At 37.3% G+C, this 144,179-nt stretch overlaps 1 protein-coding gene across 1 annotated transcript; it reads right to left on the bottom strand.

Annotated features, from left to right (window-relative positions):
• Positions 1-5,387: 5,387 nt before the first annotated feature.
• Positions 5,388-121,320, bottom strand: LOC129240765 (uncharacterized). The gene is made up of 14 exons (XM_054876745.1): positions 120,084-121,320; positions 100,741-101,095; positions 100,042-100,335; positions 92,109-92,418; positions 91,341-92,047; positions 89,944-90,047; positions 89,588-89,867; positions 88,777-89,518; positions 88,535-88,687; positions 22,681-23,086; positions 15,843-15,995; positions 13,037-13,168; positions 6,986-7,023; positions 5,388-5,612 (listed from the first exon to the last, which is right to left on the bottom strand). The coding sequence occupies exons 1-14, from the start codon at positions 121,227-121,229 to the stop codon at positions 5,480-5,482; spliced, it is 4,953 nt and encodes a 1,650-aa protein (XP_054732720.1). The 5' UTR covers positions 121,230-121,320; the 3' UTR covers positions 5,388-5,479.
• Positions 121,321-144,179: the final 22,859 nt, after the last annotated feature.

A 144,179-nucleotide genomic window follows, 5' to 3' on the forward strand; every position in this document is an offset into this window, starting at 1 on the left:
TATGAAAGTTGCAAAACCAACAATTTTTTTCACGTTGAGCTAAAAAAAATAGTTCCAAAAAAATTAAAAAGTAGATTAAATAATAAATTAAAATAAAAAAACTTTAAAATGTCAAAACAACTTCTCAATGTGCTATTACTTAGTAACTGCAGGTAAGTAATTCAACCGACAAATAGCAAGTCTACAGTAGTCGGTGTAAATATGTTATTATTTTGTTTGGATTTTTGGAATGAAATTTTCTTATCCACACAGTAGAAATCGTAGCTGTTAAACATTCAATTGCACAAATTGATACCATTAAAATGATTATCTTTATTTTTTGTCAATGACAAGAAAGCATTACCTCACAAGTCTATTTAATTGCCGCATGCAATTAAAAAATTTGCAACAGTTTTAACAATTTTTTTGTGTGTTTTACATATTAGTATACATATTAGTACAGTTATTTTATTTAAAAAAATGTTATTTTTTAACACAACGCATTTAAGAGTTAGTTAAAAGTAGTTTTTTCAGAATGTTGGGTATTACAAATAAATGAAGGAATACTAAGACAAGACTAACAAATACAACAGTTATAATTCTGTGCTTAATACTGTTCCTAAAGCTATGTACCTATGTGTGTATGTATAATTATAGTACTTGGTAAATATAAATAGCTCAACATAACTTTATTGCACACTATATGTAATCGCATATTTGACTAAAATTTTCCAAAATCTGCTTTTATTTATATTATATTATAATATTTTACTTTTAACTTGTCCTGCACCGTACAAATACAATTTAAGATATGCCCTGCAAAGCTACGCAGCAAACATTTTCGTTCCTGGAAAAAGTCCTACTAGACCGAGAACGACTAGTCCGGCAAAGTGACGAGTTAGAGCTGTGTGCGAAGCAATCATTCCTCTGATGCTTTCCATTTCAATTCAACCGGCCTATTCGGGTCATGTTCTTCGATTTCGATGTAACTCAAATATGTTGCTCTCTGGTCAAAATAATAAGACACGTATTTTTTTTTGTTCGCCCGAAAAAAATTTTTTTCAAGAGTTATCGGCAATTTTGTTTTTCGGCTCAAAATCGATTTTTTTTTAATTATATAAGAAAAATTTTTTTTTAAATGCCCATAACTTAGTCAAAAATGAACCGATTTTAATAATTCTGGGTTCAAAATGATCGTAATTACTTACACGAGCGACTTTATGTAGAAACAATTGCAAAAAAGTAGTTGAAATTTTTTCGAAATTCAATATTTCAAAAAGTGTATTTTTTTTATATTATAACTTTTTCCAAATCAAGAGGCCACCTCAAACTTCAATTGAGCTGAATGCCCAGTAGTTAAAATGAGTTGTTTTTGAGTAATGAATTTTTGAGTAAAAAACCTGTTTCGCACTTTTTGTTTTTTGCAAAATAAAAAATTGTCAACTACTTTTTTGCAATTGTTTCTACGTGAAGTCGTTCGTGTAAGTAATGACGATCATTTTGAACCCAGAATCATTAAAATCGGTTCATTTTTGACTAAGTTATGAGCATTTAAAAAAGGCCGTGAAATGTTAAGAAATAAATGACTTTTGAGTTGGTTTTTGAAAAAACAAAAAAATTGAATTTGTTTCAGGCAGTGCTAGGCTGACTTTGGTGTTTCCATGTTCCAAATACCAGTTGCTAACAATCAAAAAATCTTGACGAAATACTATTCTAGCAGCAAAACGAACTGTTAATGATGTAGATCAGAGCTAAGAGGTTATACAGAACTAGAACGGGTTATACAAGGTGACGCAAAGTTTATTACTCTATCGGAATATTCATAGTTTTTGCAAATGACATCGTACGTCAATAATATTTGAGACTAAACAGCTGGAGTAGACAAACAAACAAGCAATGGAGTGCATAAAGGTCAAAATAAAGGTATTCGTCAAGCAAAATCATTTTCTGTTATTTAGTAAAATAATTATTCAAAAGCAAATTGGATGACAAATTTTGCGTCACTTTGTAATTTTCGTTATAACATTTCAGGTTTCCAAAAGAGTATGTTGGGCACAAAGAAGTTACTATGAGCTGTTTCCTCAATGCTTGATTAAGAGTTTAATCAGAACATAATTAGTTCGATTCGAAACTCCGAACTGATATCTCTATGTGGACGTGACGAATACCTGTCGGTTAAATTTTATCGGAAGATGAGCTGAAGATGGTTAGCTACTTATCGGCAGTCGATAGAAGCTGAAAATGAATGTATCGCTATTTTTTGTTTTATTAATTGCGCATTTGGGATATTTTCACCTCCTTTGTATGTTAAGTAAGAAGCTTTTAGTCACTTTACGCTTTATTCATCTAATTTTTTATTTAAAATATTTTTCATAAAAATATAATTCATAATTAATCTAAGTTTCAGTTCCTGTACAAGATTAATAACAATTCAATTTTTAAATAGAATTAAAAACACAACAACAAAAATTGGTTGCGAAAATTAACTTAAACTTTGAAGTAGCTTAAAATTTTCGTTGACTTTTGATATCCGGCTCGCGCATTTTCTCCACATAAAAATAATTGTATGCATTCATATGAACCAGGCAATGAGAGAATATCGCTTAAGTACAGGAAACCGATTGATTCTAATTTGAGTCCCATTTGAATCAATTGATGTTTGCCATGCTTGCACCTTTTCTGGTTTAGTAATTCTCTGTTAAGACTGTCAACAGGAACCAATGGATGCGTGGGACTTCAAGAAGAAACACGTCATCACTAGCATCGCGGAACGGAGATGTGAAACCATGTTGCGGTTGTAAAGTCAATGGGACACTGAACCGAGTTGCAGATGGACGGCGAAACTTATTCCATCAATTGGCAAATGGGTCCAAAGGAACTTCGCGGAAGTGAACTACTGCTTAATCAGTTCCTCTCGGACCACGGATACTTCCGGAAATACCTATACCAAGGTAAGGTAAGGGCAAGGCAAGCGTTGAGTGATGACGCTGAACACACGTTTATTAGTTGTGCCAGATGGCTCGCGGAAAGAAATGCTCGGAGGAAGCAGATTGGCGACATCGCGCTGGGAAACATAATCAGCAAAATGCTTGACAAAAGGACAGCTGGAACGCGGTAAAGAAATACATCGAGAACGTTCTGCGAAAAGGAAGATAGATCTCCTCACAGTGCAACAAAGCGAAGCCGCACAGATACAGACACAAGAAGATGAGCCTATAGCGTAAAAGCTGGCAACAAATATTGTGGACCCAGACGTGGGTGAATAGAAGTGGTCCTTTATGGATGCCGTTCTGGACCCTCCCAAAGTAATACACAAAGTATGTGCCGGGAATGGTGTCTCCTCAGAAGGAGAAGAAGGATTGCTTTAGGTGCCATACCACTCGTCGCAGTAGGCAAGGTTGGCTGTAAGTGCGAAGGCATGAACCCTACCACACCCGCCAAAAACAAAAAAAAAAATTGTGTCATTCGTTAATACTCTGAAAAGGTTGATTCAACCTACTGCATTGGGGCCAGACTTTATTGGTCTCAGTGCAAAAAAGCTGTTCTGTAATAAAAAAATTCTTTTGTCCAAAGTCCACTGAATACAAGTTTAGAAACGTATGTTTATTTTGTAAACTTTTATATTTTTTAATCCAAACTTTTCTTCTATGCAATTGGGATGTGGTGATTTTGTTACTTTCAGAGTAGTTTGCGAACTTTTGAAGCTCAATCTGACTTAACGCTCTTTTACTTTTACATGAAATCTTATCAAAATTACAATATATTATATTATATACATGTGTATATCATTTGGGGTACTATTTATTATAATAAATTTTTCTCATTATTCTCAGTGTTTATATATACACAGATTATTATATTATTATTATTATAATAATAATTGACAATGAATTCACGATTTTTTTTTTTTTTTTTTTTGTAATTTAGTGTTATTATTTCATTTCATAGAAAATTATTAATTAATGAAGTGCAAATTGATTTTCATTAATTAGTTGTTTTAATGCATATTTTTGTGGTAGTCAAAATTGAGACTAATAAATAATTTAAATTTTTATGTAATAGGAGTTAAAGCAAAACTTAAATTGGCTAAATAAAATTTCAGTATCCAACAAAATTTTTGGAATAGAAAAGCGGCGACATAATCCTGAAAGCAAGTGTCTCGTGAGTATACCTCTGTCTTTTTAACAAATTCAAATTCTTCATAGTGAAAAGTTTCCAAATTTCGATGACTTTTATCTTTATGTTACTACCAAAACGTGTAATAAATTAATTTCAGGCCGAATTCCTCAGCGGTAACTTTTGTGGAGCAATTTAACTACCAGCTTCCTCTTTTACGGGTCAATTCGGTTTCTTTTTTTAAAATCACAAAAATTTATGTTAAATATGCATTGGAAGACAGAAATTTGCTACTGAAATTTGTATCGGAAAATTGCAGTGGGAGCTATCGAAGACAAAAAGCCGTCAATATTGGCGTTTACTCCCCTACCCTTTAAAATTATATTGAGAGTACATTGGAAGAAAATTGCGGCGGTATGTTATGTTGTTCATTTTTCTACTGCGCACAATATACATACTATGAATATAAATAACAACAGGATGGCTCCCGGACCGAGTACAGCTCCGGCTCTGGTATCTATGCGGAGTCCAGCGGGACAAAAGTGCAGCACTCAGACATTAATTAAGTCCATTGTACTACACCTGGATTCCCTTTTAATTGTCTTTAAATCTACCCAATCTGCGAAGAAATCTGAGTAGCCAAGGGAAATCCGAGTGCAGTACATTGGACTTAATTGTATCTGAGTGCTGTATTTGCTAGTTGTCCCGACAAAAAAAAAAAAAACTCCCTCACTCTATTATAGGGTTTATTACTTTCACATTAATTAGAACCATTGCGATTTCTCATACGTTTTAAAAATCTACTAAGTTCTTAGCCACAAAAACATACAAATATCATTATCGACAATGTGGGTCTGCTAAGGAATAGATAATTTGGTATCAACATCTTCCAAATAGGATCCTCAGTGATCTTCCAACTAAAGGATCCCAGAATGAACTTCACTGCTGTTAAAAGCCACAATTAGGTTGGTCTTTAACTATACATGAGTGTTTCACGTAATCTTTGACTAGTCTTACATACACCGCCAATTCCTCAATATGTACTCAACAGGTCCAAAAATAACATACTAAAAAATAGTTACAATATTTAGTTATATTTATGTATATAGTTCTAGATCACTGGCCTCACTAGCAAATAATTGTAATTTTTTACAACTTTTAAAATAATTATTATTAGTTAATTACGATAGAAAGGAATCGTAAGCATAAAAATAGAAAAATTAAATTAAAATTCTAGCATTATTTGTATAATTTTAGGTTGGATATTGGATATCAACATTTCTGAACGCTAAGCTAAATATTATTATTTTTACTTATTTACTATTCCTCATATTTTTCTATACAGTGCATAAAAGTATGTACCAACTCGAGAGTTCTGTTAGTCTTATAGACAAGATGAACAATTGTCAATACATGAGTAGGTTATATGTAGTATACAGATAATGTTAATGGCACATAAAACAATAACGGCCATGATAAGATCGCAAAACAGTACCTGTTCTTCACCAAAGCGTAGTCTATAAGTTTTTACCAGTTGATACGATTCAGAGGATTTTTGCGTGTGGCAGCGTGTAATGATGTGTGAGTAAGTATATGAGGGGCAATGTGTATGGGTGCGTATGTGTGTGAGTTAACAAAATGTATATTTTTATGTAATATTAAAGCAAGCATTAGATCATATTTTTTCAATATTTTGTTCGTGAAACCCATTCAAATAAGGCAGCATGAAAGAGAAATTTGCGAGATTAGCTTTTGATTGATATGCGGTAAAATACGAACTTCTACTTATATATAAATCGATTTTTATAAAAAGCTTGAATATAAAAAAAATACATATGTACTAGTATTAATATGCATGAACAATTTTAATTTGGTATAAATTAATTATTTTCTGATGTTGCAGCTCAACTCAAGTAAATATTTATAATTAAACAAGCACGTTAATTTATTCCCCGCCCCCCCCTCTCCCTTTCCCTGTGCTCACTCAATACTAATGCTGGCATTTTTTTTTTCGTGTTCCTCTTCTTTCTGTCTTGGCAATTTCACGAAATTTCGCGAATAAATTGCTTATGGCAAAATTCGTTGTAGATGGTGAAAGAAACAAAAGATGTTCATCGTAAGCAAATCGCTTACATAGCGCATACGTAAATAGAGCCAATTGGCCAAGTCTTGTCTATAGTATGCAACTAGGCCGCGGTAATAGCGATGATGCATGTAGTTGCTGTTGTAGCATGTCAAAATATTGCACGAAAGCTGTCTGCAATTTGCAACCAAACAACGCCAAATATGCAAATCGGCGCAACTGCGCGTGAAGTGCAACAACGTGCCACATGCAAATACAACGAGTCGTTGCAAGGTGCCATCGATGCGTCTAAGGCACGATTGCCAGTTACCATCTTCAACACCAACGCCACTACCATCGACGCCGCTTTGGCCAATTGACGCTGTGAAGCCGTTTAGGCAACCGATTACAATGCCACCGAAGTTGTCTTTGAAATGTTGCAATTTGCGGTGAATTATAGTGAAGAAGCGCTGCACAACTGCTGGAAAGGATGCGATTAGTATTTGGTTGGAGGCAAAATGTTTTGTGGGTATTTTAGTTTTAAGAAAATTGAGGAATTGTACGAATGTTTGCTTGCAATTGCAAGCGAGGTGGTGTAGTACGAGGTTGATTTGTTGTGCAGAAAGGCTGTTGAGAGGAATTCAAAACCAAAACAAAAAAATAAGTAAAGTTCAAAAATTTAAAGGCTAAGTTGTTAGAAACAAAATAAAATAAAATACAATAAGTTTAAATTACATCCTTTTGATAAAACTTTCCCATTGAGAGAATTACGAGAAAAACCAAAACCAATTTATTTTGATATTTTAAAAACGTTTGTAAGTGGCTTACCTTGACAATCCTTCTGGACCGTATGAAAGAGGTCGGGTCTGCTTGTAACGCAAAGAAAAGATGAAAAAATTCACTTACTTACAATTGGCATTAATTCAATTTAATTAAAGTTTTCTAATCTGTTTTCTTATATTTATATATTTAAGTTATGCTTATATATCCACTCATATTTATTTAAAATTATTTTCATTTTTTTCTTTAATTTATTTTGTTTTTATTTATTTTATTTCATTTTATTTCTATATTATTTATTTTGTTTTAATGTATTTTAATTTAATTTATTATAATTTATAGGATTTTATTAATTATTATTTTATTATTTCTTATTTGAATTTTTTACTTTGATTCTTTTAAATTTATTTCATTTTGATTTGCTTCATTCTATTTTAAATTATACTAATTTCAGTTCATTTTATTTTTATTTTATTTCAAATACTTAACACTATTTTATTTTTATTTATTTTGTTTTAAATTTTTTAAATTGGTTCTATCTTAATTTGTTTTAATTTATAGTACTCATATTTATTGTAGATTATTGCAAATTTTTTATTTTACTGTCATTTATTTGAATTAATTTCATTCTAATTTATTTCATATTTCGATATATTTTGGTTGGTTGGTTGGTTTAAGGGTGACCCCGCATCGGAGTGCCACATAGACCGCAAGTTGGGTCCGTTGTGTTGCCCTAGAGCTCATTATTTTAAATGATTTCCCCACCTAACCGAGATTTTTATTGTAGATTTTGGTCAAAGATATTAATTCGTTTCGAAAATTTGATGAGAGATTCGATTTTCAGGTCCGAGAGTACTGAAAGATTGTCAATAGTTGGAGAGCCTAGAAGAGCGAGTCGACTTCTGGCTAGACCCGGACAACTGCACAGCAAATGTCTGCTCGATACTTCCTCATCTTCGTCCTCGCAGTATCTGCACAGGTCGTTTTGAGGAACCCCGAGCCGACGTGCGTGAGTGCCCAAAAGGCAGTGGCCGGTGATAAGAGATGTTATATGCCTTAGTTCGTGTTTCGAAAGACTTATAAGGGTTTTTGTCTGTTTCAGATTGTAGGATGGCCAGATTTGTCTGGTCGTAACGCAAGTAGTTTCCACTCGCCACCTCCGATCAGCAACGCTGTGAAATTCTCGATCAATGAGTAATTTACATGTTGAGAGCGGAATGTGGATTGTGGGTAAGTTACTGACATATGATTGCGCAGCTCCAGCTCTTGCGAGCTCATCAGCTTTGCAGTTACCTTCGAATCCACTGTGACCCGGTATCCAGATAACTTGGACAGAATTCTGAACACTTATCTCGTTAAGAGATAAGAGACAGGATCGAACCACATCTGAGTGGGTATAAGAGGAGCTGAGTGCTCGAACGGCCGCTTGACTGTCGGTGAAAAAGCGGATATCCTCTAGTGATATTCTATTTTCTAAGAGAGTTTTCGCAGCATACCAGATAGCGCATACTTCCGCTTGGAATACGCTACAGTAGTCGGGTAATCTAAATGATAGATTGATGTGAGGGGAATTGGAAAAGATTCCAAATCCCACTTTGCCGTCTTGTTTTGAACCATCTGTATATATAGTCAGAGGGCCATCGCTTTCGGTAAGATTTGTCTTCCATTCTTCCCTAGTTGGGAGTGAACAGGAGAATAGCAAGGGTGGTGATGGAAGACTTACATGATAGTCTATGTCGGAAGAGATAACAGTGTTCCTGTTCAGTATGGCCGAATGGCCAAGATACTTATTCCATTTCGATATAGCATTCATGCGTGTCGCTGCTTTCGCTGCAATCGCTTTGCCAGCCAGATCGATAGGGAGCAAGTGAAGCAACGTATTTAGAGCCTTAGTAGGTGTTGTACTTAAGCATCCTGTTATCAGGAGGCAGGCTGTTCTTTGAACTCGATCAATTGTGGCTACTCTACACCGTTTTTCGAGTGCTGTCCACCATACAACCACACCGTAGAAGAGTATCGGTTTGATGATCGAGGTATATATCCAATAAATGATCCGAGGTGAAAAACCCCAGGTTTTGCCTATAGCTTTCTTACAAGTATAAAGAGCTATGAAGGCTTTTTTGCATCTGTTTTCGATGTTCAATTTCCAACTCAACTTCCTATCTAGAATAACTCCTAGATATTTAGCTGAGTCAGATAGGAGTAATGATTCCCCTTTTAAGGTTATTGTTTGCAGTGGAGGAGATTGTTGTTTCCTATTGAAGAGAACAAGATCTGTCTTTGCTGGATTCGCATTTAGTCCGCATTCGGTGCACCATTTTGACAGAATATTGATTGAGCGTTGCATGAGCTCAGTAAGAGTATTCAGGTGTTTGCCTGACACGCAGAGAGCAATATCATCTGCATAGGCTACAACCTTGCAGCCTGCTTTTTCGAGATTTCGGAGCAAACTGTTTACAGCGAGATTCCAGAGAAGGGGTGAAAGTACTCCGCCTTGAGGGGTGCCTTTGACGGCGTACATTCTCATGCGGCTTAACCCAAGCTCTGCAGTGATTATTCTACTTTGGAGCATTTGTTCGATCATCTTTCGGATGGAGTAATTGATACCCAATTTGGCAATTTCAGACAAAATAGCGTTGGGTTCAATATTATTGAAAGCACCTTCTATGTCCATAAATGCGACAAGAGAGTACTCCTTATTGTGAAGGGAAGTTTCCACTGTTTGCACCAGTGAATGAAGTGCCGTTTCAGTCGATTTCCCTTTAGTGTAGGCATGTTGTGCCTCTGAGATCAACTTAGTATCAAGTTGGGTTTTGATTTGCTCATCTAAGACTTTTTCAAAAGCTTTTAAGCAAAAAGAGGTTAGGCTAATGGGCCTGAAGTCGTTTGGTTTACAGTGTGAAGGCTTCCCCGTTTTCGGAATGAATACTACCTTCGATTTCTTCCAAATTGTCGGAAGATAAGACAGATTTAAACACTTGTTAAAGATCCTGGTTAACCAAGGCAGTAGAATTTCTAGTCCTTCTTGAAGTTCTGCTGGAATGATGTTGTCAGGACCTGGTGATTTAAATTTTTTAAAGCTTAGTATTGCTGTAGAGATGCTATTAGAGCTGATTAGATCTGATCTATTCCCATAATTACTCTGAAAAGTGCTGGGAAGTGCAGGTAAGTTGGCAACACAGCCTGGAAAGTGAGATTCTAGAAGTATTCTAAGAGTGTGGTCAGTTGAAGTAGTCCAAGTTCCATCTTGAGTCATGATAAAACTGGGAGAGACTGGGTTTGAAGCAAGAATCTTGCGTAGTCTGCTTACTTCTGAGGTGTTCTCTAATTCTTGAGTGTATGATCGCCAGGATGTGCGTTTTGCACTTCTGACGGCTTTCTTAAAGTCTTTGAGACATTGTCGATATTCTTCCCATTCGTCTGTTATTTTAGATTGGTTAAAGAGTTTCCGAGTTCGATTGCGAAGTTCTGAGATTTCTGGAGTCCACCAAAAAGGTTTATGCTTACCTCCTGTTTTCGTCAGGGGGCAAGATTGTCGTGCTGCGCTTTGACACGTCTTCGTTATTATGTTGACAGCGTTTTCGATATCGTTTTTATTTGCCATTTCAAACTGCCTGATATCAGGAAGTCCATTGGCAAGATGTTCTTTATATTTGATCCAATTCATACGTTTTTTGTTAAGGTACTTCATGGGTTTTGCCGTTTCGGCTTTTAAAGTGAATGTTATATATTGGTGGTCGGAAAAAGAGTGCTGTTTATCAACGCTCCAGTCCTGCACCAGTTGTGTACATGATTCGCTAGCAAGAGTAATATCGAGTACCTCTCTTCTAGACGAGTTAAGAAACGTAGGGACATCCCCTCTATTACATATATCAAGCTTATTTGCTAGAATATAATCAAAAAGTTGCTCACCTCGTGTGTTGTTGTTTGTACTGCCCCAAACAGTATTATGTGCATTAGCGTCTGCTCCAATAATGACGCGTTTCTGGATCAGATGCGCCGTATTGACGAGCCTCCTCACTGCTTCAGGAGGAGGCGCCTCCGCTGCGTCGTAAGGCATGTAAGCCGACACAATCCAGATCGGGCCGTGGACTGCTTCAACCTCTATGGCAGTGGTGTCAGCATTGCTAAGGGGAAGAAGAAAAGCATTAATATGTTTTCGAATGAGAATACAAGAGCGCGATCTACCGTTAGCCTCACCTTGAAACAAGGTGTAGTGCCTATCTTTCAGGCCGCATATCTTGTTGTTTGATATCCAAGGTTCTTGGATGAGAATGATGTCTTCTCTGAGGTCAGAGAGACGAAGAATGAGGGCTGCCGAGGCAGCCTTAGAGTGGTGCAGATTAATCTGCAGCACTTTTAGAGGGACATTCGATGACTGTGGCGTTCGCGTCATCACCGCTATCTAAAAGACTATCCTCGTCCTCGAGTTGAATGTTAAATAAGTTTCCCACAAGTTCGCTGTTTGATTCCGAGTCGGACTCAATCGTCGAATCTTGTGAGAGAGGCTTATCGACATCCATCTCTGGGGCCGCCGTACTCTCTTCGCTGGGTGCGAGGAGATTTTTCGGCTGATAGGTCCAAATGGTAGTGGTAGTGAACCCGAATGCCACAATCCCCTTGCGGTCGTCCAGTGCTTGAACGCTTTCCTGGTCCAGGAGCAGCGTGACATGTCTGGAGTTTCCTGAAGGCTCTTCCACCTTAACTACCCTCCAGTTTTCGGTGGGTAGGTTCGGGTTTCCGATCTTCAGTAGCTCCAGGATGGTTTCCGGATCGGATGGCTCTACAGGTATCCTTGCTCTGCCGCGGGGTTTGTTAGGAATTTCACTCTTTTTGATGAGTTGGAGATTCGCTCCGGGCCATACCTCGCCGAGTCGGTCGAGGGCCTTGCCGTACAGGCTGACCGAACGTTGATCCGAGCACGCGATCAACTTGACCCTTGCCTGGAACCATCCCGCGTCAGAGCAGAAAGGAGGAGGCCCTGGGTTCTGTTTCAGAACGTCCAGGTATCCCAACTGAAGTTTTCTCTCCACAATCTTCCAGTTTGATGGAGAGATGAAACCGTCAGGGTGGCTTTTATCCACCACCGCCATGACCAGACTATCTCTGGCGATATATTTTAATTTATTTTAATTTACGCCAATTTTTTTGAATTTATTTTATTTCATTTTGTTTTATTTTACTTCATTTTATTTTTATTTATTTTGATCTAAATTTTATAGTTTATTTTGCTTTAGTTTATTATAGCTTATCATATATATATATATATAATTGGCGCGTACAACCTTTTTGGGTCTTTGGCCGAGCTCCTCCCCTTATTTGTGGTGTGCGTCTTGATGTTGTTCCACAAATGGAGGGACCTACAGTTTTAAACCGACTCCGACCGGCAGATATTTTTATGAGGAGCTTTTTCATGGCAGAAATAAACTCGGAGGTTTGCCATTGCCTGCCGAGAGGCGACCGCTATTAGCAAAATCGTTTTCTTAATTTTGGTGTTTCACCGAGTTTTTAACCAACGTTCTCTCTGTGAATTCCGAATGGTAATCACGCACCAACCCATTCGGCTACCGCGGCTTATGTAGCTTATCATACTAGTCTTCATTTTGGATTATTTTAATTTTTGTTTACTTTTTTTGCTTTTTTTAATTTTTTTATTTATATTTCTTATTCTACTTTATTTCATTTTATTTCAGACTTTATTCCTTTGTTTGCTTTAAATATTTTTGGTTTACTTCATTTTAATTTATTTTATTTTAGTTATCTTATTTTATTCTATTTTATTTTTCTTTATTTTATTTTATTTTTTTTTCCTTATTTTATTTTATTTTATTTTATTTTATTTTATTTTATTTTATTTTATTTTATTTTATTTTATTTTATTTTATTTTATTTTATTTTATTTTATTTTATTTTATTTTATTTTATTTTATTTTATTTTATTTTATTTTATTTTATTTTATTTTATTTTATTTTATTTTATTTTATTTTATTTTATTTTATTTTATTTTATTTTATTTCATTTCAAATTATTTTAGTTTAATTTATTTCACTTTATATTCATTCATATGCAAGTCTATAGTTTTCATTTCCTTTACGTACCCTTTCGGTTTGTGTTGCTGTATTGATGCATTCTTTTGTGCTGTCACTTCTTACTGGCGGTTTTTTCGATTCCAGACTTTCGATTTGATTTTTTTGCAAACGTATTGTACGTTCACGATCTTCGACTTCACCCTGTTGTTGTTGCATGATTGAAATGTAATACCAAAATATTTTAGAATTTTAGTTATAATGTAGATAATTTTTATAATTTTTCGAACTAATATACAGTCAAAAACAATCGCAAAAGAGTACAAAATTAAGTTAGAAAATAGGCAAAATTATTACGGATATTGAATGTGTGAGTGAGAGGAATATTACATTTGTGTGTACAAAAAATTCGTCTAATTGAGTTGAATATTCTTGAAAAATGATTTATTCTGATATTGAAAGCAAGCAATGGCAAAAGTGCAGATTGCGTCGTGAATTTAGGTTAGCGCACTGCCCTAGGTGTCGAAGAAAAAAGAACTCAGTGACTTTAATCGTCTAGGTGCCAAGCGTGGGCATATACAGAGAAAGTGCTAAACAGAATTCTTCTTTGAAAGCTGCCCACAGCTTCTGCAATGTGGATCAAATGGTAGGCCTAGCTTTTTTGCGTGTGAGCCGATCGTCCAATAACCGGTTAACACAGCTACGAGTTTGGAAATTGATTGGCGCGGAATCCCCAGGACTTTCTGAGTCCTCCGTGTATTGTACTGGGGCCACATGGTTTTCGAAATAGCACAAGAAGAAATGGAGCACAATCTTTTCTGCGCTTTCCTGAGGAATAATTTCTGCCATTGCATGAGTTACCTAATTTGGATCTGCACCATGGCGTCGTCAGAGCCTTCATCGCAACCTGACTATTGAAAAAAATATTGATATCTCGCCCTCACCTTCCCTAAGCATTTTGCATGGCTGCAGAATCGCAAAGATTTCTTCCTGAGAAACTCCAACAGTATTGGGCAATTTTTAAAAAATAGATAAATTGGGTGGTTTAGAGAAAATCGCTGCTCCGATTTCTGATTCTTGGAACCGTCAGTGGAGGCAGAGGCGCCCGTTTCGGTACAGATTTTCCCCTCCTTACAATCCTGCCTTCTTGGAATCTTTGTCCTGGTACAACTCTCAAACTCCAGTTTGAGTCCGAAGTTCGGAGAAATACGGTGTTAATTGCCCAAAAATGCTAGCATGTCTCTTGAGAGTTTGCCTCCAGAGGCCAACCTCCTTTAACCTGACTGCATTTTGAGCAGCGACGGAAATAACATAACAATCGGAAAAGACATTCAGCGCAGCACTGGGGCCTTACCTAAATGCAGGGACATTAATTGAACGGACGATAATGCAACTTTTATTAATTTATCCCAAAATTATTGGAATGAGGAAAACATAAAATATTTTGATAATATGCTTCAATTCACTAGATTGTCGGTGTGTATTGTCGAAATGTTTATGTAGTTAAAATTTTTGTATCATCATTTATAATAGCCTATATGCACTAAAATCTTAACTGCTTCTGTAAAATATAAATAAATAAATTCAACTCTGATTGATTTTTCTTTACATTTGAAGTTTGCTGACAACAGATGGCAATCAACGTTTTAAAGAGAGTCAACTGCGATTTTAGATTTTTATTCCATTTATCACAATAAATGTATATTTACCATATAAAAAACATTTTTTCGGATATACATTTAATGTAAGTTGAGATTTACAGATCACAGTTTTCTACAGTGCGGCAAGCTCTAAGCAAAGAAAATCTGCAGAAGGTCATTGGTCTTGGTTTTCATTTTTTAGCATATTTTATTCTGAAGAAGTAAATAATCTCATTCACTTATAGCAAAAAATATATGTATGTACATATATATATTCACAGTAGAAATAAAGGAACAACTAATTCTCTATACCAAACATACCAATGCTCCCTCTTTAGTTTGTATTGTTACGACTTTGGTAACGGCTAAAAGTTAACATTTGAAATTCGCCTATTACTGCATAACATTTTCTTTTAGAATAGCAAGATTTGGTTGAATTTGTTATGAAATAGAGTATCCTATACATTATCTAGGGGTAATGGCGCACAATAAATAATAATTAATTATAATTCCTTTAGCACAAATCTGCCCCTTTTGCCATTGAATTTGCCATGAGTGTGTACGAAGAATTTGATATTTATCTAAGCACGAAAATTATCAGATCTATTAAGTGCATTGTTTTTTGGCAGATACCAGTATGTGTACAAACATATATTTACATGCTTTTTTATACAATTTAAAACAGATAAAATTTGTAATGTTTCATAAAAATTATTTACTAAATATCAAAGTTTGTTTACAAAAAACAAAGAATTCACAAATTTATAAATGAAACGAAATTAGTAGAAAAAACTGAATATTAGTTATTTGAATTTGTTAAAATGCAAGCTTGGCGCAATGTTTGTATAAATTACCTTAGTTTTAATTTAATTATTGCGGTTAAGGTATTGGAAAATCTTTATATGGGCTATGCGAAATTGTTACACTTGCAAATATTTGATATTAATAACCTAAGGAACTTAATCGAAAAATTGTATATAATTAGAATTTTCGAATTTTTGTAGGATGGTTTTTTTTCATTTAATTTTTTTCTTTTCTCTTTTTTTCGTTACAATCAACGCATTACCACGTAAAGTAAGAAGAGATACTCAGTGGTTTGTCTCCTTTCAAAATAAAGTTGTTCAGACTTTTAAGAATAACTTAAATTAAAAGTATAGTTTACTTTTCATCGACAAGGACAAATCAAAATAGAACAACAAAAACTTATAAAAACGTGCAAATACCTGAAGGTAAACCACCTGTCTTCGTAGGTCGGCTAACTCCACCATCGGATCATCTGCGATCGACGATGCCAAGCTGGTCAAGTCCATGTCATCCAATAGTTTGCTATCCAAGCCACAGGCAGCGAAGAGTTGCCCATTGTCATCATCGAATGGGTTGAGAGTATCCGTCTATTTAATGGAAGGAAATAAATTATTAAAATCGTTTTTGTTATTATCTCTATAGTAGAGGTATGCATATAAATCAAAATAATTTGGAAAAATGAAAACATTTGTGGACAGATGAACAGTATAGCCAAATGCATGGTGATGAGTGCTACTTAACGTAAGACCGTCCACGGATATTTTTGTGTTTGTTGAGGCCAGTTATGTGTTACATTGTACCCAAATAAAAGTACAAAAAAGAAAATTCTATACATTCTGCTGTATCACTATGACCATGGTGAAAATCCAGAGCAGAAAGTCACAGAAGAGTGTGATATACCTATGAGAACCCAATGCACTATTGAATGCAACAGCAAATTAGGGGATCTAATGATTTCATTCTGGTAATACGGACGTTGTAGATGAGGCAAGCACTGGTTACTTAAACATCGGAAATGGAAATAAAATCATAGAAATCGTGGAGTCAAATCAGCATGTGACCACTTATTCCATTACCTAGGCACTGAGAGTTTTCCTGAAAAGCGCTAGAGCCTTATCTTAAAGTTGATCCCAAATCGATTTGCCACGTTTTCAAGCAAATAACATTTGGGTCGAATTGACGTCTAAAATTATTTGCTGAAACCTAACGAACCATTTGTGAAATGGATGGTAGTTGGTGGAAAATATAAGTCACATAAGATAAAGATCATCACTATTGTATACTTAAATATTTCCAAAAATGGCTCAAAGGCACAAAAGTGTCCTCAAGAGAGGTTTGTAAAACCGAGTTGGTTACGTTTCCTTCATACGAACGAGGACTTTTTCAACCCTAAAGCCATTAAACTGCCTTGAAAATAAAAAAGTTATCGAATGAACCATCATCAAAATCAATCACCTCATTGGAAGATTTATAATTTTTGTAAATAGCGTCGTACGTCAACCATATTTGACACTTGTGATTTAGACAGCTGCAGTATAGGTCAAAATAAAGGTTTTCATTACTCAAAATAATTTTTATTTATTTAGTAAAAAAGTCATCCAAAAACAGAATTAATTGAATAATTTTGCGCCCCTTTTTTATATCAATTTCCTTTTACACCCAAGAATTTTATTGTATAGGGATTGGTTGCTCATAAGACAGTACATATTCTTAAATCAGATATCTAACTCTTCTTTTTTCTTTTTAACGTGAGAATTCCATCTAAGCTTGGTATCTAGTGTCATACCTAAGTATTTGGCGGTGATGCGATACGGGATTTGCACGCCGTGGCAGATATTTGATTTTTTTTCTGTGAAGTCTAAATGAGCCGATTTTGTTTCGTTTAGTTTTATGCGCCATTTAATGGTCCACTTGGAGATTTTATTTAAATAAATTTGAAGGTTTTTGACTGAGTCAATCTGAGTTTCTCCTATCGATAAGATGGCTGTGTCGTCAGCAAAAGTTGCTGTAGAGCAATTTATGTCATTAGGTAAATCACATGTAAATATAAAGAATGGGCCACATCACGCTGCCCTCTGGGACGCCAGCTTTAATTTCCTTAAGTTCGGAATATGTGTCTTCGTATTTTATTCGGAAAAAACGACCGGATAAGTACGATTTTAGAATATTAAAATATTGTTTTGGTAGAAGCGCATTTATTTTGTTGAGGAGCCCACCGTGTCAAACTTTGTCAAAGGCTTTAGACTCGTCCAGAAAGACAGCAGAGCACACAGAGCAGAGTAATTATGTGCACTTGATCAAAGGTAGAGTGTTTTGTGCGAAAACCAAATTGATGTACTGATATTATATTGGTAGGAGCGAGATAGGCCGATAAGATATGTGCCTTCCCTGGTTTATTAAACGTAATTATCTCATCAGTTTTCCAATATATAGAGATATGGTGCAATTTGAATGTGGCGTTCATTATTTCAGTAAACTTTTTAACTTAAAAAAGCTAATCGAGTTGCATGCAGGCGTTTTTGTTTTAGTCTACAGTCAGCAACAACATTGAGAAGAACGAGAACGTAAAGCTTGTTCCCGAGCCCGAACAACACGGCTTCCTTCGCCCTTCTCCGTTGACCGCCATACCAAAAGTTGCAAGTTGCCGTGTATGAACACAGTCTAATGAGATTTTCCTAATATCGGCAAATATAGTTGGCAGCATTGAAAATAGTGAATTAAACCAGTTTCATGAGGTATAATAGCACTCGTTGGCGCCGAATTTAGCTCAATAACTTTCGTTATTTTCACATGGAATTTTTTTGTCAAACAAGCAGAACTTAAGTATAATAAGCAGAGAAATGGTGAATCGAAGATGCTTAACTCACTCAGGAAATATTCGTTTAGAGTCACAATTTCAAAAGCCTAGTAAAAATGAATTTGATAGGTTGCTAGAAATCGTTAAAGAATGGAGCAGATCGCTCCAATAACACAACACTGCACTTAGTTGGATCCCCGGCTACTCTGGAGTGGAGGGAAATGAAAGAGTGGATGAGTGTGCAAGGAAAGGCTCTGAGCTTGACCTTCAGCGAGTGTTAGGAGATATAAGAATTGCTCTAAATGAACTGCACACTGCGATTGGCTTGAGCAGAAACCAATCGAAGGTGGTCTTTGACTATTAACAGCAGAATATCGAAAGGGCTCCGGCCAAAACTTAATCTTAAAAGCACAAAAGGCATGCTTGGATTTAGCAGATCAGCTACCAGCGTCCTCACAAGTGTTTTAACGGGTCACTGCACTTTTGACACCCTAGCCAATAGAATAGGTGTACCTCACATTGATTTCTGCAGGAGTTATGCAGGTGAAGAAAAAACTGAGTCGGTACAACATCTCCTCTGTAAATGTCCTGCACTTTAAAGAATCCGTGTCAAATATCTTGGCGATTAGGTCTGAACTATTCAATTGCAATTTAAGATTTGAGTTTAAGGAACCTATAAACATTAGAGATCGAGATATCAAAGGAATCTCAGAACTCTTATGAAAGCAATTGCTTCATACACAAGCCGTATAATATCTGCAATTCAGCTTGCCAAAAAAAAAAACACCAATAAAATCTGTAGAATAATATGCGTCCGACAGCTCTTGGAAGGGTTAATGTACTGAGTTATTAACTCTGCACTAACATTTTCCCATAGGCTCCGCAATTCAAACAAACTGCATAGTGCAGTTCGGAGAATGCTTACCTTGGAGCTTACTCAAAATTGTAGGGAATCTTTAGAATGCTAGAAACAAGACGGCTGATGTCCGTAGACTTTCCGTATACAATATAATGAGCTTACATAAGTTACTCATGTCAGATGCGATTTCTGTCTCAAATTTCCAGAATAAAATTATATTATTAGTCTATGCTTGAGTCTATGAAAATATCAGTTTCAGCTGGTTTTACGCATCTAACTAATTACATGGCCCGTTCTGTTATAATAGGTACCAACTACATTACCAAATTATTTGGTTTTAACAATTTTATTCCAATAGATTTTAGAAAATGCAACCCAGTTCACTAAGAAAACGTCACGCCCTTATTTCGAATTTCAGCTGAAATATTAATTTAAGCCGTCACCAATGCAAATTCAGGTATTTTATAACATAAGTATTGTATATTGAAATTATGAACATACCCTCATCAAAGGTTCTTCGTCCTGTTGTGATAATTGATCAATTTCGAAAATGTAAATGTGGATTTGGAAAATGAAATGTAGTGTGAAGTGCAGCGCGGTAAAACCAAATTTATTTACATGCAAATAGAACGAAACAAAACAAAAATTAAAGTGCAAACAATGATAAATGCTTTATATACAAATAAGTACATCAAATGAGTATTATATATTCAATGATAAATGCATTAAACGAGTACTATATGTACACACATAAACAGAGTCACTCAAGCAATGCTATGTTGAAAGTGATAATGAATTTGTAATTAACCAATGAGAAGAAATTATAACCTCTTTATTTCGATGTTTATGAAACTCAATACAATTATTTTTATATTTTTCTTCATACAGTTGCCAAGTAACCCTACATTTCAATTTGCGAATCTTCAGAATCTTTAGAAGTCCCTGATTTTCAAAGAGCCAAGATCTTTCAACTCATTAAAAAATGGTCTACCAAAAATGGTAAATCTAGGTTTGGATAGAGCAGAACAATGGCACAGCAGATGTGAGATCGTCTCTTCCTCTTCTACACAGCTTCTGCCGAAGTTATGTGTCTGCTCGCCCATTCCCTTGTTACATTTTTTTAATATCACATAATATATATTTTAGTGCTTTTTTCTGAACCGTTTTTTCTGCATTTGGTGCTTTTTGAAATGAATTTCTTTGTTTTCCGAATTCAATCGTAGACACACTTCGTACAGCCGCGAAGTTCATGGTGGTTGTTCGAAATCGGTTGTTATGCCAGAATAAATCGTTGCTGTGCTTGAACTGTTATTACAACATCATGACGTGACATGCAGTGAGATTGAGGCATGCTTGAAGATTAATTTTGTTGGCATACATATCGATGGTTTTCGAGAAAAGCGACTCAACTCAAAATTAACTCAAAATTCGGAGTTTTGCCGTTAAAAGCAAAAATCAACTACAGAGTTTATATATTTTTATCTGGAAAAGCGTCATAAGCGAATCTTGAAGCAATTCTGAGAGATGGCGTTAGTGTCGTTTTGTCAGGTGTTCGAATTGGCGCGTCACTTATCTAGAAAACTGGCCCAACTCAGTATTTTGCATTTTTGAATTATGCCACTTTTCTCGAAAACCATCGATATGTACAATAATAAAGCAGGAATATTTGAGCGTCAAAACATTTCTTCGCTTAAGATACTGAATAATTTAAGAATCGCTAAACCGCTAGTACCGATCGATACTAAGAAATGCCATTATTTTTCTCGCAATAATTAGTCAAGTCTTACCACACATACATATGCACTTGTATTCCATTAGTGCTCGGAGAAATAAAGGAAGCCACAAAAATAATTCAAGGAAAGTTAACCTTAAAAGCCCAACGAGAAAGAAGGTATAAATTCGTTACGAAACGAACTTTGTATAGTATAACCGTGCGTATTTTATTAAATTTATAAACAAATTTTGGGAAAAATACTTCATTCCTCATTGCCTATGCAATTGTTTGATTCCAAAAATTAAAATTACACACTTCGTTTAGCTAGGAACCAGCATTAATACTGATAATAATGTCAGCCTTGACATCCACCAAGAATCTCCCTGGTCAACTAGTGCTACTTTGGACTAAGTAGGCAAATGAGTAGTCTATTCCTCTCTCGACGAACAAAATTAACGCTCTACGAGTATAAGAGTCTTATCATGCCCGTCCTAACGTATGGCGCATAAATGTGAACGATGACAACATCCGATGCAGCATCTCTTGAAGTGTTTAAGAGAAAGATTCTGCGGAGGATTTGTGGACCTTAGCACGTTATCAACGGCGAGTATCGTAGGCGTTGGAACAAAGAGCTGCAAATGTTTACGATGACAAAGTCAAAGTGCACCGAATAAAAATCCAGCGGTTTCATTAGCCGGTTCAGTAGTAAAGAAAGAGGAAGCCCTCCGCTGCGTTGGAAAGATCATAGGCAGACGAACGTCAAGCAGACACATGTAACTAAATCGATTCCTCTCTGAGCATTTTGGTGTATAGAGGATATTTCAAAATACCCGCCTAGATGTTTTTTTTTAAATAAAAAATCTAAAAATTCAGGTTCTCTCAGGTTTCACTGTTTCTATTCAAAATGCGGCTGTTAACAATTATTTGTGAAAAATTACTCGATTTAAATGTCTACCATGAGCAAGTCTATAGGTAAAATCCAGTCGATTCATGAAGGCCTAATTGTTGAGAACGTCGAGAAATCGATGTTGAAGGTTGTTCAGCAACACTTTGCGCTACAGCAGCAATATTTTTAACAGAACGTACAGTTTTTGGTCTGCCAGACTATCTTACCTATTTCTATCCTCGACTGAACCAACCGTTGAATTTTCGACTCATTCGAACGATTATTCCCACCAAAATAATCACCAATTTCGCGATATGTTGTTCTTAAGGATCGACCATTTTCCTAATAAGTTTCAATGATTTTAACGCGTCGTTCTATTGTGTAAAATTTTTCATCTGTCTACTTGGCAAATGTCAAAGATGACATAATAAAGGTAGCATCCAGGAATTATTCCCTACTGATATCTAGGCGGTACTTTTGATATCTGACTCGATTTATATCTAACTCGATTCCTTTATGCTGTTACATACCACCATTACATGAACATAACACCCTTGTGCACAAGTGCGCGCGAGTTGCATACTCTCCTACTTCTAAGAGTAAGATCATTATTTAAGAAAACTTCCGTTGTTAAGTTTAAAGATTACTGTAGCTGTAAGTACGTTTGTAACATAAAAATTGAAATATTAGCTCTTAAGTTTTAGTTTTAGTAGACACTTCTGTTTAAACAGTTGATTTTAGTGACTAATAAAGACAATTAAAAATTAAAAAGGAATATTTAAAACATATTCCGTTTGTCGCGGGTATAAAAATGCAGCCTAAGCCATTAAAAGTCATATAAAGCATTTGACGATGCTATGCATTCTAGCCCTGCCCCTTGTTGGCGATGGGAAATGAATGCCACCGGTCAAAGATTATACAAATTTTATTGGTGAGCAAAACGCTTGAACGACCCTGATTGTATGTGGTTTTCCAAGATATGTATTTCATGATATTCCTTATTTCCACACACTTACCTCCTGTAAAATGCGTCGTAGCCGCAACAGCTGCTTCTTGAACTGCAGCACATCCTGAATCATCGCATTGCGAAATGATTTGTCATACAACATTAGATCGTCCGAGGAACTGTGCGAATCGCGATATAGTTGTGAGTAGTGATGCTGAAATGGTTTCTGATGATGGTAATGACTGCTGAGCGGTTGCGAAGCATTCGTCGATGACGTGGAAGCGTTTGAAGCACGCGAGGCATTGGCGCTACGTCGTAAACTGTGTGTTGATTTAGAGCTGTCCGAATCCGCACCGCCGCTAGATGCTCCAGCACCAGCATTCGCTAGAAGGCCGCTGGTGCTTGAAGCGGGATACTGTTGTTGTTGCAAACGCGAACGATTTAATAAGCGTGTAGCGCGAGCGGGCAAATGGGCGCTGAAATGAGCAAAAAGAAAACGAAGATAATTTCAAATTGTCGTGTGTAAGTCTGAAGTAAGAAAAATAATGATTTTTATTATTATTACTACTTAATTACGAATGTTGCAAATAAAATGCTTTCGAATGTGTCTGATTTTTTAACAAAAACAAAAAAGGGAAATGTTCAACCTTGAATGTTTTCTTTAAATAAATTCTAATCCTATACTCTCGCATTGTGTTTGCACCTCAGATATGTGGCATTTGCGTGCGGCGCACTAGCCGACAGCACCGTTGTAGCGGCACAGTGACACCAACAGTTGCATACAGCACCTAAAGTAGACGTCGACTTGGTTGCCGTTGTCGTCATCGTTGTTGTTGGAGATCTTGATATCGATGCAGCAACAGTTGAAGAAGTTCGCCTTGAACTTTGTTGCATGTGTATGGCATGTGGCAAGTATGATTTATGTACACCATGAAATGTTTGTGGCATTCGTGCAGCTGTACGGTGGTGTGTATTATGTGATGGAGAGTGCAGTTGCTGTGGATTGTCACATGTGACATATTTAATGGTAATTGGCGACGAGGTGCGGGGTGTCTGAGGTGTGCGGTATGTACGCGGTATTGCCGCTGTCAAAAAGATATTCTCTGATGTTTTCAAATCGGTGCGAACGCGTCGTGCACCAATTGGTGATTGTTGTAATGGCTTTTGTTCTTTTTGTTGTTGCTGTTGCTGCTCTTTTCGCTTTTTCTGGTGGTTTGAAGCCATTTTCGTTGCAATTTGCAGCAACAACAACAGCGACACAATCTCCAACGTTGCAAAAGCATTTGTATTCACCAAAGGCACTGATTTGAACTTTTTACGTACACAATTTTTTTTTTTTACTTATACTAAGTAATCTATTTTTTCTTTAGATTATTTTTTAGTAACTGAATAGTAGTAAAGATTTTGGAATTTCACTGGTGACGTGAAAAATGTGTCGCCATTGCAAAGTAGAAAACGACAGACTGACGTTTTATGTCGTTGGCGTGAATAATCATACTCCCAGCTTTATTTTTGTTGTTTGCATAGCATGACACAATCCGCACATGCGCATTGCTGTACCTCCCCTACTGGAAAAATTTGTATTGAAGCAACTAATTTCCTCTGCACAGCCAACGTAAAATGTCAGATAATAACTAGTCTCATCGAAGCTAGTCTTATCAGCTATTGCTGTATTTTTGTGGCGGAAAATTAATCACCCATCCGAAAATTTATAATTTTTGTAAATGGCTTCGTATGTCAATCATATGTGACACCTGTAAACTAAGCAACTGTAGCATACAAACAAGGAAGCGATGGACCGCGTTAAGATATAAAAAAAAAAAGATTTCCGTCACGCAAAATTATATTTTCTATTAAAAGTTTTTCAAACAAAATTTAATTCAAAAACTTTTTATTTTAAAAGTTATTCAAAAACCAAATTACATGATTAATTTTGCGCAGATTGAGAACTGCGTTGTTTTGTGAGAAATTATTTTTATCAGAAGCTATTTTTAAGCTTTTTATTCTTGTTCCCCCTACTGTTTGTTCTACGCTATCGGAGCCAACTGGATTTACATGTATTCGTCCAAGGACTGTCACTTAAGCAGTATTGTAAAGTAAAAATGTATTGAGAATGTTTTGGGCTCTTATAACAACAACAAGGGGTTTTGGTTGATTTCATATTTGTAAATGCGGTCGCCTCTTGGTAGATAATGGCAAAGTTCAGACTGCATTCCTGTCATGAAAAGTTTCTCATAATAATCAATTGCCATGAACATGAACTAAAGTGAACAAAAAATTGTCAAAAGGTGGCTATTATTACAAGCCCACATGCCACAGGCCAACGCATAATAAATAATAAATTAATGCCGGTGGAAAGAAAAGAAGACTCAAATGGAAATGGAAATATTTTTATAAAAATTATATGTATGTATATTAATTCTTCATATCCGTATGAGATAGTTGATTAATATAAAGTGTTGTTTTTCCTTTAATTGTTAGAGTGGAAGGAGTGCAACTGTTTCAGTCCAGTACCTTTTAGGCTTCGTTAAGGAGTCTGAAGTACTCAGGCTGAGGTACAAGATATCGGTATTTATATTATATATAATTGGACACACCCTTTATTGGGCTCCTTTTGGGGTGTGAATCTTGATTTTGTTTTACAAATGGAGGGTGGACTTACAATGTTGGGCCACCTCCGGTCGGCAGATGGTTTTTATGGATTTTTTTATGGAGGCTTTCCCAAGCTAGAAATACACTTGGAGACTTGTCATCGGCTGCCGAGGGGCGACCACTATTAAATCTAAAAAACCACTATTGAATGGTTGTCCAGCAACATCTCATTCAACTACGGCGGCCGCATCGGAGTGCCCCAAAAGGGCATGGCATGCGGGGTCGTATTGCGACTCATTTACTGAGATGATTTGGGCATGCTCTAAGTAGAGCACAGTGCTTCAGGTGGTTTGAAAAATTCCGAATTGGTGATTTTAACGTGGAGAACGAGGATCGTGACGGCTCAAGCCGACGGTTCAAAAGGAAGTCTCTTTTGCCTCGAATCGTTACGGGTGATGAAAAATGGGTGTATTTCTCCAATCCCAAGCATAAACGTATGGTCCGAGCCACAAGCCAAAAACAACGGCCAAACCAAATCGATTTGGCCGCAAGGCCATGCTGTGTTTTTTATGGGATCAGCGTGGCATGATTTGGTACGAGCTATTCAAACAAGGTGAAACAGTTGACGGTTGACAATTGGCCGATTTGAATAGCACTATACACCGCAACGCCAGAATATGCCAATCGGCGTCACAAAGTAATTTTTATTGATGACAATGCACCGCCACATCGAACAAGAGCGACCCGGGAATTGGTGGAGACGTACGATTGGGAACCGTTGACGCATGAGAAAGGTGAACCGATTTCTATTGACATGACAGCATTGAGATAACCTAGTCGCTATGCCAGAACACATTTCTATGAACTTTCTAACGAGCTTTGAGGTAAAAGGAAATAAACGTTGAAACCGATAGATTACTGATCTGTCTAAAAAACTAAGCTTTGAAGATATTAAACAATTAAAAAAGTTGAGTTCTATTACAGGAGAGTAATAACCCGTTATTCGAGATGATGATTTTAAATTGCCTCGTGAAACGTTTATTCCACTGACAGAAAAATCAAGTACCAAAATTTACACTAAAAACCTTCCCATATAAAGTTGACTCCGCGTACCCAATGTGAGTCCTACAGCCTATACATGCGAGCAGAGTGAGAGGGAGTGTTTCGCCAACAATTACAATTTGAATTACTGTCTAACTAATTTTGTTCACATAACGATTGTATGTAACGACATAAAATAATCGAGACATATTCAGACACACATTGGTGAAAATGCTCAGAATGACTAGAGGGGTCAATTTAACCGCCTGTCTATGTGCCCGATAGCTCAAGCAAAAGTTAATATATACATATATGTATCTACAAAAAAAATGAAAAAAGCGTTATACATCTGTTTCAAATAAAGCAAAATTACTCACATCTGGTAAAAGTGATGAATAAAAAAAAAACAAATCAAAAAAACAAGAAATGCGACCAAGTAAATTTTTGAAAATAGTCGGTACCACCCTCAGTTTTGGGTATATATCTGTATCTCGTTCAAATTTAGTGCACGTATTGCTCCACATCTCATTTAGATTAGACATAAATAGTAATGAGATCGGATAAAATCACGCCCACTTTGTACGTGTTCAGACTATGTTTCCGTCCATCCGTCTGATATTACAAGCTATGCCTCCCATAGTCTATGAGATTTTTTATTCAAAAAATTAAAAGCCGACCCAGTTAAAATTTTATTTAAAAGTGCGCGGGAATATAAAATTCGTTGCGGCACGAATTCAGCCTTCCTTACTTATTTTGTTATAGACCTCCTCAGTCATTTATCCAGAACGAACTCGAAAGATTGTCCTATGCATATCAACAACCAGTTTACTTTAGTTCCTTTGAATTTTTAACATATTTCGACACAGTGCAACAAAACGAAGCCGCGCGGCTAGAGACACAAAAACACGAGCTTGTAGCATAAAAGCTGTCTACAAATACGGTGGACCCCGACGTGGCTGAACAGAATTGGCCCTTTTTGGATGCCGTTCTGGGCCCTCCGGAAGTAATACAGAAAGTAGTCCCGTGAAGTGTGTCTCCCCAGAAGGAGAGGAGGGATCGTTTTAGTGGCCACACTACACGACGCAGTAGACGACGTTCGCTGTAAGTGTATCTTGTGTCCTGTATCAACTTCTGAATGACACCAAGCAAATCTAAGATTAGTATTTTTAGCCTTGGTCAAATTATATTTTAATCATCATAAATAGTTATGAATTCAACTGCCGAAGAAAAGCAAAAATTAAAAAAAACAAGGAAATATTTATTTCGAATATTTCAACCTGTTCCGTCCTGCTTTCATTTCCCTACAGGGTCTCATTGAAGTAGAAATCTATGAATTTCTTTCTAACATTTCGATCGCAAAGAGTAGATAGATTATGATAAATGAGTTTATATTATTTATTTATATATATGTGTGTGATTTTGAATCCTTTCAAATATAAAAATAAACTGTGGTTGTTGCTAAACGAATTAGTAATGAAGGCTGCCCTACTGTTTTAATAGCCTTCGTGTTATTAATCAGTCGTTGGTGGCGAGCTTTTCATTAAATATGTATTTAATTTATGCTTGCACGTACATATGTACGTAGGTATAACAGCGCTTACAGAGAATTTGTATTGAAATAGATTCCATTATCCTTAAGGTAAGATAATTGTGTCATTTAATATAAATATTTTATAATCAAAGCACGTTTCAATTATTGGTTTACTTTTAACTGAGTGGCAACGTATGTTAAACTATGTAGATTATGTTAAGACGGCTGGACCCTAGTGGTACAAGTGAATTTTTTTTAATTACTTCATAGTCCCACTAATGATATTAGGGTACGATTCGATAAACTGTATTTTGAAGGAAAAATGTTAAAAAGCTTCGATTAAGTCGTAGCCGAAGAACAAAAAAAACCATGACTTCCGTTGGACAGTCGCTTTTCGCACTCATCCCTTAATAGAAATAAGCGCAAATTATGCTTGTTTGGTGTAAAATGTAGAATGGGCAAGCCATTGCGTTGTGTATTTCGCTCTTTACTTATCTTCCTACAAAAATAAATTTTATTCATAGGCCCAGTCGCAGACAACCCATATGTGTATAACCCATATGTGGATGTAGATGCCCTCTTTACATGTTCGATTTCAACATGGATTCGCCTCTTTGGCAAACCAACCTACAAATACAATTTTTAAAAGTTCTCTGTCTATACTCAATATGTTTACTTACAGCTCAGACTAGCAGTTCCACAGGCTAAACAATAATATTATTATCCTAAAAGAAAGTAATGAGAGAGCAACTTTTAATTTTGCAGTAACACAAAACAGCAGCTTTCCAACAGCCCTTATTTGTGACTACGCCAGGCACGATCAGTTCTTGCTAAAAAGGGAATAAATGTGAGTACCAACAACATCGAACGTCCATCAGTCGACGGCGAACATATCCTACCGTACCACATTGTCAAAACCACTACTCTCAGAAACACACATTGAGAAAAAACAAAACAAGAAAATGGCATCACAGTAATGGACTGGTCTTTTCAGACCCCAGACGCCAACCCCATTGTAAATGTGTGGAAAATTATGAAAACGAATCTTGTCGAAAAGATAGTCCACGATTTAAAGCAACTCGCGCGTCAAGTTCGAAAATCTAGTCCTGATTGTGGACGAGCTACGCAGAAAAGCTTCACAGCATACCGAAAATATATCAGGCTATACTCGACAACGATGTATAATTTTACAACCTGCAGTATACGGACATACCTAATTTGGCGGTTATATTTTCAGTGTAACACCGCAAAACCGCATACAAGATGCATTTAACAAAACAAAAAGGAACATTGCTCAAGTAGCAACTATAGGACTTGCAGTAACGCAGCATAGGTGAGAGTAGTTGCGCTAGCTGGAGTACACATGAATTATTTTGCAAGTAGCACTAGAGCCGATCCCAAGATTTCTGCTACTACTTCAACTACAGAGAGCACTGAATATTTTTTTTTTACTGGTACTCTGAGCTACTAGCAGTAATGAAACGTAGCTTGGAGCGGAGTTTTGCGCTACATGCCCCCCAACTCATGATGGAAAGAATAATGAGATGGCGCTTATCGTGGTACCGTTACTTTGTTCGCAGCGAATTTGACAATGCGTTAGGTCGTTTTAGCACCAGTATGGCTAGATTACCATTTTCGGAACTTGATGTAGAATTTTTTTGTTTTGTTATATAGTATCGGAGTCTTAGTTCTTTATTCATGACATTTTTCTAGCCTGTTCTAATTAAAAGTAATATTTATAATTTTCTAAAATATACACGATTACATCTCTATGGTTTTAATTCGCATTCAGTAAATTCAAACGCTTTTTAAAATTTGTAAAAAGGTTTTCAATGTTAAAAAGCGTTGAGAGAAGAACATTTAATATTCTTGTATAACCTGAAAAGGAGCAAAAAATTTAATTCTATAAGAACCAAGGAATTGTCATTAACACAAAAATCTTCTCATAGTAATAAAGTTTTTTTTTTTAACTTATAAATAGTTTCGGTAGCTTTAAATTAAAAATAAGAATCAAACACCAACTTAAACATTTTCGCATTTTGGGTATAAAAAAGCACTAAATTTATTGCACAGAGTAAATGGTTGGCAACACTGCACAACTTGGCAAAAGTGACGTCACGCATTCTCTGATGGGCGCAATGTTGTTTCTATCATTCTTGTTCTCTACTCATCCATTCAAGTTCAAAATAGTTGTGAGAGCAGAGCAATGTTTTCAGAAATATTGTTCCTACGAAGTAGTTAACTCAAACCCTGATTTGAAACATTGAAATTATTTTATTTGAGAAGTTTATGCATATTATTATGCGATTCCATTATTCTCGAGCCCATGCTAGAGTTGATGGCGTTGTCATGCAATCGTAGTTTCACTACTGGGCTCATGCAGTGACTGAACTATGTATGAGCTTGGCATCAGTGGGCCATTAACTAAACCTATTCCGTTAAGCTTTCTTTCTTCCTTCAAAGGCATAAAAATTCCATTGCATTGGTACACAGATATAAAAGTACAGATATGTATTTACACACATAAATAAACAGTTAACTGTTACTAGAGGGTGATACATTTCCCTTCATTTGCATTAACAAAGTCCATTGTTGTTGATGAGAGCTACACAGATATGCAAATGTTCATTTTTATTTGTTACGCTTCGCTTGTTTACTTACATACATATATATTGCGTGTACTTCTTTGTTATAAAATAGTTGATCACTAAGTTGGTTATCAGACACTTAGGTGGGTATTTGAAGTGGAAAAATTGTACAGCATAGCAAATAAATTTTATAATATTTAATGATTCTCGCAAGTGCTTCGAAATAAAAGAGTATTTTTATGAACATTAATCATGCTGAGGCAAGTGGCACAAAAATTTCTCAATGCAATTTTTCGTTTATAAATATGCACACAGAGATTTTTAATCAATCGATAGATTCGGGAGTTTTTGATAGCAACGGAAATTACTTTTCTCGAAAATCCCGTTTACTTTTTATAATATTTTCGTTTCTCCATACCACGAATCCACGATATTTTGTTTTTATATGCAGAATTATAAGGAAAGAAGTATAAAAAATATACGATATTTTTCAGCAACACTTTACACTTTATTAAATTAAAATTTAATAATCATAAAACTGCATATCAAAAAACTTTATCGGGGGATCAGAAGTTTGTAGAATTTTTCTAACCTTGCATTCAAATTTTATGTACCTGGTTTTTGTTAGACAAGAAGCCAGACATGCATACAAAAATAATGAAATTTCAAAAACAAAAAGAGAAATGTCAAAATTTTTCAAAATTGTTGTTGCGCCACCATTTTGTAGCGAATTGTATAATTATTGGAACAATTAAAAAATTATTTACATATGTCATTTTATTTAAAAATTTGATCGTAACCATAGTTCCGTCAAAAAATTGCATTTATAAAATCCATGAAAATATTGCCCTGAATCGGATTGACAATTTTTTCGATAGCGCGCATCAATTCAAGTTGTGTTAAAGAATGCAGGGCGTCGCTCTTGCTTATCCAACAACACAACACCACACTTTGTTGGATCCACGGCTACTATGGAGTGGAGAGAAATCAAAGAACGGATGAGTGTGCAAGGAAATTCTCTGAGCTTGCTCTTCAGCGAGTGGTAGAACACATAAGCATTCCTATAAACGAACTGCACACAGCGACTGACTTGAGTAGAAATCAATAGAAGGTGGTCTTTGACTACTAACTGCTGGGTTTCCAAAACGCTCTTGTCAAAAGTGAATCATATAAGGACAAAACATATACTTGGGTCTCCTGGGTCAACTGCCAGCCTCCTCCAGGTTTCATGACGGGTCACTATGCTATTACCACCCCAGCCAGTATAATGGGTGTACCTCCCAAGAACTTCTGCAGGAGCTGTGGAGGCGAAGCTCCTACAATAGCTGTAGCAGTAGCTTCTCTATTCGACAAACACGAATAGAACCGGCAAATATGGTTAGTCTGCCCCTGTACAAGTACAGTTTAAATTATTTAGTCAGAACTTACAAGAAGTTGTTCTTTTGCTCAAAAACCTTACACCTGGGAGCACTTTTGAGAGATTATGTGAGCTACTCTTCCTACTTAGAATTTGCAGCATTAAGTTCGAAGTGTTACTTCTGGCAAGTTCAATAAAAGTGTCAAACTATCAGCTGGCTTGCATTTCACAACAAAAACAGAAACGCTTGAAACTTAATAAATTGACAGTCTGTATCAGAAAAAAAGGAACAGCGATATATATCATGAAGTATAAAAGATATATCTATATTTAAATTGTTTTTTTGCATGAAAGTATGTACAAGTCGCAAATACTCATCGTTGTCGAGTATAGCCTAGCATATTATTCATGCTTTGAAACAGCTTTTCTGCGTACCTCGTCGACAAACAGGACTAGATTTTGCGAACTTTTCGCACGAGTGGCTTTAAATCATGGACTGACCTTCTCGCAAGATGCGTTTTCATAGTTCTCCACACATTTTCAATGGGATTGGCCCCTGAGGGACTGGGAAGGCCAGTCCAATACTGTGACGCCATTTTCTTGTTTCTCTGTTTCTCAATGTGTTTTTCCGAGAGCAGTGGTTTTGATGATGTGAGACGGTAGGATGTGTTCGCCTCCTTCATTGGTGTTAATACTAACGTCTATTCCCTTTTTAGCAAGAAATGATTGAGCTTGGCGTAGTCACAAAGAAGGGTCCCGCTTAAAAAGTTGGGCGATCACTTTATTCTGCTTTTTTGTTGTCACTCGCTTCAAGCCGTGCTCGGAAAAGGCATCAACATCTTTGTACACCTTATATCGCTCACAAAAAACTTTTTTGGTTTTTTAATTACTTTTTGATTAAAAATTACCACAGCATAAGACAATTTCAGCCCTTTCGAATTCGTGCATAAAAGTACCGCTTCGAAGCGCTTCGTGTACTTCTCAATCATTTTTGTTTGGTTGCGTTTACGGGAAAGTTTCGACCGACACTAATCTGAGTTAGCACTGGCGTCCCACTTGAGTGGGACTATTACGTAGAAAAAAAAAAATATTTATATATCTTGAAGTTACAACAAAAACCCGGTTCTTTTCTTCTGACACAGACTGTATGTTTGTCCCGCTTATTCATCAGTACTGGGCACTACACCAGCATATGTTTGGCGGTTTCAGCTTTCTCTCTACATAACCTGCAGATTCCATTGGGATATTTTCGCAGTAGTAAGATGATAATTCAATATACAATGCCTTTATAGAGTTCCTCTCGTGATTTTAAAATTGTTATGGTTTCATTTCATACAAACTTTAGATCGGGTTGGATTAAAACTACCTATCATTGATTTTTATTACGGTAAGCCAGGTAGATTTTTGCAGTATGATCTCCTTTGACTTTGCTCCACTTCCTGAATAAGAGAGGAGAATTTACCCTTTTTGAGGCTATTTTATAAAAACATATAAAATTTTGTTGTACTTTCCTCCTGAAATAAAATTTATTATATGCCGCAAGTACTACAATATAATACACTTATTGTATTGACAAAAGGTATATCCATATTCATATAGTGAAAGTGAGTATAGGTTAGATTAGGTTAGGTCCTTGGCGAAACCAGATGGAGGCTGACCTTTATTAAGATAGACATCACGCTGGATATCAACGCTTTCAGTGAACCTAAGCAGCGCAGATATCCTTCAGACCCTAAAACTGTCTGGCTCCCAGACATTTCAAGCGTGTTTTTGATAATGCCGGACAAAAAGCAGAAGATACTCTAAAGTTTCCTCTATTTCCTCGCTGTACTTCCTGTATTGGGCGTTGCTAGCAATCCCTACCTTGTACGCATGTGCCGCCTATAGATTATGACCTGTTAGCATACCTATAATACTTTTGCAACCCTTCCGCGAGAGCGTATCTAAGTACGAATTGAGTAAGTTTTTTGTCGTTAGTTCTACACATGACTTTTGCTGTTCTAGCTTCCACTCGCTTTTTCATGTAGTCGTCCATTTCACCGCAAGATTTTTGTTTTTGTTTTGTCGGGACAACTAGCAAGTGCATCACTCAGACATTAATTAAGTCCATTGTTAGGTTAGGTTAGCCTGGTTGGCAATAAGCCACGCATAGACCTTTTGGTCCCTAGCGATACCAGAGGGAGACCGATCTCTATGAATACCTAAAGTAGGCATCATGTAGGATGTCAGCGCTTTTGGCGAATCTAAGCAGCGCTGGGAGATCCGCTTTTGAGACGTCCTCCAGACCCTCGAACAATGGGGCTCCCAGGCATCTTAGTCGCGTTTTTGATATCGCCGGACAAATGCACAAAAGATGTTCTAAAGTTTCCTCAACATCCTCTCTGCATTTCCTGCGTTTGTCCGTGTTAGCAATCCCTATCTTGTACGCATGTGCCGCCAATAGATTATGACCTGCCAGCATACCTATGATAGCTCTGCAGACTTTTCGCGAGAGTACGAATTGAGTCAGTTTTTTGTCGTTAGTTCTACACATAACTTTTGCAGTTTTGCATGTGGTCAGATTAGGTCATCTAGCGTCTGCTTGCTTTTTCATACAGTCGTCCATTTCATTGTAAATATATTGTATTTAGCGGTTGGTTTTAGCCTTTTTATGGCTTCCCTGGTCCGTTGGACATGTTTGGACTTAATACAATATGAGGTTATTACTTTTATTGCTGCCCACGTAAATATTAATTATTGAGTTATTGTAGAGGCTAGCTACGCGGCTTTCCCCACCAAAAACAAAAAAGAAAAAAGTGAGTATAAGTTTTAAAACATTTTTTTTTAATTAGTCTTTCAAAATCCTTCAAGAACATTAAGTGATAAAAAAAGAAGAAACTTGGTAGAAGTGCAGCATTACTCGTACAATATATACATCTATAGTTTCACATACATGTGAGATTTTTCCTGGATAACAAAAAAAGTTGATTTTTGTTGACCAGGCATTTCAGTAAAATTTAAATTCTTTTTATTATATTTTTCTGATTGCAAAAAATCGATTTTTAGCCGAAAAACAAAATTGCCGATAAAGCTTGAAAAAAAATTTTTTCGGGCGAACAAAAAAATACGTGTCTCATTATTTTGACCAGAGAGCAACATATTTGAGTTACATCGAAATCGAAGAACATGTCCCGAATAGCCCTTTTGAATTGAAATGGAAAGAATCTATGTAAGAAAATTTTTTTTAATTACTCATAACTTAGTCAAAAATGAACCGATTTTAATAATTTTGGGTTCAAAATGATCATCATTACTTACACTAGCGATTTTATGTAGAAACTGTTGCAAAAAAGGAGTTGAAAATTTTTTATTTTGCAAAGAACAAAAAGTGCGAAACAGGTTTTCTACTCAAAAATTCATTACTCAAAAACAACTCATTTTACCTACTGGGCATTCAGCTTAATTGAAGTTTGAGATGTCCTCTTGATTTGGAAAAAGTTATAAAAAAAAAATACACTTTTTGAAATATTGAATTTCGAAAAAATTTCAATTTTTTTTCTTTTTTACTAAATAAAAAATTTTCAACTACTTTTTTGTAGTTGTTTCTACATGAAGTCGCTCGTGTAAGTAATTACGATCATTTTGAACCCAGAATTATTAAAATCGGTTCTTTTTTGACTAAGTTATGGACATTTAAAAAAAAATTTTTTCTTGTATAATTAAAAAAAATCAAGTTTCAGCCGAAAAACAAAATTGCCGATAACTCTTGAAAAAATTTTTTTTCGGGCGAACAAAAAAATACGTGTCTTATTATTTTGACCAGAGAGCAACATATTTCAGTTACATCGAAATCGAAGAACATGACCCGAATAGCCCGGTTGAATTGAAATGGAAAGCATCTACTATAAACTAACTCTTAAACGAAATTTTGTTATTCATTCTTCTTTTGATGCTCATTAATGGTCATTAGTGAAGGGAAAGTACAACTGATCCAGGTTTGATTTCAGGTAATGCGAGAGGATTCCGTTTTACATTTTGTAGCAAGGTAATGCAGTGCAAGTGACTATTTTGAAAGAATGCGCCATTCATTTAATGTTTTCTATAATAAAAAGTAATGCAGCAGTAAGCCCCTCTCCTTATTATGAGGTAACGATGCATAATGCATTGCATTCGCTGCTGGGGGTAACCAACTACATGTGCATGTGTATGTACATTTGTACAGCCATTCATACACGCATATTCACTTTTTCTCATCTTTGTACAATTAATTCGCATCTAAAATTTATATACATCTTCACATACATATGTATGTGTAAGTGTATAGCTCATATCTTTCGTTAGGTGTTTGGACGAGCTGCTTCCTCAATTTATGTTGTGCATCTTTGGCTTCCCAATTGCAAATTCGACATGATTTTTATAAGAAGCTTTTTCATGTCAAAAGTGCACTAAGAAGTCTGCTATTGTCTTTCGAACAACGACCGCTATTGGAAAAAAAGTATTTTTTCTATAATTTTATGTATCATGCCGCAGTGGGTTTCAGATCCACTTAATGATAGCCACATACAAACACACACGGCTACGAAGGCTACCGGTAAAGTTTTCCAAGTAGAGCACTAAATACACGCATAAATAAGTGCTATGGTAACTAGCAGCGACTGTTGTTAAATCATTAACTTTTTCTTGTACACATACAAATGTATGTATATAGACTAGAAAAACTGTTACAAATGAATTGTAACATTCGTAAATAAATTCAGAAATATAAGGCCAAGCTTAATGAACATCGGAGTTACTGGCTGAAAACCGAAAAGACAGAAAGTGAGAGTTACTCAAAATGAACATTAAAATCACTCAGGCACGCAACACATCTATAAATGTACATACATATATACATATTAATGGGCAATTACTACCATTAACTATAATTTTGGTAACTAAAAAACAAACCAAAAGAGAGAAGCTAATGAAAGAAAAAAAGTGTGTACAGAACTGCCGTACACTGCGCTGTGTTTGTTCAAATAACGGTTTGGTTATCTGTCAAACCAGCTTTCCTACTAAACACAAGTTCTTGACTTTCTCTACAGTATATTCCAGTCAATTGCCTTCCAAATACTTACGGTGCAGTTGCCCAACAACACAGTTGCAACCCGCTCAAGAATAATAGAATGCAAGATTGCGCAGATAAACAAACAAATGTACAGGCATACAAATCTAGCATTACGTGATTCTGTTAAGTCACTGAAAATCGAATACGGATCCACGGAATGTGCAAGCTTTCACAATCTCTCTACCCTGGAACGCTGGATGCCGCAACCATAGAGCCAAGGACGTTAGATTACAAGACTTGATCATCAGAAGGAAATTTGAGAGTAAGTTTGGCTATTACATCATAGGGGATTTGACAGAGAAAGAGAGAGAGAGAGAGAGAGAGAGAGAGAGAGAGGGAGAGGTAGTCGAATGAAATAAAAACGAAATGTTTAAAGTGAGGTTAGTTGAATACAATCAGCCCTCCAATCAATCGATGGTGAAATATATTGAAAAGGTGTGACCAATAACAGGCAGTTATTTGGCTCTCCGCGAATTCGATAGTATCAGCGGATGGGCTGACGTAGCAGGAGTTATGAATCAGTTTGTTTATGAAAAAACTCTGATTGTGTTAGAGATATACGAAAAAATAGCACAATGTCACTTTGTTGCCGTCTCAAAAACGACTGACGAGACGAGCGTGTGAAGAGATGTGAAATGATTGTGCAGAATTAGGCTGAATCTGCCAAGTGACGTGGCAGCTAAAGTTCCCCTCACACTTTTGTTTTTCACCATAGTTATTGGCCAAACGTGGGAAATTTATCACTCTTGCAGTCGTTGTTCAGGGGGCAATGAAGTGGAATGGGTAGGATCTGCCTTGACTTTTTTCATATATCACCAACACAATCTCAGTTTTTGCTGGCTTTATTACGTCGAAGTGCAAAGGGCAAGAAGTTGAGAACGTCGAATCGATATTTCGGTATCTTCTTCAACACTTTGCTCTATGAACTTCGTGAGTAGATTTTTTTTATTATTATAATTATAAATAAAAATTTCAAAACTTGGGAAAGTTGTTTTGGCGTTAAACTATGCAAACTATTAGGTGCGCAACTAAGTTTTCGCTGTTTTTTTTTGATGAAAATACAACTTTATTCTGTAAAAATGGTTACAACTGAATCATCGAAAGTATCGCTTATCGCTGGCCACTACTTTTTCCCAATTTTCTGATAGATCTCGTACACCGTCGCGGTAAAACTGTTCATCTTTTGAGTCTATCCACGGATCAAGACATTTTTTTAATGTCTTCATATGAATGGAACTGCTGGTCAGCTAGACCATGCGCCATCTGTCGAAAGAGGTGATAATCGGAAGGCGCAATATTTGGAGAATATGGCGGCTGGGGTTGGATTTCCCATTTTAGTGTTTCCAGGTAGGTTTTAGCGGGTTTGGCAATGTGAGGCCGAGCGTTGTCATGCTGTAGAATCACTTTTTCATGCCTCTCCGCGTACTGTGACCGCTTCTCACATCAATTGAAGTCGATACCGATCCCAGTGATGGTTTCGCTTGGTTTTAACAGTTCATAATAAACAACACCAACTTGGTCCCACCAAATACATAGCATAACCTTCACAGCGTGAGTATTCAGCCGAGACGACGACGTAGAAGCATGACCGGGCAGCCCCCATGACTTTCTTTTCTTTGCATTGCTGTAATGACACCACTTTTCATCACCCGTCACGATGAGATGAAGAATACCCTCCCTTTTTTGCCGCTGGATCAATTGTTCACAAGCGAAAAAACGACGTTCAACATCCCTTGGTTTTAACTCATAAGGAGTCCAAAGCATGCAATCGCTTGGAAATGCATTGGCGGGTAACACCTAATACTGAAGCAAACTCTTCTTGCGTTTGACACGGATCCTCATTGAGCAATGCCTCCAACTCAGTGTCTTCGAAGGTTTTTGGCCTTCCTTCACGCGAACGGTCGTCAACATTAAAATCTCCGTCTTTGAAGAGACGGATCCAATCTCGGCATGTTGTTTCACTTAAAGCACTATAAACTTTTTGTAGCTCTCGATGCGCTTCAGCCGCCTTTTTTTCAATGAAAGAGGAAAATCAACACTTCCCGCAAATGACGATTATTCGGCACAAAATCAAACATTTTCACAATACCAAAAGTATGTGATACCAAAACGAAATTACTACTGTGTCGAAGCAGTTTGTTTCCCACATGTCTAAGCTTGGTTTATGACATTTAGGTTATGTTAGAACCGACTAGCACACATTGCTGACGGCATCTATTGACAAACAGCGGGAACTTAGTTGCGCACCAATATAGTTAGGGATATGTTCTCATGCAGCTAAAAAATACCCAATACATTATATTAAAAATGGATTGATTTGTATATAAAATTTAGAAAAAACTTTTCTAAACCGTTCGTATAAGCCACCGCCTTAAATACTCGTACTGAATGCCATTAAAAAAGAATGAGCAGCAGTAAAGTTAAACAAACGAAACCATAAAAGCTATTAATATGCGAGTATTGATGTATTTCAGTGTGCAAGCCTAGCAGTAAAATCAGTCGTTTAATATTGTTTTGCTTTTGAAGAAACATAGAAAGCAATCAAGTTACGCTGTAACGCATGGAAAACTAATAATAATAATAAATAATTATTTAATATACTCGTAATAAGAAAAAGTTTCTCCGTAAGCTACAATTTGAAAATCTCGCATAAAAAACGATGCATCTTCACTAGTATCAGCTCTTTTCTGAATTACGCTATGCAAATACATTTGTGTGCATCTTCACAACTTAAGATACTTATTTATAACTATTAATAAGTCGCAAACCCTGGCAACTACTACTCTTTGTTTTTATTTAGATATAAAGCAGTTTTGAAATGTCTAATGAATACTAATAATAACAGCAGCACTCTGAAAACGAAGGCATTCATCTACCATCATCCAACGGCTGGATTCATCCTTAAGTAACTGCAAAATGCATATAAAGTCAATGTGCCAGTTGTTGCACGCAATTTGATTACTTTCACTCATCTGTCTGTGATTTGTTATAAACAATTAAGCAAATACGCGCATGCGTGCCGAAACTAACACCTTTCAGTTGCTGACATTTCTACATAACATCAACAACAACAGCGACCACCACATGCTCACACATATCCATGCACTTACTTCCCAACCATTCTTTTGCGCTAATGAAGCAAAACAAGATCTTCCACGTCTGGGGGCACTACGTCGCTGAAAGCGTTAATCCAAGCGTGTCGTTGACACGCGACACAATGCCCAGACAACTGGTAGCCAAAAGCGGCCTGCTAGACAACCGGCGTGCGCCTTATTGTCACCATGTGCGTCAGCAATGCAACAGAGTCGTCATAAGCCGGTATCGTCATTGTCATGATTGTCATCGTTGTCGTCATTATCATCATCACCTTGGTCAACGTGTCAATGGCAATTAGGCGCATTAATTTTTTTTAATGTCAGTGTAGTGTAATGGTAGTGTAGTTTTTATACACTTGCACCTAGTGGTTGTTTATGTAAGTACTTACATAGAAGAAACATTCGTGACAGGTGTTTGTGATTAAATTTAATTTCTTCATAATACAGTTACGCTTTAATTTATTTTTAACTACTTTTTTTTAGAATATAGCACTGAAAGCCACGTTTTATGTGCTTGCAAGTTATTAATATTTGCATGTAGAAGAGAGGCCAGTGGGCTAAGGAAAGTGTCAGTACACTCCAAAAAATATTTAATAGTGTCTGCCAAAATATACAAATTTTGCAGTTTGCTTTCATGTTCTTACACCAGCTATAAGGATGTGGAAGATGAAATGATTTCTATTCTAGAAATGATGTGGAAGTTGAATTTAAAAGAAATATACAATAATGTTGGAAAGCAAACTGAAATTAACGGTTTTATTTAAGAAAAAAACCTTGGTTTTTAAATCACGATGTAAAGAATACAAAGTATGGCTAACATCAGACCGTTAAACGACTCTCAGTGATTTTCAAGGCGTCATCTTATTTGTTGACGTTACCGGGGTTATGACAGCGGTTTGTTGACGACATAAGTCGGCATTGAGTTTGCGTTGGTGATATATGAAAAAATCTACATAGCAACTGTTCCTTTTACTTCACAGTCGTCTGAACAACGACTGATAGGAGGCACGGTGAAAAGATTTCAGAGGTGTAGCTCAGGCTGATGATAGGCTCTCTGCGTATTTGAAAGAATGAGCTGATTGGTTGATGTAACAGTGGTTTATGACAATAGTTTATTTTAAAAAAATTAGACTGTGTTGGTGATATATGAAAAAAATTAACACAACTTTCCCCCATGTAGGTTCGACGCCGTCTGAACAACGACTGATTGGAAGTGCGTAATAATACGCGTGAAATGAGCGGGCAGAATTTTGCTGCCGACTCCCCGATTGCGTGACAGCCGGAGTTACTCTCACAACATCTCTCTTTCTCTCTTCTTCTTATCTAGCATCCTTATTTAGCGTTAAAGCGAGTAAGGAAGCCGACGATTAAGTAAGTATTACTGGTGCTTTACGGGTTAGAATACCCTGTGGAGTTATTGTTGCAATTCGTACTTTACTATTTAGTACGGATAAAGACACAAAAAGGGTGCACGCGCCAATTATATATATGTACAGGGTGAACGAACGAACACTGCTTGTATCTGTAAAACAGCTCATGACATCAAAATTGTTCTAATGACAGTTCAATATATTGTTTATAAGCCATCAAAAGCATTTGCGTCTCAGTTTTGTTGATTTTTTTTTCTGTGATGGAATTCAAACGTAATAGTGTGATTGCGTTATATTTGGCTGGAAAATCACAACCAGCCATTGTTTGTGAGCTCAGTCACCTCAAAGTGAATAAAATCTTTGTTTATCGTACTACAAAAAGTTACAATGATACTGGTAGCATTGCAAAACGCTATGGAGGTGGACCAAAAATAACCGCAACAACGCCAGTAATGGTTCGGAAAGTGAAGGCTCGACTTGAACGGAATTCACGTCGAAGTGGAAGAAAAATGGCCAAAGAATTGAAAATACCGCAAGACAGCATTCGACGCATATTGAAAAATGTACTGAAGGTCAAGTCTTACAAGTTCCAAAAAGCACACGATCTTTCACCCCAGCAAAAAAAAGTTCGGTGCGAAAGAGCAAAGGAGTTGTTGCGCTTGCACGAACGTGGCGAATTTCCTAACATTGTGTCTTCTGATGAAAAAAATTTCCCAATTGAGCAGTTCATAAACACTCAAAACAAACGTTTTTACTTGACCGAACGCTCATACCAGAATTTTAGCCTACGTATGGCCACTTGAAGCAATTTCCCATCGCAAGTAATCGTTTGGGCCGCATTGACAGCTGATGGACGCTCTCCAATTGTTTTTATTGAACCTGGTGTCAAAGTGAATGCGACTTATTATCGGGAAAATGTTTTAGAAGCTGCTTTAGAGCCGTGGACACGCAAAAATTTCGGTCGTAGACTATGGACGTTGCAACAAGACTCGGTACCGTCTCATAAAGCTCGTGTGAACCAAGAATGGTTAACAAATCATGTTCCACACTTCATTTCGTCCACACAATGGCTTTCGAATTCGCCAGACGCAAATATCCGATGGACTTTTCCATCTGATCCATTTTGGAGAGCAAGGTGAGGACTAAAACATATGCCAGTATGGATGCGCTGAAAAAAGCGATTATACGAGAATGGGCCAAAATACCTCAAGATCACATTCGTACAGCATGTAATTCATTTTTTGACCGTTTGAAGGCTATAGTCAAGGCAAAAGGTGGTCATATCGAGCTAAAGTGAATATGTGTTAAAATGGTAATCATTTTTGAACAATTTTGTCTTTGAAATCAATAAAAACTCATTTCACACAAAAAAGTTATGGTGGTTTGAATAGGTAAATAGCAGTAAATAACAGTTCGAATGTAGGTTTTTCTAATATGTGAATATGTACGTCGCACATTTAATAATATACAAAAGATTAGTAAAAGGAAGTTTAGAAACATTAGTTTTTTCAAAAAAAAAACGCAACCAAATTGTGTCATTTAGATAAGTTTAATTTAACTGCTAATTGTAATAAGACTGAAAGACTGTTTATAAGCGTTGAAGCTCATTGCCGAATATCACTGTATTATATTTAGCTTTGATTATTCACAACCTAAAAGATGGATTCTTAAAAGATAAAAATATATTCCTTCTCTTTTAAATGCCTTTTCCCGAAAATACCTCGAGCCTTGACAATAATGTTATACTAAATTTTTACAAGATAAATTCCATACTTTCTAGAGTCACTTTTTGAATCTCTTCCAAACTGAAGTTAAAACAAACAATGGCTTACAACCAAAACGTCTTTTTATCTTAACACGGACGACTCTGAAGGAGATTCTGAGTAAATTCAAATAAAATTAAATCTGTTTCGAATATATATATATGATTTATGCCAAATATATTATATATAATTTATTAACTAGCAACTCTTGCCATAACAACATGCGAGAATGAAAGCCATATGAAAGTGAATGAGAATGGAAAATTATTTGAAGATAAAATGATATCAGTTCATGCGATTAAACCAGTTTGGCCTACCATTTCTTTAAACTACCTTAAAGCACTCTGTGTATCTCTTCAAAATCGATTTTTTTTTGTTTTTTGAAGTAATTGTAAATAATCACGCTCATACAAGTTATTAAATAAAACAAACAACAGTTTACCATCAAAACGTCTTTTTATCTTAATATTTTCCTCTGCAGTAAATAGGTTTTCATTTACAGCTACCACCGAGAGAGAAGGATTTTTAACAAGCACTTTTCTTAGAACATAATGAAATTATTGGACAAATCATTTTTTTCCCCAGAAAGCAGAATAACCAAGAAGTAAGAGGAATTTACCAAAAACAGGAGTAAAATAAAAAAATTATTAAAAAATAATGAAGTAAGAAGAGTTGTATATAACTTTGTACGATATCAGAAGAGCGGTTGAATGCAGCAACACATCTGTATATTTATGGAGACTTAACTCCCATGGTTGAAAGAATTTTAGACAAATTTGCTGAAAAGAAGCGACGGGTCGAATTCGAATTACAGTTTTTTTCTTTCATGCATCTAAATGTCCTTATTTGTTCCATTGTGATTTGGATTTAATTAGTTTTCATTAAAAAATGTTTTCATTTTGTCTTTTTATGAATTTTCGTAAATTATTTTATACACACAATTTTGTTAGGAGATTTTTATATGAAACATGTTGCTATGTAACTTTGAAAGGTAAAGTAATTGAATGAATTTATATACATTGGGTATACATTTTTTTCGTAATTGCATTTTTATTGGACTACGTATTCATACATGCATCGAAGTTTTAATTTTCATTCATACATATGTACACACAAAATTTTGTTTTAATCAACTGGCTCGATAGCAATAGTTGCAACTGCAAATATAAGTCACTCACTTCAATAATAATTTGCAATTCACTAGAAAGCAGTTTAACAATTCAATTACATATTTTCCTGTAGGCAATTATAGCCGCATTTGATTGTCTTATTTGCAGACATAATTTTAACCATTAGCTCAGACACAAATACCAAATTAATAATGCAGAAAATCCGAGTAAAACTATTGTCGTATTATTGGTTTTGTGGTGCAATTTCGAAATTACATTAAATACATTTGTCGAACTGCCCGCTAAAGTCATGCCACATGCCGCAAGCGGCTTACTGCACTCTGAAGTGGCATTAAGATTGATTTGTTGTTGGCAACCAAAGCTACAAATAACCACCAAATAGCAGTCGTGGTAATAAACCCGATATGGCGGCTGCCAAAAGCGGATTCGAGCTCAACTTAAATGTGTTGTTAGTGTGAGTGCGTGTGTCTGTGCCCACAAAACGTCGCAAAAATCAAGCATTGATGCCGCATAGACGCAGAAACTTGTATGTGGCAATTGCAAAATTATAGCATAACTAAAATGAATGCAATGCGCTGATATGGCATTTGGAAAAAAATAGGAAAGAGGCAAATATTACGATTAACTGAAAATATGTGAAAGGTTGACATATTTTCAGCTTCCTTCCCCGCGCTCTACTTTTCCTGATTGTATTGAATGCATACCACAGTTTATGGATTTAGTTTATACTTTTCCAAATCAACTCAAAGAGGGAAAATTCGAATACGCATTGCATGTAGGTTCTTCAACTCTGAATTATTGCCAAACAGATTGGAAAAAGAAATATTTGTGTAACGAACAACGCACCGTTGAGACGATTTTTAAGCAAGATGCCTTTGGCGTTTCTTTGGTTACTAGCAATAAATAGAAAGAGGGCTAACATGGCAGAAGGAAATAACCAACTAATGAATCTTCAGAAGACTCTGCGCTATCTTGCCAATCAGGTAAGAGAAGGCGAAGAGAACTTAAAACAAAACAAAACAAAAAGAAAAGAATAGTAATCAAAATATATTTCAATCATAAAGCAAAATAATCAACTTATTTTACTTTCCAGCAGGAAATGGCCAAGTCAGCGTGCTAATAGCTATTGCGAACAGCTAAAAGGTGGCCAGTGACCATCCGGCTAGGGTACATTAATTAGATTCTCATAGATGCAAAGGCGAGCGATTGGACACACCAACATCGTATGTGTGTGTATTTCTGTAATAGAGAGTGCCTGTATTCACATAAAAAGCGAATTGCCATAATACCTTGCGTAGGTACTTATTTCGTACACACATATTTATGTTACCTACACCACTGAGTGCGTGCTGGTATGCGTTAATTCATTAAAGCGCAAATAGAGAAAATGATGAGAATTTGTGATTCTGCAACATCATTATAATCAAGACAACGGATGGGATAGCGGAAGGGGAAATGAACCCAGAATATTCACATAAAACGAACATTAAAGTGGGCTGCAGAAAAATGTATATATATGGGTTGTTAGTTTAGTTTTATGTTGCTTATTTTTCTGCTCGGCTACACTATTTTCAAAACAGCGAATTTGATCGAGGATAGCTGGTTTGTGCTCAGTATTATTTTAAAGATCATTCTAAGTATGCAACTAGCGATGCTAATACACTTCACACCTGGCAATGGAAAAAGTAGAGTACTGTAGAAATACGGGACACAATCTTTGAGTAAATGACCAGTATATAACTAGGGCGAACACTGAAATAGTATCAGCAGCGAGAACGGAAACATATTCCCACAGGTACTATAAATAGATTATTTCCAATCTTGAGGTTTCTGATACGCCTTTCAATACTAATGTTCCGAAAGTGCCTTTCAATATAAAATGAATGAAAAGTGACCTAGGTGAGATTTCTTCAGATATTCTTAAAAAATGCAGCTCGTCTATCCACGTGTCATTAAATATCATTTTTAATCTTTCCTTTTCAGGGAGTGTATTTGTTGACAGCTGGAAGATTGCGGCGATCACTCCAATCTATAAGTCTGCAAATAAGAACGATGTTAGTAAGTACAGACCTATTTCGAATCTAATTAACTGTCATCAACTCTTAACGAAGGTAACAATAATGAATCAACAATAAATTATTATACATTTTACCATCAAAAATATAATAGACCTGCGTAAGCATGGTTTTATCTGTGGGCGCTCCACAACTACCAATCTCGTGCCAACTTTATCTCACAATATTGTATGTCTGCACTTATGAGTAGTTTTTAAGTTAACACAATAGAGTATGTGTACTTTTTAAAAGCCTAAGTCCTACACTTTTGGATTATTAATAGGCCTATTTTATTTTAACTTTTTATTTGTGACATTGAAGTCTGTTTTAACCACTGTAAGTTTGTACTCCATGCTGAAGATCTGAATCTGTTTAATAAAGTAACTTGTATTTTGGAGTGCCCAAAATAATATATAAATATAATATACATGTATATATATATAAGTAATAGTGATCCTTTAACTCCTATTTGGAGTATAGGGCATCAAAAATAATAAAATAAATAATAAAAAATGTTTTCATAACAGCTTTTCAACAACTTTGAACGTTATTTCTTTCTCTTATACTTTATCAAATGCTGTTCTTTCCAAAGTCAAAGAGTTTTCCGACCTAGGCGTGGCATTTGATACAGATTTACATTTGTAAAATTTGTTAGTCAGATTTTGCCGAAGTGTTATGATAATTTAGCATTTTTTAGGCAATATGCGACAGATTTAAAGATCCCTAAACTAGACAATTTTTCTATACAATTCCGCCACTCGAAGTTAATAAATTTACTTTTGCCTTGACTTTGGCCTTGGCCTTTTGGATCTTGTAAGGCTTGACTTTAAGATAATTTTTGAGTATGCGGCGGATGCTGTGATGAGATATTTTTAGTTCTTTGATTGGCTATTCATCGGGAGTTTCACTCAAGTCACTTCTCCACTTTTTGAGGCATTTCACGTGACATTGCAGTCTTTTGATGCCCACCTCTATGACGTTTCGCGATGCCACCAGTATAATTGTAAGGAGCAGCGTCGCAATAAACAAAAACTTTATTTTATTTAAGGATCTCGACATTACGAACAATCGCTGGTTGTGAGTTTCCAGCCAAATGTAATGGAATCACACTATTACGTTTGAAATGATTTGATTGATTTTGTTTTTTAGCGTTTACTCGCGGCAAAATGCTTTCGCGCGCTTGTAAACAATACTCTGGACTGTCAGTTAGCCAACTAACAGAGAGCTGATGCCCGTGCTTCACTTCGAGTGCGGGACCCAGTACCTCTCCAGTTTGTTCTAAGCTCGAATATGCTCTTTTGTTTTGGAATCCAATGTATACCTTGCAGTCATATAGAATTGAAAGGGTACAAAGAAACTTTATTCGACTCGCTTTGCAGCCTCTTAATTTCCTTGATCCACTGCTAATGCTTATAAATCTGAGGTCCGTCGCCTATAGGGGTACGTCTTCTGTCCTTGATCTTGTTTCTGATTCTGTGTTGTTCCTGAACATAGTGGCTTTAATATGGATTTTACAATCCATTTAATGCCAAAAAAAGTGAAATCGAACTACTATAATTTTGCCCCTATTACGGGAGCTGTTACTGAGTTAAACAGGATCTACAGACTACTCAACCTAGAATTTGATATGCTAAGATCTCTTTTCAATTCGAGAATTACATCCCACTAGTTACAAAGCCTCTTCTGCTCTAGCATGTGAAATTTAATTTTAAGCAAATATATGTGCGTATCTGTTTGTGTGGTTTTTGTAATCATAGATTTCAATAAAATAAAAACGCAAGAAAAAATTAAATGAAATACTTGTATTACACCTGCAGTTTTCCATACCTGATTTACTATGAGAAATATTCCAATTTTAATGAAGTGTTTTATCAAGGCAAGTTTTTCAATACCGTGCCATTCTTCAAAAGAACTTTGGCACTGAACTTTTCTGCACTGAATTAATTTTGCAATTCTTTTACCCATTTATGCTCGGTTTTTCGAACTAAAGCCCTTCAAAAGCTATAATTAAAAATTTGCGAAGAATAAAAAATATATTTCCGTTAAATTAATAGGCAGTAAAACCGAAATTACTGTTTTGTAATAAATGTTTGTGTAATTGTTTCCATTTTACAGCCACAAACAGCTCTGAATAGGTAAACGAGCAACCATGATTACAATACTATTGTTGAGTTTTCATATACATACATATCTACATATACGAGCATAAATATGAACATTAAGCGTTTCTTACCAATTATTAGAACTGCCAATTTCCAATAACAATGAGCCTTCACATTCTCGCATTTTGTCTAATCAAAGTCTATGTGTGTGTTGGCCGCATACATATACACATACATATACAAATTATAAATGTAGATGCAAATATGTGGGTCTGTATATATTTCTTTCCTTGTCTTTAAGGCACTTATTACAATGTTTTGCCGCACAATTAAAACAAATTATGTTCACTTGCTCCTTTCACATCACTTACGGTGCACGGGCAAAGCAATTGTTGGATTTAACTTTGTTTACTTACTATCGACATTTTTTAAATTATTTTTTCAATAGTTTACATAAATGGTTACATAATTTTTTAGTAGTTTACTGTTAGCATTTACCTGCCCGTTTGCTTTTTGTATTCCACGCCGCTTATTAGTATTAACACTATTCCCGCGTAAGCTTGCAGTCACTTATGAAAATATTTGCACTTATGTACGTACGTATTTGTAAAAGTATGAATGCAATTTCTGTGTGCATGTATGTTTGTGAAGGTTTTAATTATTATTATTTTTTTTTTTTTTTGATTTTACTTTCAGGCAATTTGAGATCTGCGCAACTTTAGCAGAAGAAAAGAAATTAGTAAGAAAAGTAACAGCTAATGCATATTTTATGATGGCATACATATCTACATGCATATATACATATGCACTTTTAATATAATTTGTTTGGCTAAGTAATAAGTATTGCTCTCACTCACGTCACCGTGCACATTTAATGACAATGTGGCAGGCGTCAGCAAGTCAGCTGTCAGAAGGCTGATAGCCGATAGCCGTAGCCACAGCCACGACCACAAGTTACACCGCAATCATAATACGAGTATGTAGCATTCAGGTATGCATGCCAGTAGTTGCAGATATATAAATACCCAGTAGGGAAAACGGGAAATTTCTAATGTAGAATTAGTACGATTTCCTCAGCTGCGAGGCACTTCGCTACTCACATATCACGTAGCGAAGCTGCCTTCTGTATAACTCTTAAATACAATCGCTGAAAGGACATACCAGACTTTTCAGGCATTTGACCTATGATAAATTAGCGAAGTTGTATGAAATCTGCTTCACAAGAAAAGTTGGAAACGTCTAGAAAGTTTTCAACTAACCCAGTTTTAAGTTTGATGAAACTGTATAGGATTTGCAGACTTGCTGTTGTTTTTGTTATTATTATAGGGAACACTGCTGGAGTAACAGTTTTTGGCCAGATATAAATCCCGGTCGTTTCGATTACGTAGAACGAACTGTCGTGGGAAAGTTGCAGACATTTTGTAACTAACAACTGGCACGAATGTTAATATTAATAATAATAATAATTGGCGCCTACACTTCTGTCAGGTGTGCGGCTTAGCTCCTCCTCCTATTTGTGGTGTGCGTCTCGTTGTTGTACCACAAAAGGGTTCCAGTCTGAAGACAACTCAGAAACGGCAAATATTTTTTATGAGATGCTTTTTCATGGCTGAAATACACTCGCTGGTTTGCCATTGTCTGCCGAGGGGTGCCAGCTATTAGAAACAACTTTTTCTATTATTTGATATTCATGCATGAAGATTTGAACCTACGCACTCCCGAATGGTAGTCACGCACAAATCCATTCGACTACGGCGGCGCCTCTAATATTAATGCTGATGCTATTTATTAAACTGAAAATGTACTCTGATTAAATACGCGTGTTTTTTTTAGAGGTTAAGTTTTCAAGTTGGCACTACTTTTTTCGTAGATGATCTTTTTGACAGTTGTCCCTTGATTTATGCTCAGTTTGGTTTGTCATTTCATAATGAATAGACTTACACCTGAACAACGTTTGCAAATCGTGCAAATTTATTACGAAAATAATGGTTCGGTTCGCGCGACGCATCGAAGAAAATTTTGTTCAGCTATGAAGCTCACTTTTGGTTGAATGGGTATGTCAATAAGCAAAATTGTCGCATTTGGAGTGAACATAATCCACAAGCCATTGCTGAGACGCCGTTACATCCCCAAAAAGTCACTGTTTGGTGTGCTCTATGGGCAGAGGGAATCATTGGTCCATATTTCTTTAAAAATGAAGCCGGCCATAATATTACAGTCAATGGAGAGCGCTATAGAGCCATGATTAATGACTTTTTCGTGCCTGAATTGGACGATGTTGATGTGGACGACCTTTGGTTCCAACAAGACGGCGCTACATGCCATACAGCCAACGCAACAATCGATTTATTGAAGGAAACTTTTGGGGAGCGCATTATCTCGCGCCGTGGACCTGTGGCGTGGCCTCCAAGATCGTGCGATATAACACCGCTGGACTATTTCTTGTGGGGCTATGTGAAGTCGCTTGTCTACGCAGATAAGCCCGAGACGATTGACGTCTTGGAAGAGAATATTCGGCGCGTTATTGCTGACATACGGCCCCAATTGCTGCAAAAAGTGGTCGTAAATTGGGCCTCTCGGCTGGAATTTATTCGAGCCAGCCGCGGCGGCCACTTGCCCGAAATCATTTTTAAAACATAATGGCAAACCCTTATCTTTATAATAAAGCTAAGTTCTTGGCCATAACATTAAATTATATACATTTTATTTCATCTTGAAAACCTAGCCTCTAAAAAAACACCCTTTATATTCCTCTCATCTCTGAGCATTTTTGTATAGATATGTCTATATCTCTATATTCCTTTATACTTTTGCATACAATTTGTGCACAGAATTCTTATATCTAACAAGAACTGGTCATGGTTCTAAATTCACTAAAAGCGAACCAGTTCGGAACTAGTGTGCACTTCCCTATAGGGTGAGTATGCATATAATAACATACAAACAAGCACACTTTCTGTCTTACACAAGTTTATATTATATATCTACTTAACTCAGTGTATGCATTCAGATGCCGCTCTTTGATTTCTTTGACTTCTCAATACAACTCAGAAAGATCTACAAGGCTAAATGCAACGACTAATGAAAAGTTTCGGAATAGTTTTTTCTTTGCTCAAATGTGAACAAGTTTTTTTCGTGATATGTACATATACGAGTATAACAAATAGCTTATTTTATTTTTCTTCAACACTATCGCCTTCTCGCAGCAAATTCAACCTCTTACTTTATGTAATGAAAGAATGTGGATTAATAACTTGGCATTTGCAGTCGTTACCTGCGTGGTGCCCCACAGCATTTTCTCTGTGTGGCAAACATATTCCTATCTATTATAAATATATATTTATAAGTGGCTGAAATTCAAATGGATACATGGATATGCATACATATGTAAAGTGGAAGGTAAGGTACTTATTGGGTCCTAGGGGTTAAGAGGATCCAATAATTTTAAAAATTAAATTGAATGAAAAGTTGCTAAGAAGATTACTAATGAGATTTCATTGTGTCTTGTAATTGACTAGTGTAAGTAGTAAAACACTTCGAAAATTGCACAGAAAGTTTCTGTTCAACGACAGATTTTGCTATGTGGGTAGCTTCAAAGATATTACTAGATTCCGCACAGAGCTTGTATAAGACGTGACCCTACTTCCCTGTGTACGTTGGGTAAACGAGATAAGGAAAGCAATAGTTAAGATAAATTGAATGAGCCAATCCGAAATAATTAGATTCCGATATTTACGACATAAAAATGGTTCTTCTCTATGATATATCAAGGTCATTATTTCGGGGTGAACGCATACTCGGCCTTGTAGGCGATGTCCGATCTTTCAAGGACATACCTCTACTAAGGTATGCGAATTTACTGAATTTGCTTAGGTAATTAAACTCCACGCAATGGTAAGTTTCTCGTTTAAATAAATTTTTTATTATCCTTAGAACCAGTCAAAATGCGTGTTTTTGGTTGAATTTTTAAATAGTCAGCTATAAATTTAGTAATATTGTTATTCTATATAAATTACGAATGGAAAGCTGGCTACTTGCATCTTGATTTCTGGTGCGTATCTAACTCAAGTGCGTCGCATGGAAATCATTCCGTTGGCCTAATCTATTGCTTCCTGAAGCAAATGTACCTATTCTAATCTCCCTAGTAAAGCGAATATAATTGTACACTCCTCCTTAGTCTACGATTACTGCAAAAGACAGAGCCATATCCAGATAAGGAACATTATTTAATTCATACAGGTATAGCGCTCCGAACTTTAGGAGCTTAATGTAAAACGCAGGAGTGTGTCAGATATTAACTGGTGGAACGAAAGGGCTAAGTTTCTGCAAGAGAACTCAACTGCCCACTGATCCATTTAGAATATTAATTACAAATTTGGAATAAAGAAAGGCAAATGTGACTTCTTGAGGTTTCAGTGACAACGGGATTTATGAGAAGAACCAGTAAAGTTCAAAGAACGTAGCGCAAACTTTATAAAGATCTTTGCGGTTTGCTCTATGCGGTTCACTTGCGCAATACGATATGATCTTGATATCAAGGCAGCGTCGGCAGGAAATCTGCATCTAATTAACATGGTACAGGATAAACATACAGTTATAAAACCATCTTTTGTCCTTAACAACACATCATGCACTCCGATCGTTCATACTCTAAGTAACGCTTTTTCTTTGTACCATATTTATTTACATCTTTTCCCACACCACATAAGCAGTAGCGTTCTTAAGGTCAATCAATGAACTATTTATTGGGTGTTTGGATGACCTCCTCCACCTATTTGTCTTCTGTGTCTTGGTGTGTTTTCATAAATGGACGGATGTATTGTACAATTTTAAACGACTCCGAATGGTAGATGATTTTTTTTATGATGAGCTTTTTTTATAAAAAGCTTATTACCATTTCTCTTTACTATGATAATACTGGTATCGCTCAATTCCGTATGGAAAAAAATATCGGCCAAATAGGCCTCGGTGGCACACCTCCATCCGATGGTCCAAATTTTCGATGACGCTGAGGCACAATTGAGGTTCTATGTCGTTAATGTTCCGAATTATCTCATCCTTTAGCTCTTGAATTGTTGTTGGCTTATCGATGTACACCTTTTCTTTCAAATAACCCCAAAGAAAGAAGTCCAACGGTATCGTTGACGTTTAGGTGTGGTTCACATGCAACATCGGCCCTTGAAATGTAACCACCCTTTATAAGCCGAACAAAAGACAACATAGCGTAGGATTTTGAAACAACATAAATCAGATGAGTATGATATGGACCCAAATATTTAACTTCGGTTACGCTAGCAAGAAACAAAACAGAAATTTGGTATCTAGTAACGAACGGGTTCCATTTCTTGGTAAACTTGGAGAATGAATACTTTTCTACATTCTGAAAAAGCCGATTTCGAGTGCATTGCAAGAATATAGCTTCTGAGATTCGATCTGTTACAAATGTTAAGAACAATAGTGGCCCAAGATGGCTACCTTGAGGTACGCCTGAGGTAACTTTGATGGCATCAGATTTTATATTATTTATAGGAACGAATTGAGTTATATCTATTAGATAAAATGTAGGCTACTTAAGTAAGTTAGGATGAAGACCAAAGAGAAAACATTAAGAAAACATTATCAAAGGTGAGTACATAATGTCTATTTACCAAATAAGACCTAATCCAAACTAAAAAAATGGAATGAAAGCTTGTACTTGGCAATTTAGAAACGAAGATCTTATCAGAAACCCTTTCGGAGGCTTTAGAAAAGTTAGTATAGTTTGATAGGTTTCACCATTCGTGCCATCAGATGATTCGGCCACAAAAAGTTCGTTAAAGTAAAGTGGTTGGTTTCTTGCGTTACATGGCAATTACATTGTGCTGCTAAAATTATTAGATGCTTACGTAAAACATTGTTTAGATAAACATAAATTGATAAACTTTTAGTGTTCACCATTGATGGTAATAGGATCCATTTTCAGTTTGATTCCGCTGATAGGCAAATTAACACAAGCACTGACATTTTCTGTATATATGGGACTGCCAAGAGGGCGGATTATCGTCACACTGGTAATGAAAACTCCGCCAATTCTTGTACCCATAAAACTCGCACAGTAAAAACCCATTTCAACAACAATCTAGTGGCTGCAACTCCTGCATGGGTCGATGCTGATCCGGGTATATGGAATGCACTGTTTATCCTCCAAGAAAAACTGAAATATGCTTCTTCATAAAGTGGCAACCCTACTATACACATATATATATGTACAAGCGTCGTACTTTGTGTTTCATAGTTTTGAAAGAGCTTTTAGTTTTTGCTTGTTACCTCTTTTTACTGGCCATAAATGAAATCATTGACGATAATAATGATTAATACCGTGAAAACAGATAATGTGCAGTGTCATAGCTGGGCCTTCAAGTATTTGTTCAGCGTTGGGACAATTTTACAGTTCAATGTTGAGCAATTTATGAAATAAAAGAAATACTTGATTTGAGGAGTGACGTCTAATGGTCGGGTGGGAATTTTTCGTAAACGCTAGCAAACCATTAAATGGAAAATACGGAGACTACACCTATTCGCGTAGAAGAATTAAATAAAATCATAAGCAAATAATAACGCCACACAATAGGGCGTATGGAAATAATCAATAAATCAAAATCTCTAAAAAGAAATGAATCTAAAACTCAGCGTGACGTTGTAGTAAATTTAGTGGCAAGGAAAAAAAGTTAACACCTAATATGGCTTTTTGTGTTACCACTACACCTTCGTGGTATGTTACCTTATGGTATAATTTTGGTAATGATAAATGGTTATAAAAATACATAGAAATGATTCGTGGTGAAAGGCTCGTTTTTTTCATTTTTAAATTTTTCTTGGTATTTAATTTATGTTATTTTTTACGTACCAGAAAGTGGTTAATTTTTTAAATCGGCTTTAGTGCAGTGTATTCTTCTGCTTACTATTACTTCCTGGGAGAATTTTAGATATCGGCTGCAGAAATATCAATTCTAAGTGAAGTTTTTTATCAATTTAAGTGAAAATCTGTCTCTACCCAAACCATACAAGAAGAAGATGATATGAGGATGACAACAATTGGTGGAGCATTGTCCAGGCGGCGCTTAGCTGTGTTGCTATGAAATCTTTTTTGAGTCCTTATGAGACTCTTCAGAAAGCAACTTATCCTTTAATTAACAAATATGCTTACAAATTAGTTATGGCTAAAATTGGAATTTTGTGTAATTTATTGAAAAAATGGACTTCGAGGAGCACCAGGATTTTGCAGATACTCGTAAGTAATCTACATTTGTATATATATTTAGGTTTTTTTGGCATAGAAATTATTTCCAAATAAAACGAAAAATTAATTAAATTTTTTTTACTGCATAACAATAATTTCCGTTATTTGAAAGCTGCGTCATATGAAAACTATCATTTTGCTGTATGACTTTCATCAAATTAGGCGGCCGCCGTAGCCGAATGGGTTGGTGCGTGACTACCATTCGCAATTCACATAGAGAACGTCGGTTCGAAACTCGATGAAATACCAAAATTAAGAAAAACATTTTTCTAATAGCGGTCGCCCCTCGGCAGGCAATGGCAAACCACCGAGTGTATTTCTGCCATGAAAAAGCTCCTCACAAAAATATTTGCCGTTCGGAGTCGGTTTAAAACTGTAGGTCCCTCCATTTGTGGAACAACATCAAGACGCACACCACAAATAGGAGGAGGAGCTCGGCCAAATACCCAAAATGAGTGTACGCGCCAATTATAAAAAAAAAACAAAAACTTGCTACTAACGCCTAAATTTTAGCTAGTTGATCAGAATAGGCTAGCAATAGGCTTAAATCTAAACACAATAAAACAAAGGACTTAGAGAAGATGGCCAGACGGTCTGAAGGCGTATTGGCATGGCACATTTTTGCGATGATTCAGTCAATAAGACTTCACACTAATAAAGATATGGTCCCGCACATTGGGAGCCCCACCACTGATATTTTCGCAAGCTCTAGTTGTAGAAAATACGCATAAGCTGAAGATACCTTCACATCCTATAGTATATTTTCAGGGTACAGCAGTAGTCGATGGGCCACCTGTGGGTTAGTGTTGCTCAAAACGTGACTGATTTAATTCCAAATTTGGTACGCTATTAACTCGCTGAACAAAAATATGTTAAAACCATTTATCTGCATAGGTATTTTATGGCTTCAGCATATTCTCAGAAGGTTGCCACGTATTTCAAAGTACTTAAAAGTTGAATAAAATATCCCAATTTTTTTTCTCCTTTTTCACTCTTCCCCGGGAACATAGGGCCTCGACCAGACTCTTCCATCTTACACGGTTCTGTGCTGTTGTTTTTGCACCGTCCCATGAGATATCGACATCTGCTAGTTCGCGCAGCATCGACCTTCTCCAAGTGTTTTTTGGTCGACCGCGACCTCTGCTTCCTCGCGGATTACAGTCCAGTGCCATTGTCGTGATACTATCTGGTGATTTTCTCAGTATGAGACTGCGCCACTTTCTGCGTTTGATTTGCCTAAGAATGGGTTGCTCGTTCGTTAATCTCCACAGTGCGTCATTACTGATGATGTTTGTCCAGAATATTCTGCAGATGATGCGGAAGCATTTGTTGATGAAGGATTGTAGCTTCTGTATGATGGTGTTAGAGACCAGCCGTGTTTCGTTTCCGTACAAGAATACAGCCTTTACGCATGAGCCGAATATTCGGCGTTTTGTGCGCCTGGAGATTTGCAAACTCCCAATAAGTGTATCCCAATAAATGTATGGTATTCTTTAGTTAAGTAATTTCCCTGCATGAAAATGTCATCTAATTATTAATTGCCATATATGTACGAAAACTCGAGCAAAAATTTTAATATTTGGCTCACATATGGTATGAGTTTCACCAAGTAATTTTCAAAAAAAAAAAAATCGTGGTATTTCTGTTACAAATGAAGCAAAATTACATTTCACAAAAATTTTTATATAAAAAAAACAAAAGCCGATGTAAGTAAACTAAAAAAAGTTTTGCTACTCGAAAACGGCTTAATAAAATTCGCCAACCCAAACTAGTTGGAGGTACTGCTCCTCACCTTATTTAGATCCTACATAAACATTATTGAGATCGGTTAAAAACTAAACTTAGTCTTCACATGTTATGACTAAATTTTCGTCTGTCCAATTTTTATAGTTATAATTTATTATAATTTATAAGTTATTTATAAATTAAGTTATTTATAAGTTCTAATTCCCACTGTCTACGAGTTTGTTTGGTTCCATCAACTAACATACAGCTCAAATTGAGTTATACTAAAATTTGTGCATATACATAAAGTTCTGTCCCGACAGGGTTTAGCACTTCCTCATTTGTTTTCAACACGAAAATTTGATTGAATTATTTAAATATTTAAAGTTTTGAACTATATGTTACCCTATCCACCCTATGCTCCAGTAAAGAACGGCCCATCTTATAAATTTGTGCATACATTTTTGAATTTTCACATTTGGTATATTATTAAGATGTTTTAAGCAATAAATAATAATAATATCCCAGGTTTAGGTAATGAACGAAAAAGCCTTAAAGTATATCGCTAAGAATATTCTTAAAGGGTTGTTACTTTTTTAAATTATTTCAAAATTAAACTAAGTATCGCAATGTCATTATCAACTGCGAGGTGTTTGGACAGAAACATTTTTATACAAACTTGACACAATTGTTTCATAAATTTTGTATTTTACTATTTACTTACAAAGATGTTAAACCCTTTTTGGTAAAATTGTAGCAAAAAAAGTATTTTCTTACTTAAATGGAAACAAACTGCGAACGGTTTAGAAAATAAATTTTAATTACCAAGTCCAATATTAGAACAAGAAATTATTTCACTTAATCCGATCGCGAAGTTGCGAAGTTTCGCGAATATGAAACTATTTTGTAACTAATTGGCACGTACAATTCTGTTAGGTGTTTGGCCAAGATCCACAAATGGAAGGACTTACAGTTTTAAGCCGATTCCGGCAGTTGGTTTTTATGAGGAGCTTTTTCATGCTGGTACTGTGCTTTCCTAAGCCCTCTCCTCTCTGGACACTTCATCCATCCGTGGGAAGGTGGGCTCATTGGAAAAAAGTTCCGTCAATCCCAACTTTTTTATAGCGAGGTATTAATGTTATCGATCGCGTCGGGGCTATCCAATTCTTCTCCCTGTCATAACTTTTTGGGAAATGCTAGCTCTGTGCAAAACACGAATTCCGTCTAAATCACAGCATCATAAGAAATAAAGCTTTGTAAATTCTCCACTCATCGATCCCGGATTGCGTCAATTACTCTATCATGTCCTGACTTAGGCGGTATGTATTTCTTGTCATACTACTATAGTCCTGAACATACCGATAAAAACTTTTTAGCGAGTTGTTGTTCGTAAGCAGACCATTTTGAAAATGAAATGGTTTTCTACAAATTTTACTTTTCCTCCACTTTTACTCAAAATTTCAAGAGCTAGCAACCCAGTGTCTTGCAAACCTTTTATCATTGAATCATGCTTACAAAGTTGAAGTACTCGTACAATATGACGAAAAATTTTGAAAAAGTTTTAATTAGAGGAATAACATTCGGTTGTGGCTGGTGGTTCCCACTCTCCATGAGAATGTATACGGGGCCACTTCAGCTCGGAGACCTATTCTAACACCACTTGGTTGAGCAGAAGCATCTCCCTCTAACTCACGATGGAGTAAAATCACTTTACGTCTATACTAGCAAACCCGGCCCCCTTCGCTGGGCACACGAAAATAGAATATATATGGTTTAGAACAGAAAATATATGGTTTTCATACTATTTATTTCTTTTTTCTTTATTCAAGAGCTTTGGCATAAACAATATTTTTTGTTTTTCTATTTGTTTTTGAGTAAATATAAAATATAAATTGAAAATCCAGCCGAAAGCCTCCGATGCTAGCGCTGCACTACTTTTAGTTTGCATAATAATTTTATTGTTATGTAAACCTTTATAAAATAAAATAAAATAAATTGAAAATCAGGAAAAAAGAAGATTGTTTTTAAATTTCAAATCAACGCATATGAATAACTAAGAAACAATTGTCTTTTTTCCTGATCATCCATGAATTTTTCTTTTCAATTTATATGTTTTATTAAGCATTGGAGCACGAACACATAATTTCATTCGGATTTCACATTAAATTCTCAAATTTCGTAAGAAATTATTCACTGTTCCAAAATCCACTCCAAAAAAATGCACGAACAATTTTTACACGTTACACTTACGTTTTTTCCTTATGGCATCCAAATCAGAAAGAAATATTGACACATTGTAACTCACACTGTCAATTTGACAGTTCAGTTCCACCCCAAGCGTTAAAAAAGTAAGCGACATTATGGCTGGTTCAAAAGAACGCTGTACCCGTTGCCACTGCTCCGAATTACAAACAAACTTTACGAAACCCATTTTCAATACTTACTTAACAATGTGCGTAAGTTTGGTTTAATTCGGTGCAAAGACACGGCGGGTCCACGTTTTGGCATATATTTCCAGACCCTAGTCATCAATAGGTATGAAAATTACCCCGTATTAAAGCACTTATCAACAGCTTTCATTTGATACCCATATTGTACATACACAACCTAAGGTTACCCGGGTCCACGTTTTGACATATATCTCGAGACCCTATCTACCAATAGGTATTCAAACTATACTGAAATCATCTTCAATACCTACTTAACAATGTGTGTAAGTTTGGTTTAATTCGGTTCAAAGACACGGCGGGTCCACGTTTTGGAATATATTTCGAAACCCTAGTCATCAATAGGTATGAAAATTACCCCGTATTAAAGCACTTATCAACAGCTTTCATTTGATATCCATATTGTACAAACACATTCTAGGGTTCACGTTTTGGTCTCTATCTCGAGACCCTAGTCACGGAGCGAATGGAAATACTCTGAACTAAAGCATTCACCAACAGCTTCCATTTGATACCCATATTGTACATACACATCCGAAGGTTACCCGGGCCCACGTTTTGACCTATATCTCGAGACCCTATCTACCAATAGGTATCCAAACTATGCGGAAACCATCTGCAATACCTCCTTAACAATGTGTGTAAGTTTGGTTTAATTCGGTGCAAAGACACGGCGGGTCCACGTTTTGGCATATATTTCCAGACCCTAGTCATCAATAGGTATGAAAATTACCCCGTATTAAAGCACTTATCAACAGCTTTCATTTGATATCCATATTGTACATACACAGCCAAAGGTTACCCGGGTCTACGTTTTGACCTATATCTCGAGACCCCAGTCACGGAGCGGCATGAAAAATACTCTGTACTAAAGCATTCACCAACAGCTTCAATTTGATATCCATATTGTACAAACAGATTCTAGGGTCCACGTTTTGGTCTCTATCTCGAGACCCTAGTCACAGACCGGTATGAAAAATACTCTGAACTAAAGCATTCCCTAACAGCTTCCATTTGATACGCATATTGTATATACACGTCCGAAGGTTACCCGGGCCCACGTTTTGACCTATATCTCGAGACTCTATCTACCAATAGGTATCCAAACTATACGGAAACCATCTTCAATACCTTCTTAACAATGTGTGTAAGTTTGGTTTAATTCGGTGCAGACACGGCCGGTTAGCGAACACACACAAAAAGTTGACTTTATTTTATATATAAGATTTTTTTCAGTTTGTGTCCGAAAAAACCAAATATTTTATGGAACCCTATTTTTTTTCCAAAATAAAATGTAATCCATGTTACTCGTGGATAATGTAGTTTTCGAATGGTGAAAGAATTTTTAAAATCGGTCCAGTAGTTTTTGAGCCTATTCGTTACAAACAAACAAACAAACAAACAAACAAAGTTTTCCTCTTTATAATATTAGTATAGATAATATGTAGAGGGTCGTATTGTGAACCTCCAATAAATCTAATCTCTCAGGCAAACAATAAAAAATTGTAAACAAAGTATTACAAATATAATAATTTGATTATATTATAGCTTTAAATTTGAAATAAAAGCAACAATTTTGTCTGTAAGTCTGTCATAGTAAGCCAACTAAAAAATAACAGTCTGCACTTTCTTTTTGCCTCGCTTGTGTTCAGTCAACAATTGCCAATTGCCTTAACTAAATCTCAAATATCAAACAAAAGCCGAACGGAAATGCTGCCATACAGCAGCACAAATCGGCAAATATACAAATCACATACACAAATATCAAAAAAGGAGAAATAAATAAAAAAAAAGAAATATAGCCCCAACAAACAGTTTGGTTGAGTAAGCACTTTGGAATCTCGACGAAGGAATGAAGCAGAAGCATACTAAAGTAGTTGAATAAAAAAAATTGCGCGTGTTGCAATAGCCTCTGCGCACGCGTCAGCCGGCTGGCTGGAGTTAAGACGGGTAAGATGGGCAAAACACCGGCCTGTATCCAGATTTGTCGCTTACGTATATCACTCGAGCTAGTGCGGGTGACTTGTGCATAGCTTTACTCAAAATGTGGCAATCACAAATATTATTTATTGTTGTATTGTTTATAGTGAGTGAGTAGCACACTTTTGTTTTTAATGAACAGTTTCGCCAAAAAAAGAAGCAAATTTGGCAACGTTTTACGGCCTGTTTGTCACATCTGGAGTAGCACCATTGCCACTGAACGGTGGTGGTGGCAGCGCGCCAATCCAAGCATGACGGTGGTAAAATCAGTCACTGACATTGCCGGCACCGAAGCGTTCCTGAGTACTAACAAAAAAGTCTTGCTTACTTTTTTATTTTTTCTTTATTATTATTTTTAATACACTACAGGTGGACGGGAGACGTTGAAAGTATTTTAATTAAATCACTGCAGTGGAATTTCTTTTTTTTAAGGCACACAAATAACATTTTTACATAATCCTTAGCACATTACACAATGCAGCTGCGTTTTTATTGCACTCTATGCGCTATGCATAATATTTCTTGGCTATTTCTGAAGAGGTTTTCATATTTAATTTTTTGATTTTTTATTTTTCATTAAAATTTTTATTTTTTATTTTAGTCTCTATCCATTAGAAGTTTATCACACAGCCAAAGAACCACCGTCTGTATCAATTTGTATATGCATAAGAACACATCAACTTGCGACTACACATTCGCTTGCTTTCAATGGCGCGTCAACACTGGCTAAAAGCCAACAACGGCAGCCAACAGAGCCAAGAGCTGCCTCCCAACAAGCAAACAAATGTAGTGGCCTGCGTAGGAACGTTGTGGAAATGAGATTGCAAAGACAAAAATCAAAATCAAATGCCAAAAGCAAAGCAAAGGCAAATGCAGCAACGCAGGTAAATTTGCGCACTTTGCCCACTACGAACTTTTTCTCTGGTTGTTCAAGCTGCTTGTTGTTGTATTTATTTCCTTGCAGTTCTTTGCTTTTTATTTTCGGTTGAACTGAAGAGCTGTTATACAGTGGAACGGGTAAGGTGAAAATTGGCTTTGACAAAAATTACTTCGCGGGTTCTCCATGTCCAGCAATGCGAAGTGCAAAACTTGAATACTAAAATATGCAACAGTAAGAGAACACTCACATTGCTCGACGCAGAATTACAATAAAATAATAACAACAAATAACTGATACGTATTTTCTAAGTTTAAATTCATAGTTTGAAAATAATGGGTGCTCTATATGGAGGTGTATTTTAAAAAAGAAATTAAAAGTGTACAGTAATTTTTTTTTTCGGAACATGATTTCATTCATATGGTTGCTTCGATAACGTATTCGAATATAGTGTATATAAAAGGGTGTAAGGGCGCCAATTACATATATTAATTATATATGCATATATAAATAATAAGCTTTTTCATGGCAGAAATACACTCGGAGGTTTGCCGTTACCAGCCGAGAGGCAAGTGCTATTAGAAAAAAATTGTCCCATCATTTGGTATTTCATGTCCGAGGTTTCGGGAATGGACGCTACCGAATAATAGTCACCTAACAACCCATTCGACTATGGGCGACTTTTATTTTATTTTATTATTACATAGGTAAAATTGGCTCATTTCTATCCGTATGTGCACTTAAGCCGTTCCAAGCCCAACATGAATGTGCATCGTTAATACAGGTTGCAGGTTACAGGTTAGGGACTCGCATGCTTGCAGCCGAACCTACTAAACAATGAAGACGAGTTTTAAATGGGAGAAGCTAATCATGTTGTGCCATGATTGGTTGGTTGGTAGAGGTGCTGTGTGCGTGACATACCCCAAACTCAATAGCACAAAATGTGCCATTTTTGTACACAACTAGTAGAACCATTGCCGTTATTTGATTTATCTTGATTTTACTATAAATCTGTCTATGTCATATATTTTCTTTCCTGATATTACAACCAAGTTATTCATTGAGAATTTCCCCAGCATTCTATATCGTAGAACACCCAGGCTTTGGCACGCATACACATAGTGGAGGACTTACTACCTAAAAACTTCTTGATTGGAGCATCTACATCTACCGTTATATGGCCACCCCATCTTCCTAGCATGATCTTCGATAGGCCAATGGCCGGTTATTGTTGAGACGTAATTCTTAAGATTTCTGTTCTTGGCTTCCTTAACAGCTCGTCAGTTCCGGACTTATTGGAATCTGGTTACGTTTCCTTCGCTATTTTGTAGGTATTGGTGTTGGTTCATCTCCAAGCTACCAGCTTCTGGAATTGCAAAAAGATCTCCCGTTTGTAGACGCTTCGGAGGCAGCCCACTGCTAACTCTTCAGATGCTCAAGAGGAAGCCCTCCAGCCTCGCAAGCTCGGCAGCTTTTTCATTTCCTTCTATGGCCCTTTGGCCAGGTACCCAGGTGAGAGTGATGCCTGTTGTGCGAGCTAAGCCGTTTAATTCTTCTTTGCATTGTCTGATGATTTTTATATTGGTTGTTGCTGACGTTAGTGCAAAGGTTTTGAGTGACGTAGATGTTTATGAGGCTCTTACAAGAAACGATTTTTTGCCATTATATTTTGAAATATAACGAAGTTTCAGATCAAGGCTGGCAGTGGAGTTTCCTATGTTAGTGGCCTGACAATAGTTCAATAATCTATTTTTGTCTCTTTACTTGAGCTGTACGCATAACATAGGTTGGCCTATCTAGCATTTGCAACTTAAACTTTTAATTTTTTTGGCTTTGATAATATACTATAACAGACATGCTGTATCAAACGCATAGTTTATAGTTAGACATTTACAAATCGACTCATTTTGTAAATGCACTGAAGAACGCTTGATTTAATAAAAACATTTTTAATGCAAAATCGCATTTTATGATTAAGCACATTTTCATCTCGACAAAAATGTTAGACAAAATTGTCACATACGGCGATTGGAAAATTCAAACGTCACCATGGAGAAGCCGATGCATTCACAATGAGTGGCCATTTGGTGCGGACTGTCATTGGCTCATTTTTTGAAGAAAAAAAGTGAAAAAGTGAATGACAAGCGTTAAACGATTTTTTGTTTTCGTAAGTTGAAGAGGATGATATTTACAGATGATATTTAGTTTACAAAAGATGGTGCTACGTGCCATACGCCAAACCTAGAAACGAACTATTTTCGAAAAGAGAATAATCAGATGAAGCGGCGATGTCCATTTGCCGCCTAGAAGCTGCGGTTTGCATTTTTTATTAAATGATCTAATTTACTAGGTTCTTATAACAAAGTTTAAGCCTAACAGTAAGTATTTGGCTTTTAGTTTATCTCTTTGTTAGCCCTATCTTGCCTAAATTAAATTATATTTGGTCTAAAATCAATGTTACGCTAAGCATTTAGAGATAATTCATAAGTTGAAACATGAAATCGAAGTTGCCAGGGGTGAGGAAAGTGCTGAAACTTGAGGAACTGTACTGAATGATTTATAAATAAATTGGAGTACCGTGAGACCGCAAGGAAGTCATGAAATTGTATTCCAGTTTACTCTTCCTAATAAAAAAAGAATCATTGAAAAAAATTCATGAGAGTTTGATTTATCGCCAAATTAAATGCCAAACGCTAGATGGGTCACCCTGTAAATAAGTGCATTGAATTTTGTTTTGTTTGGACTTCCTTCTTAGTTACACTTTATAGGTAGATACGTATATTCCGTTAGTGAATTCTAGTACTTCCACTTCTTTTTTGCCTTTCTTTGGCTTTTACTCATAAATAATAAAAACTTAGCATTTACTTGCATGTTTGTATGAATTCTTTTTTATTCATGTTGTTGTTGTTGCTAACATTGAAATCGAAGCGAAGCAAAGCAGTGAGGAAACAATGCAACAAAGAAAAGTAAATAAAAGAAACACAACGCGGCTAAGTGAAGTGACGTCAAGTTGATTTATTGCCGCCAGCTTTGTCGCTTGGACTTCGGTTCATGGGTTTTTTGTCTTTATGCATTCCACTTTTGCTTTGCTTCCCTTTAAAATTTCAAGTACACGACTTTAGCTGCTAGTTCTTCATCTTCAATGGCAATCCGTTGCTGTCAGCGCGAGTTTAGTTGCTCTAGTCTCTATGCTCTGCTGCTGCTGTAGTACCTATCAAAGATTGGCTCTCCGCTGTTATTTCCTCTTTATGATTTGACCGCTTCTGGAATTTCAGTATGTATGTGGGTATGTGTGTGTGTTAAAAAAGCGCATTGATGTTGGTGCCAGCTTCTTAACAAGTCTGTCAACTCTATTCAGCGATATGTATATTGTAATTTACTCAGAAAGAGAATTTATATACAATATATGTAGATGTGTTTGTAACTACATATACATACATATGTTTTTTCAATACACACACACTTAATTTTTAAATTACTTCATCCGTGTTGACTTTTATGGAATTTATAGTTGGAAAAAATCAATTATCTGTATAACAAAATCATTGCAACAAAGGGATAAACTTTGGTTATGCTCGAATTATCTGTTAACTTCTTTAATAGTGAATTCTGAAAAGTCTTCTGTGCTCAAATAGTTAGATAATTCATTTACAGACATCTCCTTGTGATCTGCAAGCCAAGTTAAGTTCGGTTAGGTTAAGTTAAATGGCAGCCCGAAAAACACAATGAATTGTTCATATTCAGAAACCAAGCATCGTGATAATATTAAGAAACGCAAGGTAGGAAAAAAAGAGAGGATGCGGACAAGCAGTATTTAATCGAAATATGACTGAGGATTTTGATTGATGCTTAGTGGGGCGCATATTGGCCGCCAAAGTACATAAATCTAAGCCACTGAAGTAGGATAGCATAGTAGTAAATGCTGATATTATTTCATCTCATCGTCCTCCAAGGCATTAAAAATCTGAAGAATTTTATCAGCAGCACAAAGCGGTTGACGCAAACGTAGCACATTCATCGTTCGTAATCCACACACTCTAAGCCCACCCTCCTAACCATCCCAGCGCCACCTCTCCCCGTCACTGCATCCCATCGGTCTTTCTCTTTCTCCTCACTTCCTTCATAATGGTATCACAAAGGACGAATCCGTTTTTTCTTCATCGAAATGTGCTCATTCCTTGGGCAACCATACCAACCTAACCTAACCTCCAGCCAGGTACATCGGCATCAAAAAAAACTCAAAATTATGGATTCTTATCAGTTAGTGTCCGGTTAAGGCTCCTCCACCAATCTGTACAATCTACCAGAATAAGCTGCTAGTCAAAGTTCTTGCACAGCATTCGCTGAGCTGTTTAGATACGCATCTGTCCAAGAGTAGACCACAGGTGGGGGAATACAGTCAGCGAATAGAATAAATATTCCCACTGATATGCTATCTAAAACCGGTGCAAGTTTAATATTGATCAGTGGTTTATATTTACATTATTGCTCAGCAGAAAGGGATAGCGACTACCTTTAGAAATACTTTATCATCTTACGGGACCACCAAAATCATGCCGTGCTTATACAAATCCAAAAACGCCAACTAACTCCCAAGAGTAGGTTGTCTTCCACATTCCCGTGCCACAATGCATGTAGCAAAAGTAAGGGTACTCTGAAACACTTTCCGTGCTATTAAGTGGCTTCACTTTGAAGAGACTCTGCCTACAGTGGTTAAGGTCCGCCACTTGATACATCTAAGCTGTAAGTATAGTTATGGGAAGGTGGCATCAACATCGACATGAAAACGTGAAATGATGAAAGGGATGACCTTCAGATCCTTCGTCGCATTATCTTTGATCTCTTCTATCGACTGAAATTTCCTTCCACGAAGTGGTAACTTCAACTTGGGGAACAAAAAGAAGTCGCACGGGCATATCAGGTCAATACGGTGCTTGCACGATGGTATTTACTTGGTGTTTGGTCAAATAATCCAGCACAATTTGGGTTCGGTGCCATGGCGCGTTATCATCATGCAAAATCAAAGAATTGTTTGCCCACAAACGCTTCAAAACGGATAAATAATATTCTTTATTGACTGTCTGGCTAACCACCATAAGAAAAAAATATGGACCGGTTCCCACGTGCGCGGTTCATTTAAATTAAACGTCCCCGGTACTTTTTGATCATAGGGTATATGTTGTACTTTAAATTTATTTTGAATTACAACCAAAGAAAATTGCTTGATATTTCTTATGCCACCTTGTGTAAACGCCAAAAAAATTACACTTTCTGTTTCATTTGAGTTCCGCAATTCTCAAAGAGTTACCCGCTACTTATACTTTTTTGGTTGTTCAACTCTACAACTTCATTTTATTCAATTTCAGCATCGAATATAATAAATTTGCTACCTAAACATTATTAAGTGACAGTTGATTTTAATGCATAAAAACTAAATTCACGGTATTCGGATGGTAATAATTTTTAAATGTCAAAGTTTTGTGTTCATAAAGCAATTCACACGACAAACGTGGGCACGAATGACGCGACATTAAAGCACAATGTCGGCACAGTGAGTGGCATTTACCGCTGCCACACTAAGTTGCATGCGACATGTGCCACAATATCGTGTCATGTGTGGGTAAACATACGTATGTACATATGTATGTGTTTGGATATATATATATGCATTTACTGTTGTCAAAGCGTGTGGAAATCTATGTAGTTACAACCACCAATACACAAACTGAAGTTGTGAATAAAGTTATATCCTCACTCGTTAACATTGGGCAGAAATGAAAAGTAAGCAGGTGTATTTTCACATAAGCATCGCCACTCGCCACTGGTGGCTCCAGAACCCATAGGCGCCGGCAACAACAACAATATGTTAATGTTAGCAATAGCAAGCAAAGTTTATTTATTTTTTTAGTTTTTGGTCTGACTGCGCTGCTGAAAGTTTAATTTGGTTTTACACAATTTTTTTTGCGTATATTTGTATTTTTTGCGTATATTTGTATTTTTATTTAAAAAAATCTTAGCTATGGTAACAAACAACAAACCAAATAAAACAAAAACCAAAAAACGGATAACCAAAAACTAAAAAGCCGAAAGAGACAATGGCAACTGAAAATGCAAAATAAGCTTTGGCTGCAAAGTGAAGCGAAATGAATGTACGTATGCACATACATATATATGTATACACATAAATGCTATGCTGACGCGTGAATGCAAGCAAATATGTAGTTATTACGACCACTACATTTGTAAATAGATAAGCGCCAGAATAACAATAACATCAATTACAACTTGGAAAATTACAGCAAAACAGATACATATCATCTTCTTAGGCAGCACCAAGAACCGTGTAAAAAGTTTGTTGGGCAACAACAATACCTTAGCCGCAGTTAAGGTGCTCGCACACACATTATGTACATGCGGTCATAACCACATTGAACAGCCACATTGGAGAATATGAAGCTCTATAAAAATTATAGCTCAAAAAATTGGAAGTAGGAAAGGCTATGAAATGATGGCGAGCTATGTAGTTATTTGAGTGCAGTGGAATAACGAATGAAATTTTACTGTCCGACCCTTTTCAAGCGACGTACGCTTCTCAAGCGAAGACCTTTCTATAACGAGTCTGATGATCTCGGGTTAACGAATATAATCAAATTCCGCGTTACGCACAGACCTTAAACTGAGCAGCTTCAATAACCATAGCATAGGACTGAGATGAAACATCTAAACCGAATTGAATTTTTTGCTAAATCCTTTATCTCCAGCATTCACTGCCTCCATCAAAGCGATTCGGCGCCATGCTGTTTTAGGCCTTTCCCTTTTTCGGTTGCTTTTTGAAGAGTCTACATAGTCATGTGCATTGCCAAAGATTTGTCTGGCAGGTTTCGGCAAAGAATGCTTTTGGCAACTGGTTTGATGTTACGGCATTGGCATAACAACGAGCCACTTATAGTGTTGGACCGCTAAATTTTGAGAATGTGTGGCAGTCATCTATTTATAAGAAGTTTAGCTTGCTTATAAGGCTGTCGCTAACTAGTTTTATTTTATAATTGGCGCGTACACCCTTTTTGGGTGTTTGGCCGAGCTCCTCCTCCTATTTGTGGTGTGCGTCTTGATGTTGTTCCACAAATGGAGGGACCTACAGTTTCAAGCCGACTCTGAACGGCAGATATTTTTATGAAGAGCTTTTCCATTGCAGAAATATACTCGGAGGTTTGCTATTAGAAATATTTTTTTCTTAATTTGGGTGTTTCACCGAGATTCGAACCGACGTTCTCTCTCTGAATTTCGAATGGTAGTCACGCACCAACTCATTCGGTTACGGCGGCCGCCATCCCTAGTTATATTTCGCATGAATTTGAATTTGAATATGTTCACCTTTGTCTTCACAGACAAACTGGTAGAGTTTCATATTTTTCATAAGCAATCGAAAGCTCCAGCTTTTTTTGCCAATATTAATTTTATATCTTTGTTCGCACCACCACTCACAGTAATTTCACTTCCAAGTTATTGAAAGTAGTCGACAATTCAATATTCTCTCCCTCAATGACGAAATTTTAGCCATATAGTGAGGCGTCACTTCCTAGATTACTAAATTTTCCAGGGTATTTTCGGCGTGTTTCGTTGAGAGTAAACATACATATGTCACTCAGGCAGATAGTTTTAGCTACTAGTACATCTAATAAATAAAAAAACATATGCCATCAGCATAATCGAGATCTGCGAGGTTCTCCGAGAAAGTCCATTAGATGCTGCGGGAAGATTTATGCAAAACATATCGATAAGGAAGAAAAGGCGATATTAGGCAGTATTTTCTGACTCCTGTGCTGCATTTAACAATTAGCAATTGAAATTTAACAAATAAATACAATTTAATTTTTCCTTCAAAGTATATAGACTAGTAGTAAGAAACTTAGCCCAAATATCTGCTCTAAGACTCAAGATATCAGGTCAATTTTCACAGAGGCTTTCTCGTCACAGCAACATTCTGGACTCAAACGTAAGGTCAGACTTTGTAATTCCATAAGCTAAATTTTTTGCAAAAAGCCTAGCATATTTACAGAGCAAAATGGATGGCAAAAAGGTCTAGAATCGACATACCACTTATACAACTTCTTTACAAATGGGTCCGATATATCGGCAAGGGTAGGAGTGGCTGTCTTATGTCCTCAATTTGATCTTCAAAAGGGTTTCAGAGTCATTCCTTACAGTAGTATACTTCAAGCAGAAATCTAAGCCGCAACAAAAACAGCTCAATTAACCTCTCTTAATACTCGGACAAATGTAATTACGGTTTTTTGGCCTAACTCGAAATCTGTTCAACAATGCAGATCCAAATGGATGGGTTCTGGGAAAATAGGAAGGTCACTATTTGCTGGGTACCGGAACACAATGGAATATAAGGAAATGAGAGAGCCGATGAGCACACTAAGCCAGATATTTGCTTGCCGAGATTCAGCATGTCAGATATATACCCCTCACTCTCCTTTCTGAAAACGGAACTATTTAGATAAGGAATTAGGTCTACAAATCACTCGATATCAGAACATTCAAACTCTTACACAACTGCCAAAATTGTGCTAAGGATGGAAACTACAAACTTTATTTTATCATTCTCTAGAAAAGTCTTCAAAACATTTGTTGGAGTACTGACGGAACACTGTCTTTGCCAAATGGGATGCCAGAGCGATGCGTGTTACACTTGCAACGAAGCAAATACTAGCGGCACTTTGGAAAACCTACTTTGCAAATGTGCCTAGGACCAACATATTTTTCATCCTTAAGGGATATTGCTGACAAAAGGCTAAACGACTTGTTAAAACTGGCAAAGACGTGCATTAAGAATTACATAAAATGATATCATCGACTGCAAATACATAGCACTGGTAGCATAGTGGACCCTAGAGGTCTAAGTGAGATCTTATTACAAGTCAGCCAGCACTACCTACTTAAGGATAGCAGCTTACTTTTAAACACTTGCACTTAAAATTGCAACTGCAAACTCAGCCTCAGAGCTATTGAAATATATTAATGTGCTTCAAACTGTGTATTTCATCAAAACATCTTGGGATAAAGTAGAAGCAACAACAACCCACAACTGCTTCCGTAAAGGAGGATTTTCAGAAATTGATGAGAGTCGTCCGATTTCGTTCCACAAGACGACATTGCGCTAGGCTAAATTTCAGGATGCACTCAAATTGGCGAACGATTTCGACTATACCGAAGGTAACGAAATATACATTAATTTGGGGAAGAAAGTAAAATTAGGGCGAAGAATATAATAAAGAAATAAGTGAGCCAATAACATCGAACTATGAGGTGCTAAAACTTTTTGCGCGTTTGAAGCAATTTACCTGAACTGACTTTGTAGCTTTTCAACAGATCAAAAATACTAAGAGTCATCTCGAAGATTAACATTTAAAATTAAAACAATCAAAGCATTTATGAGCAATATACTTCATCCAAATACAAATGTAATAATAATACAAACGTGCATAGAATACATATCGTCCCCTTAGTATTAAAATAGCCTATACATTTTTTGATGTTTTGAGAAAATGAGTTTCAAACTTTTTGTCGAAAGTAGCTCTCACTCAAATCTCGTTATGTCTGTAAATATTTATTATTTTTTGACTGACGTTTTGACCCACTTTGTGGAACTAGAATTTGACAAAATTTTGACCACATATAAAATCGACGATGGAGAATCCAAAAATTCAATAAAAAAATAATAGCCTATGAGCACATAGGCTATTGTTATACTAAGGGGACGATATGTAGTTTTCATGCTTAAAGGACGAATTTGGATATTGCGTCTATAAGCACACATTTTCCTCACACCAGACAAAAACACAGCAGGTGTACGATTATGAGGAATTCCAGTGTTAAACAGACGAAATTCATTTTGCGTACAAATTGTTTATAAGGTAGCAGGAGTACTTTTGACCTCCCCTGCAGTATCACAAAGAGTAACATTATAGAGTGACTAGGGACCTAAAAGGTCTACTGTAGGTTTATATTTTAATGCCCTCTCGTTGTTCTCAACTTTAAGGGGAACGCTCACAGTTTTTATTAGACTTTCTTTCGTACATATTTTGCAGTAATTATGCAATGTAATCATTTAACTTTCCTACAGAGCCTGTTTCTGTTTGCGGTGAATTTGTGACGAAGCTAAAGCTGATTGTTGTGTGAGTTTTAGATCGAGTTGAATGCTTTTGCAAACTTTGGAGTAAAAACTTGCAAATTCTTTAAACGGCATTGCATTCAGAAGAAATATACATACATCGCAGATACATAAGCATGTATCTACATTGAAAAAAATGCTATGTTCAACTTCTTCATCTTAACCCTGAATGGGTTATCTTCATCGATGAAATGTTTGCTTTTTTCCAATTTACCGTAAGAATGGATTGAAGAACATAAAGCTATAAAATACACAAAAGCGGCTTTAAAAATAGAATAAGGTTTAACAAATTTATAAAAAGGTTCGTCAAAGTTTTGAAATATCTAATCAGAATCTTTTGACAACTTCTGAGTACGCAATCTTATAACCCAGTCAATTTTGAAGTAGGTTAGGTTAGGTTGAAGCGGTTGTCTTGTGGCACACACCTAGGCTCATAGCCCATTGTGATGCCGCGTGGGGGAGCTTTCCCTATTTCTCCTAAAACCATTGTGCGCTTTTCAAAAATTTTAGAAGATCTCCTATTTCTGTGGAACTGAGATCTTCCAATTCGTTAAAAAATTGTTTGCCTAGAATAGCAAATCTCCGTCTGGATAGAGCAGGACAATGGTACAGAAGGTGCAAGATTGTCTCCTCCTCTTCCTCATCAAGACAACTTCTACAGAAGTCGTGTGCTTGCACACCCATCCTTTGGGCGTGCCTACCTATTAGGCAATGTCCCGTTATGACTGAAATCAGTGTGCTAAGATTGTGTTTATTTTGGCTTAGCAAAGATACTGTGCGTTTAGCACTAAGAGTCGGCCACAGTTGATGGGCGATTTTGTAGGTGGCTTCATTACGCCATCTTGCGTTTGCTTTCCTTACGATTTCTTCAAGGATAAGTAGCTTACATGTTTGTAACGGAATGCCTATGTCTATGCACTCATCGGTCAACTTGGTGCCGAGTCTCGCTAGTTCATCGGCTCTACAGTTATCCTCAATGTCGCGATGGCCAGGAACTCATATTATCCTTAGGCGAAATGACTCAGCCATCTCGTTAAGAGATGTGCGGCATTTCATGGCTACCCTGGAGGTTGTCGACTGTTTTGTGAGGGATCTTATCGCCGCCTGGCTGTCAGTGAAAATGTAGATGTCATTTCCGGATATCGCATTACACTGTACCAGTGTCGCGGCTTTCGTTATTGCCATCAGTTCAGCCTGAAAGACACTACAGTAGTCGGTGAGCCGAAAACTGAAAGAGATCCCCAGATGCTCGGAGTATACACCTCCACCCACCCTTCCCTCGAGCTTTGAGCCATCTGTGTATACATGGATAGACTCGCCCTGTCTTACATCGTCCCGTTCCCACTCTTCCCTTGAGGGTAGGAGGGTCGTGATCGATGTAATGGCAAGTGTGGGCGGGAGTGCATAGTCCACCAATCCGGGAATCTCCGAAGTGCCAGCCAGGATTTTGCCGTGACCGTAGCTCTTATTTGACCACTTGCTTAGAGTGTTCAGCCTTATTGCCGTGCTGCGCGCGATATATTTTGCCTGCAGATCTACTGGCAGGAAGTTTAATGTCGCATATAATGCTTTCGATGGTGTGGTTGACATAGCGCCAGTTATGAGAACAGATGCTAGTCTCTGAACCTTGTCAAGTTTTTTGATGTTCACCCCCTTCTCAAGGGCACCACCATATTACAATGCCATAGTAGAGAATAGGCCTAACCACTGCTGTGTACCGCCAGTGTACCATTCTGGGTTCCAATCCCCATCTCTTTCCAATTAGCCTTCCACAGGAGTACAACGCCATCATAGATTTGCGTACTCTATCTGCGACTGTGAGCCCCCAATTTAGCTTCCTATCCAGTATAAATCCTAGATATTTCGCCTTTTCTGTTACTCTAAGTGGTTTCCCTCCTAGGAATATGTGTTTAAGAGCAGGTGTTTTATGTTTTCTGCTAAATAGTATCAGATCCGTTTTTTCCGGACTTACTTCAAGTCCTCGACTTTTACACCAGAGTGATAGTCTATCTGAATTTTGAAGTAATAAAGGATAAGTTTTGAAGTCGGTTGATTTTGGCAATTTTTTTTCAAAAGATGTAAGGAATTTTCTTCCATATAAATCACACGTTCGAAAAAGTTCTGTGACATATCAACTTGAAAGCGACTTTGTTTCGAAGTTATGTATTACACATTTCTTCTATAATGTTTGGAATGTCACATCATTTAAATGATCCTGTCGGCTTTTAAAGCATTAGAAGAAAGATTTGTTTTTTTTTTGCTTTGAGAGGCATAGGCAAGTTTACTTTCGTTAATTGGCTTTTTGGAGTATGCAGTTCTCTTATGTACTCAACACTCGATACTGAGGAATATTTACCTTCAGTTGCATTTGATAGAAATGTTCTTCAAACGGCTATGCATTTCTTTTTGCAGTGTTTCTTCTGAAGCGCAACCTACAGTAATAAACTATAATAGGCATCGTTAGTGTATTTGTCAGGCTTTAGTAGAAATTTCATAGTAAGAAAAGATGCGATAGTACGTAGTAGGTATTAGTTAGTATATGCTAGTATATGTTTTAACTGTACATAAAGTAACGTTACTTTATTAGCGACATTGTGTAGTTTGTAAAGAAGCGCTATCTGATTGTGTACCTGTGCACGCTCATCAATATGTATGTACGTACGTGCACGAATTTAGATGTGTGATTATGTTTAAGAGCAATAAAAACTTTATATGCAACAACAACAGCAACAGGTTCTGATAGAAACAAAATAAGCATGCAGCAAATCGGCAACAAACAACAAATGAGCTACGTAGCAACACGGTTGGTAATAGGCAATCAACATTCGACAGTCGACAGCCAACAATCGGCATCCGATAGCAACCTGACAAGACAATTTACTTTTATTGTTTAACAAATGTCGACAGGAGGTAAAATGCTGGCAGGTTACTGTGCAACTTTGGAGGATTACAATGGAGATGAAGAAAAGTGGCGGATTGTTGGACGGTTTATGCACCTAACGGTTACCAGCGAATGCGGCATTTTTCATGGCTTACCAGCGAATCGCGAGCTCGTTTATTTTTCCGCTGCGATGGGAAATCGTGTTGGCCCCTGCAGTGACAACACCAACAACTACAACAGCTTGTGGGAGACTCCATCACCTGCATGCTGTTAAAGCGGTTGACATTTTATTTATATCTACGTTGGCACATAAAAGTACATTACAATTCTCCATTGCCACTTCAGCTACATATATATATTTTTTTGTGTTTTGCCATTTCCTTTCATTTTTAACTGAACGCTCCTTTGTGATTTTCATCTGAGGATTTTTGAATTTCTGCCAAGTCGTGGCCTTTTTACTGAAGCATGAAATTTTTAGATGCCAAAAAGAATACACGGAATGGAGCGAAAATTTTGACGGTAAGGTGGAAGGGGAAGAATATGGGGAAGAAGAAGCAGATGCAGCTGCAGCTTGTATTATACTTTGGCAAATCGTAAACGAGTAGATCAAGTAGTTGACCGGCCGGCACTTTACACGTACCACGCTTCCAGCGGCAAGTGCAACGACCAGCTTAACAACAACAAAAACAACAAATTACTGCCGCTGCAAGCAAGTTTGAATTAGAAAGAAAAAATATTTGAAACGTATAAATACATGCATACATACCTACTTACATGTGTAGACGTATACAAAAAAATATCCGGCCTGCGCTGTGGCTCAGCCATTAAGGCAAAGTAAGTATACGAAAGCGCGCTGAGCAATACAATAACGTATCAGCGGATATAGAAATCAGAGGGCATGCATATATCATCCTTGCTTTACTTGTGATATTTCCGCTTACCCTGCTTAGTGGAAATTGGCACACAGCGAATGAACACACACAACAATTTTTTTGAAAAGTGTTGCTTTGTTTGGTTTCAAAATTTTATATTAATATTAATGGAAATATTTAATTATTTCTTAACGCAGAGTAATACCACACATTGAGAAGTTTTTCCAATAACAGGTGTTATTTAAATATGTATATAAAAGGCTATCGAGAGATGATTAACGACGTTTTATGGCCGGTATTGGATGGTATTGATCTGGACAACGTTTATTGTCAACAAGACGGCGTTACGTGCCACACAAGCAACGAAACCATTGATCTTTTACGGGAAAAGTTTCCGGACCGTGTTATCTCTCGAAGAGGTGATCACAATTGGCCACCGAGATCTTGTGATTTAACATCTTGTAACTTTTTTCTTTGGGACCACGTAAAAGAAAAGGTCTACGCCAACAGCCCAGGGTCGATTCAAGACCACAAAGATGGAATTCGTGAGCTTTCGAGGACAAGGACATAGGGCAGCCACTTTGCAATTCGATTATGGAAAATTTCATGAAAAGGATATTGTTCTGCAAGCGTGGGCGTGGTGGTCATTTGTCTGATGTTATTTTCCATTATTAGCGGCATAACTTCCTCTTTATAATGAAATATAGTAAACATCCGATCATTTAACTCTATGGGCAAAAAGTAAGGTGAATTTATTCGTCAAACTTCGCGGGATTAAAATTTCGCTCTAATTATTTTTTTCATGAGTTGGCAGGACTGTTAATAACATCTGGGCCAACTTTCATGTGAATGTTATTATCAGTAATATATTTACGCTTGTGTTTACCAAACGACCAAGATTGCATTTGTCGATTTTTACAATGTCTGACTTGATTGAGCAGAGAAGTGCCATCAAATTTTGTTTGCGGAATGAAATTTCGGCTGCGGAAACGTTTAGCATGTCGCAGAAAAATGTTTATAAGTGGTACAAAGACTTCAAAGAGGGTCGAGAACGTGTTGATGACTTGGAGCGCTCCGGACGACCATCGACATCAACAGATGACCAACACGTCAATAAAGTGAAGGAGTTAGTGCTCAAAAATCGTCGGTTGACTGTTAAAGACCTTACTGATATGATCGGAATATCAGAAGGATCTGTGAAAACCATTTTGAAAGACCATTTGGGCCTACGAAAAGTCAAATCTCGTTTGGTACCGAAAACTCTCAATTCCTTGGAAAAAAGTCGTCGCGTTGATGTGTGTGGACAAGCTCAAATGCATCATTACGGGAGATGAGACTTGGATTTATGCTTACGACCCTGAAACAACCGATCAATCAAGCGAATATCGTGCTAAAGGCGAGGCCAGACCGAAAAGAGCACGTCAAAGTCGTTCAAAAATAAAGGTCATTATGACAGTTTTTTTCGATTTTCGTGGTGTGGTGCACTATGGATTCCTTCCTCCTGGCTAAACTGTTAATAAAGAATATTATTTGAGCGTTATGCGTCGTTTACGTGAAGTAATTCGTAAGCTGAATCGAAGAAGGTGCTGATGGCTATACCGGAAATGGACTATTTGGCATGTTTCGGGGATTGGAAAAATCGTTGGCATAAGTGTATTTCATCGAGAGGGGATTATTTTGAAGGCGATGAAATTTACAAGAATAAATAATTTTTCATTTTACAACCAAATTCACCTTACTGTTTGCCCACAAAGTATATTAAAAAATAGTATTTTTCTTTGCATATCAAAATATCAATCGGTTCAGTATTTTACGATTAGCTGTGGTTTGAAAATTAATTTTGCTATTTTTTTTTATTTTTTAACACATTTTGTGTGACAGGAACGCATCTGTTGCAAGTTTATACAATTTATGCAAAAAAAAGTCTTCCAGTAGGGATTACCTTCAGAATACAAAAAACCCCATTCAAATCGGAGCATTCTGTGCCTAGGGTACGTAACATCTTAGGACTTTATTTTATACCTCATAAATATATACAAAGCTGTGTGTTTGCATACTTTAGTTGAACAGCATTAACCGCCTAGTTGAAGTGCAGCTCAACTTTGGCCAATTCAGAGTGCAATTGCACTTTAGTGATTGTCAAATGTTTGTGTTGTTGCAATCGCCTTCAGCACGCAAAACGTTTGTTGGTGTTGCGCTTAAACTTCAAATCGGAGTCGGCGTTGTAGAGGTTCGGCTGTTAGCACTCTTGTAGTTGCCATTTGCCTTCACCGCTTTAAGACTTTGTCGATTTGTTAAATTTCGTGAAAGGTCGTTTGTGAATGTTGCCGCTAGATTCGGCGCCTTCTGCATTATTCCATTGTTGTTACAATTGTATAGCCAGTGCGCCGTTTATTTGCTGTTGCCTAACCCCACAGCGGTCACTTGCGACAACTTGGCGCATTGTTATGTATGTATGTAGTTATATACAAGTACATATCTATGTAATCTGTACTTGCTTGCCAATGTTTCTGTATATTCATTTATACAAGTATAGGTGCATATACCTTTGCGCTTCTCAACCGTTTGCATTTATCTATAGTAGTGTATCTTAAATCTTTCTCTTTTGCAATTTTCTCATCTCTTGCAGTGGGTGTAATTTTGTTTTGCCTATTTTTCACGCCAATCCCATCTACCATTTACTAGTTGTCGTGGTTGCGGATAATTATTATCGGGTTTTTTCTGATTTTCCCACCAGCTTTCTGTAATTATGTTTGTAGGCGCGCATACGACTTATAAATACCCTATAGGACATGGCGTGCCAATAGAAGTAAAAACTGGAATTGTACTTACCCTTGCCATAAATTCTGTGACAAAATTAAGAATGCATGCGGGGAGAATATATGTACATACCTACTCAAAAATTATACTCAGTTTCGTGACAAAATTTCGCTTATTAACAGTGGAGGGGATAAAAATTGCACTCCAGTGATTGCATTAAAAAAGTTAGTAAAAGTGCAAAGGAGATGTACGAGTCGCTGAAACAGCTTAATATTTCGAGAATGTTTGTTTACCGCACGATCATTCGTTTTTCCCAAACGTCAGAAAAAGAAGTGGTCGTCCTCGCGGGGTTCGAAACGGTGCAGCCATAAAAGCCGCTCGAGAAAGAATTCGTAGAAATCCGTTTGAAAAGCATAACATCATGTCCAGGGAAATGAATGTACCGACTAGATCCATATCAAGACTAACTCAAGACCATCGCTCAACTGCTCATCTTTTGACAACGCAGAAAATTAGGCTGGAAGATGCAAGCAGCTTTTTCGGTGGCTCGCGGTTAACGGCGATGAAAATGTTCTTTTCACTGATGAGAAAATTTTAACTGTTGAAGAAGTTTTTAATAAGCAAAACGACAAAATCTAAGCTAAAACTTCTAAACAAGCAAAAAATTTTGTACCAAGGGTTCAACGTGGACACCATCTAGCCTCCGTAATGCTTTGGTAAGAAGTGCCTTGTATTGGTGTTACATCTCTTGCCATGATGAAGCAGTTGCGCAATACTTTCATCAATGGAGAGCTTTGGAACTTCTAGCTAGATTCCACTCTAGCCCATAAGCGAAAACCACCCAGCAGTGGCTAAAAAACGATATTTCTGGGCTTATAGCCGCAGAAGATTGGACGTCTGGAAGTCCATATCTGAATCCATTGGACTACAGTTTGTGGTAAGAATTGGAGAACATGGCCTGTTGAAGACTTAACAGAAATTTGGAGAGTCTCAAAGTCTTTGATTCGAGCAGCGACGTCAATATCCATGGAAACCGTGCGTGCTGCAATACCTGAATGGCCGATCGTTTAAAGGCTTTTGTGAAAGCAAATGCTGGCCATTTTGAATTAAACTAAACTTTGTTTTTAATATTTACATTATTAAATAAAACTAGCTTATTTAAAAAAAATGATCATAATTTCATCTCTATAACGGACTTTACTTGTAACAGAACTTATGGCAGGACTAAATATACTTAAGTATTGTCTAGTTTGTGTTTGGTACATTTCGAATTCTGTCCGAACTTCACTCTAATATAATATAAAATATAGGTTGTTGCCATACCGGTATCTTAAATAAAGTATACAGTACCGAAAACGAGGTTACCAATGAGTTACAAAAAAGAGATTAACCAGCTGTTCTTCTGAGATCGAAACCATTCTATGATCTTAGTAAGTCTAGAAACCGAATCAATGAGAACATACACTCAAGGCAAAATAAGTTCTGTGATGTATTGTAAGCAAAACTTGTGAGATGCTCCTCAAGTAGAAATTATTTAAATCAGCTGAGCTGCGGTCATAATCGCCAAAATTCGCATCTACTAAGACATATTGCCAACTATGGCTGAAGGACTATCAAAAGTCCCAATTTTATCTTCTTATGCCATCAAATATTTTTTTCTATGATATTCTATTGTATCTGAATGCAAACTCATCCAATATATATTGGTTAAAACGAGATTTAAACTATCAAGTGTGTTTTTAAAGCTTGAGAACTTAAAATGATAATGCAAAACAAAAATATGGCTAGAATGATTTTTTTTTTATTATAATCTGGTAATATTTTTAGAATATGATATGCCGTATGCATATGACCGCCGCGGCTACGAGTTACATGGTCCATTCGAACCGTCCAGTTTTTGACGGAATCTGGCCGCATGGCGTCAATGGGGGCTTGAATGTTGCAATAAATCGATTTTTAAGCACGCTGTATGGCTAGTTACGCCATCTCGTTGGAACCAAATGTCGTCGATGTTTAGTAGACTAATTTTTGGAGACAAAAATTTAGTCAACATGGCGTAAAGGGGGGTAAGGGTTTCATCGGAAAAAAAGAACACTATTTTTGGGAATTTTTTTCTTAAATATGTATTGAGCAAATTTTTTAAAACCTCTTCTACATTATTAAGAATACTTTTAACTATATTCTGTAATTTTTTCATGCGGAAATACTTAAAAATAAGCCAGTGACAGACCATGTCCGGGAACACCTTGAAAAAGAAACATTTTGCAGTGATGTATCTCGGTCGGAAATTATCTGAAACCAAAAGCAATACAAATTTAGTCAAAGTATCGTAAAATCTTCCCCCCCAACGTTGTCCTCTTATTTTTTTTTCTTCGTTTAAAAATTTTTGGCGACGGTCTAAAGTGAAAACTTCTATTTTAAATGAAAATTTCCGCCATTTTTTGGGCGGAAAACCCCCTTCATGTTAAAAAAAAATATAAGCTAAACTGGGGGGGGAGGCATTTTATATGAATGTGTGCCAAGTTTGGAATGAATCGGTCAAGTAGTTTTTAAATGGTAGTGATCACCGACTTTCAAAAAGTAGTTTTGAGAAAAACTTGCCAGCGGCGCTGCCTTCCCGAACGCTCAGACCTGTCAGAGCTAAGGCGCGAGACTAATGGGACAATAACTCCAAAAGTTTTGCTGAGATCGGCTTAACATTTTGGGAATATATTCTTAAATTGTTAGACAATAAGATAAGACAAGAAAAAATCGATTTTTTGAATGCGCAAACCTTTACCCCCCCCTAAAGGCAGCTTCTTCCTCATTTCGAAAGAAATAAGGCCAGATTAAGCCGCTCTAAGAACTTCGCGAAGAGATTTTTGTTTGTTTCAAAGAAAATTTCCACAATGATCCATAATGACTTATCAAACCTTACTAAACAAAAATGTCAACACAGTTTGACATTCTTAGCTGTCGATATCGAGAGTTCTTCTTCTTTAACTAAAAAAGTCCCGATACCTATAGGTCGTTGACTTCTGCCACGGACTTCACGAGATAAGTAGAAACTATCGTATGCCGCAGAAAAAATCAATTACGGGCCGACACAATAATTATTGTCCAGTTTAAAATCTGTTCACTTCCCTACAGGCCACAAACACTTATACCACCTTTCAGGTGCCGCCGCACTTGGTTAAGGTAAAGTAAAATTAATTATGCTTGCTATGCATGCTAAGTTTTTATATCATTTTACATGTTTATGTTAAATTGTGGGAACATTTTTTAACATCAATAATTTTTCAAAAAATTTGTCATGCTAAAACTTTTCTGTTATTACTGTATCATTAATCGTTGTATACGTAAGATAATGCAGTTCTATGTATACTAAACACATTTTTATTCATATACATACAAATGCATATACGAGTATATATTTATTATTGGTTATAAATTAAAATGAATAAAACTTTAAATAATTGTACTTATGTCTAATTTAGTGTCAGTTTTTCTGTGCTAGCAAGGCTTAACTTAATTTATTTATAAGCATTGTTAAACTAGCACTGAAAGGCGTAAATGTTTTTTGCATTATGAAATAAACACCCGAAATAATTAATAGTTCACACAACTCTAAGATACGTGATGCGAAGCTTTACAATTAAAGAAATTCGCTGTGTAGATATGTAAATAGGCAAATGATCCATTCGATATTTCTATTAGTGGCTGAACTTCTTCGACTAATGGCGGAACAGTACACGCATAACAAGGTGCTTATGAATCGTCCAAATATATATATACTAGTATGTAACCCCCGAAAATCGGGTGGGCTTTTTTCCCACGGAAAGTAAACAGCATATGTGACACTTTTATATATTAAAAGTTATGATGATTAGAAAAGTGTATATTTTTATTCATATGTAATATGTAAGAACTTGTACATATAACATTTTTAAACTTTTTTTCAGTTAAATCAGTAATTTTTTTTTTAAATTAGTAGTTTATAATGAAAACTACATTCAACGTCAAGTTTTCGTTATTGCCCATTTGAACTCGTATATTTTCCCAGGATCTAACCCGGCTTAACGCAACATAAAGTTGGCCGTGAGCAAAGCAATCCTCCTTTAAATGAAGCCCCACCCTTGATAATGTTTGGCCCTGGGCCTTATTTATTGTTATGGCGAAAGCTATTATAATGGGAAATTGGCGGCGCTTCAACGTAAAAGGAAGGCCGCAAATTTATACGAGGCAATAGAAATCGCTTTCCCTGAGCCTCTCCGCATAACACTTCCGCGTGCAAACAATTCGGATGCATTTGTTTTATGATAAGTCGTGTGTCATTCACCAATCCTTCTGCTGGGCTTAAATTGCGAATCAACATTATCACTGTTCCAATTTTCAATTGAAGCTTATGCGGCGGAGTTCCACTAAAATTGAGGGAGTGTATAAGTTCCACAGGGAGTTTTACCCGATCTTGTGAATCTTGTGAAACAATCGTATCAGCGCTGAGATATGTGCGCTCTTGAGAGCCGCCCTATTGGCAGTATAGGCAGGTCTGACTAAGCTTTAGCGCTTGTCATTGGGCACACAAACTGCATTAGAGATGATTTTCGGTCTAGCACCATGTCATCTTTTTATTCAGCAGTCAACCAAGCGTTCCTTAACATGACTAGGGAAGGTTTCGACAAAGGTAAAGTAATTCCATCCACGAATATGGATTTTTTGGGCTTGTCCAATTCCCCAGAGTTGATATCACAAAGGCTGTAGTTTTTCCGAAGAGGTTCAGAATTGCACTAGAATTAAGATAAACCTCTCTTTGAAACGAAACTCCAAGGGTCTAATCTTGTCTACAGATGGCTCGAAGACACCAGAAGGCATATACCCTGGGATCTATGGTATCAAAGCTGGATGTGCCAATAGTAGTTTTCCCAGCAATTTCTAAGCAGAATTACTCAACAATTTCCTCTCTGTGTGCAGAAATCAAATTAGAAAATAAATTTCAGAATGAGCGAATTGCCCTTCTGAGCAATAGTCAGGCTGCACACAAGGCGTTATCTTTCTTAGAAGTTAAGTCCTTCCTAGTCCTTGAGTACATAAAGAAAGTCAATCCAATAGGATTGCATATTCGCATCAGGCTGATATGGAACACATGGAAATACCTGGAAATGAGGTGGTTGATGCATTTACAAGAGCGGCGTCGGTAGTAATATGACCAGAGCGGTAACGAGAGCGTATGCCCCAGGATACCAGACAATCAATTAAGATTTTAAAAATTAAGTTAAGCGATATAAACTAGCACCAAACAATAGTGCTACGTAAGGCTAAGTCTTTATTGGGAGGGTAGAATTAAACGAGAGTTAGGCGTCTCATAAATCTCCCTAAGGATAATCTGAAAAGGCTCACTGACATTCTCTCAAGTCACTGCAAATTTCGCAGTCATTTGCATAAGCTCGGGATATGATCCACCAACTCCTGTTGATTTTACGATCAAAACGCGGTAACTCGTATTGAGAAGAAATAGTAGGCATCTGATACGACCAGAAGAAAGACGGATACACTTAACCCAACTCATATCTATCATGGGTTCCCTTAGGAAACTGGAGTTCGATGGGGTATTGTGATGACTAGATGACCCAAAATATCTTTAGACCAAAGTGAAAACCTTCAATTGTTCTATTCTATTCTATGTTACGTAAGTATGTGGTTTGCCTTTGGATAAGCGGATGCAGGCTCTCACATAAAAATGCAGATGATGCTGTGTGCAACATTTCGAAGGAAAAAATATAGCTCAAACATTTTTCAACCAAACTCTTCCCTTAACGGCAGAGGGATTAATTTCAAACCCTATTTATAACAGTGTTAGCAACACAGTACGAGCAACGAAAAGATAGTTTAAGTTTAATCTATTGTATATACAAGGCACCTTTTCAAAAAACAAAAATGCTTTCGGAAAATACTTCCATTTATAGCGTCTGAAAATTTTTCAGTTTGGCTGGCTTTGTAAGCGTCATTTACTTGTCATACTGGACATAGTATAAATAAGGATGAAGTATACATATTTTCTGACCTGCGTTCTTGTATAGGGGTTTTCAGTAAGAGCGCTTCAATTTTTGAACTTTTTTGAATAAAACACAAACGGTTTGACTTTTTTAACTAATTTTTATTTTATTATCGAGTTTGAACATATACATTTAAGTATGAAATTCGATTTCTTTTGCATGACCACCGCGTGCACGTTTTACGAAGTCCAATCGTTGAACCCAATTTTCGACCACTCTTTTGCATAAATCGGCCGAAATTCCAGCAATTTCGCGTTCAATATTGGCTCTGAGCTCACAAATCGTCGCCGGCTTGTTACTGTAGACCAATGACTTCACATAACCACAAAACGGGACGGCTTGTTAAATGGACCGTAAAATGGCCGAAATGCTCTTAAAGTAGCAGAACGATTATTTTCACAAAAAATTTGCACGATTTGCAATCGATGCTCAAGTGTGTAGCGTTCCATGATGAAATGTATACTAATGAAATTTACAAATGACAAGCGAAAAATAAAAAATATTGCGTCGTTCGCCCTCCCTATCGGAAAAAAGTTGAAGCGCACCTATTAAAAAACCCTATATGTACCTATAAATAAAATGTGCATATAAGAAATGTGTGTGGCGGAACATGTCTATGCACTTAGTGGTTGCTGGCTTAATAAACTTCAAAGCAGTTGGCAAAGCGCCAGTTGACACGTGCCTTTAGTATCGATTTTTACCACACCAGCAGATACCTAATTCCGTAAAACTAAACCGAAATACGCTAAGACAAAAATCACAGAAACGCTAGAGCATTTAGCTATGCCTAGAAATACCCACACACACATAAATGCATGCATTTACATATTCTGATATATGTAAGGGATATCCCTTTGCGCCAACGAATCACCAAAGAATGTTGGCTGTTTCGAATAACAAAATCGGAGATAGAAAATGAATTAAACTGGCATAAATGTTATAAAAAAGGAAAATAAATTGTTTCGAAACAATGCACTTAGAAACTTATTTAGATTTGGCTAGGCTGATATGAAGCCTAGCGTTAGCAAGTGCCGAATATATGGAGCTACTGGTATAAATAAATATATCTTCGCAGCGCTGGAATAGACCTGCCTAAAACTACATTTGATTGTAAAACTGTGAGCCATGCCAGTTTTATGAGGTACAACCAAGGCGAATTGAGTACTGAAGGTGGTGCCATTAAAGAACAATTACTTTACTCTGACGTCAGCTTTCTTCGCAATACAAAATAAACGAAGAGAACAAACAAAAGTAAGAGAAATTATATGTTTGTGAGAATTCGATAGCGGCGAATCTTGCTCGATAAATTTGTTGTAGCTTTCACATAGAATTTTTCGTCAGAGAGCTAGCGACCAGAGAAAGAAGTGTCACCGACAGTTTGCTTGTGAGAGCAATAAGGGCATTCGCTGGTTGACGTTGAAGCAGAACGGTAGTCAGTTCATGTGGTGAAACTATTCATTCTGATCAATTTGGACATTCCTGAAAAATGAAATTTTGATAGAACAATTACCGTGAATGTTAAAATATGAACTAATTCATTGTGAAATAAATGTACAAATTGGATATTCCTGACAGAAGGTTCAAAATTAAGACCGAAATTTTTACGCCCAATGACGTTTTTAAGACTGTCTTAAATGCCTGTAAAGAAGTCAAAAGTTGCTAGCTACGTGGGAAAGATACTACGGCGGCAACTATTCTTTAAAAGAGTTATTTTGTTTTAAAAGGCACTTAAAATTAAACTAATACAAAAAAGGCAGTACTGAATTCCATTGCACATTTTAAAAAAAATTTAATTCTAGCTGGCTGTTATTGTAAAATTATATGGACAGACTGAAATTTAGTCTTAACATATAAAAAATAGATGTGAGTTTGGTTCGATCATCACAATTTCAGGTCTAACTGAGGTGGGGGGAAATACTAATACATAGTTTTCGTGAGTTTTATTAAGACGACCTGACATTGCCCGTACTGCAGAATTTATTCAATAAGTACAAACGATCATTGACGAGGACGTGGGGGACGTGGGGGACGGGTAGGCATGTAGACTAGACAAGTGATCTATAAATAACCTAAACAGGTTCATCGACCAGTCCAAATGGTTCAAAGCAGATGTTGCTAAATTGAGAAGCTTAGACTAAGCACTCTGGCAACCCTACAATCAGGCAAGAGGACATTTAGTGTTAGCTCGTTTACAAGTATTAAAAAAACTTATTAGTTGTCATGTAAAGAATAAAAATTTTAGGAATGAAGTTAAGTTGGCTATTGGCTATTTTTATGGGAAAGTATTTGTATGGGTCACGGCCCAACCGGCTGAAGGCAATCCTTCAAGTATTTGTGTGAATACGTATCAGTGTATCAATTAGTTTTCTGAACAGTGAAAAACTAAACTACCAATAAACATTCAAGAGTTTGAATTTAATAGCAGATGCTGGCACGATATCACATCATAGTCACTATAATTGAACCAGTTGCAAAATTCTGACTCATTTGCTCGTTTGTCGTAATACAAAAAAAAAATCAAGGAAAATTAATTCAAAGTTTTGCATTTACTATGCTGCTCTTTGTAAGTAATTTTCATTTAATGAGTTAATAATCAAGACTATGCACTTTTTTGAACAGCCTAAAATAAGAGCTGGTGTTAATTTTTGCATATTTGTTTAAATAAAATTTTAGGAACAAATTTTAACCTATTACTGAGAAAAACAATTGAAATGTTGAGGATACACAAAATGGCATTTAGGCAAATATAAACGTCGATGAAGTCAATTAACTGAATTTTTTCATATACTAGCTAACAAAATGCTGATGCGAGGTTGACAATTGACATTTGCATTGAAGTTTTTAGTAGTAAGGCACTTCAGTACTAGTCGGTTTGAATGCTGGGTTTGTGACGGAGCGATATAACAAAGTTCTTCAGATGAGTTTACGTTTGGCATAAAAATCCAAAACTTTTGATTTATGTAGTTTGAACTTTCTTCAAACAGCGTGTGCGCCACATGCATAAGTACACAGAAATTTCGCTGACACATATAAGGGAATTTGATTTGAAGAATATTTGAAGCAGATTTGACTATACCTGGATATTCCATTAATAGTCAGATTATATTGCAATTTATAATATAAGAATCGAGTGTGTAATATACTATGTAGAATTAATAAATTTATCATTTAAATGTACTCACATAGCCGAATCCTTGTCGGAGTTTCTATTGGTATGCAAACGTAAAATAGAGTTCAGTTCTTTCATCACATCACTGCCTTTGCGATCCAGCTCTGAAAATAATTCATTTTCGCCAATTTTATGCAAATCTGAGCCGCTTCGACTTTTTACAGAACTTGATTTTTGAAAATAAAAATTAAAAAGTACAATTTTTAAATAACGTACACGCACAATTTCAAATTTATCGCTACATATTCCACCTACCGATCGAGCGAGTCCACGCTGCTCTGCATATCAAAATCCATCATCAGATCATCCGAACAAATCGATTCACATGGTGAGAGTGTATCGAGCGACTCGGCACGCTCCATTACCGCTTTGCGCAGTGAGAGTGGTGTGCGTAAACTCAATTCGATCGCTTGCTGGAGTGCGGTTCGTGCCTTCGATAGACTTTTCAACGAACGCAGTGAACCTGTATTTTCCATGAGCGTTGGCGTATCTGTCTTATCTTTGTGCGATGTTAAACTATCAACTAAATCATGCGCCTCGCTGTTAAACAGCAAAGCCGGTTGATCGGCGATCTCATCGTCAATCAAATTGCCACAATCCGACAGAGATAGCGAATGTGATGCATGTGTGGGCGTGCCTGGCGAAATGGGACTACCCATTTCCAGCTCGGGTGAAATCTCATCGATGTCCTTCTCTTGTAATTCTTCGTTTATTTTGTGTTTTTTCTGCTTGCTGGCCGCCTCCTCGGATTCCGTGCTGCTCACCAAACTATCTGTGGGTGAGGTTTCGTCGTCCAATAGATAAGTGCTGCCAGCCAAAGCCATTTCGGCAAATTTCGTTTCATTAAGCGTATTGTAAAATGATTTGGGACGATCTGGTATATCCATCTCGGGGCTCTCAGGTAAAGTTGAGCTGTCCACATTAATTCGTAGTAGCGTAGTGAGTGCTGTTGTTGTTGGCAAGTTGGTTCCATTTGGCAAGATTTCGGTGAGAGAAGCTGGAAATTTAGAAGAAAAGTGTGATAGTACTAAAATTATACTACAATTCCTAATTTATAAGTACATACATAGCGTGCTGGCTTGCATGTCTGTAACTATACCACTTATGTCATCGTCATTCAAATCGACAGACATTTTCATAGCTTTTTGCTTGTCATACTTCTCAGTATCTGTGTCCTTATCCTTATCCTTACGCCCCTCTTCTTGCAGTTTGTTGCTGTCTTCGCTGCTAATACTGAGACTGCTGCAGTCTTTCACTGCAAGTGACTCCCCGGCATTGCACCAGGAGAGCATTATGGAGCTGCCAGGGGACGATGTTTTGCTCGAACAAGTATTGATGTCTTTAAACTGGAAATACAAAGTCTTTTATTGAATGAAGTGGTCCATTTTTCTATTCATTTTTTATTTTTGTGGTGTGACTTACTCTTTTCCCTTTCTCTGATGTTGAGCGGTCCAAGTAGAGTTTCTCTTCATCGACGCACTCACTTTCCTCTGAGGAGTTTCGCGTTATGGTACACTGGGCGGAGGCTGTAGTGTGACGATGTTGTTTTTAGTTAGAAATATAATACAAATATTAAAAATATATTTATTAGGGAACTACAAATATGTGTATAAATATGTGAGAAAATGAAACCACTATAAATGCTAAAGCAAAGATTCGATATAAAATCGAAATGGTCTAAAAAACACAAAATATAAATTTTTCAGTTTTATTGCTGCACCTTCGAAGTAGACTTACAACGAATAATCTAATCCTCGAAAACAAATTTCAAATTTATTTTAAAAATATAAAACTGGTGTATTTAGAACCGTTTTCTAACCTAACCTATAAAGTGAGCTTTACTAAACAAAGTGAAAAACTAAGTATGCTTAACCTTGAGGTGCTCTTTAACTATTTTTTTGCTCCCTAGTCTCACAAAGATAAATTTCCTAGTTTACACCAAGAGATCCCTTAATTTCTCAATTATTTTCTGGACTGGTAATGGTGAGTATACCTGCTGTTCCTTAATCTTTACTCAACTTCGACTACCCCTTTTAATTAATCAGCGAAAAGCTTTTGAGAGAACAAAAAATTGGTGCATTATCATGATAAAAACTGAGCTGTACCTTTAGAAGCTATTGGAACATTTGAATGGAGTATTCGTTTAGATCACAATCGTGTTTTCATCATTCGACTTTTAGAGACGTTCATGAATTATTTACAGGCGTTTGTTTTCTTCAAGCCTACAGTGACCAATGAATATCTAGCAAAGTGGCTTTGATAAAACTTAAGTTCAAAATCTCAAAAACCTAAACCAAAGATTCGTATGGTTAGATTAGGTTAGATTAGTCACGGCCATCAGAAAGACCAATTTTGGTACCCAAGAATGTTTTTGTTTAATCCCATTCCTACATATCCTTAGATCCTCCCAACCATTAACGCGGATAGTCTATCACTGGAATGTGTTACTTAGCTCTAAATTGTTTGACATATAATTTTTCCAATCTTTACGGAGTTCGGCAAGAAGAAACTAAATTATGGCACGAATACTCCCAGACCAGCCGGGCCAAATTTTGTTACCAAATACCAATTTTTTAATATTTCTATTAGATGACAACAAAATTTTTAACCCATTAAAGGTTTGATTTTATATTTCAATAGACGACCGTTCCCAAAATAAGAAACGAACCCGCCGCACTTCGTTTAAAAACACTAATGTACTACTCCATATTTTACGATTTGTCTTCTGAAACTAGACAATTTCCGACAAAATTTCATATACTTCGTGTCTTTTCACCGGCACGATTTTGCCTCCAAAAAAACATGTCGATTCAACTTACCCACGTCGATCTGTTTCGTCTCCTGATTGCCGCCAGCCTCACTCCTATTGCCAAAAATTCCTCCATTTCGCTCATAGCTCTCTCGACTTAATACAGTATCGGAGCGTACCAGACCACAGAGTGGAAGCGGTACAGTTTGATTCTCATTCGGTAACTTCGGCAAGGCTAGCGGTTCCACAATCGAACTGGACTCGCTCGATAATGGGTCGTCCAGATCGCGTACTTGAAATTTGTGACGCCCGTTCATGACCATTTGCAGATTACGCGGACGACTGCGGCTACGTTTGGGCGAAGCTCTACGACCTGCGATGCTACCACCATCACCACCACTCGAAACAGAACTATCTAATGCCATGTCCATGCTGGCAATACCTGAATCAGCTGAGATCTCACGACTACCTGAGAAGCCACGCCGCGTATTATTAGCCATTTGTTTAGCTGTCTTGAGGTCCATGTGGCCGCCGGCTGTGTGTGTTACGCTGGCGGACGCTACTACAGTTAAAGGGTGCTGCTGTTGGATTTCTTTAGCGCGTGCCCCCGACATTGTGCTAGTCATCACGGGAGAAGGTGTGTAAACGCCGCCCGGTGTAGTAGGTGTGGTCACGCCCACACTGATTGCCACTGGGAATTCCGGTTTGGGCAAACTCACTGTGTGTAGGGTGAATTTCGAGAAACTGGCTGGTGGTGCCCGTGGTGTGGGCCGCACACTGTAATTGGAAAATTTGAGATTGAAAAAATTAATTACCAGAGCCTTTACTATATACTCACATAACATTTGTATGCATGCCCGTGTTGATGACGTTTCGCGACTGATGCTGCTGCGACTGGTACGTTGGCTGATGTGTCCAACTACTGCCGCTGTTGCGTCCACTACCATAGCTGCCATAGGTGCTTGGCTGTTCGAAGAACTGTCGCCGCTGATACTCGATTGTGCTATTCTGACTCAAATTGAACGTTATCGATTTGGGTTGCGTTATTTTTGGGCGGCCGGCAGCATCGCTACCACTACCCGACTCACTAGTCTCATCGCCTGAAGTCAATGCCCGGCCGGCATGTGCACTTTTCGAGCGACGTTTCACTGCAAAATCGAAAAATCTGTTAGTGTATAAATAAGAGTGTGCAAGGAAATTTTAAATGTAATAGTGCTACAATTCACGTTTCTTATTTCTTTTGTGCATTCGCTTTTTGGCTTGTTGGTTATTTTGCTGTTTTGTGACTTTTGAATTGTTCATATTGGCCTTTAGCCTAAATTGAAAGTAACACACTGCACGATTTGTGACATTCGCAATACTTGCTGCAGACCTTGCAACACAATCACAGCGTAGCAAAAAAAAAAGCGAACAACTCATTGCCGGTGTACTACTCTGCGGAGCGTTCGCTCCCCATTACCCGCCAATTGCTTTTTAATTGAGTTCACGGACTTGTCGCGCCATAACACCGAAGTGAATGCATACACTTTGTGTACGAGGCAGTTGCCGAAGTGAGGAAATTAAAAATTAATCGATTTGCAAACAGCACGAGAAACATTTTTGCTTTATGAGAAGTCGATAGTGACATATACACACACACACAAACGATATCTTGGGATGCGCAACAAAATTTAAAAACAAAAAAGAAATATGAAAGCCCAGGCAATCTTTTTTATGAACTGTGCATCTCTATATATAAGTACATCCCCTCGAAAGAGAAGTAAGCGGCATGTACCATGTACCAGGCTTGGTGAACGTGTTTACGGATGAATAGTAGTCCGATGGAGAAGTTGGTGGAGGAGTACTCTGCGAAATCTCCACATCAAGCTTACGTTTAGTTTAAGAAATCACTGTGGTGAGTTCCAAGCAGCGATAGGTTCTATTAAAGTAGCATTTGAATGGCTGCTCTCGAGCGTTACTTTCAATGGGATAAAAATCCATTCCGACAGCCAAACCGCGAACACTTCAATGGTGCACTACAGACTAGGCAAGAAGAGGATTTCCTTTCGATCTCATTCGAAAACAAACTCATATACGTTTCAAAGTAGAAAGGCATTGCAGGAAGCTGTGGAAAGAGAGGATTGGGGCTCCCTTGGCGAGTTGTGGTCGCTTCCAGGGAAGGGGAATTACGTGTCAACTTCGGGAGCGCTGGGCAAGAATACTTCGTTTTTCGGAAGCATCCCTCAAAGAGTCCAAGGATTTAACTATATTTTTGATAGACGATTATTATGAAGTACTTAGATGTATTTCATCTTATGTCACAAACAAAATCAAAATTGAGCGTGTTCAAGTTTGTCTCCTTAATTTATGCGAAGACCATTCAAGTTTACTGATCCTGTGCCATCTATCTCGTCCCGTTTGCAATTACTTATATTAACTTCAAGTGTTTTGAAAGTAAATTATCAATACCAGTTTTTTCCTTAGTTTTCAATGTTCTTAAGGGCAACATTGATTGTCACTTCGTGATTTGAATGATATCTGCCACTTTCATGAAAGATTTCTCGATTTTAAAGAAAAATTTGCTCCACTATAGAACTCCATGTTTTAACTTAGTTAGATGTACGTTTGTAATTTGAGTAGACTTACAATTTCATTATTCTTTTATTTTAGTAGTCAGTTTAAACTTAAACATTCTTGGCGATCGAGGGAACTCCCAAAGCCCGATTGTGGTGGGTGTTCTAATCGGGTATTATCCATTAAGCATCCATTGAGAATTGACATTACTTTGAACCTTATCTTCACTAAGATTGAGGCATCTCTCCATAGATTTCTTTGCTGAGATACATTGAAAGAATATCCGCCGAACTTTTTCATCTCTACAAAGCGAATATTACCCATGCTCTTATCCCTGTTTTCCCCTCATTCCATTCAATGGTACCACGATGAATTCGTGCCCTGAGTTTGAAGGCTAATTTTAAGAGGATTTTAGCGTCACGAAAATATCATCCCTAACCACGGCTGTGTTATAAACTGTATCATATATGGACGTCACACTCTAATGTATTATACATATCTTGCTATCTTTCATACTTTGTTAGTTTCTTGTTTCCTTGTTAATCTCCCATACGAAGCATGTAATGTGGCTAGGTTCCAGATAATGCAGAAAGTATTCTTATGATTGTGCTACTGTCGACTAAGTAGCAAATTGAGTAGTAAAGCCCTCTATTTGCAACAAAAACTAAGATTTATATGACACCGAAGAATCAGGGGTCCCTGGGAGTGTTTGAGAGGAAGATTCTGCGAAAGATTTTTGGATCTTTACACGTTGGTAACGCTGAATATTGCAGGCGATCGAGTGATGAGCTGTATGAGTTTTATAGCGACATAGACACAGAGCAGCGAATGAAGGACCTGCTGCTCCACTGACTGGATCATGTCATTCGTATGAATACAACCGGTACAGCCCTGAAAGTATTCGATATGGTACTGGCTGGAGGTGGCAGGAGAAATTGAAAGCTTTCTTTGGGTTCGAAATATCAGGTAGCGAGGGACTTGGCCTCACTTGGTGTGTCCAAGTGTCGCCGGTGAGCGTGAGAAAGAAGCCACTGACGCGCTTTGTTCAACTCAGGAATGAAAAAGAAGATGACGATTACACTTTGCACTGGGTAATCCCGACCATTCAGATCCCATTAACGCCTATTAACCCTAAAACACACCCCCAGAAAATACCACGTAAACACACACCCGGGATACGTTTGTACCCGGGACCTTATTTTGCGGTTTTTTTAATGCTTATTCAACCGATTTCTATGATTTTTTTTAAATGTATATGTTAATATATAACAAGTATTTTGTCTTTTGTTTCATTCGAATATTCCTACTGGTTCCAGCGATATGGGCAAATAAAGTCAGGACATGCAACAGTGGATTTTTGTTTTTGTTGTTGTCCTGATAAATGCAAAACAAAATAATATAATTTATAATAATATTCTTGTAGAGTAACAACGAATACACATTTTGGTTTTTATTTCATTGAAATATTCTACCTGGTTCAAAAGATATGTGCAAAAAGGTCGCGCAAGGTATGGGTACGTAGGTAGCAAATACACTGCTATAACTGGTTTTTGTATTTTATATGCAGCTGCAAGGGTTGTTTTCACACGAGGTGTTGTTATAAATGCTGCCTGTTGATATTTTCATTATTGTTTTGGTGCTCAAAAGTGTAAGAAGTGAAAATATAAGTGAAAATAACTATAACTGAAACTATAAATAACTGGATACGAAATGATTTCAAGAAGAAACGAATATTTATCAAGTGCAGCATATAGAAGGTAAAAAATGTAAAATAAGCAACAATGTAAACATATACTAATTTTTTTTATTATGCGGCTAACTGAGGAACAGCGAGAATCATATATACAATCTTTATTTGATGAAATTTGTGACGATGACGCTCCCTATGACTTTGACTCAGAAGATGAAGAAGAAATTCAATTCAATGACATTGAAATTGCTGATGACGATGCTGAAGTTTCGCAAAGTGCCGCAGAAGTATTACCTGATTATGCGGACTATGAGGATGACGAAGAAGACGATGAAGAAGAAGAAGTAGAAGAAAATAATGAATTATGGATGAAAGAACCAAATGTAAGTCGTCAGGTACTCAGACAAAATATTATAAGAGAACGTTCTGGACCAGCTAGATGCACTGTTGGCAATAGAGCAAACATTCAAATGTTTCATGAACGTTGAAATGGATGATATAATTATGCGCCACACAAATAAGTTAGCAAAAGAAACTTATAATGCTTACAACAATGCGCATCCAAACACAACTCCTAAGTCATGGACGCCTGTGTCAATAACAGAGCTGTATGCATTTTTTGGCATACTTATTAATATACGACTGGTGCGAACCATAGCAACATGTTCGAGATTTATGGAGCGTCAAAAACTATCCTTTATATCGCGCCACAATGGGAGTCAACCGTTTCTGTTCGATATTGCGGTTCCTAAGAAAACACTCGTGCAACACGCTTACTAACTGATAAAGCAGCACCGATCAGTGAGTTGTGGACGATGATGAAAAATAATCTTGCTGCACATTACAAGCCCAGCTCATGCTTGACGATTGATGAACAATTATCTCCTTACCGTGGACGCACACGGTTTACGCAGTACATACCGTCAAAACCTGCTAAATATGGTGTCAAGGTTTGGTGGATTTGCGATGCCACAAATGCATATCCACTGCATGGACAAATATATACTGGCCAAGCAGAAACTGGTAGGGAAACGAACCAAGGGGAACGCGTGGTGAAGGATTTGTCTGCCAAATACCAAGGAAGTGGCCGAAACATTACAATGGACAATTTTTTTACGACCTTGCCAGTTGCAGAACTGCTTCTCACCTGGAAACTCACGATCGTTGGAACTTTGCGCAAAAACAAATCATATATTCCTCAAGAAATGAAGCAGAACAAAAACAGGACAATTGGTTCAACGACATTTGGCTTCAAAAATAATGTGACAATGTGCTCTTATGTTCCCAAAAAAAATAAAGCAGTAATTTTGCTTTCGACCATGCATAATGATGCTGAAATAGCTGACAGTGGGAAACCTGAAATAATTGAATATTATAATCGTACCACAGGTGGTGTTGATCGAATGGACCAAATGTTTGCGGAATATCCAACACAAAGACAAACAAAACGATGGCCACTAGCGATGTTCTTCAACATGTTGGACATTACAGCTCTTGCAGCCTACATTGTCTACGATTTGAATAACCCTATGTTGCCTTGGAGAACAAACAACAAGCGTAAGCAGATCCTGCGCAGCTTGGCTGAAGCATTGTGTATGCCTATTATTGAAGCCAGAGCCGTAAATCGTCAAGTGACGCGAAATTTTTCGACTAAAATTGCTATTGAAGCATATTTCAACCGACCGCTGGAATCAATGGTGTCAACAGCAGCATCAACATCTGCCGCAGCGCGCACGCCAAAACCTGTGTCCGGATCTTGCTATTTATGTTACGCACAAGTGGAAAAACGCCGTAGAAAAACCAGAAAGCTGTGCGCCAAATGTAAGATGCCAATGCGATTTTCCTTAGATATAAGATGCATTTTTATAATTTTTATAATAAAAGTCAATAATATAATGTGTGAAATGAATATTTTTAATTTTTCAAATAAAAAAATAATATAAAAATGGTTTTTTTTTTTTGATTATTATGAGGATTTTTACTATTGGGGTACAAACGTATCCCGGGTGTGTGTTTACGTATATAATGTCTTTGGAAGGCTGTAGCTCCTGAACCAATGGTCCGATCTGGTTCACATTTTGAATTTGAACTCAAAACTAAATAATCTTCCTAAATCCGAAGTTAGCGGTATACAGGTATAGCGGTTCAAAAGTTACAATACTTCAAAGTTGAAGTGGATACATTTGTACCCGGGTGTGTGTTAATAAGGGTTAATAATTTTAAACCCTTACAGAGTAAAATTGAAATCCTGTATTTGTCTTCGATGATTATTCTGTGCTTTTCTTATAATTTTCTTGAATATTCCTACCAAATTTTTTAGTTACTGATAGCTTATTTATATATGCAGCTTAGGAGATTCACAAAATGCTCAAGATGCTCCAACAGAGCCTTAATTAAGTTCACTAGAATCTCAAAAGAAGTCGTGTTAGATTTTTTATTTTCAACAAAGCAATGCAGGAATTCTTTGAAACTTCTTTAGAATTAGTTTTCTGACTCCTATCTATGTTTCAAATATATAAATATATTCTAGCCTCAATATAAGAATTATTGTATGGTATTCAATGGCCTCGGTAGTCTAGCGTAAGTGGTAGTGGGTTCGAAAAACGTATCCTTTCCATCCTTACTCTCGCACAATAGCCTACGCATTATTTGCATTGTGTCTGCTAAAACAAACAAAAAACAAAGAAAAAAGCACAGTCACACAGTGCATCAGTGGCGACAGAAGGAGGATGCGGGCGACTGCGCTAATAGCGCAGACACGCGAAATTTAGCGAAATCCTCAACCATCTGTGAGATCCTTCTGCCAGAAAAATGTGAAACACAGATTGCGCTCCAAGCAGTAAGAAGACGTTTTTCCTAAGCAACGACAAGTGGACATTCCGACTACTTAGGACTGATAGCGGCAGGTTAATCACCTATCCTGTCAGAAATCAAAACAGATGAGCGGAACCAACGCAAGACTGAGACTTGTCGATGAACCATGCTCCCGAGAAGATTGAAAAAAAATTCAGTGGTTAGATAAATAAATATATTTTTAATAAAATATAAAATAAATATAGAATATATAAATAAATGGATTTTGCAACTTGCTGATGTACTAAGAGCAGAAGAAGAATTTTATATCGTCTCCGAATGCCAAATTATTTTCATAAAAAGCTCTTTCGTAACAGAAATGCAGTGGTGGAATTACATACGGAGGTACAAAAAAAAGAACTATTAGTTTTCATTTAATTTCTCATGTTCACAGCGATCAACCAATCCGAGATTCACCGATTGGTAGGTATTTACGATCCCGCGTTTTTACGCTGTGGATGTGTGCCCACATTCGATATATTCGAGAGCTGAAGCAGTTAACTTTTTACAGCCAACAGATCAGAGACGGGCAAATTTGAGTAGTCAATAATGAATATTACCGATTTTCCTTATCCGGTGCAGGTCGAAACTTTAAATTGTTTACTTCGGTCACTTTAATCGTCCCTTAAGGCAACCTATACAAACTAAAGTGGGAAAATTCGAGTCAACATGTTTTTTTCGAATATTTCTCTTAGACAATGCACTGCTGGAAGTAAGAAACATATCATAGCTTCAGCTCAATGTGAGGCAAATTAGTTGATTCCACATGACATTCGCAAAAATTAGGAATCTCTCAGCCTACTTCATAGCAGAATTTGTATAAAAGGTTTTATCTCCATGCATCGTTACAAGAAAAAAATCAACATGAGTTGAGAAGCCGCTGAAAAAAAAAAAAAATTTTCAGCTAATGTAAAAAAATTGAACTTTAGCTCAAGCTCGGTTTTTAGTATTGTGTTGAATAATAAAAGTCGATAGCTGTTACTAGGCTAATTTTTGAGTGTAATCCTCGGTAATACTCAGAAAATTAAGCTTATTTTTATGAATAAGGTAAATTATGTTAAGATGGCGGCGCCATAGCCGAATCGGCTGGTGCGTGACTACTCTTCGAGAGCGCCAGGGTTCGAAACCCCAGGCATGAAACATCTCAGTGTACTTCTGCCACGAAAAAGCTCCGCATAAAAAAGCCATCGACCGCTCGGAGGACGTATAAAACTGTTGACCCAAATTTATAGAAAAAATATTAAGACGCAGACCACAAGTAGGAGGAGAAACGCGGCCAAACACTTGAAAAGGGTGTGTACGTTAAATAGATACGCATAAACATTGTTAAGGGTATAACGATCCTATTTCTTGATTGGATACAGGTAAAAAATATTTTCATTAAATTTTTTTCGTGGAAAAAAACTTCACCAACAATTTTCCAAAGATTACCAATAGCTTGATAAGTCACTTTTCTTTTTTCTACCTGTTTTACGAGCTAAGTCTCCTTTTATTAGGCAATTAAATTATCATTATTGCGCACTTGAATGTCTGGCAATGTTTCGCCTACTCACATTACGTCTTGTCCACGTAGCACATCGCAACCCTCTTACCCACCCAAACACTTTTATCCACTCACATGCCATTTTTTGTAATTTTATATTTTTAGCGCTTTTGCAATGCTTCGCCCACTTACAGTTGCTCACAAGCGGCTTTCGTTGTCCATTCACGTCCACGTCACCAACAATTCGATTGATGTTGCCATAGTTATTGTTGTTTTCTGCATTTTCCTGCATGTCCATTTGATAGCGCTGTGTTAGGCCAGCTGATGCCGGACGCGCAATATTTGAACCGCGGTAACCGAAACGCGAAGCGACTCCAGGGAGGTTGGTAGCTTGGCCGCCACCTGTGGTCCCTGTACTTTGATTAGATCGCTGTGTCGTTGCGGCCGCCGCGCCCATTTTCTCAAAATGTACTTTCGACAGAAGCTCTTCATTTGATGAGTGGCGGTAGTGAGCATACATAGGTGGAGAAGGAAGACAAGAAGACAAAGAAGAGCAAGTTTTTGGCATGTCAGACATTCATAATACTCGTACACATAAAAGAAGTGCAGGGGGAGAAAAGTTCTATTTATATAAAGTAGTGTAGAAAGACAACAAAGTTTGATATTTGCGTTGAGTACGTAAATATGTATGTGTGTGTGAGCGCATGCAAATTTTGCTACTTTTTAGGAGGTGTGTTGGTGTTTGTCGCACCCAAATACCTGTTGTACAAAATTAATCATTTTTCGCCCGATTTGTTCTGTATGAACTGTATTGAACTTAGGGTACCTACATCTACTTGCACGAATGTATGTATGCATGCATTTTATGCCTCAGCAAGTCATTGCACTAACCTGCATTGCCATTGTCGTCCTGATGTTCTTCGCCCAATAACGGCTGCCCATTGCCACCGTCATCCTGCTGAGTTCCCGTTTTTTCATTATCCTCGCCTGAAGAATTACCATCGCGTGAAGTTGTTGTTGTTATATTATTACACTTGTCTTGTTTCTTTTTTGCGTCACCGCCAGTCACACCGCCAACGCTGGCTTCCAGCAATTTCTTGAGCTTCTTTGGCGTTGTATTGAGTTTCTTGCGAAAGCCGAAGGACATCGCAGTGCCTTTGGTCTCGATAATGCCCATCCCAGTGCCAGTTGTGCCAGTAGTGCTGCCGCCATGTTTCTTCATATGCTTTTTACTTTCAGCCTGCCCCTGGAACGATAAAATGTTGAACGTTGTTCTGTACATTCTGGTTTATGCGAGTATGTATGTATGTGTGCACTTATTCAGTAAGCTATTCATTCAATGAAATTGGCATTTTCTTTCGTAAACTAACAATCCTGTGGTTGGAGGAGACTTTTAGTTTGAATTTATTGACTATTACGAAAGAGGGAAGTAAATTCGCAAAGTAGATAAAATCCACCGAAATATCTTCAATAGGCAATCGTGAGTTACAATTTTGTAATTTTTGCGGCCTAATAACAATTTATAGTATTTCTAAAGATTTCCAAGCCGTTATTTGCAAGCCCTCAGTTACCAGTGGACATTCTGTAGCAAAATATAGGCTGATTGAAAAGTATTAAGAGGGACACCCACCAACGATTTGGGGAATCAAAATTTATACGTCATTTTAATATTCGAACACATACAAAATGTTGTTTTGATTGTGTGAATTAATTTATCTGTAAGAGACATTTTTAGTTGATAAAGCAGTTTCTTAGTAAAAGAAATTCATAAAAAAATACCCAAATGGTTATTTGATTGTTGTCTTGACCCTCATTTTCAGCTGCACAACTATGGGTCTTGAAGATGAACTACGCACTAGATGTCCGACAAGTACAGCAATACCAGGTAGTGATATTGTGTGTTTGAAATTGCTGTAAATATCCAAGTTTGAGTAAGAGTGAAGTTTCTGATGCCACAGGCATCTTAGCTGAATGAGTACTACTTCTTATTATCCAATTTGATTTGGACAAGAACGAATACTTCTTATCGTGCATGGGTAGTTTCATTTGGAAAAGATACTTAAAATGTTATTGTTCCATTTTGTATTTTTGGAGGATCATTTGAATAAGTTTACTGAATTGATTTTTTGAACACAAAAAAATTATTTAATTTAAAAACTATTCTACTTTTGCACGTCTTTTCGATTTTCTAAAAATGGAACTGAATTTAGTAAAATGGATTCAATGGTGCGAAATTCGTAGCACAGTTGGGAGACTGTTTTCGGTAATGATGAATTGAATGAGTTTGAAAAGGTCGAGCCAAGGAGCACCAGGAGATTTGGTGGCTCCTAAAACACTCAGGCTAAAAAGCCCATTGTATTTAAAGCTCTGGAAAGGGGGAGGATAGTCAAGGAGGAAGGGAGAAAAGTATCATAGAAAGAGATAGGAAAGAATAGAGACAGAGATAGAGATAGTTAGTCCTGTGAGAATTTTCCAGATTCTTTGGCAAATCTGTAAATATCCTCCAGTTTGAGAGAACGAATATTACTCATTCCCATGACATCGGAACCCAATACTCGTAGTCGCGCTCTAGCAAAGGCAGGACACTCACAGAGAAAGTGCTCAGTGCTATCCGCCTCCTCCAAACATGACAGGCATACCGGATCCTCGATGATTCCAATGGTGGTCATATGCTGACCCCATGGGTTGTGTCCTGTAATGATGCCGACCATCAACCGAATGTCTTTCCTTCTAAGTTTTAGTAGAAAGTTTGACAGTTTTCTGTTCGGACTTGTCACAAAACACTTCGCAGTTCTGCAGCGTTCTAGACCGGACCATCGCTCATTATGTAGATTGCCTACATAATCGTTGATCCAGTTCTTGATTCCTGCGGGACTGATTCCGATTATTGGCTCTGGCCCCTGTGGGGGCACCGCTGATTCACGGTTGGCCAATTCGTCGGCAATTTCGTTTCCTTGAACACCGGAGTGTCCCGGAACCCATATAAGTACAAGCCTGTTTTGTCTTGCGACAGAATTAAGCTTCTTCTTACATTCTTGAACAATCTTTGAGGTTTGCTTCGCGTTCTCCAGGGCCTTCAATGCAGCCTGACTGTCACTGAAGACTCCAATCTGTTTCCCGCTCCATCTCCTCTCGATTATCCATTCAGCTACTTTTGGGATGGCAAAAACTTCTGTTTGGAAAACAGTTGCCATTCCCCCTATAGCGTAGTGATACTTATTACTATCGTTTAAGTACCATCCGGCTCCAGACCCTATTTCAGTCTTGGACCCATCGGTAAAGAAAATATCCGTCAAACCTCCCTGCATGCCTCCTGGATTGCTCCATTGCTCACGCAATGGAAATCTGACATCAAATTTCCTTCCGAATGAAACTGGGGGTATCAGGTCATCTTTAGGTGCCAAAAACAGTGGATACTGCTCCGACAGCAACTTAAAGATTTCTCTGTGTGTCGAAGTTCCATCTTCGTGCCAGAAACCATATTTATGGAGTCTACACATTGCTTTTATTGCTTCCTGTTGTATCTTAAGATCCAGTGGGAGCAAATCAAGCATAGCATTTAGGGCATCTCCAGAGATTGTACTCATGGCACCCGTGATGCATAAACATACACTTCTTTGCAGCCTGTATAGTTCCCGGATTGTGGACTTAACCATGCTCCGTCGCCACCAGACCACAGAAGCGTAAGTGATGATTGGTCTGATAAGTGCCGTGTATATCCATAGGACCACAGCAGGTTTCAGACCCCAAGTTTTGCCAAAGGCTCTACGGCATTGCTGAAAAATCTTCAATGCACGATTCACCTTCAGTGAAACGTGTGTCTCCCAAGTCAGCTTCTTATCCAAGATTACTTCTAGATATTTAACTTCGTTGGAAAGACCAAGTGTCACACCTTTCAGTGTTGGAAGACTGAGTCCATCCAATTTCCGTTTTCTCGTAAACAAGACTATAGTTGTTTTGTTCGGATTAACGGAAAGACCTTGTCTCATGCACCAATCATCGATTTTGTCAAGAATCCTCTGCACTTTCGTGCAAAGCCTCCTTAAGGATTTATCCGATGTTAGCGCACAGACGTCGTCCGCATATGCTTGGACGTGAAAGCCGAGTTCCTGCATCTCCACTAATAGAGAGTCTACGACGAAGCACCACAGCAGCGGAGAAAGAACACCCCCTTGGGGACATCCTTGCTTGGCCCTGACTGTGATTTGCTCGTCATCGCTCCCACCAGCGGTTAACAGCCTCTCAGAGAGCATGGAGTATATCCATTTTATAATGGCTTGATTAACTCCTTGCTTGCTAACAAGATCGTGTAAGGCTGATTCACATGATTTTCCACTCTGGTAAGCGTGTTGATTTCTACTAAGTGGACTTCTCGGCAATACCCCACTCGAATATGTTTCTCCACCACTCCTTCCAGACTTTTCGACATGAACGATGTCAAACTGATTGGTCTACAACTTTTTGCTAGGGAATAGTTATCTTTTCCTGGTTTCGGAATAAACACTACTCTTACGCGTCGCCATTGGGATGGTATATAACCAAATGCAAGACAGGCTGTGAAGATCCTTTTCAGGGCCTCAATCAGCCTGTCTCCTCCTTTTTTAAGCATTGCTGGATATATTCCGTCTGGTCCAGGGGACTTAAACTTCTCAAAGGAAGATAAGGAAAACCTTATCGATTCCCTTGTCACTATCCGACTAGCAATATACCAGCTGTACCTAGAGGTTTCACCGTTGCCACCGTTGTTGTTCATGCCACTCTCAACTTCAGAGAGAGTTCTACTACCCGGAAAGTGGGTTTCGAGTAGAGCATTAAACGTTTCCGATTTGGAAATGGTGTATGAACCATCAGGTTTTCGAATGGAATCCAGCCTTACTGAGCGGTCTAAATGAAGGACCTTACAAAGTCTCGCTGTTTCCCTCATTTCTTCGACGTTACTGCAGAAATTTCTATAGGATTCAAGTTTGGCTTGCCGTACTTTTTTCTTATATTCTCTCTGTGTAAGTCGATGATTGGCCCAGTCCTCTTCTGTTTTGGTCTTCAAGGCCTTATTAAGAAGTTTCCTGGACCGCACACGAAGCTTCGACAGTTCAGGGTTCCACCAAGGAACCGCTTTCCCCTGTCTGCTTTGCCTGAGTGGACACAGTTCCTCAAAGCAATTGATTAAAGTACCTTCTAATTTCTTAGTCGCATCTTCAATCATTTCTGCTGATTTGAGTTTTTTCAGGTTTGGTAATCGCTCTGTTACAAGCTCACCATACCTGTCCCAGTCCACATTTCGAGGATTCCTACCGGAAGGTATTGATATTGTGTCAATTCCCAGTCGGAATTCGATAAGACGATGATCAGAAAGAGAGTCCTCTTCCAAAACTCGCCATCGGTTGATTTGATTTCCAACTGACCTATTGGTAAGTGTTAAATCAATCACCTCTTGTCTCCTTCTGGTCACAAAAGTTGGTTTGTTACCAGTGTTTTGAATGACCAAATCGGATGACAGGATAAAATCCAGTAACTTGAGACCTCTGGGGTTTCATTTGCTGCTTCCCCACACAATGTTCTGTGAGTTTGCATCACAGCCCACTATTAGCCCCAGATTATTGGATTCTGCGTACTTGACCACTTCTCTTAGCTCCCTCGAAGGAGGTGGCTGTAAAGAGTCGTAGGGTAGGTAGGCCGAAACTATAATAGCTTCGACACTGTTCCCACTTTTCAAGTACTTTATTTTTGCAGCAACGATATCTCCGGAGCATAGCTCTTTTAACATCGTGTGTTCGATCAACCTCGGCATGATAATACATGCTCGCGGTCTCACATTCCCTTCACAATGAAGTATTTGTCCCCACGACATAGCACTTAGACCACAGATACGCTTGTGACATACCCATGGTTCTTGTATAAGTATTATGTGTGGGTTTGTTTGCAGTTTTGCATGCCTACGGCACAAGAGAGCCGTAGACGCTTTGCTATGCTGCAGATTTATCTGTGTAAATATTACTTCAGTCATGAGACTGAGTATATTTACGCTTTGTCCTCCACCTTATTCTGGACGCGGAACTGGATCCGCCCCAGATGTAGGTGGGGACGGCACCCGTACTTCGACTTAAGAACCTTGAGGGACCCAAGATCGATACCCAGTACCAGGTGGGAACCCGCCTCCGAAGTGGTAGCGGATTTCTGCCTGGTGCACGAGTATACTCTCCAGAGAGTCGTGTCAAGACCCTTATTCTGAACACGGATGCGTTTGAGGAGTTCTGCTGAATTACAGGAACGACCCGGAATCCAGACATTCGCTCGTACCAGCCTTTCTTTGCTACTCTCAACAAGAATAAACTTGCTGTTTTCGCAGGCTGGGATTTTTGCTATCGCTTTTTCTAGCCATTCTCGGGAAAAAGCATTGGAACAGTGCACCTTTACGATGCCGTCCACCACGCTTTTCCCCTCGAAAGTCGGCGCGTCTTTCGACTCACCGATAGCTTTGCAAAGATAGCTGTCAAGATAGTCTTGTTGCCCTTTGGACAGTAGACCATCTTGCTTGTCGGTATGTATCTCCACCGTCATTGCCTTTGCTGCCATTCTCGCGAATGATTCGCCAGACGTTGACGGAAGAGTGTCATTCGACATTTGAGGTCCCTTAGCCTCTGCCTTGTCAGGCAAAGGTTTGTCTGCCTTGGATTGGGTCGAGGATGCAGGCATTTCCGAATTCCGTTTTTTAACTTTCCTCTTCTTTGCCTTCCTCCTCTTCCCGGTCGTTGGCACAGACCCCGTTTCGTTTCTGGAAGAGCGCAGCGCTACAGAGGAATCCTCTGTTCTGCTACGCTTTCCCGTTTCCGTTACAGGTGTCGAAGTTGACGGAGCTTGAGTCCTTGCCTTAGCTAGTGCTCGGTAATGATACTCTAAAAAAAAACAACAACCGTTTACGAGTGTCATGAACGCTTCAGCAGAGTTTGTGGAAATCGGTTCATTTTTGACTAAGTTATGAGCATTTAAAAAAAAAAATTCTTATATAATTAAAAAAATCGATTTTGAGGCGAAAAAAAAAAATTACCCATAAATCTTGAAAAAAAATTTTTCGGGGGAACAAAAAATACGTGTCTCATTATTTTGACCAGAGAGCAACATATTTGAGTTATATTGAAGTTGAAGAACCTGACCCGAATAGCCCGGTTGAATTGAAACCGAAAGCATCCTACGAATTTGGTGGGACCAAGTTGGTGTTATTTATTATGAACTGTTGAACCAAGCGAAACCATCACTGGGATCGGTATTGACTTCAATTGATGCGATTGAGCCGAGGATTGCGCGAGAAGCGACCGGAATACGCGGAGAGGCATGGAAAGTGATTCTACAACATGACAACGCTCAGCCTCACGTTGCCAAACCCGTTAAAATCTACCTGGAAACACTGAAATGGGAATCTTACCTCAGATATTACGCCATCTGATTATCAAATGTTTCGATTCAAATGTTCCATTCATATAAAGACATTAAAAAAATGTCTTGATCCGTGGATAGCCTCAAAAGAGAATAGTTTTACCGCGACTGTATACGAGATCTACCAGAAAAATGGAAAAAAGTAGTAGCCAGCGATGGGCAATACTTTCAATGATTCACTTGTAACCTTTTTTTCAGAATAAAGTTGTATTTTCATCAAAAAAAAAACTGCGCAACCAGGGCATTATGAAAATGCATTAATCTTCGAATTTTGAATTAAATAAAAATTGATTGAATTATATTAAAGAATTAACTTTTAAGGTAATTAAATTCGCCTATTATATACGGCGCCTACTGTAGCCGAATACGTTGGTGCGTGACTGTTATACGGAATTCAGAGGGAATGTAGTTTTTTCTAATAGCGGTCGCCCCTCGGCAGGCAACGGCAAAGCTCCGAGTGTATTTCTGCCATGAAAAACCCCCTCATAAAAAATATCTGCTGTTCGGAGCGGGTTGAAGCTTTAGGTCCCACCATTTGTGGAACAACATCAAGACGCATCCCCCAAATAAGAGAAGGAGTTCGGCCAAACACCCAAATGGGCACCGAGCGGTTACTACGCCTTAATTGCTTTAAATTTGTTTATCGTTTGAGTAGAATCACGGCAAGACAATAAGCATCAGCATCACTACTTCGTAGATTATGCTAATGTATGTGTAAGAGCAGCACATTTTTCGTCGTGTATGTGTGAAATCCGAAGAGAAAAATTTGGTACCCGTGCCTATTAAATGGCTAGCTCTGTTATTGAAGCCTTCTCACATCGTTGAGTCATATCAAAACTAATAGATTACCAACAAGGATGATGTTCTGATATTAGCCACTCCTGTAAAAATCTTTTCGCCATGGATTGCGAAGCTTTAGTTTCAACTGTGGTGAAAAATGAAAGTGAGCGATTTACTTCGGCTGCCACGGCATTGGGGACTCGGCAGCTGAATTATGCCCCTCGTTTCACACTTATTCTTACATTCGTCCAATTATTTGCTGTTTTGTAGGCAACAAAACCATATGGGCGTGGACTGTGTTGGTTTTTTTCGTAAATCACAGAAAAAATCTTAGTTTTTTCGTACATAAGCCGCTGTCATGACCTCGGCTACGTAATCTAACTACTTCAAATTTACTGAGAGTCAGTTAACAGTCTGATATTGGCCACACCTTCTGAATTTTTGTCACGATGGAGTCGTATTTTCCTTCTAGTTTAGATTCTTATCCATAAACTATAAGATCCAGAAAAAAGTTCAGTCGTGATTGAGGAAAACCGAAAATGAGAAATAGTTCCATTATATATACCTACATTTTTTTTATTTTTTATTAATTAAGTGCCGCTTTGGTTATAGTGAGGCACCTTAATTGTTTACAGTGGTGCCCATATGTTTGATCAGAACAGCTGATTGCTTTGGTTACTGTTATGGCTACAGTACGGCACCACTAACTGCAACTTATGCCTCAACATGCGTTTGCAAACCTACATTGAAATTAGTTACGAAGTAAATACAATTATTCAGAATATTTTGGTAAATTTCAGTACAATGGAATGGCGATCAGTAGCTTTCCCGACTTCCGTAGACTTCTACACATGGAACCATCCTCTCTGTGTTTAAAGTTGGCTTAATCCGAATACCAAGGCGGTACAGGTGGGCATTAACTAAGCTACTGACTCAGGGGCGAACGTAGGTATGGGTTTTGTTGATGCAAATACCTGTAGGAAATTTAGCGAAAACTTTCCTCTCATTAGATAATTCCGCAAACCGAGGCACTATCGTTTTTCTTATTCTTTCTTAGCATGACAGTCATGGGTGGACCACACTACCGTTTTGAAATTTTAACGTCTTTGAAGCTATCGAATGACTTCCTTCAACATTTTGCATATTCATTATCATTTAGAGGTTCAACGTGACATGGTGTTACTGACCCTCATTCTAAGATATAACCAACTTGTATGTCTGTATATTTGGGAGAAAAAGTGTATTTTCAGTGTGCGTGATTTAAACGGCCATATTGAGTTACATGGTGTTTTTTTATTTCTGAATCATCAAAACAAACTTTATAGCTGCAATTTTTACCACCAGCAACGCAACATTAAATAATTATTTTTCATATTTTCATATACAGTAAGAACTTAATAGAGTTATTTAAAAAAAATTGGAATTTAAATATTTGGCATAATGAAAGACGAAAGGCACATTTGAAGGAATTGATTAAATGGAAAGACAAAGCAGTTGACTCTTAATTATCTGTGTAAGCCTAGTTCACGTGCTTGACTGATACTGCCAGATTACACGGCAGCTGAACTACATCGCGGCGCTAAAAGTGTGCTAGTCTTTCAGTACACTCAAGTCTGCTTTCAAATATGACAATGTTTTGCGTATACAAATCTTTTCTCTTTGCCCTACTTGTGCGCCCATTAGAATCAATTAGGATATTTCTAACATGCAATGTATGAGCTCCCGAACACTCAACAATCTACGAATGCAGTTCAATGTATGCATGCATCGGTCAGAAAATAGGTCAAACATGTATTAATAAATGGAATTACAGCACAATACTATTGACATTTAGTCTACGTACTTTTTTCTGCACGTGTACTATTTGGTCCTGAAAATCTACTTGCACAAAATAAATAAAAACTGAATAAAAACAGATGGTCTTAACCGCAAGTCACATAATAGCGTAAAAGCACAAATTCAAATGGATGATTCATTATATAATACGGTAGTGTGGGGTGGGTGTGCTTTATTGCATGTTTGTTGTTTGCCACATGCAAAGTCTATCCAAATGGAGGCAAAATGTTCTAAAACACTTACCTACCCATAGCAATAAAACTAGTCTAATATAAATATATGTATGTAAACCTCTTTGTATGAATATTAGGGCAGGTCAACTTGTGTAAGAGTGTGCCTCAGAGCGAGGATCACAGCTCTGATATCTGGTTTTGAATGCATCTTCCTTTTCAAAATTTCTTTACAACATTTAAAAGACTACAAATTCCCCTTCTTCCTCTTTTCGATTGAAGAAATAATCACCTAAACAACTTAGGCCGCTTTCAAAACAACATACCAGTCGTTCTTTCCTCAAGGCAATCGGTGCTAAATATTTAAGTGATCTTTCGAACACAGGTGAGGTCTTTCGCTGACAATGTCTGGAGAAAAAATATTCAATACTTTCAGGGTCGTTGTATCTAATCGTTCACGCCAATCTTTCTTAGCAATTTCTTTGCAAGTTTTATGCTGCAAGAAGTTATGTGCAGGATGGTGATCCGAATTGATAATAATATACCGTAAGTATTTTTGAACTACTGCAAGCGTACCTTCCATCTAGCGATTGGAGCTATGTAGGCATGTTGAAGGCACTAGCTGTTAGCGAAACTTTACCGCGTAGGTATATAATATGTTTTTGAACGAGTGGGTAAATATATGTGAAACGGTTGTGCAAATTTTGGCTGGAGATAAGATTTTGTTAGTGATATATGAAAAAAAAATCAATACAGTCTTCGCTTATGTTGCTTCGTTGCTATTGAACAACGTTTGATTGGGCGAGTGTGTGAAGACATGTGAAATTATCTTGCAGGATTCGGCTGAATCTCCCAAGTGATGTGGCAGCCGAAGTTCTCCTCTTAATATTAATTTTCACCATAGTTAAAAAGCAAATCTGGTAAATCTATAATCCTTGTTTATGTAGATTGTAGTGACCCGCTCGTCTATTGGAGTGAACCTAAGAACCATGTGACGAAGTCTTTCTCACACCACAAACCCGTCACGGAATCTGTGTATATTTTCTGTAGTAGGCACTTGCCTTCTGTGGAAACACCTACTTTGCCACTGCCTTGCTCTTTCTCTTTGTAGGACTTGACAAATGTGCCTAGGATAAACATATTGTTTATCCTTGAAAGATATTGCTGACAAAAAGTTGAACGACTTGTTAAAACTCGCGAAGATGTGCATTAAGAATTACATAAAATGATGTCCTTGACTCTGAAATATATAGCACTGCCAACACAATGTACCCTAGGGATCTAAGTGAGATCTTTTTACAGATCCGTCAGCACTACCTAACCTAACGTAACCTAACTTCCAATTTTGTTTATCTTACTCAAAGATTCAAATGTAATCTTGGAATTTGATCATTGAATTTTGCTTTAATTTTAATTTCTGTTGTTTACGCAGCTGCGAAAATCGGTGTTCACTCTTTACAAAAAATTTAATTACGTTTAGCATTTTTTTCAGAGGCATAGGCTATTGTTAATTTGCATGTGTCGTAGTCGGATCTCTTTGGTTAATTTTTTATTGGTAGTTGATTTTGTATGACTTGTATCAAGCACAGCGCAGAAAGGGTGTGCCGAGCCATTTGATCTAAAACAGATATGCGCCAAATCGTACAACTTTTTCGCGAAAATCGAAGCTCTGTGAAAAGTGTTCATCACGCAATCAGGGTAACTTATGGTGTCCAGCGATTAGGCCCATTTTTAGCTTAATGGCTACGTCAATAGGCAAAGCAATATGTGGGTTAAGGAGTAATCTGAAACCATTCATACATGAACACAACCGTTTGGTGCGATCTATAGGCTGGAGGAATCATCGGCCCATATTTCTAATGGTAAACCCTATTGCGCCATCATAAACGACATTTTGATGCCGAAAATTGAAGCACGTGGTCTCCACAACAAGACGGGGCTGGTTCCAATAAGACGGCCCTACTTGCCACACATCCCGTGAAACAATAGGTTTACTGCGTCGTCGTTTCAGTAAGCAATTTATCTCTCGTCTCGGACCAGTGGACTGGCCACCGATATCGTGTGATATCACAGCGTTGAACATTTATTTGTAGTTGTATGTAAAGTCTAAAGGCGGCCGCCGTAGCCGAATGGGTTGGTGCGTGACTACCATTCGGAGTTCACAGAGCGAACGTCGGTTCGAATCTCGGTGAAAACAACAAAATTAAGAAAAACATTTTTCTAATAGCGATTGCCGCTCGGCAGACGATGCCTAACCTCCGAGTGTAGGTATTTCTGCCATGAAAAAGCTTCTCATAACAATATCTGCCGTTCGGAGTCGGCTTGAAACTGTAGGTCCCTCCATTTGTGGAACAACATCAAGACGCACACCACAAATAGGAGGAGAAGCTCGGCCAAACACCCAAAAAGGGTGTACGCGCCAATTATATATATACAATATATATATGACAAAAGTTATTTTCGATATACCAGCCGAAGTCCTCCAGCGAGCCATTCACAATTGGTGTTTACGGATGGCCGAATTACGGCGCAGTTGTGGCCAATATTTGAAAGAGATTATTTTTAAAGAATAAATGTTATGAATGATTCTATACCTAAATTATACAGAGTGAACAATTAATTTGAATTTTCGTTTTTTTATTTCAATTTCAAATCCGATACCTCTAAATTGATCCCCCTTTTAGTTAATAGACGCAGCAAAACCGGTAAGTCCTTAAGCCAAATACTTATGCTTAGGAATGGCATCAGAATTTGCCTCTTCGCATTTGACTAACTCTCAAATGGGTGTTTGGCTGCTACCCAGAGGATGCAAATGGTTTTTACTCCACTCACGATGCTTTAAAAAAAATAAGTTGCTATGCTACGAGGACTCAGTATGTAAAGACAGCCAACTATAGACACACATAAATGACCTGGGATGAAGTTAAGTAAAATCGTGTTGATAGAATGAACAATGAAGATCTTGGCCTACATCAAATGTAGGACTTTGGAGGTTTGTATAATACTTCTTAGAATTTTGCAGCACCAGTAATAAATGTAGATATTAACTCTAGGGATGCTTATCTTACGAATGAGCATCAAAAAAATCGAGTCGGCTTAATGTATGCGAGTAGGTGGTTTTATTAAATTCATATTTCCGCAAACCATTTGCACTTAGGGCAGTTGTGATGACACCTATAGTGGCATTATAGTGGCTGCGTGTGGCATGCATCAATACGTCAATTATCGTAAACACGATGAATCATACAAAATCTAAGTATGCCGCATGGAATGAAAAGTAAATAGCATTAGACATTCATATATACATATACATATACATATACATATATATAAATTATATATATGTACATATATATTATAAGTATGTAGAGTCGTAAGTCCTGGCACCTAGTGCAGTATATGTTTGAATTTGCTTGGATGAAGCATTATTTTTTGTCGCATTTAGTAGAAAGTGAATACCTGAACTGCCTCAATGGCACAAAAACAAAATAATAAATATTGACACCGCATGCCACATTCCACAAATGCATGCCACATGTCGCTGCGCCTCAAAGTTGGCTATGTAGAAAATATGCAGTACGCTTTCCTAACATTTTTATGTTCCACAAAGCGACTGTGGCAACCAAATGTTGGGAAATATGTGTATACCAGCACAATGTGCCGCTGCTGTTGTATAGTAAATTGATTTGTGCAAGCGCCTCAAGTGTATGTGCTTGTATGTACGTATGCAGGCACACTTTTCTCAAGTACTTCTACGTAATTGATTTCAATTGAAAGTGCTAAAAAGAATAATGTTGAGCATGGCGTATTCTTTACCATTATATCGCCTTCGGTTAATGTCTGCGTCAATTGAATGACTTCAGCGTCGTTATCATTGATTATTTGTTGTTGGTGTTGTAGTATGTCGTCGTCGGCGAGCTCCTCGTATGTCTCGACTGCGTCTTCTAGATTGATGACGAGGTTCTCGCATTCATCCATCTTGAATGCTGGCCTTTCAGTGCTGTAGCCCCCAGTGCAGAAGGTGGGCTGTCGCCTTCTCGCTGCCGTTGGTCGCCGTTTTTGAGCACTTCACTTACTCTCACACACAAACGATATGTAAGTGGAAACTTTGCAAAAAACTTCAACTCTTCAGTTATTTCTAAACGACACTCACACTGGTACACTTTCTTATGCAACAATTAAGATTGATTCATAGAATTCTAAAGCTTTTAGTTGCATATACACAGGTATTCAGCTCCTAATTCATGCGAATTAAGTTTTCACTTTGCAAAAACTGCTACTCGCTAACGCACTCTGTATACCACGACTTGGGCGAAAGTCCTTGAAAATAGTTGCCCTTCTTCAGATTCACACTTGTCAAGTACTTCTTAGCAAAATTTGCAACTTTGCACTTAACACTTTTATTCCCAATAATTAACCGATTTTTATTCTTTTTCTATGTAATTGATTTTCACTTAGTTTTTTTTTCTCTCAGTTTTCTACAAATTTATTTCATCAGTTTGCTGCCTTTTATTTGATTCAGCGTCACAGCGGAAATGTTTGTGGCAGCGGAAGGTCTACGAATTTTCCTATGGTTTTCCACTGCGTCGTGTTTTTGTTTGCCACTTTCTGTGGATCTCATTCCAGACACGAGCATGCGCACTGCTGGGAAAATGGCATGACTGGGTTGGTGGTTGTCGCCTTGGCGATTAATATTGCCCGCATATCCTGTCGCAACAGTGACACCTGTAGTTATTTTGTAATCGGCATTTAAGGGTAGGTTCATTGCATTGCAGGGTGGTTAAGAGTAGAAAATTCCGACTCATGTTTTGTACTGAAATGAATTCCATTTTTTATTTTTGTTTTAACACACTGCCAATTCAAATATTCATAATAACTGAACTGGAAAAATTATGTAAGATTTTGAACAGCATAAATGTTGGACTTATAATGAACGTATTATCCTATTAACAGTATAAATTTAAAGAAAAATGTTTGGCCCAAAAACTATAATGTTAATTTGGGATAGCTATCCTGAAAGAGCATACAAAATAAATAAATAAAATGCGAGTTCACTTCTGTTAGGTGTTTGGCCGAGTTCCTCATCCTATTTGTGGCGTGCGTCTTGATGTTGCAGACCTTACGCAGACTCCGCAAAAATGGTTTTTTATGAGGAATTTTCTCATGGAAATAAACTCCGAGGTTTCGTGAGCTATTGATGAAACCCCCTATAGCTTTAGGAAGAGTACTAAACTATCTTCCCGTCAATGCAAATCCCTAGTCCAACTACAGGGTCCAGCACTCGAAGTGTAACAAACTTCAGACCGCTCGCGCTGGAATACGGGCATCAGCTGTCTGTTAGTTGACTAAATTACAGTATACAGTATTGTTTACAAGCGCGCGGAAGCATTTTGCCGAGAGTAAACGCGAAAAAAGAAAATCAGTAACGGATTTCAAACGTAATAGTGTGATTGCATTTTATTTGACTGGAAAATCACTAAATCATTAATATGACAAACGAACTGAAAATATTTGACCGTAGCATCCGCCAATTAAGAAATGAATCAACAGCTGATTTTCTAAAAAAATCTTGATCCCTTTACAAATGACTATGAATACAGCCTATGGAGAGCTACGCGATACCTAAAGCGTCCTACTAGAAGAAATGTCGCTATTAAAGACAGCAATGGAGTTTGGTGCAGGTCAAATGAAGAAAAAGTGGAGGCATTTGCGCAACACCTTTCCACAGTGTTCCAACCTAATCCTGTTGGTGATGGAATACAAGACGAAGAAATTTTTAATTTCTTAGATGTGCCATGCCAAATGAGTTTTCCAATAAGCCATATTAGCACGACAGAAGTAGAGATAGCGATTAAAAACATCAATAACAAAAAATCACCAGGATATGACAAAATAGATGAAAAAACTCTAAAAAATCTGCCCCAGATGTGTCTTCAACTATTAACGAATATATACAACGCTATGCTGAGACTTGACCATTACCCAACGCCTTGGAAATGTGCGGAAGTTATTATGATAAATAAGCCCAATAAACCTGAAAACATTATGTCTTCATACAGACCGATAAGTTTGCGGGTAATATTCTCTAAAGTATTTGAAAGAATACTTCTAAGAAGAATGCTGCCAGTGCTGGACAAGCATAATATAATACCGGAACATCAGTTTGGGTTTAGAAGAGGTCATGGAACAGTAGAGCAATGCCACCGAGTCATCAATCACATTACAGAGGCACTGGAAAGTAAAAAATATTGTACAACAGTTTTTCTTGACATACAACAGGCATTTGACCGAGTTTGGCACCCGGGAATTTTATATAAAATTAAGAAATTACTTCCCGCTCCATACTACTTATTACTGAAATCATATTTAACTAACCGAAAGTATTATGTTGTAAATCAAGGCGTAACATCTAATATATACTCCATAAATGCTGGTGTGCCGCAAGGCAGTGTGCTAGGTCCGGTTCTGTATACAATATTCACTGCCGATTTGCCAGTGTTGGCAGATGTAAGCATTGCAACGTATGCTGATGATACAGCTATAATTGCAACATCTCTGACCCCAGAAGGAGCGTCGCTGAATGTACAGAAAGAGCTTTATGAAGTAGAGAAATGGATGCACAAATGGAGGATTAGGGTCAACCCCCAAAAATCTACACAGGTAACTTTCACTCTTAGAAAAGGAGACTGTCCTCCTGTTAATCTTTGTGGTACACAAATACCACCAAATACGACTGTGAAGTATCTTGGTGTACATCTTGACAGAAGGTTGACCTGGAGATCACATATAAACTCTAAAGTGAAGCAACTTAACCAAAAAACAAAAAAGATGTATTGGCTTTTTAGTAAAAAATCGCAGCTAAGCCTGGAAAATAAAGTAAGAATCTATAAAGCAATCTTAAAACCGATTTGGACTTACGCTTTACAACTCTGGGGAACAGCAAGCCACTCCAATGTGGAAATAGTCCAACGTTACCAGTCAAAAACTCTAAGACTAATAACAGGTGCTCCTTGGTTTGTGAAAAATGAGGAGATACATAAAGACCTCAATATTCCTTATGTTAAAGAAGAGATAAAAAAATACAGCAAAAAGTATATTAATCGACTCGAAAATCATTGTAATACCCTAGCTATAAATCTGTTAGATAATAGTCAAAGTATACGACGACTAAAACGATTCCATATACTAGATTTATCAAATAAATAATATAAAATATCCTAACATAAAATGGCATATAATGGTTAGTCTCAGTGGAGACTAAACCATTTCTGTTAAGTACCTAGGTTAAGATTACAAAAATTATAACATTTGCTTATTGTCGTCAAGATAGATTGCAAATAAAAGTATACATACAAAAAGCATCCGCCACATAGTGAAAAATGATCTCACAACAAAGCAACAACAAGTCAGACTAGAGAGAGCGAAGAAGTTGCTTCGCTTGGCCGAAAGTGGTCAATTTCCAAACATTGTGTATTCTGACGAGAAAGTTTTTCAAATTAAGCAATTCGTAAACTCCCAAAACGATGGAGTTTATTTGACCGATTGTTCATACGAGAATTTGAGTCATCGATTGGCCACTAGTAGGCGGCACCCGCTATAGATGGGCGCTCTCCAATCGTTTTCATCGAGTCTGGCGTCAAGGTAAATGCGAAATATTATCGGGAAAGTATTCTGAAGGTTGCTTTGAAGCGGTGTGCAGACAAACATGTCGGTGGACTATGGTAGACCATGGACGTTTCCACAGGACTCAGGCCGTCTCACAAAGCTAGAGTGAACCATGAATGGCTAAAAAATAACACTCCAAACTTCATAACGTCCACACAATGGCTCTCAAATTCACCAGACGCGAATACGGTGGATTATTCTCTTTTTGCCATTTTGGAGAGAAAGGTCCGAGCTAAAAGATTCACCATTCGCGAGGCGCTGATAAAAGCTATTGTCCGCGAGTGCGCCAAGATACCTGCAAGTAATATTCGGGCAGCGTGCGGTTCATTCCAGGACCGTCTCAAGACCATAGTTAATGCGAGAGGTGGTCATATCGAGCAACAGTAAACTGATTCTTAATTTTGTATTATTTGCACACATTTTTTATTTTGAATTGAATAAAAGTAATTTTTTCAACTAAATACGCCTTTTTAATTAGTTGCACTTTGAATGCCCGAATCTGTTGTAATTTCAACGAAGCTACTAGTTTAAAGTTAACCCGGCCAAAAAAGAATCTCCGTCCAGACTCTTTCTAAAATGTCATGACGGTGCGAACGATGCAACAAGGAGATCTTTACCAACGACCAAAAAACTGAGGAAATTTATTGGAAAAACCGTTCCACATATACGCAACAAATCAAAACTTTCGGTTGAGATTTCCACAGATCGTCGGGTCTGTAGCGAGTTCTGCAATAATTTGGAGGTTGACAAAAAATTTTTGTTTTTCTTGAAATCGCTCATTTCTTTGCAGATTTGGAAGAGTTCGCATGAGCGGAAAATTTCAACATTCAATTATTTTCTTTCTGCGTTCCATTTTAACTCGACAGCGAACAACATGAAATGAAAATCGTCAACCGATCTACAGTATATGACGAAAAGAATTAAATGCTGCTAAAGAGACTTTTTTTCGCAACCTTCCATATGCCATTTGTTATGATTGTGAGAAATTTTGAAATAAATTTTTAGTTTTTTAGAAAAGTTTGCAAAATTAGTTCCGTGTCTGAAAAACGGCTAAAGATCCAAAAAGGTTGTGCATCTACAGCAAGAGATTTGAAAAATTGAAGCCGTTCATAAATAACTGGGTGCGATGATAACATCGAAGTTAAAAATAATGATGATTTCCCCGCCCCTAAAAAAAGTACCTCTCAAAAGTAAAAAGAAAAGATCATTGATTTGTTTGTAACAAAGCCAAACTTCTCGGTTCATGAAGCTGAAACAGTTTTAATTCAAAGATACAAAGGCCCATTCGAAGATATTTATGTACGTGCAGAAGATTTTAAATCCAGAGCCTATTGAAAAACCGCCTGATTAGCACACATTGAAAAAAAGACTTGCATGGTCTTAGGCAAATTCAAAATAGAGTTCGGCAAACGTAATATTCACGAAAAATTTTCATTTTAGGCGAATAATTCCATGCGTCGAACCAGGTCTTTTGCTGATAGTCGACAGCTTTCAAGAACTGTCAAACATCCAGTTAATGTTCTTGTTTGGGGCTGCTTCTGCGAAAAATGATTCGGCAGTTTATTTGTGTTTAACGTGAATTTGAAGGAAATTTTGTTGAATAAAATTTATCAAAACGCATTCTTAAAAGCATAAAAAGAAATAACCAACATTGGAGTGCCACGTTTGCTTACTTTCAGGCAACGCACCGTGTCACAGGTCAATCAAAACAATCGCAAAAGTAAATTGAACTTGGAACCCCTCCCACATCCACAGTATTCACAAGATTTGGCTCCCAGCGACTACTGGCTGTTCGCAAACCTGAAAATATGCACGCCGGTAGCATCCTCCTCGAATGAAGAGGATTTAGCTAAAACTGAGGCTTATTTAGAGGCAAGAGATAAATGGTTCTACAAAAGTGGTATTGAAATGTTACAGCGGCGCTGGAATGTCTGCGTTATGTTTGATGGCAATTACGTTGATGAATAAAGCTAATTTGGGAGAGAACAAAAATTCTTTTTTTTTTGTCAAATTTTCAGCCCATGTGTTATTTACTAAACGTATAGCAAATGAAATTATGTACGGCATTTTTGAGATATATACATATTTAAAATTTAATGGCATATTTTAAGCATCTAAAAGAAGTTTTTGAGACCATGTTAATTGTTTCAATTGTAAGTTATAGAATTACACAATTATCGGAACCGGTCGCCGCTTTATTAGTTGCGATCATCGAGAACCCACCTCAGGTTCACACAAACTTCAAAAAACTCTCCCACTGCCTAAAACTTTCAAATCATTCATCAACCATAAAACTGCTTTCTAATAAAAATTACGCATAGATATTTCATTCATGCTTTCATTCTCACTTACCTCTGTGGCATCGTCGCTTGCCACCGCTAAGTAATCGTTGCTGTTTATCCTTTCGCTTACTTCACTGCTCTCATCAACTGCAGCAACATTTTTAACACCAATATTGACTTTGCACACTTCACCGTTTATTAATTGCGCTTGGTCTTTGGCAAGCAACTGTTGTTGTTGTTGTTGCTGTTTAAAATGATGCTCTTTGTGATTTGTTTGTGATCTCCTTACATTATTGTTGCCATCAGCCGCAATCATGTCGCCAACATTCTGTTCTTCTGGCTGCACTAACAAATGAGCCAAACTATTTTGTTGTTGTTGGCTTTTATAAGCATCAAAGGTGGCTATATTTGTATGAATGCTATCAATTACAACAGCGTGGGCGGCTAGACCATAGTGATGGCGTACACCAATTACCGGCTCATTCTCTACGCTCTCATCATACTCCTCCACCTCGTTGTCGTCGTCGTCGTCATCATCATCAGTGGTGCTGACAACGGTACAATATTCACAGCCACTTACATTGGCGTACACTAAATCTGTTGTTGTCGTTGCGTCATCAACGACATTAGTAACTTCAAGAGAAGTAGCACAATTTTGACGCAACTTCTTTGCATGACTTTCTGTTCCATTTGTTATTGTTGTTACATTTTTTGTTGCTGCATTGCTTGTTATCCATTGGTTTGTGCTTTCTTGTGTAGATTTGTGTGTATGTACTATTTCTGACTTCGATCGCTTTTTGTTTCGGCCTTTCTGTTGACTCTGTTGCTGCTGCTGTTTTGCATTCGGATTCGGATTCGGACTCTGCTTCTGTATCTGATTTTCATTTGAATTTTGATTTTGTTTAGCCGACTTTGTGGCGTCGTCAATTGTAGCGTTTGCATAATTGTCCTCATCCGTTGACTCAATCGCCTCTTTTGCTGCCTTTGACTTCGACTTCGCCTTCACCTTCTGCTGCTGCTGCTGCTTCTGCTGCTGTTTCTGCTTCTTGCCGTTCACATAGTAATACTCACATAATTGATTTCCATGCTCGTCCTTGAGCGCAATATATTCAGTGCTTTCAGCAAATTTACTCCAAATTTGGTTTGCTGTGGCCAAATCCTTTTCGGATAATGCGATTGTTAGTACGGAGGGATGCTTTGATACACACTTGCCCATAGGTGCTGGCGTTGAACACTCCTTTGCTTGACAAAATCTGCTTTAGCGCTATGTAGGTACGTGTGTGTGCGTACTTACTCAAATACATGCAAGTTTATATTAGCCATATAAGGCGTATTTATTTTTATTGTTTTTGCTGCGGCTGTTGTTTTTATTGCGTTCGTTATATTTGTTGTATTTTGTGCACACTTTGTTAACTGCTCAGTGTTGTATCTTTTGTCCCAATCTAATGTATGTTCCAACAAATCCTTTTGTTTTTGTTATTTGCTATCAGCCCAACTCTTCAAGCGTTTGCATAACATATGTATGAGCGCATTGCTGGCTAACTAAACCAAATTTTGAGGCTAGCTACAGTTGCTAGTTCCAAAAATATTGTACTACTATTTGCTATGTCTTTTGCCACTGCTGCTGCTGCTGCATAAATTGCGTATTTATCTTCAATGTGCTAGACTTTACCTTTCTCACCCGCACTTTCAAAATTTCTTGGCATCTACCACAAATTCTTTTGAATTATCATTGGCGTCGCAGTTATGGCACAATTTTGTATCTGAGATTTTGACAGGTTTATTTTTTTGGCAACTAAAAGTGTTTTCTATCTACTGAATGTTTAATCCGATTTTTTTGTGCCAATTATTTGGAGATAAGTGTGGTTTGTATTTATTTAGAAATCTTTAGGCCACAAGCTGTAAAAAGAGAAAATAAATCGTAAAATAAAGCAGATGAGTTAAAAAAAATAAATAATATACAAGGTGTATATACATGTACATATATGTATGAGCATATGTAGAAATGTAATTGTTAGTTTTATGAGGCGAAGGAACTTTCTACTCAAAAATGTGTTCCACGTTAGGCGTTTTCAAAATCAATGCTACCAGACTTTCGCGAAAGTAAAATCAATTTTTAATTTATGCTTTTCTAATGCCTTGCATATCATGTTTTTGCATTTTTGAGAAACCAATCAATGTTAAGAGCCTGAAATAGTGAACCGCTTCGAGTAGTTGGATGGCAGGTAGAGGCACTTAGGCAAAGAATATGATATACTGCACAATTTAAAAGATTACTTAAGGGGTTAGGTGGGTTTGAAAATTTCAAAAAATCGATTTTTTTTTTGTCTTATTAAATAGTATAATATGTTTAAAATATTCTGCTAAAATTTCAAATTGATCCGAGTAAAATTCTACGAGATAGACCCTTCAGAAGTTCCGCCCATCAGGCCATGTCAGTGCAGCGTTTCGCAGGTATACGCGTTTATCTCAAAACTCGATTTTTTAAGTCGGTGGACACGATTTCTCGAAAAGTTATGAAGCGATTTTGTTCAAATTTTGCACACATCTTTGGAATGACATTATCAAGTTATTGAACGAAGGATTTTTTTTAATTTTTATTACAACTAATTTTTTCGAGCCAACACATGACGAAAATTTGACCAAAAAATGTGTTTTTTTGTTCAAGGTAGGTAGGTAGGTAGGGTGGTTGTCGCAAGACACACTTAGACCTTCGGCAGGTCCATTGTGATACCACTGGAGCTTATCCTTACTCTACGTGTTCCTTTTCAAACCATCCGGTTGCTTTAATAAACGAGCAGAGCTTCGTTAGTTTTAGATGGGCTATGTCCGCTACATCGGTTAGAAATGCTGTATCGAGAGTGCGCAGCCTTCTCATAGCTAGGCTTTCACACTCACATAAAAGGTGTCTGACTGTTTCCTCTTCTTCTGTATTAAGACAGCTTCTACAGAAATCGAAGTAAGGGAGTCCTAACCTTCTAGCGTGGCTGCCTATTAAGCAATGACCAGTTAAAACACCTATCATTTTTCTTATAGATTCTCTGTTGAATCGTAGCAAGATCTTCGATCGACCGCTGTTCCAGTTCGGCCATGTCTGTCTGCTTAGTTCGCATGTTGTGAGGTTTTGCCAGATTGTATTTACCTTTTTGATGGTTTCCCTGTCTATAAGTAATTTACAAGTGGCTATGGGCATGGGTATCAGCGCCTTATCCGGTTCGAGACCGAGCGTTGTACCGGTTCTTGCAAGTTCATCCGCCTTACAATTTCCTGCAATGTTTCTGTGGCCTGGCACCCAGATAAGGTGCACCTTGTAGCACTTAGATACGTCATCTAGTAGTTTAAAACATTCTAGAACTGTTTTTGACGAGTGTGTTTTTGATTCCAGCGCTTTTATTGCTGCTTGACTGTCCGAGTAAATGAAGACTTCATTTGCGGATAATACTCTCGTTTTTATCTCTTTAAGTCCCTCTTTTATGGCAGTGACTTCCGCCTGAAATACACTGCAATGATCAGGCAAGCGAAATGATTGGCATACTCCGAGTTTGTCGGAGTAGACCCCTCCGCCTACTTGGTTGTCTAGTTTTGAGCCATCTGTGTAGATGTTTAAGTCATTTATCTTGACAATGAGCCCGTTATCCCATTCCTCTTTGGAAGGAAATACTGTGACAAAGGATTTATCGAAATTGATGTCCTTGGTCCTACAGAAATCCGTTGTGCTGGGAATGCAGGGGAATTGTTCTAAAATTGAGGAGTGCCCTCTTTGGTACGTTCTGAGTAGGCCGATTTCTCTTAGTCTGAGAGTTGCTTTGGCAGCTGTTTGCTTACCGTACTGCTCTATTGGTAGAATGTTAAGAATAATATTTAGTGCATCTGTGGGTGTGGTTCTGAGGGCCCCGCAGATGCAGAGACTGGCCATTCTTTGTACGTGTGCCATGGTTCTTTTGACGTACAATTTATCTAAAGCTGGCCACCATACTAATATGCCGTATGTTAGGATTGGTCTGACAATTGCCGTGTAAAGCCAGTATACGATAGATGGGGAGAGACCCCAACTTAGTCCTATTAGCTGTTTACAAGAGTATAGTGCTATTGTCGCCCTTTTTACTCTATCTTCGACATTTGCCTTCCATGTTAGCTTTCGGTCTAGTATTAGACCTAGGTAGCGGGCCTCATCACTGAATGACAGTGCCGTTCCACCTAGAGTCGGAGGAGTTATATTTGGAATTTTGTGTTTCCTGGTAAATAGGATGAGTTCAGTTTTATTGGGGTTGACGCTTAGCCCATTTGCTTTTGACCAGTTTTCAACCATGTTTAGTAAATCCTGCATGACTTCTATGAGTGTATTGGGGAATTTCCCCCTTACTACCAATGCAACATCGTCCGCATAGGCTACAACGTGTTGTCCTCTCTCCTCTAGGCTCTTTAGCAATGAGTTTAGTGCCAGCACCCATAGGAGAGGGGACAGCACACCGCCTTGAGGTGTTCCTCTGCTAACTTTTTTCTTGATCTCTGAGTCCCCTAGGGTTGCGATCACCAATCTGCTCAAGAGCATGTTTTTGATGAACTCAACCAGGGCGCCAGAGATCCCGAAGTCCGTCAGTGCCTTTATTATGGTTTCCGGTAGGATGTTGTTGAATGCGCCCTCTATATCTAGGAAGGCTACCAGTGTGAATTCTTTATTATACATTGACTTCTCGATTTCTGTAACAAGTGAGTTAAGTGCTGTTTCGGTTGATTTCCCTTTACAGTACGCATGTTGTGAGATGCTGAGCTTATAAGGGCTGATGTTAGCCCTAATATGCTCTTCTAAAATTCTTTCTAATGTTTTTAGCAGAAAGGGGGATAGGCTTATTGGCCTGAAATCCTTAGGTGTCGTGTGTGAACTTTTTCCCGCTTTAGGGATAAAGACCACTTTTACCTCTTTCCATGTTGATGGGACACTTTTCAGTTTCAGAGCGGCCTTAAATATGACCGTCAACCACTCCATGATGTAGTTTAGTGAATGTTGTATTTGGGCCGGGAATAATCCATCTGGGCCCGGTGATTTAAATGGTTTGAACGTGTTCACTGCCCAGGTTATCTTAGTTTCAGTGATTATTTCTTCAATGTCAGAGTTTGGTCTTTCTGTACCATTGTTGATTAACACGTTAGATGATTCGTTGCTGGGAAAGTGTGTGTCCACTAGCAACTTCAGAGTTTCGTCACTCGAAGTAGTCCAACTCCTGTCCGGTTTTTGGAGGTATCCGGTGGTATAGTGTTTTTTTGAAAGGATTTTACGCAGTCTGGAGGCCTCTGTGGTTCCTTCGATTTCTCCACAGAACGTTCTCCAACCAGACCTTTTCGCTTTCCTAACTTCTTTTTTGTAAATTTTTAGCTTAGTGTAGTAGCAGTCCCAGTCTTTACTCTCTCGTGTCGCTTTCGCTCTATTAAACTGTCTTCTGCTGTCGTTTCTTAGTGTAGAAAGGTCTTCTGACCACCAGGGCGGCTTTTTCTTCCCCTTATACTTAATTAAGGGGCAAGCCTTGTTTAGCGCAGTTCTACAGACCTCCGTAAGGATTTGTACGTGTTCGTTCAATGATTCTCTGTCTTCAATTGTAATATTTTGGGAGTTTGGAAGTCTTTCCTTAAGTTCCCGTTTATATATATGCCAGTTGGTCTTTTTCAAGTTCCTGCTGGCGGGCGGGGCCCGTGAGTTTTTTCCCCCAAATTTTATTTCTATGTAACGATGATCGGAGTAAGAGTGTTCATTCAGAACCCTCCACTGCGTCATCTTTTCGTAGAGGGTTTGACAAACTAGCGTAATATCAAGAACTTCTTGTCTATTGCGCGTAATAAATGTAGGTTCGTTGCCTTTGTTACACACTAAAAGCTTACTACATATAATATAATTGAAAAGAGACTCACCTCGTTCGTTTGTATCCGAGCTCCCCCATACGGTATGGTGGGCATTGGCATCACCTCCTAGGGCTAGTGTGCGGTTGTGTGCTTTGCAGTCTTCCACAAGGCTTCTTATTAGCGGCGACGGCAGTGGACCTGTGTCGTCTCCAGCAAAGTAGAACGAGGTTAGCCAGATGTTGCTTCCGCTCACTTCCCAGCTAACCGTCGTAGTATCTGCGTTACTGAAATTTTGAATCATAAATATATTAAGATGTGCTTTTGCCATTATGCATGCTCTTTTAGTACCTTCACCATTGGTCTTGTATACCTTATACCCTGATGTCCTCAGACCGCAGATTTCGCCATTCCGTACCCAGGGTTCCTGGATGAGGACTACGTCCGGCTGATCTTCTGCCAGACGCTCCAGGAGGGCAAGGCAGGCTTCTTTACAGTGATGAAGGTTTATCTGTAGAAGATGCATCAGCTGTTAGCGTTATGTCTGGGTCTTCTTTGCTTTCGCATAAAAGTTCCCTTTCGGAATACTTACGCTGTTGTGTGTGGTACTTACCCTCCCGTTCGAAGTACAGCCTCCCTAAGCCCATTTCTGAGCCTGAAGAGGCGTATTCTTCTTCGGTTGGCCGGTCGTCTTCGCTCATTGGCTCGGTTTCGCTCATGGGTTCTAGTTCGCCCATGTGCTTTTCACCTTCCTTAGTGGCGAGGAACTCAATTGCATCTGTGTCTGTTTTGTAAATGTGAAGTTTCACCTTTACAAAACCGTATCTCAGATGCCCATCGCATTTCGCTAATGGTTCGATTGAATTCTCTGTGAGGAGCAGGAGAGCCTGCATGGTGGCGCGCTTCTGCTCTTTCGATTTTTCTGCGCTATTTTTGTTGGTGAGAGTTTTGACATACCTCCATTCCTGCGTTGGGATGTCCGGATTGCAGACCCGAATGAGCTTCATAATCTCTTCCGGGTCTTCGACGGTTGAAGGTAACCAAACCCTTGCTCGCGGCCTGGACGGAATATCCTTCCTGTCCACGACCACTAGCTTGGCATTTGGGTACACTTCGCCGACTTTGGAGATGGCCTCTTTATACAGTTGAACCGATCTCTCATCGTCGCAAGCTATAATTTTTATCTGGCCTTGGTGCCAGCCTAAGTCTTCGCACGCAGGCGGGGGACCGGGGTTCTCCAGAATAACTTTCAGTGCCACTTTCGTTAGCTCGGCCTCGATCCATTTCCACTGGGCCCTGGGGATCATACCTTCTGGGTGGTTCTCGTCCAGGACTCCTATGATCAGGCGGTCTTTTGCAACCTCCGCAAATGATCTTCTGGGCGTCACGCCCATTGATTTGTGCCTTTTTGCGTTTGGCTTATTTTCCTCCGAGGACCGCTGTCGTTTCGGAGCCGATTGTGTTGGTTTGAAGTCAGGGTTGAAATCAGGGATGATCGCTTTCGCTCTATCAATCGCCTCTTTCAACTCCTGTGTCATTTCACCTTCCTTTGGGCGAGTTTCGTGTACCCTCCTTAGGAGCCTAGCCGCGTTTCTGCGATCCTGGTAGCTCGCTTTCGCTGGGTCCACCACCCTCACAAGCGGCCATCCTTCGGTACCGGAGCTAGCAGTAGCATTGCTTCCGGTCGGGACCGTTTTTGGGGGCTGAATCGCAGTTGACTGCCGGGCTAGTGCCCCCCTACTTGTACTTGGACCTGTGTCCAGTTCTGAGTGCGTGTCAACTGTCCTCGCTTTCGCTGAGGCTGTCGTTGTTTGTTTGGATCGACTTATTAAGCCGATAGATGGCGTTTTCCTTGAGCTCGGTGCGACCGTTGCTCTTGCTGCGGAACTGTTTGTTCCTGTCGGTCTATTAGAAGGAGGACCGATCTCCTTTTTTTTATTTATGTTTTTATGATCTCTCTGCATTTTGGACCCACGAGTGTCGGAGAAAGGATGTCCGCCCGTGCATAGCTCCGAACTACACGGGTAAGGCTAATTATTACGGAGGGCGCCAGTTATCCGTAAGCTCCGTTCGAGACTTGGTTATTTTATAGAAGGGCCCCAAGCCTGACAGATTCTCGGCACGGGTCGCATCACACCTTAATCCAGCCCTTCACCCCCGACCACGTTAAAGGTACTTTGAGTAGTGCTGTACTATTGAGGAGTATCGAACCCTACCCATAGTACCCTTAACTTAGCTAAGTACCTCCTGAAAATAGGAAAACTGTGGTACTTATTACCAGCTGGCACCCTCGGGGAGGGTTCAGTGGAGGATTTTCGCCAGCCTTTTTTGTTCAAAGTCTGTCAAAAATTCAAATTAAATTTTATTTTTTTTTTCCTTCGTCCAGTAACGAGATTTATCCATGTACTAACGAAATATTTTTGGTTTTTTGATTTTAAATGAACCAATAATGAGTTATGCTGTCCACGGCAAGAGCATTTTTTTGTGAGACGTTAAGGGAGATGAGGTACCAACGGCTGAGTTTTCGGAATTTTTAAATAAAAATTTCACAAAATACTGTTTAAATATGTATCTTTGATATGCTGAATTGTTTAAATAAAATATATGATTGTATATATTAAAAAAAAAATAGTAAAAATATCCTTTCTTTGAACCTCTGTAACCCACCTAACCCCTTAAGGCGATTTACTAAATAGCTACCTCGGCAAAGTATCGAATACTTCTGATGCTAACGAATCACAATCGAAATGCTTAACATGCGCATAATTCTCAGATTATAAATTTTGAAGTTGTTCTATTTTTTCGCACTTAACAGCATGGACTTTTGTATATTCAGTTCTCAGGCATGTTGTGTTTGACCAATAAGGCCCAGACTAACATTATTATGTAGAGAGTGATCGAATTGGAGGTACTTTTCGCAATAGGGGGTTTGACTGATCTCGCGTGACTACTGTCAAACTAAAGCAAATACTTATACGTAATTTTTTTAGTATTCAATGACATTTCATCATGATAAAACTTACGCCTCAACAACGTATACAAATCGTACATTAATTGTATTACGAAAATCGATGCTCTGTGAAAAGTGTTCATCGCGCGCTCAGGCCATCGTATGGTGTATGGCTGTGAGAACCATTTTTAGCTTACGACCCTACGCCAATAAGCAAATTTACAATTTGTGAGATGAAGAGCAAACCGAAGCCAATTAAGAACAGCCATTACTTCCATTGAAAACAATCGTTTGGTGTGGCCTGTGGATTGGAGGAATCATCGGCTCATATTTCTTCCAAGGCGAGGCTGGCGCCATTGTAACAGTGAATGGAGAATGCTATCGCGCCTTCATAAATGAATTTTTGATACCAAAAATTTAAGCCTGTGATCTGCATAATATTTGTTTTCAACAAGATGGGGCTACTTGCCATATAGAGCATGAAACAACGAATTTACTCCGTTCTCGTTTGGGAGAGCAATTTACCTCTCGTCTCGGACCAGTGGATTAGCTTTTGTACTTTTATTTATTGTACTAGCAAACCCGGCCCCCTTCGCTGGGCACACTAAAATAGAATAGATATGGTTTAGAACAGAAAATATATGGTTTTCATATTATTTATTTCTTTATTCTTTATTCAAGCGCTTGGCATAAACAATATTTTTTGTTTTTCTATTTGTTTTTGAGTAAATATAAAATATAAATTGAAAATCAGGAAAAAAGAAGATTGTTTTTAAATTTCAAATCAACGCATATGAATAAACAATCGTCTCTTTTCCTGATCATCCATGAATTTTTCGTTTCAATTTATATGTTTTATTAAGCATTGGAGCTTTTTAACCATTATCCATTTATATTTTTCAAAAAAAAAAAAAACGAAAAAAATTGTTTTTTCCACGAACACATAATTTCATTCGGATTTCACATTAAATTCTCAAATTTCGTAAGAAATTATTCACTGTTCCAAAATCCACTACAAAAAAATTCACAAACAATTTTTACATGTTGCACTTACGTTTTTTCCTTATGGCATCCAAATCAGAAAGAAATATTGACACATTGTAACTCACACTGTCAATTTGACAGTTCAGTTCCGCCCCAAGCGTTAAAAAAATAAGCGACATTATGGCTGGGTCAAAAGAACGCTGTACCCGTTGCCACTGCTCCGAATTACAACCAAACTTTACGAAACCCATTTTCAATACTTACTTAACAATGTGCATAAGTTTGGTTTAATTCGGTTCAAAGACACGGCGGGTCCACGTTTTGGCATATATTTCGAGACCCTAGTCATCAATAGGTATGAAAATTACCCGTATTAAAGCACTTATCAACAGCTTCAATTTGATATCCATATTGTACAAACACATTCTAGGCTACACGTTTTGGTCTCTATCTCGAGACCCTAGTCACGGAGCGGATGGAAATACTCTGAACTAAAGCATTCACCAACAGCTTCCATTTGATACCCATATTGTACATACACGTCCGAAGGTTACCCGGGTCCACGTTTTGACCTATATCCCGAGACCCTATCTATGAATAGGTATTCAAACTATACGGAAATCATCTTCAATACCTACTTAACAATGTGTGTAAGTTTGGTTTAATTCGGTTCAAAGACACGGCGGGTCCACGTTTTGGCATATATTTCGAGACCCTAGTCATCAATAGGTATGAAAATTACCCCGTATTAAAGCACTTATCAACAGCTTTCATTTGATATGCATATTGTACAAACACATTCTAGGGTCCACGTTTTGGTCTCTATCTCGAGACCCTAGTCACGGAGCGGATGGAAATACTCTGAACTAAAGCATTCACCAACAGCTTCCATTTGATACCCATATTGTACATACACATCCGAAGGTTACCCGGGCCCACGTTTTGACCTATATCTCGAGACCCTATCTACCAATAGGTATCCAAACTATACGGAAACCATCTTCAATACCTCCTTAACAATGTGTGTAAGTTTGGTTTAATTCGGTGCAAAGACACGGCGGGTCCACGTTTTGGCATATATTTCCAGATCCCAGTCATCAATAGGTATGAAAATTACCCCGTATTAAAGCACTTATCAACAGCTTTCATTTGATACCCATATTGTACATACACAACCAAAGGTTACGCGGGTCCACGTTTTGACCTATATCTCGAGACCCCAGTCACGGAGCGGCATGAAAAATACTCTGTACTAAAGCATTCACTAACAGCTTCAATTTGATACCCATATTGTACATACACATCCGAAGGTTACCCGGGTCCACGTTTTGACCTATATCTCGAGCCCTATCCACCAATAGGAATCCACACTATACGGAAACCATCTTCAATACCTTCCAAACATTGTGTGTAAGTTTGGCTTAATTCGGTGCAGACACGGCCGGTTAGCGAACACACACAAAAAGTTGACTTTATTTTATATATAAGATTTTTTTCAGTTTGTGTCCGAAAAATCCAAATATCTTACGGAACCCTATTTTTTTCCAAAATAAAATGTAATCCATGTTACTCGTGGATAATGTAGTTTTCGAATGGTGAAAGAATTTTTAAAATCGGTCCAGTAGTTTTTGAGCCTATTCGTTACAAACAAACAAACAAAGTTTTCCTCTTTATAGTATTAGTATAGATTATGAAAGCTCTGAATACTTTGTGGATAAACCAGCCAAGATTGAGATATTGGAAGCCAGCACTACTACCGTTATTCACCAGATACCGACCGAAGTTCTCCTGCGAGTCATTCGAAATCGATGTTTACGGAAGTTGCGACGACTATTCTAAAGAAAAAATATTACAAATGGTGCTACATAAAAACAATAAAGATTGGCCAGTCTGTTTGAGTTTTCGTCGTTCCATTTCAATTTAAAATCCGATGAAACGAAATTTCTTTGGAAATAAAAATCTATCAAGCAAAGCGGAAAAAGAAAACAAAGAAAGGTTGCATTCGTATGCAGATATGGTACAACGATCAACCTATAGTTAAAGTCTAGATTATTGTGCAGGTCGAGAACTGATTTTAGTTGTATTCCTATAGCGATCTTGGCGCTTTGTTAAATGTTTAGGACATTGCAACTTAGCTATTCATTGAAACGTATTACCCATCGGAGGTTTGATGAAATAATAAAACTGCTGCAATAATTTTCAACCCTATAATCAGGTTTTTAGACTGAATAGCAATACAACGAGCCTGGCTATTGCATGTGCAGACTTCGCTCTGTCATGATTTTATTTACAAGTAGCTATATTTAGAAAAAAGTAACAAGAAAATTGCATTCGGACTTCTGCTAGCGTTGATGGGGAAGTGTCAAACTAGTGAGGGCCCACGTTTATTTTCTGGAAATGGAATGTGATAAATACATTAGGCTTAATTAGGCATTTTCATTATATGCAAACCTCAAATAAATCTAAATCCAAGTTACATTACATATTTTCCGTTTTGGCTATTTCTGACTTTGAAGTTGAATTTTAAACCTTATTATTAGAGTTTTATTAGAGCGGCCGCCGTAGCCGAATGGGTTGGTGCGTACTACCATTCGCAATTCACAGAGAGAACGTCGGTTCGAATCTCGGTGAAACACAAAAATTAAGAAAAACATTTTTCTAATAGCGGTCGCCCCCCGACAGGCAATGGCAAATCTCCGAGTGTATTTCTGGCATGCAAAAGCTCCTCAAAAAAATATCTGCCGTTCGGAGTCGGTTTAAAACTGTAGGTCCCTCCATCTATGGAACAACATCAAGACGCACAGCTCAAATAGGAGGGGGAGCTCGGCCAAACACCCAAAAAGGGTGTACGCGCCAATTATATATATATATATATATATTAGAGTTTTATGATAAATATTTTTGTGGTCAATTTGAGACCACTATATCCCTCTGCTCTGAGTATTTTTAACTCTTTTCCGCTAAAGGGACAAAACAGACACATATAGTGAGGAGTCAGAGTGTTAATTTACTCCACGAAAATGTTACCCGTTTTTTTATAACGAATTGTTGAACATATTATGAACATTATTATTACTAAAATCATTACATATGTAGGATAACATTATTTTCTTTGACGGTTTACCATAAGGATATGACAGAAGAAGGAATTTTGACCGCCCCTCAAAAAGAGTTCATACTTAAACTTTTAAATCGCGAATTTAAATATATAGAGTTGACATATAGGGTTTTGTTTTGTTGTTGTTGCTTTGTCAATGTTATATCTACGCGAAATGAATGATTGATTTTATGTTAGAGAAATATTGGCAAATATTACAAACTTGTTTCCAAAGACAATGTTGTCTAGCCAAACCAGTGCACTTTTGGAAAAAAAGTTTATCGGAAGAAGAATACTTACAGTTTCCCGCCCGCCTTGCTTTCTCTACAACAACAAACAATGTACCAGAGCAACCTAAGCTATTTTGTTTCACTGACTCCATAATTAAAAGTTGTTTCATTGCTGTGCTTTAAAAAAAAAATATTTTTTCTTTACAGAATTGTGAAAGTTCGGAGTTGTGACCTCAAGGAATTTAGATTGCTAAAATTTGGTTCACATTTTTACCAGAATTTTTACCCAAAAAGATTATTGAAATGCAAAGTTTTCGGCCGCTGTCTATGGTCAGTTAAGGGGTGATGGCAAAAAATTAGCCTTCTGTTGAACAACTTTAATTTAAAAGCTAACGCATTGAGACAATAAGCGTTAATTTTTATCGTTGCTTTAGATGTTTATGCTCGTTTCATAGTTTCTATTTCCAAATACAAATACAATAGATGCAACATACCATTCGGGAACGCATTGGGCAGCTCTATATAAAACAGAAAAACGTGGCAAAATATTTACCGGCAATCAATTTAAAATCGGGGTTGTTCCTAGATCTATTATGAGAGTGAAATAAAAGTATGGTAGTAGAAAGATTTCACTGATGATGCCCAAACGGAAGCCCAACTTTAAATAAGCAAGGGTAAGTTTAACAATAATACAATAATCAGAGTCATATCTACAAAACCTTAAGAAAATTTTAAATAAAGTGCCGAATTAAGTTAGCTCACTATAATATACCGTCGAGGCAATATCTTGATCTTAATAATATAGATAATTCGAAATTTCAATAAAAATCAACCGAAAGTTATTTTCCTGTCAATAAATCTCATGTGCGTGGAAATGAATGGTTTTATGCAAATGGCATTTCTTAACAAAGCTGCAAATATGAAATTGTAGTTCAAACAGAAATTTTAACCAAAGGTGTGCTACATTGCCCTACATCCCAAAATCTGAGAGAGGAATTTCGAGGAATTGGCTTCAATCAAGAGGCCTATCAGTGAACAAGGAGGTATACTGAATTTTCATCCTTTTTTTTACTAACTATGTCATGGTCACTATATCTTCTGGCGCCTGTCGAAGCGTCGTTCCATGCCGTTAAAATTCAGAAGTTTGTAAATAAGCGAAATGGTAATTTTGTACCAAAAGAACGGGTCTCTACTACGCTGTCTCATAGAGGATCTCTTAAAAAGTTAATTAAAAATGCCTACAAGAACAATTGCAGAATTGCACAAATTGTAAGAAACTCAAAACAGGAATCTGAAAGTAGAAAGAATTTAATAAGTCTCCTTTTTTGTCAACACCCGTTGCCCGCCCTCGAGTGGGAAATTCACGAATTCTAATTTAATTTTAAAAAATATTTAAAAACAAAAAAAATATATATATTTTTATATCAGAATAAAATAATTTTTCTCTATGACAGAGCAACGCATGTCGTATATTTGCTAGTTTACTTATAAGTTAAAATGTTGAATTTAGAAGCTTTAATTTTTACATTTGTTGAGTTTAATTCCCTCGAATGAAAGCTAGTCATAATAAATACCCACGTGTGTACATGAATCTATGCAAGTGTATGTAAACGTTATTCACAGGATCGTGATAATTAACCTGTTTGACGTAGCACCATATGCACCTACATACCATTTAAGTATAGTGCCTATACAGGGACATTAATAATGACAAATCGCGACTTGAAGAGTCTAGCCGTCGATAAAGTACTTCTAATTACATGCATATGTTTGTACTTCTACATACTTACATGGGGAGAATCAGGTAAGTATTAATGTCGCTAAAAAATTAATCACCAACGGTACATGGAGAAAATTTCGCAAGTTCAAAGTGTAAAACGTAGACAATCACATTGTTTGGGTAGCCTAGGTGAGAATGGAATTTGTTGTTATAACAACTGTAAAATTCAGTACATGAAACAGAACTTACAGCCAAAGACATGTGTGTGCGATGTAAATGATTCGCAAACAAGTGAAAATATTTATGCTTACATGAATGTTCGACAACATTTATAGCACAATGCCTGTAATATCGCTCATACGCCCCATCGAACCGTTTCATTCAAACGAGTACTAATATAATATTTTATTACACATAAATGCTTGCCAATGTAAATGTGTACAGCCGTATGGTAATACTCTATTGTACTCACACTGGGATGAACAAACGAGTACTTATGCAAATGACTTTAAGGGGCAATATTTTGTACTTATTGATTGAATTTTAGTGTTATTCTTTATACCCGTATGTATAGTGCGGCCAAAAAAATAATTATTTTCAATAAATGGTGTCCTTTAAGCCATTATTATAAATTTAATCAAAACTGTTAAGGGAATTGTCACATTGTTAATTGAAAATAAAATAGCTTTTAGGGGTTGCTTAATGGCATCTTTATTCATCTCAAGCTTTCCCGTCATTTTGCCAAAGGAAAAAATGTGTGTTTAAGAATTATCTTGATATCCAAAGATTTTGCTTTGAGTTTTGCTAATACCTATTCCTTAATTTTGGATTGTGCTAGCAAACAGGCTCTCATTCATAGTACCAGAAGTTTATTCTGCCCTTAAATTTTTTCCATTTTAAAGGCTGCTGTTTAAGAATCCTAAAGCTGGAAATATTTTCTTTAAATTTCAATACACAAAAAATAAATTATATGCTGTATATGCTCAATTCGCTTTATTATTATTTAAATAGATAGTTGAGGGTGCGGAATTTCTACTGAAATCGAAGAAAATCGATTTATGACATTAAAAAATTTGTTATCATTTCATAAATTTACAGTTCGTTAATAATTAATAAAGTGTGCGTCAAAAGATGCGTCTGGATATTGTTTTAAAATAAAAAATGTAAGAAGATAGGTTTTTTCAGGGGTCACAACTTTTATTAAAAATACGGCTCTTAACAATTAAATAGGATAAATTGCATGACATGTCAGAAAATGTCCACCATGAGTACGTCTATTCGTGAAATTCGCCAAACGCCGAGATATTGATGTTGAAGTTTGTTCAGCAAAACTTTGTTACAGCAGCAATATTCTCAACAGCAGTGTTAGGCATTGTGTATTACCGCAAAATTGCACTATCACAAATGTTTAAGGGTTTCATTATCACTATTTTTCAGTATTTTAACAATCCACTTATTGCATTAATTATTTAATGAACTATGCCCAACCCTACTCAACGGAACGTTCAGTTTTTGGTCTACCAGACGAAGTTCTACCTTCAACAGAAATAGTTTCTTAAAATTTGTTCACCATTCTTTGAATTTTCTACTCATTCGGATGATTATTTCCACCAAAAAAGTTACGAATTTTGCAATGTGTTGTTACTAAGGTTCGACCATTTTCATAATAAGTTTTAACAATTTTAACGCGTTGTTCTATCGCATCAAATTTCACATCTGCCTATTTTAAAATTGTCAAAGATGACATAGAAAAAGATACCGTCTACAAATTATTCACTACTGACATCTTGGCGTCACTGTTTCTATCTATGTCTTACACTTCTCAAACGGAACATTGTCGCAAATGACCGATTTGCAGTTAATGGGCATGACTTCATATGACCAGCGTTTCATAAAAGAGGTCTAACGTGTGAAACGAAAGAAACAGAATGAAAGTTCACTCAGCTGGTATAAAAACGGACTGTTTGGTCTAAGTGAGCTTATCTAGAGGGTTACAGATATGGCAGCCAAGGCAACTTTGTCTTTTCCATAGATTCTGCTCAACCTGTTTTGAGACTAAAATAATACCATTCTTCTTTTTTAGAGTCTTATACTCTACCAAAATTCGCTTCCAACTTTCTTAAGCTTATGTTTCATGATAGCTCAACCATCTATTGTATTTATCTGAGTTCACATTCAACTAGTTATCCTTTTTTTCTATATTGTATATCGCTCCTTTATTGTAATCAAATTCAAAGTGGAATTGATATAGTTCGCAGTAGTTAAATTGGGCACTTATTATCTTTTTCATAATCGATGATGAAGAACTCCCTTTATATTTACATCTCAATTGAAAAATGGAACGGTTTCAAGATCAAACCAATAAGTAGCCTATCAGAATAAAATTGCTTCGCCCAATTATGCACTTGCCTTGGTTTTGTACCATTTTCCTGGCTTTGAATTTTGCAAATTTTTTTTCCTGTACTTATATTTTATTTGCAACCTTTCTAACTTGAATAAAGAAGTGGCAAGAATGGGATTGGAGATGAAAGGCAAAAATTAAAGATATATCCAGTCATCAAATAAACAGTCATTGCACCTACTTTTCAGCCTATATTTCACTTTGACATTTACATATAATAGTAGAATAGAAGAAGGGAACTTTATATACTTAGAAACAGTACTAACATCGATAGTTATGTCTACCTTGTAATATAATGGACAATCGTTCTTACCGGAAAGTTGTACACAGAGGGACTGATTAAATTGTGAATATCTTGCTTGAGCACTCGTCAGGCACTGCACGAGGCACTGCGCAGAATCTGTACGATGATATCACCTAATGAGAGGTTCTTGTAGTGATCGAAAGAAATATTATTTGGATGGTTTATGCACCTTTTGTACTTAAAAAATATATTAATTTGACCGGAAAAAAAGAGGGATATAGTTCTACAACGACACATTTTAACACGTAATGTAAATAATTCTATGACCAAAATTTGGTATCTTTGACCCACTGAAAAAAAAATTAAATGTGCTTGGTTTTACCAAAAGTTTTCTACCCGTGATGCACCTTGAAGGCTAGAAGTCACTTTTATATTATGGTCAAAAATCGAATTTGTTTGCTTTTTTTTGTAATTTTATAACTTCTTTCAACCTTATGAAGTATATATCGTCCACTAAAAAAATTCTAGTGAAGTGAAAAATGTGCTGTACGTTTTTGGTTTTTAATTTTCTGGAATTTTCTATAGGCATTGCATGGAATACATAATTTTTTGTCGCACTATGTTCTTGAAACACGGACTCTTTATAGGAGTTAAAAATTTATTTGATTTTTATTTAATTATTAGTTACTAAAAATGCTTATAACTCTGGCGTAGTTACTTAATTGTGAATGTGTAGTACATTTAATTTATAATTTTCCTTTTAATTTTAGGCAAGTAGATTGTTTTCACAAAATGCATTCCAACACAAAAGTAAAAGAAAATAAGAGCAAGAAAATTTAAAGACCCCAGTTAATCAATCGGTATTCAATTTCCCTCATACTTTCATAATTACTCTCGAAATAAATGAATCAAATATGTGTGTGTGTGTGCAGCGTAGAGGTATTTTACGCTCAGCTGCGCTAATATTTCGCAACGATTCGAGTTGCGTAAATGCATTGCCCTAAACCATTTTCAATGACATTTACGGCGCTGAATTCATTCTAATTTATAATTCACTTGCTGGTATGCCAACACTCCCTGGAGTGCTGTAGGAGACTTCTTTTAAAGTATTATATACGTATATACGTACATAGGTACAGACTACTCACACACACCATATGAAGAAGGCTTTTCAACTGCCACCAACGACTCTGTATTAACTCCTATAATCCTGCCAGCCAATTTACGATAAAAATTTGTTTTGCTTATATTTTGACTTGGCTGCTCTACCTTAGACGTCTTATTAATTTTTCATTGTATTTGATATTTTTTTTTGTGATTTCATGTAGTGTTAGGAACAATAAAGACGCCACCAAAATTACACCCTACCTACTGTGGTGTGCTGAAGTGGAAGTGGCTTTGGTATCATGTGGCGAAAATCAGTGATGTTTAGCTCTTCTACATCGATTTTTACACACAGGTCCGAATATACACAAACGTATGTACATATAATGCAAAGAAAGGATGTCTATATACATACATTTGTTTATGTGCATATATCATATATAACAATATAGCCATGTATGGAAACGAACCCCAAATATTTGTTTGCTTATCATAATAACGTAATTGGCCTACGGTTATATGCTCTTATTTGTCGATTGTTTTATGTTTGCTAGGAGTTTCTTTATTTCTTACACTTTCTTATTCATCATAGTCAACCTAATTTGCTTTACATGCTTTTCATTGTGTTTTAGATTTTCGTAAAAAATTAAGCGAAAATGACTGTGGAAACTATTAAATAGAAATATTACAAGAAATTTAGCTTTAAGAACTGAATGGAACCTCTTGTTTATTAAATCAACTAAAACGCCTATTTTGGGTTCGTTTGCTTAAGGTAACAGGCCAGGAAAGGCCTTCCATTTGCCAAATGCGTCCGTGGTTTTATCTTTAGGTGACTGTTTAGCACGCTGAGTTACCACTAGAAGAAAATATACCGGTTTGTTTCAATTTGCCTTAAAATTCAACTATTGAATTTCAAAAGATTGAGAATACTTATGAAATCTAAATGGGTCTGATGAACATTCGAAAAAATTTGCAAAAGTAGCGGGGCCATGTTTTGACTAGTGGAGTTCAGAGGCAGAGGCGTACATGTGGCATACATATAATACTATTCAACTGCTTCTCGTCTGTGTATCCGCGACAATAATCGCTGGATGGAAAATCGATTTTCTTGCTGTGAATTTCTGCATTACTTGTTTTCAACGGCCAATTCCAAAGTGATGAGGAAATGCTTAGGATTCAATAATTAGCGCGTGTATCCTCTGCTTAACCGTTTTTGACAGAGCTCCTTCTATAATTTTTAGTGTGCGCCTTGATGTTGTTCCGCAAATGGATAGACTTTTATGCTGCCTCTGATCGAAAAATATACTTCTGGGCCTGCCATCGCCTACCGAGGTGTGGCTGGTATCGTGCCTACTGCGTGTTTTGAGCCCAAACTCTGCCGAATGATAACCACGCAAAAATCCATTCATCACAGCTGGGATTATCTTTTAAAAATTTTAGGTCAGACCAACTTTTTTAGTTTAAGAGCGTGATTACTTTTCACCGAAATTAATAACTTATTTGTATTTTCCGTCCCCAAAAACTATCTCATGTAACTTTTCACTTTTGTTTGGCTTAGGAAGAGTGAGGAAACCGACATTAGCGTAGTATTAGCTGAGCTTCTGAGTGAGTAGGTCGTTTACGGGGTTATTTATTTAAATTTAATAGCCCGTTAGATTACAATAGAATAAAACTTGAGGATTGCGCGTAGATCTTATGATCTTTTGTGCCCACTGCTCATCACAGTACTTAACAAACCCTATTAAATTATTAACCCTTCTGTTATGTTTGGGTCAATTTGACCCAATTTTCAGTAAAACTCATCGAAATTCGCCTGTTAGTCTAGTCGTATTGTATTGATTCTTCTTCTATTTGTTAACTGCAGTAAAAGGAATAGATAAATATGAAAATTAATATAACATCTGTTTTTTATGTTGCTGGAGGATGCCAAATGTAATTTCAATACACTTATTACTTTGTTGGGTCAATTTGACCCACCTAGTATTTTGAAACATTTTGCCATTTATTATTACATCACTCGATCAAAAACGCAGACAAAGAAAGCTAGTTATCGGAGATCGAGTATATTTTGCACAGCTCTATATTTATATGTACCTATATTCTCGATAAATTTATAGCCTTTTCGAAAAAGGGGAACTCCCGTTTTATGCACCTGTGCAAAGAGTAAGTGTCGATTGTTTGCTTAGTTAGCAATTTATTATCGCGCAGTAAGGAGCTTATCAAAGTTTTTATAAAGAAAGTGATTACTAAATATGTACATATACATATGTTTCTACAATGTCCCAAAGGAAGAGAGTAAGTCAAGTTATTTAATTTACTATGTTTATGTTGCTGTTACACATTTTTATAATTTAATTTTTGAAAAGAAACTAAGTATTGAAGAAATACACCAAATTATTAATTCTGATGCTGAGGATATTTTCGACGAAAGTGATAGCGATGAAGACTTCGTACCTATCGCAGAAAATGAAACGGACGATTCAAATACTTCATCCAGTGAAAGTGAAGTAGATGTCGTTTTTGAAGGTAGCAATGCGACAGAAGAAGTCAATTTGCCAAATATTTTATCGAAAGATAATAGCATAATATGGCATGATCAGCCACTTCCAATTTCAAGAGGCAAAATTCCTCGAAATCAAATTTTATGTCAAAGTCCTGGCCCATCAAAGCGTGCTATTTCTATGGTCTCAGATATAAAATCCTCTTTTGATATTTTCATGCCCTCAAGTATAAAAAACATACCGGTAGAAATGAGCAACATCAAAGGATTGCAGTTTTTTGGAGACAATTGGAAAATTATAGACCTTATAGAATTAAAAGCATACACAGGATTGCAAATCTTAGCAGGAGTATACAAATCGCACAATGAAAGTCTAATTCATTTGTGGGATGAAAATAATGGCAGGCAATTTTTCGGGCCACAATGAGCTTGGAAAGATTTATGAACATATCACGATGCCTTCGTTTTGACTCCGCTGCAGACAGGGATGAGAGAAGACAGCGTGATAAATTAGCACCAATAAGAAACATTTGGGATCAATGGAATCGGCAGCTCAGGTCATATTATCACTTACATGAAAATGTAACAATAGATGAGCAGTTAGTACCTTTTCGTGGTCGTTGCATCTTCAGGCAATACATTCCATCGAAGCCCGCAAAATACGGCTTAAAAATATGGGCTCTATGTGATGCAAAAAAACAAGTATGCCTGGAACATGGAAGTTTATTTAGGACGGGCAAGAAATACGCAACCGGAAAGGACCCAAGGTAATGCATTTATAAATTGGCTTTTTGTATGTCTCAAACCTATGTACAGTATAAATAAACCGTCTCTATACAAATATTTATAGGTGAACGTGTTGTTCTATCCCTATCAGAACCCCTTCCCAGAGGTCACACTATTACTTGCGATAACTTTTTACGACGTACAATCTCGCCGTTCAGCTACTTCGCAGGAACATTACTTTAGTCGGTACAGTGAGGAAAAATAAGCTTTTTTTGCCACGAGAAATTGTCGACATGAAGAAAAAGAACGTTTTAGAAAGCCAATTTTTATTTACGGTTAATGTAACTATTGTATCGTACGTCCCAAAAAAATATAAATTTGTTGTAGCATTGAGCTCCCTTCACCATGCTCCACTTGTTGATGAGGGTAACAGAAAAAAGCCTGAAATAATACTTCACTATAATGAAACAAAAACATGTAAACGTCAGACCAAACGTTGGCCAGTTGCCCTCTTTTCGAATATGTTAGATATTTCGGCATATAACGCATACGTAATATGGACAGAGATAAATCCCTCATGGAAGCTTGTTGGAGCTTTATAAGCGAAGACTTTTTCTTGAAGAGCTGGGAAAGCAAATGATCGAACCAAATATTGTCCGCAGAGAGAGACTGTCGCGAGGAATCGCTGCTAAGAATATAGTAAAAAATATTCAAGAAAACTCCAAATCTGCAGTAGAAGCGTCTACTTCTAATATTTCTGCCAGAAATGAATCCACCAAAAAACGACAGCGAGGTTTCTTCCGTCATCATACAAAAAATTCGATCAAATATTCAGCTGTTTGCAGTACGTGCCAAAAATTTGTTTGCAAGGAACATAGCAGCTTAGTTTGTGAAAATTGCCGTTAAAACATACATATCTGAACTATTTTCTACAATTAACATACACTTAACTTTATTCAAATAAAAAAAATATGAATTCTTTCAATAAAATTGTGTTATTAGTGGAGTTTTTATAAGTGGGTCAAATTGACCCAAAACACTATATGTGTAATTTTTTCCTAACATAGCAGAAGGGTTAAACATAAGATAGAGCTGGAGATAAGCTGAGCGTATAAGCCTTTCTTCTGGCTGAACCTTCTCCGCGGTATAGCGCTGCAAGAGGAAGGTGTGTTGGAGTCTCTTGAGATTGGTCGCAGAAACGACTAGAATCAGTGACCCATATCCCGGTCATGAAGTCTGCAATGGCCTATGAGAATGCCCGTGTGAATTCTCAGTTTATCTTTTGGGAGGGTTATGAGCATCCTAAACCTCGTTTGGTGGATGCCATCTTAAATTGTCGGATTCTAGAAATTATAAAAAAATTTTGCTTATGGGAGGACGTGGAGACTTATAACTACATAATCGAATTGGCAACGTTTGCAAATGTAAAAAAATACATAAATTCGAGACCCGATTACGCTGAGCGATAGATTATCCGCTAGCTTAAGATTCATTGCCTTAAGACAAAGCTACAAGGACTCCATATTCTAGAAAAATATTTCGCCAAATTCCTTAGTTAAACTGGTAGCTTGTTTTTTAGGCACTTAATTAACTGCACTATAAATTTCTGGCTCAAGCTCATTTTTTCCGCCGATGTGCATACTTCAAGCATCAACATAAAATGAGAAATGTTTGTTTCCAATATTATGTTCGGGCATCACACCACAAACGATGAACATGTCCACGAATCGCTTGCTGAAAAACTTTTTGTTTGGATTTTTCACAAACATGCTCGCCAACTTGCCCAAAGACACATTTTTTGTCTGTGCCCTACTTTATCGCGTGATTTCTGCCTGATAAGCCTGATAAGCCGTTTTGGTGACATTTATTGGCCACCCAGGTCGCCCGGCCTTTCGCTATGGCCTTTTTTATGTGGAAATATCTCAAGAGTAAATTCTATGAAACAAACCCAACGACCAACAACCAAAGGCTAATACTAACTTCACTACCGTGATATCTCGTTTTGCGTTTTATTTGCCGTGAAATGTTCCTGATTGTCAAATGAGATGAAACATCATAATGAAAATGTAACAAATGTAAGCAAACAAATTTATGAGCATCGTCTCACAAGCATGGTTTCTTCCTATGTTTTGATTGATTTTTTTTTTGTATTTTACTGAATTTTGGATAAAATGAGTGTAACATACATTACTCTCTTTCACTTATTCTAAATTCAGCTCTTGTTTCAATCAGACGTGGGTGAGTGAAAAAGGAGTTTGTTTTAGCTGTGCCAAAGTGCTTGTAGGCGTTTCGTGCATTTCTAAGGAGCTGTAAATATTTTATTACTTATATATTTGTTGGTCCACAGCAGAGTTTGGATATTCGCAAAGTTTTTTCTT

The sequence above is a fragment of the Anastrepha obliqua genome, chromosome 3 (genome assembly GCF_027943255.1).
Source record: "Anastrepha obliqua isolate idAnaObli1 chromosome 3, idAnaObli1_1.0, whole genome shotgun sequence".
In the NCBI taxonomy this organism is placed as follows: Eukaryota; Metazoa; Arthropoda; class Insecta; order Diptera; family Tephritidae; genus Anastrepha; species Anastrepha obliqua.

Coding starts and splice junctions, on each gene's coding strand:
- LOC129240765 (XM_054876745.1), bottom strand. CDS start 121,229: ATGGGCAAGTGTGTATCAAAGCATCCCTCCGTACTAACAATCGCATTA. Junction 101,096..120,083: donor CAAGCGACGATGCCACAGAG/GTAAGTGAGAAT, acceptor TTATCGTTCCAG/GGGCAGGCTGAAAGTAAAAA. Junction 89,519..89,587: donor CATGCAAGCCAGCACGCTAT/GTATGTACTTAT, acceptor CTAAATTTCCAG/CTTCTCTCACCGAAATCTTG.